Source organism: Ranitomeya variabilis, chromosome 3 (assembly GCF_051348905.1).
Source record: "Ranitomeya variabilis isolate aRanVar5 chromosome 3, aRanVar5.hap1, whole genome shotgun sequence".
Taxonomy (NCBI): Eukaryota; Metazoa; Chordata; class Amphibia; order Anura; family Dendrobatidae; genus Ranitomeya; species Ranitomeya variabilis.
The window spans coordinates 127030340-127174518 of NC_135234.1; the positions used below are offsets into that span (position 1 = coordinate 127030340).

Sequence of the window (144179 nt, forward strand, 5' to 3'; positions counted from 1 at the left end):
CAAATCAGCAAATAACATGAACATATTTGGTGTTCCTGTAATTGTAACGACTCACTCAACACAGCGATCAGATTATTTACTGGGATTGAGCCCACCTCAAAGCCGCGACATGTCAGCAGTTTTGTACAGCTGACATGTGCACGCAATGAGCGCGAGCGGAATCGCGATCCGCTCGCGCCCATTAACTAGTTAAATGCCGCCGTCAAACACTGACAGCGGCATTTAACTAGCGCTCCCGGCCGCGTGGCCGGAAGCGCTCGCGCCGCTGACCCCTGTCACATGATCGGGGGTCAGCGGTGCATTGCCATAACAACCAGAGGTCTCCTTGAGACCTCTATGGTTGTTGATGGCCGATTGCTTTGAGCGCCACCCTGTGGTCGTCTTTCAAAGTACACCTGCCTTTCTGCTGCATAGAGGTGATCTGTACTTCACCTCTATGTAGCAGAGCCGATCGTGTAGTGCATGCTTCTAGCCTCCTATGGAGGCTATTGAAGCATGCCAAAATAAAAAAAAGTGTTTAAAAAAAAAAAAATATATATATATATATATATAAAAGTTCAAATCACCCCCCTTTCGCCCCAATCAAAATAAAATTTTAAAAAAATCAAACATACACATATTTGGTATCGCCGCGTTCAGAATCGCCTGATCTATCAATAAAAACAAAGGATTAACCTGATCGCTAAATGGCGTAGCAAAAAAAAAATCAAAACGCCAAAATTACGTTTTTTTGGTCGCCGCAACATTGCATTAAAATGCAATAACGGGCGATCAAAAGAACGTATCTGCACCAAAATGGTATAATTAAAAACGTCAGCTCAGTACGCAAAAAATAAGCCCTCACCTGACCCCAGATCACGAAAATTGGAGACGCTACGGGTATCGGAAAATCGCGCAATTTTTTTTTTTTTTTTTTTTAGCAAAGTTTGGAATTTTTTTCACCACTTAGATAAAAAATAACCTAGACATGTTAGGTGTCTATGAACTTGTAATGACCTGGAGAATCATAATGGCAGGTCAGTTTTAGCATTTGGTGAACCTAGCAAAAAAGCCAAACAAAAAACCAGTGTGATATTGCACTTTTTTTGCAATTTCATCACACTTGGAATTTTTTTCCCATTTTCTGTTACACGGCATGGTAAAACCAATGATGTCGTTCAAAAGTACATCTCGTCCCGCAAAAAATAAGCCCTCACATGGCCATATTGACGGAAAAATAAAAAAGTTATGGCTCTGGGAAGGAGGGGAGCGAAAAACGAAAACAAAAAAAGCTCCGGGGGTGAGGGGGTTAATGCTCTTTTAATTACAGAAAGGCTTTGATGCTGCATTTAAAAATGCAACGGCGTTTGTTTTACAGCTCAACACAGAAGCCTATAGAGGAGAAAAGGACCAAAATTGCAGTTCAGCAACATCTGATTTCATTAACCCCTTAACGACCGCCGATACGCCTTTTAACGGCGGCCGCTAAGGGTACTTAATCCACAGCACCGTTAATTAACGGCGCTGTGGAAAAAGTGAATAGCGCCCCCCAGAGTCGGATTTTCTCTGGGGTCTCGGTTGCCGAGGGTAGCCGAGACCCCAGAGAACATGATTCGGGGGGTTTTTACCGACCCCCGAGTTGCGATCGCCGGTAATTAACCGTTTACCGGCGGTCGCAACAAAAAAAAAAAAAAAAAACGCGATTTGCCGTTTAATTTCTCTGTCCTCCGATGTGATCGGAGGACAGAGAAATGTGGTCCCCGATGGCCCCCAATAGCCCCCCAATACTTACCTACCTCCCCCGGTGCTCCTCGTGTCTCCCCATGGGCGCCGCCATCTTTTTTCCGGGAAAAAATGGCGGGCGCACGCGCAGTGTGCCCGCCGCCCGGCACCCGGATGTTCTTTGGGGTCTCGGCTGCCGGGGGTAGCCGAGACCCCAAAGAACATGATCGGGGTCGGTTTGCACCGACCCCTGCTTTGCGATCGCCGGTAATTAACAGTTTACCGGCGACCGCAAAAAAAACAAACAAAAAAAAAACGATCAGTTATTTCTCTGTCCTCTGATGTGATCGCACATCAGAGGACAGAGAAATAGGGGGATTCGGGGACCCTATCATACTCACCCGGGGTCCCTGGGTCCTCTTCTGTCTTCTCCTGCCAGCCGGCTTTTTCATCATGGCGGGCGCATGCGCAGTGCGCCCGCCATCTGCTGCCATCTGCCGGCCGGCAGGAGAAGACAAGTTGGGGCTAAAATTAGGGTTAGGGTTAGAGTTAGGGTTAGAGTTAGGGTTAGGGTTAGAGTTAGGGTTAGGGTTAGAGTTAGGGTTAGAGTTAGGGTTAGAGTTAGGGTTAGGGTTGGGGCTAAATTTAGGGTTAGGGCTAGGGTTAGGGTTAGGCTACTTTCACACTAGCGTTTTTTGGCTTCCGTCGCAATGCGTCGTTGGAGAAAAAACGCATCCTGCAAAAGTGCTTGCAGGTTGCGTTTTTTCTCCATTGGCTTGCATTAGCGACGCATTGCGACGGATTGCCACATGTCGCATCCATCGTGCGACGGATGCGTCGTGCTTCGGCGGACCGTCGACACAAAAAAAACTACATGTAACTTTTTTGTGCGACGTGTCCGCCATTTCCGACCGCGCATGCGTGGCCGGAACTCCGCCCCCGCCTCCCCGCACCTCACAATGGGGCAGCGGATGCGTTGAAAAAACAGCATCCGCTGCACCTGTTGTGCGGCGCTTACAACGCTAGCCTCGGTACGTCGGCCCGACACACTGCGATGGGCCGAGTACGACGCTAGTGTGAAAGTAGCCTTAGGCTTCTTTCACACTTGCGTCGGTACGGGGCGGTCGCAATGCGTCGGCCCGATGTACCGACGCACGTTGTGAAAATTGTGCACAACGTGGGCAGCGGATGCAGTTTTTCAACGCATCCGCTGCCCAGTCTATGTCCTGGGGAGGAGGGGGCAGAGTTACGGCCACGCATCCGCGGAAATGGCGGACGCGACGTACAAAAAAAAGGTTACATTGAACTTTTTTTGTGACGACGGGGGCTAAAGTTATGGTTAGGGTTGGGGCTAAAGTTAGGGTTGGGGCTAAAGTTAGGGTTAGAGTTGGGATTAGGGTTAGGGTTTGGATTAGGGTTGGGATTAGTGTTACGTTTGGGATTAGGGTTGGGATTAGGGTTAGGGTTGGGATTAGGGTTAGGGGTGTGTTGGATTTAGGGTTTTGATTAGGGTTATGGTTAGGGTTGAGATTAGGGCTGTTTTGGGGTTAGGGTTGTGATTATCGTTAGGGTTGTGATTAGGATTATGGATCGGGTTGAGATTAGGGTTAGGTCTGTGTTGGGGTTAGGGTTGGAGTTAGAATTGGGGGGTTTCCACTGTTTAGGTACATCAGGGGGTCTCCAAACACGACAGCCAATTTTGCGCTAAAAAAGTCAAATGGTACTCCCTCCCTTCTGAGCTCTGCCGTGCGCCCAAACAGTGGTTTACCCCCACATATGGGGCATCAGCGTACTCGGGATAAATTGCACAACAACTTTTGGGGTCCAATTTCTCCTGTTACCCTTGTGAAAATAAAAACTTGGGGGCTAAAAATCTTTTTTGTTGGAAAAAAATATATTTTTTTATTTTCACTACTCTGCATTATAAATTTCTGTGAAGCACTTGAGCTTTCAAAGTTCTCACCACATATCTAGATAAGTTCCTTAGGGGGTCTAGTTTCCAAAATTTGGTCACTTGTGGGGGTTTCTACTGTTTAGGTACATTAGGGGTCTGCAAACGCAACATAACGCCCGCAGACAATTCTATCAAAGTCTGCATTCCAAAATGGCGCTCCTTCCCTTCCGAGCTCTGCCGTGCGCCCAAACAGTGGTTTACCCCCACATATGGGGTACCAGCATACTCAGGACAAATTGGACAACAACTTTTGGGGTCCAATTTCTCTTGTTACCCTTGTGAAAATAAAAATTTGGGGGCTAAAAAAATCTTTTTTGTGGGAAAAAAAATATTTTTTATTTTCACTACTCTGCATTATAAACTTCTGTGAAGCACTTGGGCATTCAAAGTTCTCACCACATATCTAGATAAGTTCCTTGGGGGGTCTATTTTCCAAAATGGGGTCACTTGTTGGGGGTTTCTACTGTTTAGGTACATTAGTGGTCTGCAAACGCAACATAACGCCCGCAGACAATTCTATCAAAGTCTGCATTCCAAAATGGCGCTCCTTCCCTTCCGAGCTCTGCCGTGCGCCCAAACAGTGGTTTACCCCCACATATGGGGTACCAGCATACTCAGGACAAATTGGACAACAACTTTTGGGGTCCAATTTCTCTTGTTACCCTTGTGAAAATAAAAATTTGGGGGCTAAAAAAATCTTTTTTGTGGGAAAAAAAATATTTTTTATTTTCACTACTCTGCATTATAAACTTCTGTGAAGCACTTGGGCATTCAAAGTTCTCACCACATATCTAGATAAGTTCCTTGGGGGGTCTATTTTCCAAAATGGGGTCACTTGTTGGGGGTTTCTACTGTTTAGGTACATTAGGGGTCTGCAAAGGCAACATAACGCCCGCAGACAATTCTATCAAAGTCTGCATTCCAAAATGGCACTCCTTCCCTTCCGAGCTCTGCCGTGCGCCCAAACAGTGGTTTACCCCCACATATGGGGTACCAGCATACTCAGGACAAATTGGACAACAACTTTTGGGGTCCAATTTCTCTTGTTACCCTTGTGAAAATAAAAACTTGGGGGCTAAAATATCTTTATTGTTAAAAAATATATATTTTTTATTTTCACGACTCTGCATTATAAACTTCTGTGATGCACTTGGGCATTCAAAGTTCTCACTACACATCTAGATAAGTTCCATGGGGGGTCTAGTTTCCAAAATGGGGTCACTTTTGGGGGGTTTCTGCTGTTTAGGCACATCAGGGGCTCTCCAAACGCGACATGGCGTCCGATCTCAATTCCAGTCAATTTTGCATTGAAAAGTCAAATGGCGCTCCTTTGCTTCCGAGCTCAGCCATGCGCCCAAACAGTGGTTTACCCCCACATATGGGGTGTCGGCGTACTCAAGACAAATTGTACAACAGCTTCTGGGGTCCATTTTCTCCTGTTACCCTTGGTAAAATAAAAATTTGGAGGCAAAAAGATCATTTTTGTAGAAAAAATGCGATTTTTTTATTTTCACGGCTCTACGTTATAAACTTCTGTGAAGCACCTGGGGGTTTAAAGTGCTCACCACACATCTAGATAAGTTCCTTAAGGGGTCTAGTTTCCAAAATGGTGTCATATGTGGGGGGTCTCTACTGTTTAGGCACATCAGCGGCTCTCCAAACGTGACATGGCGTCCGATCTCAATTCCAGCCAATTCTACATTGAAAAAGTAAAACGACACTCCTTCTCTTCCAAGCTCTGCGGTGCGCCCAAACAGTGATTAACCCCCATATATGGGGTATCGACGTACTCAGGAGAAATTGTACAACAACTTTTGTGGTCTAATTTCTCCTGTTACCCTTGTGAAAATAAAAATTTGGGGGCAAAAAGATCATTTTTGTAGAAAAAATGAGATTTTTTATTTTCACGGCTCTACGTTATAAACTTCTGTGAAGCACTTGGGGGTTCAAAGTGCTCACCACACATCTAGATAAGTTCCTTAAGGGGTCTAGTTTCCAAAATGGTATCACTTGTGGGGGGTTTCCACTGTTTAGGCACATCAGGGACTCTCCAAACGCGACATGGCATCCGATCTCAATTCCAGCCAATTCTGCATTGAAAAAGTCAAACGGTGCTCCTTCACTTCCAAGCTCTGCGGTGCGCCCAAACAGTGGTTTACCTCCACATATGGGGTATCGGCGTACTCAGGAAAAATTTCACAACAAAATTTGTGGTTAAATTTCTGTTTTTACACTTGTGAAAATTAAAAAAAATGGTTCTGAAGTAAAATGTTTGCAAAAAAAAGTAAAATGTTCATTTTTTTCTTCCACATTGTTTTAGTTCCTGTGAAGTACGTAAATGGTTAATAAACTTCTTGAATGTGGTTTTGAGCAGGTTGAGGGGTGCAGTTTTTAGAATGGTGTCACACTTGGTTATTTTCTATCATATAGACCCCTCAAAATCACTTCAAAGGTGATGTGGTCCCTAAAAAAAACATGGTGTTGTAAAAATGAGAAATTGCTGGTCAACTTTTAACCCTTATAACTCCCTAACAAAAAAAAAAATTGTTTCCAAAATTGTGCTGATGTAAAGTAGACATGTGAGAAATGTTATTTATTAACTATTTTTTGTGACATATCTCTCTGATTTAAGGGCATAAAAATACAAAGTTTGAAAATTGCAAAATTTTTAAAATTTTTGCCATATTTCCATTTTTTTCATAAATAATCGCAGGTAATATCGAAGAAATGTTACCACTAACTTGAAGTACAACATGTCACGAAAAAACAATCTCAGAATCAGCGGGATCCGATAAAGCGTTCCAGAGTTATAACCTCATAAAGTGACACTGGTCAGAATTGTAAAAATTGGCTCGGTCATTAAGTACCAAATTGGCTCTGTCACTAAGGGGTTAAATCTGTCCTTCTTTCTATTCTTAAAAAGTTGGGAGGCATGTAGACACTTTATAATAAGACTTGACCTTCCTTCCAATGCCCAAGTCTTCTTCATTTGTCACTAGTGTTGAGCATTCCGATACCGCAAGTATCGGGTATCGGCCGATATTTGCTGTATCGGAATTCCGATACCGAGATCCGATATTTTTGTGGTATCGGGTATCGGTATCGAAACAACATTAATGTGTAAAATAAAGAATTAAAATAAAAAATATTGCTATACTCACCTCTCCGACGCAGCCTGGACCTCACCGAGGGAACCGGCAGCGTTGTTTGCTTAAAATTCGCGCTTTATCTTCCTGACGTGAAGTCCCGGCTTGTGATTGGTCGCGCGCCGCCCATGTGGCCGCGACGCGACCAATCACAGCAAGCTGTGACGTAATTTCAGGTCCTTCAGGATTTTAAAATTACGTTCCGGCTTTGTGATTGGTCGCGTCGCGGTCACATGGGCGACGCGACCAATCACAAGCCGTGACGTCACGGGAGGCTGGACACGCGCGCATTTTAAAATGCGCGCTTGTCCTGCCTCCCGTGACGTCCCGGCTTGTGATTGGTCGCGTCGCCCATGTGGCCGCGACGCGACCAATCACAGCAAGCCGTGACGTAATTTTAGGTCCTTCAGGATTTTAAAATTACGTTCTGGCTTGTGATTGGTCGCGTCGCGGTCACATGGGCGACGCGACCAATCACAAGCCGTGACGTCACGGGAGGCAGGACAAGCGCGCATTTTAAAATGCGCGCGTGTCCAGCCTCCCGTGACGTCACGGCTTGTGATTGGTCGCGTCGCCCATGTGACCGCGACGCGACCAATCACAAAGCCGGAACGTAATTTTAAAATCCTGAAGGACCTGAATTACGTCACGGCTTGCTGTGATTGGTCGCGTCGCGGCCACATGGGCGGCGCGCGACCAATCACAAGCCGGGACTTCACGTAAGGAAGTTAAAGCGCGAATTTTAAGCAAACAACGCTGCCGGTTCCCTCGCTGAGGTCCAGGCTGCATCGGAGAGGTGAGTATAGCAATATTTTTTATTTTAATTCTTTATTTTACACATTAATATGGTTCCCAGGGCCTGAAGGAGAGTTTCCTCTCCTTCAGACCCTGGGAACCATCAGGGATACCGTCCAATACTTGAGTCCCATTGACTTGTATTGGTATCGGGTATCGGTATCGGATTAGATCCGATACTTTGCCGGTATCGGCCGATACTTTCCGATACCGATACTTTCAAGTATCGGACGGTATCGCTCAACACTATTTGTCACACATTCACCTTTCACATATTTATCGCTGCTTGTGCTGATCGCACAGTCACTTTACACTCATAGTAAGTGCTGACATTCACTGATAACTGAACTACTACAAATAAATAATAATAATAATAATTTTATTTATATAGCGCCAACATATTCCGCAGCGCTTTACAACTTATAGAGGGGACTTGTACAGACAATAGACATTACAGCATAACAGAAATCACAGTTCAAAACAGATACCAGATACAAATACCTTCACCACACATTAAAAGTGACTTGCTTCTTCAAAGTGCTGTCATCCTCTTGCTGAGAAAACTTTTATCTTACATAGTCTACTATACAGCTTGTTTGCAAGGAGCAAGACCACCAAAGCATGGCCTGGCCTATATGTTATTTAAAGGTCCTTTAATGTGAGACGACACTTACTCTACTTTTCAAGGGTGGTAGGCAGGCTCGGACTGGACCATAGGGCAACAGGGGAATCCTTGGGTGGGCCCCAGTGCAGATCTGGGCCCCCAACCTCCCTGTATGGGCAGTACTTGGGATTATTCACTTGATTCACTCTGTACAGAAAAAAGCAGCATCTCATCATTGATTAACCAAACTACCCAGTGTATTATTATATAGAGATATAGGTGAACGAGGGTAGTGTAATATTTGTATGCAGGTGAAAATTGGGCCCCCCTAAGTCAATGTTACTGGTGGGCCCTTAGTAACCCAGTCCGACACTCGTGGTAGGTACCCTATGCTGTGTTTGATGGGATTACAAGAGAATCTTTCAGTCTGTTGCTCATATTATGTAGCCATTTGTTCTAGGCATCAGGTTTATCCTTTTAAATATATATTTTGAACATGTCTGTTTTATATAGTATCTGGATTTTTGTTGTTTTATAAGTATCTAATAAATTATATATGTTTTTAAATGAGATTCCCACTATATGTGCGTCCTATTCATTAGTCTAATATAATGTTCACACTGCAGTCACAAAGGACCATTTTTTAAAGCAGAGAACGCTTCAAAAACCACTTCTTTTCATTGTTTAGGACCTTTTGGTTGTTTTTTGAGTGCTTTTTAACCACTGTTTAGTGTGTTTAGTGTGTTTGGGGTGTGTTTTTAAGCTTATTTTCCAGACATTATCTTTGCATTCATTTAAACAATGAAGTAGGTGCTAACTAGAGATGAGCGAACTTGTTCAGAAAATGATCGCCAATCTCAAATTCGGCATGAACGTAGCACATACAGATTCGTATTTGGTTTACCAAGCATTTTTCCAAAATTCGGTCAAAGAGCGGTAAATGATTGTGTTTACACTAATGCTTTGGTTTTGACTTTGTCTAGGATAGTGGTTAGGTATAATGAGCAGGGGGACGTGTTTTATGAGAGGAAAATGTCTAAGTCAGATGAGTGGTGGAGTGTAATTTTTTGTTTTTCTTTAAAGGGAACCTGTCACCCCCAAAATGGACGGTGAGTTAAGCCCACCAGCATCAAGGGCTTATCTACAGCATTCTGTAATGCTGTAGATAAGCCCCAGATGTATCCTAAAAGATGAGAAAAACAGGTTAGATTATACTCAAAGGGGCAGTCCCAGTCCGATGGGTGTCGCGGTCCGGCGCCTCCTATCTTCATCAGATGACGTCCTCTTCTTGTCTTCACACTGCAGCTCCGGCGCAGGCCTACTTTGTCTGCCCTGTTGAGGGCAGAGCAAAGTACTGCAGTGTGCAGGAGCCGGGCCTCTCTGACCTTTCCCGATGCCTGCGGACTGTACTTTCCTGCTAGGGCAGGAAGAAGAGGAGGATGACTCAAGGCAACTGGTGGGAGAACAGAGAGGATGACAATCATGTTGTAGATCCCACTTGGTGTGAACCCAGAGGCACGCAGCTAAGTAGTGCAGCAGAGGAGGTGGAGAAAGATAAGGAAAGATGAGGAGGTCATGTTGCGGCTTTCTGCACAGACACAAAGTGATGCAATCACGATAAGTACTGCATCATCAGCCACAACTGTGGCTGTAGCCAGCATCTATCATGAGTCTGCAGTTTGCAGGGGCGGCAAGGGTTGCCTAGCCTGGGCCTTTTTTGAGACCACAAAGGATGACCCAACTCACGTTATCTGTCAACTCTGCAAAAAAACATCTCAGTATAGGCAAAAATTGAAAAAATAACATGCATGAACAGGCACATGTGTGATCAACATGCCTTAGTCTGGGAATCACATTGCGCTAAAATGCTGACCTAGCAAACCACCAGCCATCCCATCAACCACATCTCCTGCTTATTTCTTCTCCATCACCATGCCAAGTGCTCTCACACAGGTCTCCGTCTGCAGAACCTCCACTTGTTTACCCCCTAAAGTTCCAGTGAGTGAGAGCCCATCAGTTGCTACGGAAGTTGATATGCCTGCTGTTTTTGCTTCACCGAGCACAACACATCTTTCTCAATCCATCATATCTCCGCCTGCACTTCAGGACAAACTGCTGGAATGTGAGTGTTCACCCTACTCCATCATCTCTCAGCACAGCAACCAGCCCTCAAACCAGCAGTTGTGGTCACATAAAGAATGTTTCCTCCTACACAAGCCAAAGCCAAGAGCTTAAAGCATCCAGCATCTCCAATACGTCGGCCACGGAAATGCTACCTTTCCACCTCGTGGATACAGACGGTTTCCAAAAGCTGATGGCTGTCGCAGTCCCCCAGTACCAGTTGCTCAGATGCCATTACTTCTCTAAGAAAGCTGTGCCTGCACTACACCAGCATGTCGCAGACAATATCACCCATTCTTTGAAAACATCTACTGTATGTCGGCCAGGGTGCATATCACCACTGACACCTGGCCCAGCAAACATGGGCAGGGGGATTACATCTCACTGACTGGGCACTGGTTGACTCTGGTGACTGTGGGGTCAGGCAGTCAATGGGCTGCCCACTAGTCTTGGAATCCCTAAGGCTTGCTGGACAAACCTCTGTATCTAATACCTCCACCACTGCTTCTGGCTCCTCCACCTCCTCTAGGGCCTCCACCTGCACCCTCAACCTCTCCTTTAATGACACGCATTCCAATAGTGCAGAGAGATTTCCCCTCACCTCCGTACTGAACAGTCAGGGCTCACAGCAATCAGGCAGTGTTTAAATTAATATGCCTTGGAGATCACAGTCACACAGCTCAAGAGTTGTGGACAGTTGTGGACAGCTATCCAGGCTGAGTTGGAGCAATGGCTGTCTTCACTGAACCTGGAGCCAGGGGAGGCTATGTGAGATAACGGTGGAAACCTGGTGGCGGCCCACATGACGTGCCGACATGTGCCGGACACTGGAAGCAGAGAGGCGCTGCAAGGGAGCGACTGGTGAGGTTAGTATGAAAACTTTTTTGTTTTCTTTATTAGATGAATTCAATGGTGAGTAACTGCAAGTGATGAAGTGGGGGGGGGGTGTAAGGATGACTGCACATAATGGAGCTTGGGGGTTAAAGGAGACTGCACATGATGGAGTGGAGGAGGGGGCTGTACATGATGGAGTGGGGTCACACATGATGACGTGGCGGGCAAGGGGGATTCCACATGATGAAGGGGGAGTGGAGCTGCACATGAAGTGGGCGGTAAGGGCGACTGCACATGATGAAGTGGGGGTAAGGGTGACTGAACATGATGAATTTGGGGGTAAGGGGCACTGCACATGATGAATTGGGGGTTAAGAGGGACTGCATATAATGAAGTGGGGGGTAAGGTGGACTGTACAGAAAGTGGGGGGTAAGGGTGACTGCGCATGATGAAGTGGGGGGTAAATAGATAAATGGCTGCACTCAATTTTACTGTGCTAAAGCAAGGAAATGTGCGATACATGAAATGTGAATAGCATAATGGCTTGTGAAATCTATGAAAAAACACATGAGATGCTTAGCACAAGATTTGGCCAAAAATTGTGAGCCCACCCACGTCAAGGTAAATATAGGAAAACTGACTGAACAGCAATCTAGTCTGAACTGGTGCATAACCAAAAAACTATTTACTATGTACTATTTTTTCTGACTTGAACACCCCGCCCTTCACCATGCTGTGATTTTAATTACATCCAAACACAGTTGGTTCCGACCTTCCTATAAATGCAGGCTTTACCATGTTATTAGCCATAGGTAAGTGTTCACACTAGGCAGACAGGTCAGGTACCCATCCGATCTGAGATTTCCTTGACATTGGTGGATGGGCTCACAATTTTTAGCCAAATCTTGTGCTAAGCATCTCGTGTTTTTTCATAGATTTCACAAGCCATTATGCTATTCACATTTCATGTATCGCACATTTCCTTGCTTTAGCACAGTAAAAATGAAGTGGGGGGTAAGTCGGGCTGCACATGATGGAGTTTGGGGGTTAAAGGAGACTGCACTTGATGGAGTGGAGGGTAAGTGAGGCTGCCCATGATGAAGGGGAGGTGGAGCTGTACATGATGGAGTTTGGGGGTTAAAGGAGACTGCACATGATGAAGTGATAAAGTGGGGCTGTACATGATGGAGTGGGGCCACACATGATGACGTGGGGGGCAAGGGGGATTGCACATGATGAAAGGGGAGTGGAGCTGCACATGAAGTGGGTGGTAAGCGGGATTGCACATGATGAAGTGGGGAGAGTAAGGGGGAGTGGGGCTGCACATGATGAAGTAGGGGGAGTGGGGCTGCACATGATGAAGTGGAGGGTAAGGTGGACTGCGCATGAAGTGGGGGGTAAGGGGGACTGAACATGATGAATTTGGGGGTAAGGGGCACTGCACATGATGAATTTGGGGGTAAGGGGCACTGCACATGAAGAATTGGGAATTAAGGGGGACTGCATATGATGAAGTGGGGGTAAGATGGACTGCACAGGAAGTGGGGGGTAAGGGTGACTACACATGATGAAGTGGGGGGTAAGTGGGGATGAACATGATGAAGGGGGAGTGGGGCTGCACATGATGGAGTGGGGGTAAGTGGGGCTGCACATGATGAAGAGGGAGTGGGCCTGCACATGATGGAGTTTGGTGGTTAAAGGAGACGGCACATGATGGAGTGGGAGGTAAGTGGGGCTGCACATGATGGAGTTTGGGGGTTAAAGGAAACTGCACATGATGGAGTGGGGGGTAAGTGGGGCTGCACATGATGAAGAAGGAGAGGGCCTGCACATGATGGAGTTTGGGGGTTAAAGGAGACTGCAGATGATGGAGTGGGGGGTAAGTGGGGCTGGACATGATGAAGTGGGGGGTAACGTGGAATGCACAGGAAGTGGGGGTAAAGGTGACTGCACATGATGGAGTGGGGGGTAAGTGGGGTTGCACATGATGAAGGGTGAGTGGGGCTGCACATGATGGAGTTTGGTGGTTAAAGGAGACTGCACATGATGGAGTGGGGGGTAAGTGGGGCTGCACATGATGAAGAGGGAGTGGGGCTGCACATGATGTAGTTTGGGGATTAAAGGAGACTGCACATGATGAAGCGGGGAACTGGGGCTGTACATGATGGAGTGGGGCCGCACATGATGACGTGGGGGGCAAGGGGGATTGCACATGATGAAGGGGAGTGGAGCTGCACATGAAGTGGGCGGTAAGGGGGACTGCATATGATGAAGTGGGGAGAGTAAGGGGGAGTGGGGCTGCACATGATGAAGTAGGGGGAGTGGGGCTGCACATGATGAAGTGTGGGGTAAGGTGGACTGCACATGAAGTGTGGGGTAAGGTGGACTGCACATGAAGTGGGGTAAGTGGGACTGCACATGATGAAGGGGGTAAGGGTTACTGAACATGTTGAATTTGGGGGTAAGGGGCACTGCACATGATCAATTGGGGGTTAAGGGTGACTGCACATGACGAAGTGGGGGGTAAGTGGGGCTGCACATGATGAAGGGGGAGTGGGGATGCACATGATGGAGTTTGGGGGTTATAGGAGACTGCACATGATGGAGTGGGGGGTAAGTGGGGCTGCTCATGATGAAGGGGGAGTGGGGCTGCACATGATGGAGTTTGGGGGTTAAAGGAGACTGCACATGAAGGAGTGGGTGGTAAGTGGGGCTGCACATGATGAAGAGGGAATGGGGCTGTACATGATGGAGTTTGGGGGTTAAAGGAGACTGCACATGATGAAGTGGGGGAGTGGGGCTGTACATGATGGAGTGGGGCCGCACATGATAACATGGGGGGCAAGGGGGATTGCACATGATGAAGGGGGAGAAGAGCTGCACATGAAGTGGGCGGTAAGAGGGACTGCACATGATGAAGTGAGGAGAGTAAGGGGGAGTGGGGCTGCACATGATGAAGTAGGGGGAGTGGGGCTGCACATGATGAAGTGGGGGGTAAGGGTGACTGCACATGATGAAGTGGGGGGTAAGGGGGACTGCACATGATGAAGTGGGAGGGTAAGGGGGACTGCACATGATGAAGTGGGGGGAAGGGAACTGTACATGATGAAGTGTGTCTGAGGTGGGACTGCACATGATGAAATGGAAGGGGGATATGGGGCTGCAAATGATGAAGGGGCACTGCAGATGAAGTGAGGGGATGATAGGGGCTGCAATGAATGAAGTAAGGAGACTTCAAATTAAAGTGGGGGACTGCAAATGATGAAGTGGGAGAGCACGGGGGACTGCAAATGATGAATTCAGTGTGAGGGACAGGGGACAGCAATTTAATTGAAGGTGGGGGTGGGGACAGCAAATGATCAATTGAAGGGGGGGTGGGGAGAGCAAATGATCTAGGGGGAGAACAAATAATGAATTTTGAGGGTGGGGGAGTAAATGATGCATGGAATGTTGGGTAGAGCAGTTGATAATGAATTAAGGGTGGGAGAGAAAGACATGACAATGAAGTGGGGCAGGAGGGGCATGTAAATATAATGAATCGGGGTTAGGGTTACAGCAGGAGGTACATAGTGGGGGGTGTTGAGGATGAAGTGACTGGTAATGAATTGGGGGAAAGAGTATAGGTGCAAATTAATTTATATATTAAATGGGGAAAGTGGCTATTTATAGTTTGTGGGTGCACAGTGGTGGATTATAATATATATTTTGAATGGTGTGTTAATAATAATAATAATAATTTTACTTCTATAGTGCCAACATATTCCGCAACACTTTACATTTTAGAGGGGACTTGTACAGACAATGGACATTAAAGGGAACCTGTCACCCCCAAAATCGAAGGTGAGCTAAGCCCACCAGCATCAGGGGCTTATTTATAGCATTCTGTAATGCTGTAGTTAAGCCCCCGATGTATCCTGAAAGATGAGAAAAAGAGGGCGGCACCCAGGCGCGGTCCCGGTCCGGTTCTGGTCCGATGGGCGTCGCGGTCCGGTCCGGGGCCTCCCATCTTCTTACGATGACGTCCTCTTCTTGTATTCACGCTGCAGCTCTGGCGCAGGTGTACTTTGCCCTGTTGAGGGACCTTTCCCGGTGCCTGCGCACTGCAGTACTTTGCTCTGCCCTCAACAGGGCACACAAAGTATGCCGGAGCCACAGCGTGAATTCAAGAAGAGGACGTCATCGTAAGAAGATGGGAGGCCCCGGACTGGACCACGACGCCCATCGGACCAGAATCGGACCGCCCCTGGGTGAGTATAATCTAACCTCTTTTTCTCATCTTTCAGGATACATTACAGAATGCTGTAGATAAGCCCCTGATGCTGGTGGGTTTCGCTCACCTTCGATTTTGGGGGTGACAGGTTCCCTTTAAGCATAACAATAAACACATAGATCAACAGATACCAAAAGGAATGAGGGCCCTGCTCGCAAACTTACAATCTATGAGGTTGCATAATAACCAATTATATATTGATTGTGGGTGCACCTCTGTTTCAGATGTGTAGTGTAAAAGAAAGGGAAAAAGTGGGGAATGTGCTCTTGAAGCCGTGCTCTAGGTAACTGTGTTATTTTATGCTGAGACAAGTCCTGGCTGGAAGAAGTGACGGTGGTCTGTACTGGATGAAACAGAAAAGCAAAGATGAAGGACTTCAGCTAGAGACATCACTGGTGAGTCAGTGTGTTACCTGTACACTAACACTATACACTGTATACTATATACAGAGCTCCTGTGTATAATGTCACTGGCAGTGGTGATCACTGTATTGCCTGTACACTGACACTATATACAGAGCTCATGTGTATAATGTCACCTCACCAGTGATCACTGTATTACCTGTACACTGACAGTAAATACAGAGTTCCTGTATTCAATGGCACTTAGTACTGTGGGGTTTTTTTTAAACTAATGATCAGTATTGTAGTATGCAGTTACTATGTGGTGGTAATATGTGGTCTGGCCATGGTGTGGCGGTATTTGTTCCTTGTATGTTGTATTATTCGGTCACTATGTGGTGGTAATATGTTGTCTGGTCATGGTGTGATGATATTTGTCCCTTGTATGTGGTATTAATGGTTGTTTAAAAAAAATGTATGTCACTCATTCCCTTAAAGAAAAATACATTAAAATATATTTATATTTAACTGTTTAGAGTAGGTTAGGGCCCGGCCGAAAGAGTCTACCGTGTCGTGGTGTAAGCTTAAAAATGATTTTGGCCAGAACTAAAGCTGCTGGTTATGAATATGATCTGGTGTTTGATGGGAACTGTTAATATCTGATCGGTGAGGATGTGGTGGTGAAGTTGAGTTTTTCCAAGAGTAGGCGGTGGGACAGTGGAAGCGGAGCTGGTGTGGAGCCTGGGCGGAGTCTCAAGGGAACCCGAAAATTTTGCCAGTATGGGGCCCCAAAATTCCTAGTGGAAGCCCTGGTCTGTTTCATAAGCTGCAGATTGCAGCTTCCAGAGACTTCAGTGTGCTCACGCAGGCAGCGAAATGACATTATTGCCTCATGCCGCTCTGCGAACCGGAAGAGAAAATGGAGGCTGCAGTGCCGGGAATCAGGATGAGGTGAGTTTAAACTTCATTATTTTTAATATGGACAACTTAGGCCATCATTCTATATGTATACAGTAGTTCTACTAAGGCGATGTTCACACGTTCAGTAGTTGACATCAATATTTGTAAGCCAAAACCAGGAGTGGGTGATAAATACAGAAGTAGTGATGTGTTTCTACAGGGTGGGCCATTTATATGGATAGACCTAAATAAAATGGGAATGGTTGGTTATATCAACTTCCTGTTTGTGGCACATTAGTATATGGGAGGGGGAAAACTTTTCAAGATGGGTGGTGACCATGGCGGCCATTTTGAAGATGGCAATTTTGCATCCAACTTTATTTCTTTCAATGGGAAGAGGGTCATGTGACACATCAAACTTATTGAGAATTTCACAAGAAAAACAATGGTGTGCTTGGTTTTAACGTAACTTTATTCTTTCGTGAGTAATTTACAAGTTTATGACCACTTATAAAATGTGATGCCCACTGTGTTGGATTGTCAGTGCAACCCTCTTCTCCCACTCTTGACACATCGATAGCAACACCACAGAAGAAATGCTAGCACAGGCTTCCAGTATCTGTTGTTTCAGATGCTGCACATCTCGAATCTTCACAGCATAGACAATTGCCTTCAGATGACCCCAAAGATAAAAGTCTAAGGGGGTCAGATCTGGAGACCTTGATAGCCATTGAACTGGCCCACGACAACCCGCAACAAGCTCACACGCCAATAGAGTTTAACTGAACCTGTGTCTTGGACGCAGGTTCAGTTTTTGCACTGGCGGAATCCTGCCACTGGGGCCCGATGAGCAGAAGAGACGGGGCCCGATGCTGGTCCTCTCTGCTCATTGGGCCCCATATGCCAGTCAGGGGGTAATGCCCTGATGGCGGCCCTGACCACTGACCACACAGCACCATTACAAAGGTAGTGATGCCCTGCGTCATATTCAGTCACTGCAGCCTGGACCAAATGTGTTCTGGACATCACAGTAGGCAAATAACCAATTCTCTCAGATCAGAATAAGTCACGGCAGCCTGGCCCAAATGGGCTGTATGCAAATCCCATACTTCCGGTCACACGGCCGCCGGTCACAGTGAGTGGGATGTGAGGACTCACAAGTCTGCAGTCACATAGTCACATAGAGAGACTGCAGACTTGCTGCTTAAGTGCAGACAATTTAACCCTTAAAACACAGCAGTAACTTATTCAGATCAGCGCACAGCTGCAATTTGCTCACTTTGATGGCAGCTTTTTTGATCAGTAACCCCTCCGTCAGCCTTAATAATAACCTGCTTTTGTGCTGGTGCCGTGAGATCATTGGCCCAAGGTGATTTAACCCTTTAAAACCACCTGTAACTTACAAAAATCTATGATAAATTGCTATTTGCCCACTTTGATGCCCAGAACCCATTCGGGCCCGGCTGGAGCGCCTGGAGTTAGACGTGGGCATCACTGCCTGTGTGTCTGCAGACTGTGAGCTCAGTGGCCAAAAGTCACCTAACCCTTTCAATACCGCCCTTTGATGCCCATTTTTGTGCCAGGTTTATCAGTTTTGTAGTGTAGTACCATCAGGGCTCTCTGCATTGTATTTTATTGTGATTTCTGTTAGACCTGTAAGAACAGAAAAAACCATTGCAGCCTAAGAAACCACCGTCAGCACCGTGACGTCATCAGCAGGCAGCACCGTGACGTCATCAGCAGGCAGCACCGTGACGTCATCAGCTGGCAGCTCCCTTCCCAGGACATCGCTCACTACACGTCCGAGGTTCTCCAGTTCCCGGGTGACGTCAGAGCGCCCCGCCCACTGTTTACCTGCACAACCTTCGTGAATGAGAAAAACGGCTTTCACACCTTACCAATCAGGAACCAGGAAGAAGCATTGGGGGGCGGGGACTGAGTCGCTGACACGCCCCATTCCTGCCGGCAGTGGCCGCGCTTTGTCTCCTCATGCAGGGATGCCACCAGAACGTGCTGTGTGCGGGCACGCGCGGTCATGGGGGCGTGTCCAGGCCTCTGCCGCTGGGTGGGCGGGCTCCAGTGATCGCTGGCCTTCGGCTTCTTATTAGTGGCCGGCGTTGTGCGGGGGGCGCAGTCAGCATCGGCGCTGTCCATCCTGCGCTCCTGACTATGTGACAGCTGGCGGCGCCGGCATCCCTGCTGCGGTCCGCGCCACCATCATGAGGCTGTGTGTGACCCTGCTGAAGAGCACCGTCCCCAGTCAGATCGAGTACTACTCCAAGTTCTCCCCCTCCCCGCTCTCCATCAAGCAGTTCCTGGATTTCGGTGAGTAGATGTGTGATGTCGGGTGTGATGACGTCATAGCGAGCAGATCCCACATCCTCCAGTGCAGGTGGATGTCTCCCACCCATAGGATGCAGTGAATGCTCCGCTATTGCCAGTGGTCCCAGGGTGCTGAGTACGGGGGCAGGTGTGCGGTCCCATCAGTGGTCCGGTCCCATCAGTCCGCCTATGGAGAACCCAGCTGACTTTACTTTTAGAATTAAGGTCTGAGATCGGCCAATGAGAAGCTGCACAAGGCCCCCCATATATATATATATATATATATATATATATATATATATATATATATATATATATATATATATATATATATATATATATATATATATATATATATATTATTCTCTGCGTCTGTCCGGTAAGTTCGGTTACCTGCCGGGTTGTTGGTGCATTTTCCGCTCTGCAGGTTTGTTGTTTTGGGGCGGTGGAGGGTTATGTGAATCCCAATGTCGTCTTACGTAGAGCTGGTCTGTTTTTTACTTCCTGGCACGTGGCTTTATTCGTAGTCGTGTGCGGAGTTTTCATATCATTCAAGTGTAAAATATGCAAATAAAACATATCAGGAGCGCAGGAGAAAGTCTGGTTGCGGATTGAAATCACAGCGCCGGTCACACAAGAAAAGCCATTAAATATCGGAACACGCAATTTTTTTTTTTTTTTTAACCTTTGAGATGTTCCTGCAGAGGCTGATGTGACAAGTCCTGGAATCGGCCGGCCCTCCACAAATCCTTCACACTTCACGGAATCCATGAAAATAATTAACACAAAGTTCCTTGTTCTTACGTGCTTCATAAACTGCAGAAACCTTCACCTGGTCTGCTGAGGGGGATACAAGGGATCCAGGACCTGCCCGGAAATGAGGGCTCGGCGCTTATAGAGAGCAGTTCCAGATAAGCCACAGCTAAACTCGGGCAATTTACACAAAACATGAAAACAGTGTTGTATGGTGAAAGCCAAGAAATGGTTACTGGCCCTTAAAGGCTTACCTGTGACGCTTGGAGCTTCTCAGCACTTTTTTTTTACTTTATATTAACTAACATAGTTGTCCTCTTCTGGACAACTTCTCACACCCCTCGCTTGGTCCCCTTTAACATAAAGTCTATACTCTCCACCGGTGTCGGCACTCCATCTCCCAGGGTTCCCGTGCTGTTGTCGTGACGCCGTCACCCAATCAGCGTCACTGTCCCCGCCTCCTGTCGAATTGAGCAGGAAGAGGAAGTCCGATATCCGCAGCAGTCCGAATTTCCTCTTCCTGTTCAATTTGTCCGCAGGCGGGGACAGTGACGCTGGTGCTGATTGGGTACTGGCGTCACGTGTTACAACAGCAGCATTGGAGCTCTGAGAGTTTGAGGGTTAACACCGCAGGAACGGCGCCATCAAGGGCTCAGTATAGGCTTTATTATTTTATGGTGGCCAAACATTTAGATCAAGAAGGGGTTGTCCTAGTAGTGTACAACCCCTTCAAAGGGAATATGTCAGCAGGGTTTTGCTACTGCACTCTGAAAGTAGTATGATATAGGGGCAAAGACCCTGATTCCAGCGATTTGTCACTTGCTGGACTGCTATCCTCAGTCTTGTTAAAATCTACAGATTTGTTATGTGCTACAGATCTGTCAATTCTCTGAGCTCTCTATAAACCCCGGGCACATCACTGATTGGCAGCTTTCTGTGTACACTGTGCATAGGCAGAAAGCTGCCAATGAAGGGTGTGGGCAGGGTTGTGCTATGTGGCAGCAGACTTGCTAGCCCTCTAGTGATAATCTTCCAATAAAATGCTATAGCTTGCAGCCCAGTAAGTGACACATCACTAGAATTAGTCTCTGTCTCTACTTTATCCTGCTCTAGGAGTAGGTGGAAATACCTGGTGACAGATTCCCTTTAGCTATATAAAGAAATAATTGCTCTGTTATTGATGCATGGTATCCCTGCCACAAGTAGTATTTACCTGCTCATTAGAGTTGCTGAGGTCACAAGACCTAATTCCGCAAATTATCCATCTACGACGTGGTCTGGATCAGCAACTGCATTTGCTTGAGCACATGGATAATGCGGTCACATGACACTGTAGGGATGTGATGGCTGCACGACTGGGCCTTCTCCTTGCTAGATGAGGAGACTTAATAGCTGTCTACAAATATCTGAGGGGCTGTCACAGTGTAGAGGGATCATCCTTATTCTCTTTTCCACATGGAAACACGAGAAGCAATGGGATGAAACTGAAAGGGAGAAGATACAGATTAGATATTAAAAAAACTTTTAGACAGTGAGGATGATCAATGAGTAGAACAGGCTGCCAGGAGAGGTGGTGAGTTCTCCTACAATGGAAGATATCAAACAGAGGCTGGACAGACAACTGTCTGAGATGGTTTAGTGAATCCTGCATTGAGCAGGGGGTTGGACACGATGACCCCGGAGGTCCCTTCCAATTCTAACATTCTATGATTCTATCAAAACTCTTTGTTGCTCAAAGCAGCTAAAGCTCGGCTTCCATTTGTTTTTAAAACAGTTCTGGTAAAATAGGGGCTGCTCTATGATTGGTTGTAATAAGCAACAAAGATAGAAGTTTTTACTATATCTTCACCCCCCCCCCCCCCCCTTCCGCCACATTGTGTTCACAGTTCCTAAGTCCTACAAAAAGGTCAAAGGAAATTAGATCAAAACCACAGATCCTGTGGAGTGGAGCTGTGTGCCCTCTATGTACAGTATCTGGCGGGCACTGACATTGTAGCTGCTAGTGGAGGAGAACACCGCGTTACATTGGGCATAAGACATGGCATGTATTCTACAGTATACCTCCAGTGCATCTGAGCCCTACTATGGCTGCATACAAGCAGGAGCCATATTAATGACCAGGGCTTGAGGCCTCGCACTTTACTATCGTCATCCAGACAGTGCTGGTAAAGTGAGGCTCTGCCGGAAATATCTACAAAAGCATATTTACAAGACTGATATTACAGCATCCGAGATCCCGCACTCAGGATCCTGCTACCTTTCCTGATCACCTCCTGACCATGTGTGAGGCTTCTCTGGTATTAGGACAACTAAATAATTAGTCTGTATAGTTGTCTCAGCAGCGTAAACTGGGCAACCAGAAAATGACCTGTCCATCGGAATTACAAAGGAGCTAGTAAGTCAGGACTGCGTGACCGTCATAGACATCTTCGATCACCATCTTCTTGCTCTTGGTTACTCCAAGGTCACTGGGTTAGTCACATCCTCCTGCTGCTTCCACATTCAGACTCCATCGATGATGCTCGTGATGCCCCAGATGTCATTACTACACGTCTACTGTGATCTCGGCACGATTCACATTTTACAAAGTTCAGATTTTCTGGAGTATTTTTTTGACTCCTCAGGATGACTCAGCTAGCGCTCTTCCTCTTTTCTTCACCTTCCAAAGACGCAGCATGACTGTACCATCGCTCGTAAAATCATGAGCTAGACATTATTATAATTTCTGAGGCTTTGCTGAAGTAGCAGAATATTTTAGATCTGAGCAAATTTAATCACTGTAGAATTAGAGGAAAAGTTTACTAAGTTTTAATATTTACACTGCTGTTTTTCAAAGTACTAATACCTTGACCATCTTTATCCACTCAAACCAGCAATATAAGAATGAGATGGAATAAAAAATATAGAAAGATAATACAGAAGCTCACAATGACATTTATAGAGGTTTTCACAACTAAAGGAGACTTCTCATGGTTGGTAATGGTTACAGCACAGATATTGAAGTTGGCAATGTGAGAGCATGCTCCCTTCTGCTGTATGAAAATGAATCTTCACAAAAAAAAAAAAAAAAAATATATATATATATATATATATATTATATATACACATATAGTCATGGCCAAAAGTATTCACACCCCTGCAATTCTGTCAGATAATACTCAGTTTCTTCCTGAAAATGATTGCAAACACAAATTCTCTGGTATTATTATCTTCATTTAATTTGTCTTAAATGAAAAAACACAAAAAGAAGTGTTCTAAAGCCAAATTGGATATAATTCCACAACAAACATAAAAAAAAGGGGTGGACAAAAGTATTGGCACTGTTCGAAAAATCATGTGATGCTTCTCTAATTTGTGTAGTTAACAGCACCTGTAACTTACCTGTGGCACCTAACAGGTGTTGGCAATAACTAAATCACACTTGCAGCCAGTTGACATGGATTAAAGTTGACTCAACCTCTGTCCTGTGTCCTTGTGTGTACCACATTGAGCATGGAGAAAAGAAAGAAGACCAAAGAACTGTCTGAGGACTTGAGAAACCAAATTGTGAGGAAGCAGGAGCAATCTCAAGGCTACAAGTCCATCTCCAAAGACCTGAATGTTCCTGTGTCTACCGTGTGCAGTGTCATCAAGAAGTTTAAAGCCCATGGCACTGTGGCTACCTCCCTAGATGTGGACGGAAAAGAAAAATTGACAAGAGATTTCAACGCAAGATTGTGCGGATGTTGGATAAAAAACCTCAACTAACATCCAAACAAGTTCAAGCTGCCCTGCAGTCCGAGGGTACAGCAGTGTCAACCCTTACTATCCGTCGGCGTCTGAATGAAAAGGGACTGTATGGTAGGAGACCCAGGAAGACCCCACTTCTTACCCTGAGACATAAAAAAGCCAGGCTGGAGTTTGCCAAAACTTACCTGAAAAAGCCTAAAACGTTTTGGAAGAATGGTCTCTGGTCAGATGAGACAAAAGTAGAGCTTTTTGGGCAAAGGCATCAACATAGAGTTTACAGGAGAAAAAAAGAGGCATTCAAAGAAAAGAACACGGTCCCTACAGTCAAATATGGCGGAGGTTCCCTGATGTTTTGGGGTTGCTTTGCTGCCTCTGGCACTGGACTGCTTGACCGTGTGCATGGCATTATGAAGTCTGAAGACTACCAACAAATTTTGCAGCATAATGTAGGGCCCAGTGTGAGAAAGCTGGGTCTCCCTCAGAGGTCATGGGTCTTCCAGCAGGACAATGACCCAAAACACACTTCAAAAAGCACTAGAAAATGGTTTGAGAGAAAGCACTGGAGACTTCTAAGGTGGCCAGCAATGAGTCCAGACCTGAATCCCATAGAACACCTGTGGAGAGATCTAAAAATGGAAGTTTGGAGAAAACACCCTTCAAATATCAGGGACCTGGAGCATTTTGACAAAGAAGAATGGTCTAAAATTCCAGCAGAGCATTGTAAGAAACCCATTGATGGTTACCGGAAGCGGTTGGTCGCAGTTATTTTGGCTAAAGGTTGTGCAACCAAGTATTAGGCTGAGGGTGCCAATACTTTTGTCTGGCCCATTTTTGGAGTTTTGTGTGAAATGATCAATGTTTTGCTTTTTGCTTCATTCTCTTTTGTGTTTTTTTCATTTAAGACAAATTAAATGAAGATAATAATACCAAAGAATGTGTTTGCAATCATTTTCAGGAAGAAATTGAGTATTATCTGACAGAATTGCAGGGGTGTGAATACTTTTGGCCATGACTGTATATATATATAATATGTTTGGGCTAGAAAACCAATTTAACACGCACTTTGACTTAACATAAGTGATCAGATGATTTTCACTATGGATGTACACTTCTCATTGTATGACGTTGCCCAGTCGTCATAAGCAGGCAGCAAAACAATGGAAAAAGAGTATGTCTTGGAGCAGGCTTCTCAGTGTGTGAGATATAGTCCTAAAACTGTGATCTGCATGATTAGAAAGTGGTGGGAGCAGAGTGCAGATGACTAACACCCTTCAGATAAGGCCCAGAGTGGGGAGAGGGGAAGCACAGCTGAGTTCAGCTATGTCACACTACAAGCCCTTCTATCAGACCTCCTTCTTTTCATAGCATTGTCTTCTCTATTGTACTTCACCTTCATCCACACTGGCTATCGTCTGTTGATGAGAGCTCAAAGGTGTCAGTATCACACTTGTGTGTTAAAAAAAATATATATATATATTTGGAAAATCCTCAGCGTGTGGTAAATGTAGCGTTGCTCCTTGTTAACACAGCATGGATTCAATACCATGGAAAATTGACAAAGAAAGAAAGAGAAGGATCCATATGGCCGTTTGAATAAAAAAATATGTACCTTTATTTCACATGGTTAAAAACGGGTGGTCCAGACAATTTAAAAAAAACAAAAAAAAACCTGTGCCTATTCTGATGCGCGTTTCTGGCCAAAGCACTTCAATTCAAATTGTGATGTTTATATTATGGATTTAATAATTTATTTTTCCCACTTCTAAAAATGCATTTTTTTTTTTTTTTTTAAAGTTATGTTTATATTCTTTTTTTTTTTTTTTTTATATTTCCCCAAAGGCCGCATTTGCCAGATATGTCTCGCCTCAATTATGGCTAGTGGAAAATTGCACGCTGTTTCATCCTGTTTTTTGATCTAGAAATATACTTTTGCGAATTTCACTTATCTACTTTCCCCATTGTCGCTTATTTGCTATTTCCCCTGTATTTCTTTCTGCATAGCTTCCATGTGTCGTTGTAAATATGTAGTCCTGTATATATTCTGTTATTTTTCAGTTGTTTTTTTTTCATGGATATGTATTATATGCTAATGTATGTTGTGATGTCACATAAGTTCAACCCTTTTATGTAGTTCTTCCGCTGGTATCATGCCACATTTTATGACTAAGGGCTTTGGCCAGAAACGCGCATCAGAATGGGCACGTTTGTTTTGTTTTTTAATTGTCTGGATACATCTTTTTTTTTTTTTTTTTTTTTTTTTAAGGATGTGAAATAAAGCTACGTATTTTTATTTATACGGCCATGTGTATACCTTTCTTTTTTTTTTTTTATCACACTTGCGTATTTTGTGTTCACAGCAACTCGTAATAGCTGTGCAGAGAGAGAGAGAGCAGATCAGGCTGCTGCTGTGTGAAACATAGTGACAACCTGCTCATATGACCTTATCTTAAAGATGCCAGTCACCTGTGCTCTACTCCCAGCACTTTCTAATTATGTGGGAGGTTAGACCTGGAAATTAGGGCTGTATCATCACATTTCATACCCTGAATAACCTACTCTAAGCTGTTATGGGGGTGTGATCTTTTTCTACTGTGCATTGTTGCCTGCCTATGATTGGTCAGCATTATACTGGGAGAAGTACATGCCCCCAGCCAAAATAAAATTCTTAATTAATAATTATTATATTGTGCTCAGTTCAACATGAAAAATTTAGTGGAAGGTCCTCTCTATCCCTTCACGACCTTTTGATATACTTATTAGTGATGAGCGAATGTGCTCGGGTGTTATCCGGGTATCTTGGACGTGCTCGGATAATATGTTCAAATCCCTGTGGCTGTTGCCCCCTGTCTAACAGCTTCAAAACGTAGCCGTAGGGACTTGAGCGTATTATCCAAGCACGCCCAAGATACCTGGACAACACACAAGTGGAGCGCCCCCACGCGTAAGGGCAGTGAAGTACTCGGTACCGGGTCTGTCTCTCAGTTCTGGGGATGTCACGGTGGCCCGACCCGGTCCGTGGCCCTTCTGAGGGGCGCCCAATTAAAGGTGTAGTTGTTTGTATGGTGTTTGTGACGCCACCTGTGGTATTCGGTCAGGGTGACCGACGCTGCAAGGGGTCCGCTGGGGTGATGGAATGGCAGCCAGATGGTATACCTTCCCACAGGTGAAGTATATCCCCAGGGCTTCCCAGATGTGTAGGTGGTGATGGTGGATGTCGTAAGGCGCAAGGAATAACGAGGACACAAAAGTTGCAGTCTCTTTACCTTTTACTGAAGACTTCAGCGTCCACAGTCCAGAGTACTGTTCACAGGGCTGGCTGAATCCGGCCGGTCCGAAGGCACATCCAGAGTTCCCTTTGCAGGTGGAAATCAGTAGCCTTCCTACTAGCGCCTGTGTGTTGTAGTACCTCCCTGCTGAGCACCACTGGATAGTCCTCACAACTTTCGTGGATGTTTCTGATGTTCTCTCTCTGTCCCCCAGATGATATGGATAGGACAACCCGTATGATGGGGTAGGCCTGGAGCTATTTTATAGGGACTCTAAAGACGTCCCTCTCCCACAATTTGCCTCCGTGTCTTCATAGGTATTAAGGTCGGGCAGCCAACTTGGAATTAACTGTCCTGCCGGTTTCTGAAGTAATGCGTAGAGCCTATTACTCCCTTGGTGTTCCGGCCACCAGCTACGCGCCTCAGAAGGATGTTGCCGGTCTTAAGGCAAGACTCCTCCCGGTGTGATCTCCTTGTGCTGTGATCTCGTTTCTCAGTCTCCACAATATACTTCGCTTCGTGTCCTTTCTTAGGATGCTGCCGCAATGAAGTGCAGGCGCAGCTCCGTAACGTTCTATCTTGTGCTTGGCCTCTGTCAGGATCCCACCCCTGACAGGGACCCTCTGTCTGCAGCTCAGATGTTCCTCCTTCTCCCCCTGTCTGCCTGACAGGTCCTCTCTGGGTCTAATCCAGGCAGCTGCTGTCTAACTTCCTATCCAACCCACCAGTTTTACCCATCTGTGAGGAGTGGCCTAGTACATAGAACCTTTGCTCCCCCTGGTGGACTGGAGTGTGAAGTGTAGTGTGTGACTGTGATACCTGGTCAGGTGAACTCCTTTAGTACAATCAGACGTAACATCACTCCCCCTGGTGGAAGAGCGACATTACTGCAACGATCAGGACTCTGGGGCGCTGCACTAGCATGTTCGGATAACACGTTATCCGAGCACGTTTGCTCATCACTAATGCCTATACAACATGGTCGGGTAGGTGTTCCCGACCTTTGACATATAGTTATGTCGTGGCGATTGTGCATGGCACAGGACCTGTTCCAGCACGATTGCAGCTTACATGATAGCCAAGCCCCAGTTGTCACAGCCAGGAGAGGCGCCTGCACCGTCCCTGGCTGCTTAACCCCCCAAATGCATAGATCAATATCAATCACAGCATTTAAAACGCTAGAAGAGGGAGGGGCTCCCTCTCCCATCTGATCGACATCATCACGAGGACCCGATTGTTGTCATGGCGACCTCTTGCAGTGATGGTGGCCTGCTTGGACGATGCCAGGAGCATGGTCTAGGAAGCTTCTGTCAGTGCAGCACTGACTGGTATAATGCTGTGTAGTGTGGCTAAGCAGTACTGTACAGTGGGGGTATTGCTACATTCGGCAGACACTGTGTGACAAATTTTGGTGCCATTTTTACCCATTTTCCCATGTGAAAAATGTAAACTCTGTGGCTAAAACAATTTTTTTTTTTTTTTGGTGGTAAAAAGGTCGTTTTTTTTTTTGTTTGTTTGTTTTTCTTCACTGCCCAACAGTATAAAATTCTGTGACACCCGTGGAGTTAGTATGATCACTGCAAACCTAAAATAATTCATTGAGGGGTATAGTTTGTAAAATGGAGTCACTTATGGTGAGGGGTTCTGGCAACTCAGGGTCTCTCTCAGTGGGCCAAGACACCCACAAACCATAACAGAGCTATAATATGACGCTCCTTCCTTCCCTTCTGAGCTGTGCCACTCTGCCTGACTACATGTAGGGTAGATTACACAAGAAGCTGAGAGAACCATTTTTTTCCTATTAGGCCTTATTTATATCTATTAAAAACTTGGGGCTAAAACGACATTTTAGTGGTAAAAATGTACGGTAATTATTTTTCGCTGCTCAATGGTATAAAATTCTGAAAGACACTTGTGGTGTCAACATGCTCTCTGCACCTCTAGATGAATTCGTTGAGGAGTGTAGTTTGTAAAATGGTGTATCTTATGGGGGGTTTCTGCTGTTCTGGCTTCTCTGGGGCTCCGCCAGTGTGACATGGCAGCCTTAGCCATTCCAGTATAATCTGAACTCCAATATGGCGCTCCTTCCCTTCTGAGATCTGCACTGTGCTTCAAAAGTAGTTTTTCACCACATATGAGGTATTGGTATACTCAGGAGAAATTACGTAATAAATAGAATGGTCCATTTTTTTTATTATTTTTTTTCCTGTAGTCACTTTTGAAAATTGAAAACTTGAGGCTAAAGCAACATTTTAATGGAAAAAAAATGATTTTTTTTTTCCATTGACTCAGCCAAATATTATACAATTCTGTGAATCGCCTAAGGGTTAAAAATGCTCACAACATCCCGAGATGAATTCCTCAAGATGAGATTACCTGTGGGGTTTCTGCTATTTTGGCATGTCAGGGACTCTTCAAATGTGACATGGCATTCACAATCTAAAAAATCTGCGCTCCAGGATGCAAATAGTCTCACCGTGTGGCTAAGCAATACTGTACAGCCACATATGAGGTATTACTACATTCAGCAGAAATTGTGGGACAAATTTTGGTGCCATTTTACAAATTTCCCCATGTGAAAATCTAAAATCTAGTTTCCAAAATGGGGTCAGTTGTGGGGTTTCCACTGTTTAGGCACATCAGAGTCTCTCCAAACGCAACATGGCTTCCGCTAATGATTCCAGCAAATTTTGCATTCAAACATCAAATGGCGCTCCTTCCCTTCCAAGCCTTGCCGTGCGCCCAAATTAACTTAAATTGAACTCTTCATTTTCTCCTGTTTACATAGAATTTTTTAAATTTTCATGATGTTAAGTCACATTTTTGTAAAAAAGTTAATGTTCATTTTTTTTTTTCCCTTCCACATTTTCATTAATGGGGGATCACTTTTTCACACAGGGTCCTGTAAGTTTTTTTTTTTTTTTTTTCCCTAATAAGATCTTCATTTAAAAGCTGCATATTATATTTACATGTTTATCTTTATCTCTTTTTAAATTTGTTTGATGATCTGAAACACTTAAGGCTACTTTCACACATCCGTCGGTACGGGGCCGTCGCAAACCGTCGGCCCGACGTACCGACGGACGTTGTGCTAAATGTAGCACAACGTGGGCAGCGGATGCAGTTTTACAATGCATCCGCTGCCCATTGTGAGTTCCGGGGAGGAGGGGGCAGAGTTTCGGCAGCGCATGCGCGATCGGAAATGGCGGACCCGACGCACAAAAAAAGTTACATTGAACTACGGATGCGAAGTGTGGCCATGCGTCGCTAATGCAAGTCTATGGAGAAAAAACGCATCCTGCGGGCAACTTAGCAGGATGCGTTCTTTCTCGAAACGACGCATTGCGACGTATCCCTAAAGATGGAAGTGTGAAAGTAGCCTAAGTGACAAATATGCAAAATAATGGAAGGGGGCAAAAACTTTCACACAACTGTAGCTTAAAAAAAAATAAAAAAAAAATACTACAGTTACGGTAATTAGTTTTAGCTCTAGTAGTGTTAGATTAGGTTTTTTTTTTTATAGGCATTCATATAAAAAATAAAATAATGTCCTGCAGACCGTTTACTGAAGAGCAAACTTGCATGCTTTGTTCTTAGAGTGAAGTGGAATCTGCCTCCTGAAACAGAGCAGTGACGACGGCTCTTCCTCCACGGGATCCGACAACTAGTTAGTGGAGTCGGCCATCACTGCTGAAGCGTTAGAGGCAGGACCATGTTCCACAGTTTCCCCTTCACTGTTTAATGAGCCCCAGTAGAGAGTAATTTTTATTGGACATGTAATAAAAATATTTTTATCGGTAAAAAACGTTTCCCTCAGTTCACAATTCCAGGACTTTGATCACTCACATACTAAACTATTATTCAGAAAAATTCTCATCCACATGCCCACGTCTGTATACTCCAGAATGTGGTCTCCACCAATGTTCTTGGAAAAAGAAAGTCAGGCCATCTGACAATTCGAGGACTTGATTACTCAAACATTTTTTACCATTTGTTGTCGTTTGACTGTTTTTACGATTATGTCTTGCTACACAAAAATGTAGTTTTTATTTCTGTTACTTATATATTTATATTGTTGATACTGGCATGATCATTTTTTTGGACGATCTCTAATAAGGCTGTTCTGTACTTATACCCTAGGGACTTTACTGCATGGTTCTTGCCGAACCTTCTGTACCAGACAATACTTTCAAGATTCTGGAGGGGATTGGTTGTTTTGTGCATATAGCGGTTCTGACCTTGGCGGGCAGGAGCTTGCTATGGTGTACCACGTCTATTGGCACATTTGTCTCTCATATAGGGATTGATGGAGCTAAACAGACGTTGTATGACAAGTCTCTGAAAGTGTCTGCCATTCTAGCCCTGCTGGTGTTCTTTCATCTTTGGAACAAACTCGGTTTTGCCACATAGTTGGCTGCATTTTCCTCGACATTTTGACCTTCGTTCCAGTACAGTTTATTCTGCCTGTTACAATATACGCAATTGCGGGACAACTGTTTTGTTAGCAAGACCACGTTTTATAATCAGCCAATGTGTTTTTAGGGGCATGCCTCCCTCTGTGAGTAATAATTCCTAGAAGGATTTTCTTCTTCAGTACCTCAATGTCTCTGAAAGCTTTGGATGGGTCCTGGAATTCCTTGAATTTTACCCTAAAGGCCAAATGGTGTACCAAGTATTATTATAGGCACAGCCATGTGCCCAGTACTCACATTGGTGCCAAATTGGATGTATTTCTAAACACTGAAAAACTAGTGCAATAAAATTTGATTTGAGGTGTTTTCCTCAGAACGTACAAAAAAATTCTTAAACGTGACAGTGGAAAAAATATGAATTGTAAATTTTCAAACTTGTGTTGCATCAACTGCAAACAAAATTGTGGTATCAAACTACTCACTATCTCCCTAGATAAATACATTACAGGGTATAATTTACAAAAACGATATTTATGGAGATTTCTGTTGTTCTTGACTCACATAGGCTCTGCAAATATGAGCGTCTATTCCAAACAAAGCCAATTTGTGTTCCAAAATTGGAATTGTATCCCATCCTTTCCAAGCCCTGCCATTTATTCAAACACAAGTTTTTGACTGCATGTGGAGTATCGCTGGACTCATAAGAAAGTAGGTTTTACCTCTTGTTAAAGTGAAAAATAGCAAGATTTTTGTGGGGGAAAAAAAAAAAAAAGAACATTTTCAATATGACTTAATGTTACCAAATTCTGTGTGGTACCTGGGGGTTCAATATCCTCACTGTACGCTTGGATAAAATTCTTGAGGGGGTAGTTTACAAAATGGGGTCAGTTGTGGGGGGTTTCTGCTGTTTAGGCAACTTTTTAGGGGCCCTTCAAATGCGACGTGGTGCCCGTCATCTTTCAGCCAAATTTGTTTCCAAAATTCAAATATTTCTTTTTCAGTTCCAAGCCCTGGCGTTTGTCCAAATAGATTTTTTTGACTATATGTAGAGTATCGCGGCACTCGTCACAAAATGGGTAACAAACTGTGGGTCTGCTCTTTGGTGTTACCTCTTGCAAGAGTGAAAACAATGGGGCTAAATAAACATTTTTAGAGGTACAATTTTATTTTATTTTTTTTATTCCACTTTGCATTAATTCCAGTGTAGTACCTGAAGAAGCATCGCAGAAAAAGATACAGCCTTAGGCCGGTTTCACACGTCAGTGGCTCCGGTACGTGAGGTGACAGTTTCCTCACGTACCGGAGACACTGACACACGTAGACCCATAAAAATCAATGCATCTGTTCAGATGTCATTGATTTTTTGCGGACCGTGTGCGGACCGTGTCTCCGTGTGCCAAACACGGAGACATGTCAGTGTTCGTGGGAGCGCACGTTTTACACGGACCCAGTAGAGTCAATGGGTCCGCGTAAAACACGGACCTCACACGGACGTTCTCCGTCTGGGGTCCGTGTGGCGTGCCGGAGACAGCGCTACAGTAAGCGCTGTCCCCCCCACATGGTGCTGAAGCCGGTATTCATATCTTCCCTGTAGCAGCGTTTGCTATAGAGAAAATATGAAGAATAGTGTTAAAAATAAAGATTTAGGTGTCCGCCGCCCCCCCCACCCCCTGTGCGCCCCCCCGCTGGTCAGAAAATACTTATCCGGGTCCCCCGTCGGCTGTCGCTCCTTCCTGGTCTGGCCGCGCCTCCTACTGTATGCGGTCACGTGGGGCCGATCAATTACAATCATGAATAGTCGGCTCCGCCCCTATGGGAGGTGGAGCCACATATTCATGACTGTAAATGATCGGGCCCACGTGACCGCATGCAGGAGAAGCCGCGGCAAGACCAAGAAGGAGCGACAGCCGACGGGGGACCCGGGTAAGTATTTTCTGACCAGCGGGGGGGCGCACAGGGGGTGGGGGGACGGCGGACACCTAAATCTTTATTTTTAACACTATTCTTCATATTTTCTCTGCAGCAAACGTTACTGCAGAGAGGATATGAATCGCAGCTTCAGCACCATGCAGAGTGGGTACCACACGCTCCGTGTGGTACCCACTCGCCATACGGGCGGCACACGTGTGCCGCAGGTATGGCCTCCGTGAGTTCCCAGGCACACGGACACGGATAACTCCGGTACCGATTTATTCCGGTACCGGAATTATCTGGACGTGTGGGACAGCCCTTACCAACACCAGGGCATATTACTAATGAACTAGTAGAACATCTGTGATGGGTTTTTTTAAAATGTTGTCCTATGTTAGCCATTTTTAATTTTAGTGTTGGGTCTTTCAAGTTTGAGGACCCTTGACGTGGGTTGCAATCTTGTGTATTTTTTGCCAAAATATTGACCAATGCTTCATGTAATGTATTTAATTTAAACATTATTTTTCATCTTTTTATTACACATTTTCCACTTTTTGTAGGATCCAGCCAGGCTCTTTAGTGTTAATTGGGTGAATTTGGGCATCAGTCTTGTGGGGTGTACTCATATAGTGCTGGGCAGCCTGCCTGATCTGCTAGTTTGGGTGTCATCAATAGACTGTAAGCCAGACACTGTGCATCACGTGTATCTGTGTGACTGCCGTCCTATGGAATATTCATCGGAGTACATTTTTGATACTACACATGGGTAGTAGACATATGGGAAATGTTATTTATTAAATGTGTACAGCATGAGTAACTGGTTTAAGGATGTAAAGATTGAAAGTTTTGAAAATTGTGATATATAATTTAAATTTTTTTCAAAATTGCAATATTTTCACAAATAAGCGCTAGTCATATCATATAAATTTTACCACTATCATAAAGTCCAACATGTCATGTAAAGACTTTCTCAGAATCTCTGGGATCCGTTTAAGCATTCAAGAGTTATTGGTTTATAAAGTGACAGTGGTCAGACTCAGATTTCAAAATTTGGCCTGGTCATGAAGGTCAAAAATAGCTTGGTCACTAAGGGGTTGAATTGTTCCCCATTCTGTAACACATATTCTTCTATATCAAGTGTGTGTGTTATGGAGGCAGGATTAGTGAAGATTTGGATTGATCAAAGCTTTTTTTTTTTTTTTTTAATTATTTTACACGTACTTTTTTTTTATAAATCTTCACAAAGGATGTTTTGGGGGTATTTAATTACTGAAATATATTTTTATTTCCATTGCAACTGGGGCTGGTATATTCTCCGCATTTAGGGTAAGTTCACACAGGGCGTTATTGCTGCTTTTTTTTTTTTCTGCAGCAAAACCTGATCTTCTTGGCAGGAAAGAAGCTGTGTCAAAAACGCAGGTTTAGGTGCATTTTGGGGGTGTTTTTTGTTGTGTGTTTGGTGCATTCCTTTGGTGCATTTTTTTTTTCCTCTTTGTCCATGCTAATGTCCTTGAATTTTCAGCAGCAAAAACGCAGAAAATAATGGTACCTGCCTTTTTACTGCGTTTTTCAACACCCATTCAAGTCAGTGGGTGAAAAATGCTGAAAGAAGTGACATGCTCTATGTCCAAAAAACGCAGCAAAGCACAAAATACTGGTGATCACACAAAAAACCAATGTGTGTGCATGAGATTTCTGAAATCTCATAGGCTTTGCTGGTATTGTAAAAAGCAGCTGAAAATTAGCAGAAAAAAACGCAGCAAAAAAAGTAGGAAAAAAAGTAGCAGAAATGCCCTGTGTGAACTTGCCCTTACAAGGGAAATGCAACCGCCTAGTTGCTTAGCAGAACTCTATGGGTCTCCTATGAGGCACCAGCTCTTGTTTCTGAAGCAGATAAAAGATTGGTTGCAAAAAAAAAAATAGTTTTGAAAAGCATAAAGTCAATATGGAATGGTACAAAATTCCCTCTCAACATTGTGGAAATCTTCTATGCCGCTGCAGTATACATTTGGTGGAGGTGGCCTCTTCTAACTGGAGATCTACAGGTCCTAACATTAACAGGTTCACATCTTCTCCGTGCACTGTGGTGGTTTACTCATTGTCTAACTATTGCGTTTTATATGTTGAGTTATATATTGTCACTAATTAACTTATAAATATCAGATCACATTTTATTAGTGATCTATGCCGTAGCAATCAAGGTCATTCTTAAGTGTTGTCTTACTTTTTCCTACTGTAAACGGTGTCCTTGATGTTTTCCATTTTTTATGACTCGCATGACCTCTTTATAGATAATACCTTGGACAGTCTCTTCTTTCTTCCTAGTAGCTGCCATGTTGTTTTCTACAGGAAACCTTCCGCCAGCTTGTTCAGAACAGCTAGTTACTGATTTATGAAAGGGCGATGGCAAAGTTACTGCACCTTGATGTGAAACTGAAGACCGGCTAATACCATAAGAAAGGTAGTTGGATTCTTTACGAGACCTGGTCTCCTAGGGACTTTCTCTTAGCATCTAATATTTTTTTTCTTCATATTTCTATCAAGGAAAAGGTTTTTTGTGGCTGGTTTCTGCGCTGCTGAATGAACTGAGCCGTATATTCCGGTAGATGAGTTGAAAAGGTAGTGGTTTATTCCACTCGTTTCCAAGTCCAAAATTACTTCTTCCTCAAGATTGACCACATGTACATGATTTCTCCTACGGTTCCTCTGATTTTTCATGTCTTTAGAAGTTCTAATAATCTAACCAGGCTTTTGTATTATTGATTTGTCTGTTTTCGGATGGCTTGTTCATTGTGCTTTTTCATTATTTTTCTCCATTGAAATATGGCTCATGTTCCCATCAATTGTGATTTTGTACCTGGATTCATAGAAAAAAAAAAAAAAAAAAAAGGGCAGAAATTGTCACCTTTGTTTAACCGGTGAGTATAAATTACCTGCAAAACACGATCATTCTAACTCATTAGTCAGTTTACTTTGATAAATGTGCTAATGCTGCACCGTTCTGTAGAGAGTGGCTCCTATTGTGTGTTTGGTCTGCTTACTGGACAAGAACTAATATGGGCTGAGTGCACGGACTTGTGTTTGTAGAACTGTTTCATTTCTTTTGCTACATTTACCAAGTAGTTCTCATTTTCTTTTCTCATGTTTAGTTAGCTACACAATTAGCTCCTGTGCCATGGTACCGCAGCCTAGGGCAACTGAACCTAGCCAAGTTTACACTAATTAATTAGTACTTTTATGTAACAGATTGTGATTGTAGATTGTAGATTGTGAGCCTTCGCGGGCAGGGTCATCTCTCCTCCTGTACCAGTTATGACTTGTATTGTTTAACCCCTTTCTGCCAGCTGACGGAATAGTAAATCAGCTGGCAGATCCCCTGCTTTAAGGTGGGCTCCGGCGGTGAGCCCACCTTAAAGCCGCGACATGTCAGCTGTTTTGTACAGCTTACATGTGCGCGCAATGAGGCCGGCGTCACACTGGCGAGTTTTACGGACGTAAGAGCGCAGAAACTACGTCCGTAAAACTCGCATAACATACGGCACAATTATTCTCAATGGGGCTGCTCCTATTAGCCGTATATTACGGTTCAGTATTATACGGCTTTCTACGGCCGTACAAAATCGCAGCATGCTGCGTTTGTCAGCGTATTGCGCAAAAAAATCGCTAATGAAAGTCTATGGGGGCGAGAAAAATACGGATTCCACACGGACCAGCAGTGTGACTTGCGAGAAATACGCAGCGGTGTTAGTGAAAAGTCGGTAATTCAATTGCCGGCTTCTCATTTCTCCTGCACAAACCCGACAGGATATGAGACATGGTTTTCATACAGTAAACCATCTCATATCCCCCTTTTTTTTGCATATTCCACACTACTAATGTTAGTAGTGTGTATGTGCAAAATTTCAGCGCTGTAGCTGCTAAAATAAAGGGTTAAATCGCGGAAAAAATTGGCGTGGGCTCCTGCGCAATTTTCTCCGCCAGAATGGTAAAGCCAGTGACTGAGGGCAGATATTAATAGCCAGGAGAGGGTCCATGGTTATTGGCCCCCCGTGGCTAAAAACATCTGCCCCCAGCCACCCCAGAAAAGGCACATCTGGAAGATGCGCCTATTCTGGCACTTGGCCACTCTCTTCCCACTCCCTGTAGCGGTGGGATATGGGGTAATGAAGGGTTAATGCCACCTTGCTATTGTAAGGTGACATTAAGCCAGATTAATAATGGAGAGGCGTCAATTATGACACCTATCCATTATTAATCCAATTGTTTGAAAGGGTTAAAAAAAACCCACACACATGATTTTAAAGTATTTTAATGAAATAAACACCGGTTGTTTTAATAATTTATTGTTCTCTCATTCCATTTCCAGGCCCTCGCTTGGAAAAATAATAAACGCACAAGATACATACCTTCTGATGTCCGATCACGTCCCACGATGTAATCCATCTGAAGGGGTTAACTAATATTACAGGCAGGAGCCCTGCTAAATGCAGCGGTGTGCTCCTGCTTGTAATTCCCCGGCGAATGAATGAAATGTAGGTCATTGACCTACATTTCCTTCAGTCGCGGTGATGCGCCCCCTGGTGGATGTCCTCATATGACCTGGAGCGTGGGAAAAAGTTCCCAGGCTGCAGTTCATGAGAACATCCACCAGAGGGCGCATCACCGCAACTCAATGTAAGTACAGATCCAGCTTTCCTTTCAGCACCCGGGGATTACAGGCACCAGCGAGTGGTTTATCGCAGCTCGTGCCTGTAATATTAGTTAACCCCTTCAGATGGATTACTTCGTGGGATGTGATCTGACATCAGAAGGTATGTATCTTGTGTGTTTATTGTTTTACCAAGCGAGGGTTTCCTAATGGATTGAGAGAACAATAAATTATTACAACAACCGCTGTGTTTATTTCATTAAAATACTTTTGAATCATGTGTGTGTGTGTTTTTTAACCCTTTCAAACAATTGGATTAATAATGGATAGGTGTCATAATTGACGCCTCTCCATTATTAATCTGGCTTAATGTCACCTTACAATAGCAAGGTGGCATTAACCCTTCATTACCCCATATCCCACCGCTACAGGGAGTGGGAAGAGAGTGGCCAAGTGCCAGAATAGGCGCATCTTCCAGATGTGCCTTTTCTGGGGTGGCTGGGGGCAGATGTTTTTAGCCACGGGGGGGCCAATAACCATGGACCCTCTCTAGGCTATTAATATCTGCCGTCAGTCACTGGCTTTACCACTCTGGCGGAGAAAATTGCGCGGGAGCCCACGCCAATTTTTTCCGCCATTTAACCCTTTATTTCAGCAGCTACAGCGCTGAAATTTTGCACATACACAGTACTAACAGTAGTGTGGAATATGCAAAAAAAAGGGGGATATGAGATGGTTTACTGTATGTAAACCATGTCTCATATCCTGTCGGGTTTGTGCAGGAGAAATGAAAAGCCGGCAATTGAATTACCGGCTGTTCACAGATATCGCGCAGAATGAAATATAAATACAGAATATATATATATGTGTTTTCCCTAACATTTGAGCACATAAATCCATTAGATGTCGGTTTTGCAAGCCTGCGCGAAAATCTCGCAGTACGGATGCCATACGGATTACATACGGAGGATGCCATGCGCAAAATACGCTGACACACCCTGACTACGGATCACTATTTTGGGAACATTTCTCCGTATTACGGCTGTAGTATGGACGTAAAAAACGGACCGTATTGTCTTACGCCGAGGGTGACGCCGGCCTGAGCGCGAGCGGAATCGCGATCCGCCCGCGCCCATTAACTAGTTAAATGCCGCCGTCAAGCGCTGACAGCGGCATTTAACTAGCGCTCCCGGCCGGGCGGCCGGAAGTGCTCGCACTGCTGACCCCCATCACTTGATCGGGGGTCAGCGGTGCATTGCCATAACAACCAGAGGTCTCCTTGACACTTCTATGGTTGTTGATGGCCGATTGCTTTGAGCACAACCCTGTGGTCGGCGCTCAAAGTACACCTGGATTTCTGCTACATAGAGGTGATCTGTACTTCACGTCTATGTAGCAGAGCCGATCGAGTTGTGCATGCTTCTAGCCTCCTATGGAGGCTATTGAAGCATGCCAAAATTAAAAAAAAAAGTGTTTAAAAATATAAAAAAATAAAAAATATATAAAAGTTCAAATCACCCCCCCTTTCGCCCCAATCAAAATAAAACATTATAAAAAAAAATTAAACATACACATATTTGGTATCGCCGCGTTCAGAATAGGCCGATCTATCAATAAAAACAAAGAATTAACCTGACCGCTAAATGGCGTAGCGAGAAAAAAAATCAAAACGCCAAAATTACGTTTTTTTGGTCGCTGCGACATTGCATTAAAATGCAATAACGGGCGATCAAAAGAACGTATCTGCAACAAAATGGTATCATTAAAAACGTCAGCTCGGCACACAAAAAATAAACCCTCACCCGACCCCAGATCATGAAAATTGGAGACGCTACGGGTATCAGAAAATCGCGCAAATTTTTTTTTTTTTTTTTTAGCAAACTTTGGAATTTTTTTTTCACCACCTAGATAAAAAATAACCTAGACATGTTAGGTGTCTATGAACTCGTAATGACCTGGAGAATCATAATGGCAAGTCAGTTTTAGCATTAGGTGAACCTAGCAAAAAAGCCAAACAAAAAACAAGTGTGAGATTGCACTTTTTTTGCAATTTCATCACACTTGGAATTTTTTTCCCATTTTCTGTTACATGGCATGGTAAAACCAATGGTATCGTTCAAAAGTACATCTCGTCCCGCAAAAAATATGCCCTCACATGGCCATATTGACGGAAAAATAAAAAAGTTATGGCTCTGGGAAGGAGGGGAGCGAAAAACGAAAAAAAAACGGGAAAAGCTCCGGGGGTGAAGGGGTTAAGATTATTGTACTTGTTTTTATTATGTATACCCCTCCTTACATGTAAAGCGCCATGGAATAAATGGCGCTATAACAATAAATAATAATAATGTAACAAACCTGAAATATCGTGGTAGACTGGACTAAAAGTGGCCACACACATCAGAGAGAAGAAGATGGTGGTTGAACAATCATTTCACCAATGCAGAAATTAACAATTTCATCCATACTAGTACAGTTGCTCATACTGGCCATATATGCTTAAAATAGCAGGTCAGTGGTGTTCCTTGGCTCTTGGATGACTCTTCTGATAATTCTTTTCACTCCTCTGTATTATATCTTGTCGTGAGCAGCTGGTTGTGGTTGGTTTATGGTGAAATTCTTTGTTTTTTCCAGTTCCAGTTTGTCCCCAGCAGTGCTCACTGGAGTCCTCAGTAGTCTATAAATTTTTCTGCAACCAATGCCATCAGTATGTTTTGGAACAAAAAGGTTGTGAAGGTCTTGAGACAGCTGACTGGTTTTACCCCTCATGAGATGTTTCTTGTGTGGCACCTTGGAAATGAGACACCTTTTTATAGGCCATCAGTTGAACCAGCTGATATTGTTTTCATTAAGTGGCAGGATTGCTTTCTAGTTACTGATGGATTTCATTAGGTGTTATGGCTTTTTGAACCTCTTGCTTCATGTGTTCAATACTTTTGTCCTGTGTCATTTTTCATTATTACATTTAACTTAATTTACAGACAACTATGGTTTGATCTCTTTGCCTGTGTTAGTTGGATGGGTTGTTGAGGACGGGCGGAACTACCGCGGTCGCAGGGGTCGCAGCTGCGACTGGGCCCGGAGTGCTTAGGGCCCGCCCAGTCCAGCAAAGACTGGGCGGGCCCCTAAGCACTGAGCTACAAAATTGTCCGCCGGCCCTTTAAATCAGTGGGTGGCTTTAAATGCGGCCAGCCGGCAGGTCCGCAGTTCTCCGGGGGCAGCCTGCCGTATTGTGCCGGCTGCCGACCCTTTAACCCCAGAGTGCAGGGTAAGCAGCGTTCATTACAGAACGCTGCCTCTCCTGCACAGCAGGACTGTCTTTTGTCCATGTTCTCCCCAAGTGTGCCCACATATGTTTTAAATAAAGGATTTTCGCACAAGAGACCGGTGAGTGCACTTCTGTTTTTTCTTTGCCTGGATGTTTAAAGGGATTGTCTCCCACTAGGACAACCTCGTGTTAAACTAAATGTTCACCCCAATAAAATAATAAAGCCTATACTCACCTCCTGTGCCGCTGCCGTTCCCACAGTGGCTCTTATGACCCCCTCGGGGCTGTGATGTGCTGTTGTGATGGCCGGCACCAATCAGCGCTGGTGTCGCTGTCTCCATCTTCGGACAAACTGAACGTAAAGCGGAAGGCCAGGATGAGGGTGAGTGTTTGGATCGGGATACCCTCCACGAGGCTGGAGGTTGTGGTCTGTATACAGACAGTGAACTTCAGTCTTGTGAACACAGCCTACAACTAATTCTGTAATGGTGCATGTATACTAACACAGATCGTGTTCGTTCGTGCGTGTCACCATTTCTAATTCACCTATATATTTTGGCATGGTGGGGGGGCCCCATTTGAAAGGTCGCACCGGGGCCCATAACTTTGTAGTTACGCCACTGGTTGAGGACATTTGGTTGGAATTTCATGTCAATGGCACTTTTTAGAAATATATTTACTTAGAAAATTGGTGACATGGTCAATACTTATTTTACCTTCTCTGTGTAGATCAGCCAGCATAAGGCATCTTTCAGAAATCAGTTTTTGTTCTGTGTTTTACACTTTGTACCAAACCTGGCAGTCTACATTTCACAATAGAAATTTGCTTTTTGTAGAATTGATCATAGTAGATTTGGTTGAATTTCCCACCATTCTTTTATCAATAGTTCTGATATTGGATGTGCAAATCCTGCAATCTACTGCCCAAATAAGAATGAGTAATAGTATTTTTCACTTTGCATGTTCAAGGTTGGACATTCTCATAATAGAGGCCCCAACTGTGGTGCCTCTGTGCTGGAGGTGCATCAGTGCTTCTAGAGGAAAACATTTTGTTAAATACCATGTAACAGTTTTTTTCAGCCTTTGTGCACACCTAAAAAGCTGCCGTTTACAATAACGGCAAAATAAATGAGATTCCTGAAATCTCATGCACGCACCACTCCTTTTTTATTTTCCTTGCGGATTTGAATTGGTTTCACATCTGCAGCATGTCGAGTCAAGTGAATGGAGAAAAAGGCGTTAACGTGTATATTTTATGCAGTATTTTCACTGTAAAGAGGATGCATTTTTGGTACATAAATTTCTGCTGCAAATACTCAACGAGTGCATATAGTCCAAGGCTACATTCACACATCTGAGTTTTACCATATGAGAGAACTGGACGGATTTGACCCCCCTACTCCCCCAACCCTCCTTCTTCCACCACAACCTTAGCCTACTCCGATGTTATCCTAGTTGTATTTGTTTCTTCTTTTTGTCATCTGTTTTTTTCCACTGAAGTAAGTAAATTGTCTGAACTGTTTTATCCATTGACTCTGATCAGTTAAAACAGCTGAAACTAAGATGGATCACTGATGTACAAAGTCTGTTCTCCATTTTCCATTTGTTTTATGCAGATCCCCAAAGACTTTAATGGCCAGGTCTGATCCGCCAAACGTATGATAACAGAACAAGCTCTGGATCTTCCGGACCAGAGACACGGCCCTGTCTGTAAAATAGATGTGTGTATGGATCAATGAAAGTCTATGGGACTACACTGTGTGCAGAATTATTAGGCAAGTTGTATTTTAGAGGATTATTTTTATTATTGATCAACAACTTTGTTCCTAATCAACCCAAAAGACTCATAAATATCAAAGCTTAATATTTTTGGAATCTGGAGTGGGGTGTTTTTAGATTTGGCTATCTTAGGAGGATATGTGTTTGTGCAGGTAACTATTAGTGTGCAGAATTATTAGGCAACTTAATAAAAAACAAATATCTTCCCATCTCACTTGTTTATTTTCACCAGGTAAACCAATATAACTGCACAAAATGTAGAAATAAACATTTCTGACATGCAAAAACAAAACAAAAAAAAATAGTGACCAATATAGCCACCTTTCTTTATGATGACACTCAGCAGCCTTCCATCCATAGATTGTCAGTTGATCTGTTTACATTGCGTTCAGCAGCCACCACAGCCTCCCAGACACTGTTCCGAGAGGTGGACTGTTTTCCCTCCCTGTAGATCTCACATTTTATGAGGGACCACTGGTTCTCTATGGGGTTCAGATCAGGTGAACAAGGGGGCCATGTCATTATTTTTTCTTCTTTGGGACCTTTACTGGCCAGCCACGCTGTGGAGTAGTTGGAGGCATGTAATGAAGCATTGTCCTGCATGAAAATCATGTTTTTCTTGAACGATACCGACTTCTTCCTGTACCACTGCTTGAAGAAGTTGTCTTCCAGAAACTGGCAGTAGGGTCTGGGAGTTGAGCTTCACTCCATCCTCAACCCGAAAAGGTCCCACAAGTTCATCTTTGATGATACCAGCCCATACCAGTACCCCACCTCCACCTTGCTGGGGTCTGAGTCGGAGTGGAGCTCTCTGCCCTTTACTGATCCAGCCTCTGGCCCATCCATCTGGCCCATCGAGAGTCACTCTCATTTCATCAGTCCATAAAACCTTTGAAAAGTCAGTCTTAAGATATTTCTTGGCCCAGTCTTGACGTTTTATCTATGTTTCTTGTTCAAAGGTGGACGTTTTTCAGCCTTCCTTACCTTGGCCATGTCCCTGAGTATCGCACACCTTGTGCTTTTTGTTACTCCAGTAACGTTGCAGCTCTGAAATATGGCAAGACTGGTGGCAAATGGCATCTTGGCAGCTTCACGCTTGATTTTCCTCAATTCATGGACAGTTATTTTGCGCCTTTTTTGCCCAACACGCTTCTTGCGACCCTGTTGGCTATTTGCCATGAAACGCTTGATTGTTCAGTGATCACGCTCAAGCCCGTCAAATCTCTTCTGACCAGTTTTGCCAAAGGAAAGGAAGTTGCCTAATAATTAAGCACACCTTATATAGGGTTTTGATGTCATTAGACAACACCCCTCCTCATTACAGAGATGCACATCACCTGATTTACGTAATTGTTAGTTGGCTCTCAAGCCTGAACAGCTTGGAGTAGGACACCATGTATAAAAAGTATCATGTGATCAAAATACAACTTGCCTAATAATTCTGCACACAGTGTATGTGGTGGTCAAGAAAAAAAATGGACATCTGCACGCTGCCTACAATATAGGACTTTTCATATGGCTGTCTCCATATAAAATCAGAAGCATATGGAGGTGCATTAATAACTTGGAGGTTGTATGGCGCGGTGTTGGTGCCACGTGCTTTTATTGGCACACTATTTCATTTTAGCTTCATTAAACTTTTTGGAGTTGGTAAAACAAATGAAATATTCCAGTCTCGGTGCATCTGTGATAAGAGGAAAAATTATGAGAATAAATTGCAGAGACTGGGTAATAAAAAATGTTCTTGACTTTATTATTTTACGATATTCCTAGGTAAAGCGGATAAACTACATGAAGTACTTAATGTAAGTCAATTGAAATGCATTTGAAAATGTTAGTGTAGTAAATAAGTAATCTCCCGAGGGTGCCATAGAGAATACATGCTTTAATCATAAAATGTATCCATGTATTTATAGATTGGGTGACAATGGACATCCTAGAAGCCTAATTGATTCTTATCTGCAGTCAAATTGTGTTCCTGCTTCTGTGCCCATACAAATTGCTAGTCGCAGCGTGGAGTGAGGTGGCCGCCGCTCATTGCTAGTCCAGATAAGCTGACAGCATGAAAAGTGTAGATTGTATACCTCCTGACCTCTGCACAAGGGCGTCTAACATACTAATCGCTGGGCAGACGCGCGTCGGTGCAAATAAATGAAGCTCTTTAACAGAATAGAAATCAGGTAAATGGTCTTTGCTCCTATTGAACATGTGATTGGTTTGGTCAAATATATATTTTTCAGATACTTAAGTGGCCACATAATAAGCTGAAATAATTGTGCTGCTCTGCAAGAAAAAAGCAAGTCATGGCAGCGGCTATTTATCCGTAAATTAAAGCCACCACACAGTGAAATGGTGCTTTCCTATAATCAGCACATTATCCACCACCCAGACACAACTCAATTTTATTTTTGTATGTTTTAATCCCTTTTGTATGGTTGTAATTAAAGAGCGTCTTTGAAGAGTTTTAGGCTTGTATGATATTTAACTTTTTTTTTTTTTTGACCGTTGCAAGCAAGATCATGGCCTTTGTCACTAAGGGGCTCAGCAGTTATGGGGGTTTTACAATGAAGAGTTAATGGGGATTATATGTGCAAAGTATTGCTATTGTATATTAACTAGTGAAGTGAATATCTTGAATAAAGTATAGTCTTATTTAGAAAATCAGAGAAGAAAGCTGTCCAATGGAATAAAATTCTGGAACACACCCATGGAGTCATTATGATCGCTGCACCCCTAGATGAATTTGAGAGGTTTAGTTTGTAAAATGGGGTCACGTATGGGGGGGGGGGTTCTGAAATTTTTATATAATTTTTTTTATTTTTACAGGTCCACGTTATAAACGTCTGTGAAGCACCTGTGGGTTCAAGGTGCTCCCCACACATCTTGAGAAGTTCCCCAAGGGCTCATACTCACATACTCGGATGAGTCTCGCATGTTAATACTCGGCGCTGCTGCCGGCACTCAGATCGGAGCATGCGGCCGCATAGCAATACATGCAGCCGCAGACTCCACTCCTGAGTGTCGGGTGCAGTGCCGGGTATTGCCATGCGAGACTCTTCCGAGTTTCGCGCAAGTGAGTATGAGCCCTAACGGGTTTTGTTTCCAAAATGTGGTCACTTGTGAGGGATTTCCACTTTTTTAGGCACATCAGGAACTCTCTCTAATGATTGCAGCAAATTTTACATTAAAAAAATCAAACGGTGCTCCTTCCCTTCCGAGCCCTGCCGTGTGCCCAAACAGTAGTTTTCCCCCACATATGGGGTATCGGCGTACTCAGGAGAAATTGCACAACAAATTTTGGTGTCCATTTTTACAGTTTTAGGTCTAAAGTACATTTTCTTTTGTGATGAGTTAAATGGTTTTTTTTCTTTTTTTTTTTCTCCACATGCCATTAATTCCTATGAAGCACCTGAAGGGTTAATAGACTTCATGAATGTGGTTTTTAGCACCTTGAGGGTTGCAGTTTTTAGCACCTTGAGGGTTGCAGTTTTTAGAATGATGTCACTTTTGGCTATTTTCTGTCATATAGACCCCTCAAAGTCTAATTAAATTTGTGGTCACTGAAAAAAACAATGTTTTGTAAATTTTGTTGGAAAATTGAGAAATTGCTGGTCACCTTTTAACTCTTGTAGCTTCCTAACAAAATAGAAACCTGCCAAAAATCGTGCTGATGTAAAGTAGACATGTGAGAAATGTTGTTTATTATTTTGTGCAATATGACTCTCTGATTTAGGCCGGGATCACACACAGCGAGATACGACCGAGTCTCGCAGGTTAAAACCAAGCTCTGGCACCAGCACTCCAGTGCAGAGCGTGCGGCCACATAGCAATACATGGAGCCGCATGCTCCGCTCCGGAGTGACGGTGCCAGAGCTTGTTTTTAACCTGCGAGACTCGGCCGTATCTCGCTGTAGTGTGACTTCGGCCTTAGGGACATGAAAATTGCTATATTTTTGCAAAATTCGATATTTTCACAAATAATGAAATGGTCATATTGAACAAATTTTTACAATTATCATGAAGTGCAATATGTCACGAGAAAACAGTCTCAGAATCAGTGAGTTATTATCCGAGTTATTACCATATAAAGTGACATTGGGCAGATTTCCAAAATAGTATGCTGACTTCCTCCTATATACAGGAGGAGCCCCCGACACAGCCTCCAATATACAGGAGGAGCCCCTGACACAGCCTCCAATATACAGGAGGAGCCCCCGACACAGCCTCCAATATACAGGAGGAGCCCCCGACACAGCCTCCAATATACAGGAGGAGCCCCCGACACAGCCTCCAATATACAGGAGGAGCCCCCGACACAGCCTCCAATATACAGGAGGAGCCCCCGACACAGCCTCCAATATACAGGAGGAGCCTCCCACACAGCCTTCAATATACAGGAGGAGCCCCCCACACAGCCTCCAATATACAGGAGGAGCCCCCGACACAGCCTCCAATATACAGGAGGAGCCCCCCGACACAGCCTCCAATATACAGGAGGAGCCCCCGACACAGCCTCCAATATACAGAGGGAGCCCCCGACACAGCCTCCAATATACAGAGGGAGCCCCCCACACAGCCTCCAATATACAGGAGGAGCCTCCCACACAGCCTCCAATATACAGGAGGAGCCCCCCACACAGCCTCCAATATACAGGAGGAGCCCCCCACACAGCCTCCAATATACAGGAGGAGCCCCCCACACAGCCTCCAATATACAGGAGGAGCCCCCGACACAGCCTCCAATATACAGGAGGAGCCCCCGACACAGCCTCCAATATACAGGAGGAGCCCCCGACACAGCCTCCAATATACAGGAGGAGCCCCCCACACAGCCTCCAATATACAGGAGGAGCCCCCGACACAGCCTCCAATATACAGGAGGAGCCCCCGACACAGCCTCCAATATACAGAGGGAACCCCCGACACAGCCTCCAATATACAGAGGGAGCCCCCGACACAGCCTCCAATATACAGGAGGAGCCCCCGACACAGCCTCCAATATACAGAGGGAACCCCCGACACAGCCTCCAATATACAGAGGGAGCCCCCGACACAGCCTCCAATATACAGGAGGAGCCCCCGACACAGCCTCCAATATACAGGAGGAGCCTCCCACACAGCCTCCAATATACAGGAGGAGCCCCCCACACAGCCTCCAATATACAGGAGGAGCCCCCCACACAGCCTCCAATATACAGGAGGAGCCCCCGACACAGCCTCCAATATACAGGAGGAGCCCCCGACACAGCCTCCAATATACAGGAGGAGCCCCCCACACAGCCTCCCCACGTCCAGCCAAACATCCTATGCACAGATGTAAAAAAGCAAAACAAACAAAAAAAACACAGTTTCCCGGGTGCTCTGCCGTTTTGCTCTCTCCAATTCACTGGAGAAAGAGGCGGCATCCCCAGGATCCAGATGGCGGCGGCTGCGGAGGGTAAGGTGTGCCCGTAGGCCACTGTTTTCAGCCCCTCAGCTATATCTGTCCGTGGGCCAGATGGGAATAGCCAGAGGGCCGGATGTGGCCCGCGGGCCGCACTTTGCCCAGATATGGTGTAGAGTAATAAGACTACATGTTCAGCTCCTTGTTGTTGGATGGCTTGCAAAGCTGGTGTAGGTCAGTATAGCTGTTATTTCCTGTACCCCAGCTGAGTAACATGCAGTGTAAATATCAGTAATTTGGAAAAGCCGGTTTAAAACCCATTTATCCACACACGGACGTGTTTGTCCCTCCACATCTTGTTGGCTTTCCTTCGAGCTTCCTAGTTGTGAAACATTCATCCTTTTGGATTTTGTTCCACAACAAGCAGTTAGTGAAGGAGCCAATTGTGGATTGCTGATTGGCTGAAGGTCATATCAGGTCATTTGCGTTGGCAGAGAATTGGGCAGTCTGCATCGCTTGTGGATATTGTTCTTCTCCCCGTGCAGCAGAGTATCAGACAGCTTGCCAAGCAGATAGTATCTGACTAATGAAATCATGACTGGTAATGTACTCACATAATGTAAAATAATACAAGACCTAAAAGAGATGACCCACCTTTGGTGAAGATTTATAGCCGGATGCAAAAAATGTTAAAAACTTTTAGTTTAATTGGCCCTGAACTTTCAAACAACTTGATCTCGTTTGCTATACAGGCCGCCCCCAGGTACTAGGTAGGTTTGTTTGTAACCTGAATTTGTACAACAGATCTGGCAATAAAATCCCTAAAACTTATAATCCCCTGAGTCACTCATTGCTGACCTCTTCAGGTACCTGCTGTCCGGTCCTCTACTTTACACCATCGCATTCTGCATCGTCAGCCTCTCCATGCCTGGGCTCCCTGAGTCACTCATTGCTGTCCTCTTCAGGTACCTGCTGTCCGGTCCTCTTCTGTACGCCATCGTATTCTGCATCGTCAGCCTCTCCATGCCTGGACTTCCTGAGTCACTCATTGCTGACCTCTTCAGGTACCTGCTGTCCGGTCCTCTACTTTACACCATCGCATTCTGCATCGTCAGCCTCTCCATGCCTGGGCTCCCTGAGTCACTCATTGCTGTCCTCTTCAGGTACCTGCTGTCCGGTCCTCTTCTGTACGCCATCGTATTCTGCATCGTCAGCCTCTCCATGCCTGGACTTCCTGAGTCACTCATTGCTGACCTCTTCAGGTACCTGCTGTCCGGTCCTCTTCTGTACGCCATCACATTCTGCATCGTCAGCCTCTCCATGCCTGGACTTCCTGAGTCACTCATTGCTGACCTCTTCAGGTACCTGCTGTCCGGTCCTCTTCTGTACGCCATCACATTCTGCATCGTCAGCCTCTCCATGCCTGGACTCCCTGAGTCACTCATTGCTGACCTCTTCAGGTACCTGCTGTCCGGTCCTCTTCTGTACGCCATCACATTCTGCATCGTCAGCCTCTCCATGCCTGGACTCCCTGAGTCACTCATTGCTGACCTCTTCAGGTACCTGCTGTCCGGTCCTCTTCTGTACGCCATCGCATTTTGCATTGTCAGCCTCTCCATGCCTGGACTTCCTGAGTCACTCATTGCTGACCTCTTCAGGTACCTGCTGTCCGGTCCTCTTCTTTACGCCAACGCATTTTGCATTGTCAGCCTCTCCATGCCTGGACTTGGCCAGAAGCCTTGGCCCAGTAGTGATGTTATGACACAGTGTCCTTTGAGGCATGGACATGACCAGAAGTCTTGGCCTATACTGAAAAGCCAGAAATGTGTTGCACAATGTCGTAAAGAAGTGTATGGAACGGCGGGTAGCAGGGCGGCTGGAGAGCTGAGCGCTTAGGTGAATTCCAGTAACTAGGAGATGTTTGTGAGTCAGATGATCGTAAGTCTGGGACTGCCTGCATGGTGATAAATGCACAATCTGCTTATAACTTTATTAAAAAAAAATATATTTGTTACCTTTCCCAGGAAAATCAGAATAAAGTGCCAACCAAGGTATCTCCTTGTCTAACTTGCTGTCTGCCGCCAGTTGTCAAGTGTAATCCACCTCTAGCAGTAGAGATGCTGTGATAGAATATGGGAAGTGCGGAGATGGGTCTTTGTCTTTCTGCTCTTGATCTCCTGTCTGTCACATTGCATACAGGTACAACAGGGAGATGAGCTTTTAGTTCAGGCAGGCCATTGGATTTGGGACTGTTACTGGACGTATTAAACTGTAATGTGAAACAAAAGCAGCTTTAACTCTTTGTGTGACGGTGAGAGCAGTGCGTCCACGCTTTTTATTCTTGTTTTGGATCGAAATCTAATGTGCAATAACTGATTTTTTTTTTAAATTTATTTATTTATTTTTTATAATGGGACCAAATGATATTCTTGTAAATCCACCGTCTGCTGCTGCATAGATGGCCTCCCGTCACTTGCATTCTGTCTGCCCTAAGTAGCTGTATATTTAGCCACTATATTCTAATTAATGCTGGAATTGCCCTTTAAAAGATGTCAGAGTGATCTCCGTGTTATCGTTACTAGGATGTGGATCCCATGGATTCCTGTAGATCAGGAGATCTAGAGAACCGTCAGCTAATATCATGTGCGGTGATAAATGCCCTTTAGAGATGCTGCGTAATGTCCCAAGTCTATTTCCAGCAGGCAGCCAAGAAAATTGTGTCTGCAAGCCAACTCCTTAACATTTCAGTGGCTATGAATAGATTAAGGTTTTCACCGATATGGCGGAAAGTGTTAATCAAATGGCAGAAAGTTTTGTGAGGCCGTAAAGCTGCAAACGATTAATTGTACCAGTGCTGGCACAGGATGGAGCTTCTATTTTCACTTCTAAGATGGGGTTTGGTCCAGTTCTATCATGCAAGTAATTTTCACACAATGCAAAAAGTGGTCACTGTATACTGAGAGTTTCTTCTTATCTGCTGGTATACTTCCATCTGTCTGGTCCTAGGAGCCGAAAAAGCCAAATCCATGGTAATGCAGAAATGCGCACAAGACGGCACAAGTAGCAGATGGAAGGCAGTGTGAACCCGATTCATTATTTTCAATTTTTTGAAGTCTCTTTGCAGCATGTCAGTTTGATCCAATGTTTGAATCCCACTCAGCTATGCAAGCTAATGAATGTGTGGAAAACATCGGACTGCACGCTGATGACATCTGAGTGCAGTTTGCTTTCCGTGGACTTACACTGGAGAAATTAGAGTTGTTTTTTTTTTCGTCCATCTACTTCTCATCCAATAGATTTGAAGCACACTACACTGTGTGCAGAATTATTAGGCAAGTTGTATTTTAGAGGATTATTTTTATTATTGATCAACAACAATGTTCGCAATCAACCCAAAAGACTCATAAATAGCAAAGCTTAATATTTTTGGAATCTGGAGTGGGGTGTTTTTAGATTTGGTTATCTTAGGAGGATATTCTGTTTGTGCAGGTAACTATTACTGTGCAGAATTATTAGGCAACTTAATAAAAACCAAATATCTTCCCATCTCACTTGTTTATTTTCACCAGGTAAACCAATATCACTGCCCAAAATTTAGAAATAAACATTTCTGACATGCAAAAACAAAATCCCAAAAAGTTAGTGACCAATATAGCCACCTTTCTTTATGATGACACTCAGCAGCCTTCCATCCATAGATTCTGTCAGTTGCTTGATCTGTTTACGACCAACATTGTGTGCAGCAGCCACCACAGCCTCCCAGACACTGTTCCGAGAGGTGTACTGTTTTCCTTCCCTGTAGATCTCACATTTTATGAGGAACCACAGGTTCTCTATGGGGTTCAGATAAGGTGAACAAGGGGGCCATGTCATTATTTTCTTCTTTGAGACCTTTACTGGCCAGCCATGCTGTGGAGTAGTTGGAGGCATGTGATGGAGCATTGTCCTGCATGAAAATCATGTTTTTCTTGAACGATACCGACTTCTTCCTGTACCACTGCTTGAAGAAGTTGTCTTCCAGAAACTGTCAGTAGGTCTGAGAGTTGAGCTTCACTCCATCCTCAACCCGAAAAGGTCCCACAAGTTCATCTTTGATACCAGCCCATACCAGTACCCCACCTCCACCTTGCTGGGGTCTGAGTCGGAGTGGAGCTCTCTGCCCTTTACTGATCCAGCCTCTGGCCCATCCATCTGGCCCATCAAGAGTCACTCTCATTTCATCAGTCCATAAAACCTTTGAAAAGTCAGTCTTAAGATATTTCTTGGCCCAGTCTTGACGTTTTATCTTATGTTTCTTGTTCAAAGGTGGACGTTTTTCAGCCTTCCTTACCTTGGTCATGTCCCTGAGTATCGCACACCTTGTGCTTTTTGTTACTCCAGTAACATTGCAGGTCTGAAACATGGCAAAACTGGTGGCAAATGGCATCTTGGCAGCTTCACGCTTGATTTTCCTCAATTCACGGGCAGTTATTTTGTGCCTTTTTTGCCCAACACACTTCTTGCGACTGTGTTGGCTATTTGCCATGAAACGCTTGACTGTTCGGTGATCACGCTTCAAAAGTTTGGCAATTTCAAGACTGCCGCATCCCTCCGCAAGACATCTCTCAATTTTGGACTTTTCAGAGCCCGTCAAATCTCTCTTCTGACCCGTTTTGCCAAAGGAAAGGAAATTGCCTAATAATTAAGCACACCTTTATATAGGGTTTTGATGTCATTAGACAACACCCCTCCTCATTACAGAGATGCACATCACCTGATTTACTTAATTGGTAGTTGACTCTCAAGCCTGAACAGCTTGGAGTAGGACACCATGTATAAAAAAGTATCATGTGATCAAAATACAACTTGCCTAATAATTCTGCACACAGTGTATGCTCTCACACTGATCAAACTCTGATCAGAGTGTCATTTGAATAATCAGCCTAATTCTCTCGGTTGATAGAATCTATGGTCCCCTTCCCTTAGACTGATGGGAATCTGTCAGTCTGTGGTCTGTTACCAAAGTGATGCAAAGGTCTGCCTTATAGCTGTAAACTCAAAGCAATATAAAATTTTTAATTATCTCTATTTGCAGTTTTTTTAATTTAAATAGGAGAAACAAAAATTAAATTAAGATTTACATAGCCTTTATGTGTCATGTCGGACGCTGTTCAGACCAGGTCGTTCGACAAACAGCGGTAATTCCGCTTTTGACCACTATTTGCTCGTTGGCGTCGGCTAGATTTTATCTAGCTGTTCAGGGGTTAATTTACCTGATCCTCGGACTGGAAGCTGGGCCATGCCCACTGCCTTTAAATAGTTCTCCTGATCTTTGGGCGTCGCCGATTATAGCTTCTGTCTTGTGCGTTGTTATCTCGGTCTGGAGTGGTGAGCTAGTAGTTGGAGTATCGCTGCTGGTGGTGTATTTTCCTTAGTCTTATTTACTCCTTCCTATATTTGTATTTATTTTGCCCTGCACATTTATAGTGTATTCCTGAGTGACTGCGGCGTGATGTATATTTTCCTTTATCCTTGTCTGTGCTAACTGTGGGTATTGGTGTATTACCTCTTCACTGGGTGGTGGGCGAAGGTTTCAGCCTAGGGTTGAAACAGGAGACAGGGTGAGGTTCGAGGCCTGGACATGCACACCATCAGTGTAAACTCCAGGTAGAGGGTCAGTCAGGATTTCCCTAGTCTGAGGGAAATTGCAGGGGCCCGGGTTATTAGCTCTTGCCCACCTAGTCTCCCCGTGACATTATGTTTTTGCTTAAGTTATCATTAAATATTCTTCACATGGATAGCACCTGCATGGGGTCAGCCATGACCCCTTGTCCAAGGATCAAGGTGATGAACCCCAATAGTTCAGTCTGAGGAGAGTATTATGCACTCGGCTACCTCCAAACCTGAGGTACCTGTGGCAATCCTATATTCTAGAATACATTGTGAGATTACAAAGTATGTGGTAGAGATGAAGCCATGGCATTTGTTGTCTTGCTGGGGTCGAGTTGGCAATTCATTTATAAATGGCTCCTGATAAGTGTTCTGCCTCCTAAACTTGTTGGACATTACATTGTAGTTCTTTTGAAGGGTAAACATTTGATGAAACCTTTTGTAAAAGGTTTGTAGCCACGTTCTTTTCCAGCATAGTGAAAAAATGGACCGAAAATAGAAGAGGACGCATTGATTAGAGAGGTTTATAAAATGATTGTAATGGTGCTTTTTCAGCAGCCATGTTAATTAACTCTCCATTGTAGATAGCAATTTTTGTGGGTCTGAGGTACGGAAAAGTCTGTACTCACAATTCAATGAAAAAAAATTGTAAAAGCTTTTAAGAAATTGCAGGTCATGGAGAACTGTGCTTACATTCACTGCTGTAGAGCATCTTCTAATATCAGGTGGTATTACCAATATAATGGAAGAGAAATGGTAGTCATGGTCCATGTAGGAAGGAGCGAGCACACTGATCCTAAAGGACTGGTCACCTCATTCTGCTGACCCGCGGATGCCCTCTAGGATACAGCTTACAATATGATGGCTATGTAAAAAAAAAATATATGAAGGGTACAGTTAGGCCTGAGCATACATGTGTACTAATCTGTGGGACGGAGCCCCTCTCCAGCCATAACAAAGCTTTGAGCATGTTGACATCCAGCAAACTTCATCTTCTTTACCCTGACATCTGCTTTCAGAAAAAAGTCTGGATATCCTCATCAGGCAGACACCCTGATTCCAGTGGTGTACCACTTACTGGGCTGCTTGCTGTCGTTGGGATAAAATCCCTGTTTTATTTACTGCAGATCTACCAGTTCTCTGAATGCTGAGCTCTGTATAGCTCCTTCCCCCCACACTGATTGGCAACTTTCTGTGTACACTGTGCATAGGCATAACGTTGTCAATCAGTGGTGGAGGGTGGGGTTATGAAAAGAGGTTAAAGTTAAAGAACGCAAAGGATGTTCGAAACGCGTAGCTGTGTCTACACTCATGATGGAAGCTGGATCATTTCCTCTCTTTATTTCCACAACTTGTTCCTTGCAGATCCATTGTCTCGTGGGACGCCTAGCTCGGGTGAGCTGGTTAATCCTTAGCTATTTTCAGAGTGGGGTTATACAGAAGTAACGAATATGTAGGACTACGTGCTAGCGGGTTTATTAGTCCTATATTGATAAAACAGTGATTTTATAAAAAAAAAATAATGATCAAACAGCCTAGTAAGTGGCACACCACTGGAATCGGTCTCTCTTCATTATTCTGTTATAAGGTTAAGTGGCAAAAACCACCTGGTGACTGATTTCCCTATAAGCGTTGCCCTCATATTAACCCATTTTGAGTGGCCTCAGGGTGATGGGGAAAAAAAAATTATAGCCCAACTACTGCTATACAGGGTGGGCCATTTATATGGCTACACCTAAATAAAATGGGAATGGTTGGTGATATCAGCCTGTTTGTGGCACATTAGTATATGGGAGGGGGAAAACTTTTCAAGATGGATGGTGGCCATACTGAAGTCGGCCATTTTGAATCCAACTTTATTTTTTCCAATGGGAAGAGGGTCATCAAACTTATTGAGAATTTCACAAGAAAAACAATGGTGTGCTTGGTTTTAACGTAACTGTATTCTTTCATTAGTTATGTACAAGTTTATGACCACTTATAAAATGTATTCTAAGTGCTGCCCATTGTGTTGGATTGTCAGTGCAACCCTCTTCTCCCACTCTTGACACACGGAAGAAATGCTAGCACAGGCTTCCAGTATCCGTTGTTTCAGATGCTGGGGTCATCTGAAGGCAATTGTCTATGCTGTGAAGATACGAGAAGTGCAGCATCTGAAACAACTGATACTGGAAGCCTGTGCAGCTGATGCCTGGCTTCTTCATGTTCGATTTCTCTGAAGGTGGGAACAGTGACGCCATCGCTGACTGGGCACCGGTGTCACAGCGCCGCACGAGAGCCCCGGGGAGAGGGAGGGCTAACACTGTGGGAACGGCGCCGTCACGGGTGGTGAATATAGGCTTTATTGTATGAGAAGAAGTTGTACAAGCAGTGGACAACTTCTTTAAATATTTGTCCTTTTAAAACAAATCCATAAGGCAGCAGAACATAATTTCTACTGTGGGTAACTAAAATCTTTTATATATTTAAGAGCGTGATAAAAACAAAAAAATACTAGATCTGACCCCTAGCTTGGCCTCCTGTACGTGTTATATTCCGCACTGAGTATTCTTAGCATGTTGTAGAATAAACCCCTGATTATCAAAAGAAAAGTGGATTTTGCCAACCTAGAGGAAATCCAGCCAGAAAAAGACGTGTTTGGTAAATACTTAACTGGAGACATTTTGTTCAATAGCCCACCATAATGTTAGCTAATTAGCCTAATGTTGTAAGCAGTGGGCATTCAATAATGTAAGTGAATGTGGGGGAGTCAGTGTTTATATTCCGGACAGGGCAGCTATTAAGAGGACTCGTTGTGTAAGAACATTTACATAAGGGAGGTGAATTCAGGTTACTTTTTGTTAATATACCACTCACCAAAGAGATATATATAAAATATTAAAGTTTATTATGTTGCAAAAAATCTAGACAATACACACATTGAATAAAATGTCATACAGTCACAGTTGACATGAAAAGATAGGTAAGAGGAAAAGCGTTAATCAAGACACACGTGGTGGCAAGGTGGAAAATAACAGGCACTGGGTCATTGCAAACTATCTAACATGATGCAGACCTGTCCCCATCAACCCAGCGAGTGCTGCTCCGATAACATAATAAAGTGAGACTGTGACTGTTGTGGAGAGTCGAACCAATCTGCTGAAATTAAATTCTGCTCAACATTAATATTAACATATCATTATTATTGCTTGTATCACTTAATATTGAGCAGAATTAAGTATGCTGACATCCCCTATATACCATATGAGCCCGCACACAGCCCCTCTGTGTACGTATGAGCCCCCACATAGCCTCCTATATACAGTATGAGCCCCCACATAGCCTCCTATATACAGTATGAGCCCCCACATTGCCTTCTATATACAGCATGAGCCCCCACATTGCCTTCTATATACAGCATGAACCTCCTATGTACATATAAACATTTCATACACACAAAAAAACACATGCTAACCTCGCTGCCTTTCACTCGGCGCTCCCTCTGTCTTTGGTGCACTGACTCTCCGCAATGCACAGCTGACGCGATGAAATGACGTCATCATGTCAGCTGTATCACGTGTGATTGGTGGAAGAAGGGACCGGCAGCCTCTCCTCCACCAGTGTTGTCACTGCTGTCTGCATCCTTAGGATGCGGATAGCAGTGACTGTGGATTGATGGTGGGGGAGGGCAGGGTGTGGCCTGTGGGCCACTGTTTCAGCCCTATGGCTTTCTTCAGATGTGGCCTGACGGCCTCACTTTGCCCATGTCTGGTTTAACCAATTCACCCCCCCAGCCTGTTTTCACTTTCTTTACCAGGTCATTTTTTTTTCTATTCTGAGTCTGACCAGTGTCAGTTTATGAGCTAACTTCAACATATCCCAGTGTAGTGCTAATATATCAAATGACCATCAGGAACCCATATTGGTGGTCTGTCTTTAAAGACTCCTTTAAGACAGCCTGTCTTTGAAGATCCCGTTAAGACTTCTTTAAGAGAGATTTGACAGTAAAGTCTAGTTTTTATTAACTCTGTAACTCTCTTGACATCTGGTGATTAATGTTAAGGTACCGTCACACTCAGCGACGCTGCGGCGATCTACACAACGAGCCGACATAAACTAGATCGCTGGAGCGTCGCTGTTTAGGTCGCTGTAGAAACGTCAAACACAGCAACTCCAGAACGATGCAGGAGCGATCCAGGGACGTAACGGCGACTCACTTATCGTTCACTTATCGCTGCAGCAATCTAGTTTAGGTCGGCTCGTATGACGGTACCTTTAGTATTCAATGTGCAAGTCTTTGTATTATGGTGTGCATGTGTGCACTATTCGGTGCCGGAAAGCTTTTGGGCACGTTCTGTGTGATGATGTATTTGTCCGGGTAGATGGACATCTGAAGAGCTGGCCATTCAGAAAAGAGAAACTATACTGGACAAATAGTATCTGTTAGAGCTCGTGTAACACTTAATTATTTAAGCATTTTTTCAAAAGTAAAGATATAAGCTGGTGAAGACTTCAGCTAAGACAGAGGCCTGTAACCTATAGATCGGAAGGGGACGCCCGTGTGGGTCTATAGGGTGGATATCCCAGGAATTCTCTGCCTTCGCCGTTTGGCTTCTCACGGTTGATGTTATGGATGTTAGTACTTCCTATTCGTGGTAAATTTTAGTCCATATAATTTGCGTTTATTTATGAAAATTGCAAAAAAAAATTGTAATTTTGTAAAAAAAAAAAAAAAAAAATGTATGCTTTCAAAGTTTTTTAAATTTTATGTCTAAACCAGATAGTTATACCACACAAAATAGTTAATAAATAACATTTACCACATGTGTACTTCACATCAGCATCGTTTTTGAAACATAATTTTTTTTTATTACTAAGTTAGAAGCGCTGCGGAATATGTTGGCGCTATATAAATAAAGATTATTATTATTAGAAGGGTTAAGTTTATCAGCAATTTCTAATTTTTTCCAACAAAATCAATTTTTGTAGGGACAACATCCCATTTTAAGTGACTTTGAGGGGCCTATGTGACAGAAAATATCCAAAAGCAGCACCATTCTAAAAACTGCACCCTTCAAAGTGGTCAAAACCACATTCAAGAAGTTTATTTACCCTTTAGGCGCTTCACATGAATTAAAATATTTTTTGAGCCCCAAATTTTGCATTTTTTGAAAAGGTTAACAAGAAAAAAGGACTGTACAATTGTTGTGCAATTTCTCCTGAGTACGTCAATACTCTCCACAGTGAATTCCTACACAGTACCCTCCACACGCACAGTATGATCCTACTTTACTCCACCCCTAAACTCCCTTGGAAAAGTATGGTGGCCCCAACACAGTATGATTCCCTCCACACAGCCCTCCATGCAGTATAATGGCACCACACCACTCCATATTGTATAGTAGCCCCCACACAGCCCTCCACACATTATGATGGACCCCACACAAACCTTCACACTGGATAATGGCTTGCGTACATTATAAAGGCTGCCACATAGCCTTCCAATTATTATAATAATAATAGCCTTCAATATAATGTAATGCACCCCATAGTTTTTCATATAGTGTGATGCACTTGCCATAGTCCTCCATATAGTATATGCACTCCGTACGATTACAGCGATACCACATTTGTGCATGTATATATGTGTGTGTGTTTATGCGTATGCACCGTATATATATATATATATATATATATATATATATATATATATATATATATATATATATATATATTTGGCCGCTTTTACACAATAAAAGCTATTTTATGGAAAAATGAATTGTTTTGCATCCTATATTCTGAGAGCTGTAGCTCTATGTATTTCTCCGCTGATGGCAGCTTGTTTTTGGGGGCGGACAAGATGACGTTTTCAGCTATACCTTCTGTATTTATATTTTACCTTTTGATCATGTTTTACTCCTCCCCCGCTTTTTTTTTTTTGCGTATGATGAAAAGACATATATAAATTTTTAGGGGTTAACTTGCATGGTAGTTTTATGGCTTCGTTCATTCAGGATACCTATGCCCAGAATGAGTAAGGATTAGAATTAATAGATGACAGTTTATACGAAATCATTCTGCTCCGTTTTCCCTGCTCTGTGACATGCTGCCTGCAGATCACAGAGCATGTCCAATGTGATCGGTTTCTCTGCTACAGTATCCCCTCCCCCATTCTTGTCAGAAAACATACCGTAATCTAAATGTAACCTAATCTGCATATACCAGGAAGACTTACCAAATGAGTAATGCTCTTGATTACATTGCAGGGCGCAACAATGCCTGTGAAAAAACGTCATACCTCTTTTTGCGGAAAGAACTACCAGTTCGGCTTGCAAACACACTTAAGGAAGTTAACTTGCTGCCTGAAAACTTGCTCCAGAGGCCATCAGTAAAATTAGTACGATCCTGGTAAGTTACCTATTTGATATTCCTATTAAATTAATTTAAATGGGGTTTCTTGGAGTTCATGGTCAGTGGGGATCTAACCACGGGGACAACTGTGGTCAGCAGAGAGATGTCTGGAGCGTTATAGCCCTGTCATTGTAGAAACCAACATTTGTTTGCAGTTCCATCATCTTGTTCTAGTGAGCACCAAACACAACCCATAACTCACCACGGTCATGGATCTCCTCTTGGAAATGTTTTCTTGGAGGCCGATACACTTTAGATAAATTTGATCTGCTAACAGCATGTAAGGATATGTGCACACGTTGCGGATTTGACGCTGCGGATTCGCAGCAGTTTTCCATGCGTTGTACAGTACCATGTAAACGTATAAAAACAAAATCTGCAGTGCACATGCTGCGGAAAAAAAGTGCGGAAATGCTGCGTTGTTTATTCCACAGCATGTCAATTCTTTGTGTGGATTCCGCAGTGTTTTACACCTGCTCCATAATTGGAATCCGCAGATGTAAAAACCACGGTAAATCCACAAGTAAAACACAGGGCATTTTACCTGCAGATTTTTCAGATTCTGCGCGGAAAAATCCGCACACGAATCCGCACCGTGTGCACATACACTTTAATGTTTTCTGACTACTGCCCATGACTCGGACATGTTGGATATCAACATAGCCAAGAATCCTGCTGAAGTTTCAATTTGTTCTTTATCTCAATCATACATCATATAATAAAAAAAAAAATCAAAATAAGATGAGCAAACCAGTGTATTTATCAAGATGTTCAGCATGTTATCTAGATTTGGAACTTTGTAAATATATCTCACAAAATCGTGGTATCTGGATGTCCACCTGAACCACAGCTGTGTCTACAATAATCTAATAGACTTGTTAAAGAGCAAGTACATAGATGGTGGTTCCATGTAAGATGGCAGTCAGTACACAGGTGGCCGACTCATGACAGGTACATCATTTACAAAGTTAGATTTGTGAGGTTGAAGAAGCTTGACAGCTGGAAAGTGCAGAAAGTTCCCGTAGACTTATTGAGTTGCATAACCTAAGATGTGGCATCTACATTATTGTCGTGTTCTTGACTGCAGGTTGTGGACTTTACCGGTTGAACACTCAGGGTGCAGCACTCATGATAGTCGTCAATAGATGGAGAGGTCCCAGGTGGGGGATGGTTAGGAGACTTGGTTGAAACAAATCTGGATTGGTAACGGGCAGAACATGGGAAGTCCAGGAATCTAATTGTGTACACCACCAGTCAGATCAAAGCAGGGTCAGGGTAAGCTGGCTCATGAATAGGACGTAATTAGGAAATAGCAAGTACTTACTGGAGTATTTCCCCCTTAAGTGTTTCTGTAACCTGACATAACATCACTATCTCGATCTGGCGACTGTAGACAGCATGTAGTAGGATGCTATGGTGTCACATTGGTGACATGATACTACAGCTCTGGGTCAGGATGACAGCTAACAGGTCAGATGGAACACCACTGAAGCTCATGGTGACCTGCATTGACTGACGACGTCAACTATGCTCATGTCTGATAGACCAAATTCAAACGCCCTTTTATAATGTATACTTTTTAATCCAGTATTCATGTTATTTTTTTGTTTCAATTAAAATATAGCAAATAACATAATACAGCAGCACAAGAAAAGCCTGCAGATTTCAAGTACAAAGAAAGTAAAGTGAAACAATTGTTTGTTTCCCTTTTAGGTATATGCAGAGTTTTCTTGAAGTTTTAGAGTATGAGAATAAGAGTCCTGATGACCCTGATGTCCTGTATGAGTGAGTAAACGGTGCCTCTTATAATAAGCACTTGGTGCCATACAGGAAGCCAGTAAAGCTATTTTGTTTCATTGCAGCACTTCATATTCCTAGACAGATCTTTTGAGACTTGATGAGGCTGAGGCAAAAGATTTTGAGACTGACATAAATTTTGGTTTTCAAAAAGATTTGCCGTGTCAGTGTATTCCATCTTTCTGTCAGATGTTTCTACGGTTACTGAAGTACAATTATCAGCATTTCATAAGATGTTAAACTTTTACTGATAAATACATCAAGTTTATGCAAAGACTCAATATTTGCAGTGATGACCCTTTTTTTCTTCAGGACTTCTGAAGTTCTCCGTGGCTGCCGGATGTCAGCTTCTGGGCCAAATCCTGACTGATAGCAACCCATTCTTGTCTAATAAATGTGTAGAGTTTTATCACAATTTCTGTGTTTGTATGTTTTTTTTTTTTGTTGTTGTTGTCCCCCTTTATGAGGATTGACAGATTCTTATTGGCATTGAGATCTGGGGGTTTCCTGTCCTTAGACTAAAAATGTCAATGTTTCTTCACCGATTCACTTGATCACTTTTGCCTTTTGACCTGGAGCTCCATCATGCTAGAAAAAAAATTATCACCAAATCGCTCTTGGATCATTGGGAGAAGTTGTTCTTGGAGGATGTTTAGATCCCATTCTTTATTCATGGAAGTGTTGTTTGTGAAAATAGTGAATGACCCCCTCCACTGGATGAAAAGCAACTCCTCACATGTATGGTCTTGGGATGCTTTGTTGCTAACATGACACAGGATTCACGGTAGCACTCACCTTCTCTTCCCTGGACAGTCATTATTATTCTAGACGTTCCAAAGTTATTTTCTCTCATGTAGCTCCCTCCAGACTATTTAGGACATCTGGAAGAATGTTTTTCTGGAGAAGAGAAGGTGAGTGCCATCATGGTGTTCTGTGTCATGCCAATAGTACAAGCATCTTTAGACCATTCATGTGTGGAGTTGCTTTTCATCCAATGGAGTGGGCTGACTCGGAATTTAGCCTAAGAACACTGCCAGGAATAATGAATGGTATTTAAACATCCTCCAAGAGCAACTTGTCCCAACGATCCATTAGCTATTTGGTGACCAAGGCTTTTTCCAAAATGATGAAGACCATGTCAAAAGGCAAAAGTAATAACCAAGTGGATCGTGAGCAAAATATTGACATCTTGGGTCCATGACCAGGAAACTCTCCAGATCGCAAACCCATTGAAATCCTGTGGTCCATGCTCAAAGTGGGAGGACAAACACAAAACACAGAAATTGTGATAAACTCCAAGCACTTATTAGACAATAATGGGCTGTCATGAGTCAGATTTTGGCCCAGAAGCCGATATCCAGCAGCCAGGAAGAACTGCAGAAGTCTTGAAAATTCATTTGGAGCAGAAGACCTCTATTTTTGTTTTTATTTTTATGCTAAAGAACTATTGGATCAGGTGGTGAATTTTGGTTCAATAGATCCAGAACACCTGGAATGGGTTTATTGCTGCAGACTCAGGACAAAACAAATTCTAATTTTCCATAGATCATTTGTGGGGAATTTGTACAGTGCAAACATTATGATTTTCAGCTTTCATTTGATTACCTCTAGCCTTGTATGTATAGAGCCTGCTGCTGTGCCAAATTGTGCAGGAAAATACTGCTCTATTAATACAATTACAGACTTTTTTTTTCCCTTTCTCCACCTTTTTTTTTTTACTTTAGCTTTTTAAATATCCTAATTCAAGTAAGAAATAGACACAATGATGTGGTCCCCACCATGGCCCAAGGTGTGATTGAGTACAAAGAGAAATATGGATTTGACCCTTTTGTCAGCAGTAATATTCAGTATTTCCTGGACAGGTTCTACACAAATAGAATCTCGTTCCGTATGCTCATTAATCAACACAGTAAGTATCTTGTCGAAATCTAAAGCAGCTTGTTGAAAATAAGTGTGCTGTATTTTGACTGCAAATATTTCCTGAAGGAAATTGTACATGCACAATGGTGGTCATGTTGCAAAAGAAAAAAAAGAACAAGACAATTACACCAATTTTATTATATTTCTAAGCATTTTATGTAGACCAAAGTCATATCTAGCTTAATGGATTTTCCACGAACAAAGTATATTTTAACCTCTAGATCTTGGAATAATAATTTCCACAATTGGATGTGTTAATAAGAAATGCCCCTGTGCTGAGATAATCTTATAAATGTGCCCCTGCTGTGTACTGTGTAATGGCTGTGTCTGACCGTACAGGGACATTGTCTGATCATACCACAGCTCCTGGGCAGGAGAAAATGCAAAATAGTATATAGATAGTACAGCACGGGATCACAGCTGATTCCTTCTGTGAGGTAAAACATTTGCTGTTTGTTTTTAAACTAGGAGGAAAATGTTTTACCTCACCGACAGAAACATATAAGATCCCCTGCTGTCCTGTCTGTATATTCTCTTCTGTGTCCTCTCCTGCCCAGGAGCTGTGGTATGATCAGACTATGTTCCTGTACGGTCAGACACGGCCATTACACAGTACACAGCAGGGGCACATGTATAAGATTATTCTCTGCACAGGAACAATTTTTTTTTTAATACTTTGTGTTCTGTAACTTTTTATTATTATTGCAAGCTCTTTAATTATAATGGACTTTGTTTATGGGAAAATCCATTTAAAGAAGCACTCCCATTATGGATTTTTTTTAAACAATTAAATGTGTATATAAAGTAGTGTGAATGTGTTAATATACTCGCCTACCGCCACTTTCTCTGGTGTCCAGTGTCGTTCTTCTCCTCTTCTGAGTTATGTCACCGATCTTCAGACTCTCCGGATCACTCTACGCATGAGCCAGCAGTCTCTTACATTAAAAGCCTATGGTGCCACGCATTGAGCCTCGTTTTGACACTTCATAGACTTGCATTGTAAAAGCCATATTCTGGTCACAGAAAGAGCAGTGTGACCCAGACAGTCTGTAGAGCGGTGACTTCAATCAGAAGAGAAGAACGGCGCTGGACACCAGAGAGAGCAGTGGTAAGGGAGTATATTCATACACTCACACTGCATTACTTGCACAAATACATACATTGAATAAATTAAAAACGTAGTGGGATTGCTTCCTGAAGTCAAGCTTTGGTTAATACTGGCTATGTGTACTCCGCTCAAAAAAAAATAATCAGAACGCATAAATCACACATCAGATTCAGGTTGCAAATCTTGCCAAACGAGGATTTAAAAAAAAAAAAAAAAAAAGTTTTTAAGTTGGCTGTGCTACTGGAATAAAGACTCTTGCTGCGGTAATATTTGAAGGTTCTTTATTGTCCCTTACTCGGTTTAATGCCATACTGGCGTCTTTATCAAGTGAAGAAACAGACAAGTGACTCCGATAACCACTCCAAGTGAGCACCTCTGATGGAGAAATTGACCTCCTATACGAATCACATAGAGGTTTGTACAACCCTTCAAGTATTGTTCCTCCGTAGACCATCACTAACCTATTGTGAAACTGGCTGTGATGGAAGATGTTGCAATCTGTGTAATGTTCATTGCAAGGTCTCCAGACTTTCACGTCGCGCATATGCTCATTGTTCCTGTTCTCGTCTGTGAAAAGATGCATGGTGCTGGGTTGTGATCACAGGCCCTACTGTAAGGCCTCATGCTGCCCTCAGAGAGTCTGTTTTTTACCGATTGTTCAGGAACATGCACACTAGTAGCCCCACAGGAGGTCATTTTGTAGAGCTCTGGTAGTTCTCCTCCTGTTCCTCTTTTCACAAAAGAGCAGATGGGAGTCCTGCTGTATGGTTGATGCTCTTCTGTGGCCATGTCCCACTGTCCTCATATAAGAGCCCATGTCCTGCTGTCTGCTCCATGTTTTTGATACTGTTCTTTCTAGGAGACACAGGAAACCTTCTTGCAACAGGACATATGGATGTCATCTTGGCGGAGCTAGGTTACCTGTGCAACTGGAGTCGGCTGCAGGTTCATATTACTTGTAGCAAAACCGGAGAAGTGTCAGTCTGGAAGGATAAAGAGAGGGATTATTTGTGGCCACCATCATTCCATTCTTTGTGGCCTAGCTGTTGCCTCTCTGTTGCTCTTGTAGTGTATACTTACCGGTATATCATTTCTTTGTTGAATCCCCCATCCGTAGAGGTGACTTCTCGTATCTTTTTGCTTTTAAGCTCTTCTGTTCGGAGGGGACATAAATCCTGCACATCCAAAACATATTGGCAGCATTGATCCCACCTGCAATGTTCCAGAAGTGGTGAAAGGTAAGTTTTCTAAAGTTATTATTCATGTAACTCAAAAATGTGTATCGAAAGGTATTCAGTCAGAAGGTCGCAGTTTACAGTTCTGAATACTCCACATAGAAAACTAATGAAGTAACTTTGCAAATGAATAGCTATTTCTTATGGTGTATTTTCTTCCAGAGCTGCATTCACAGTTCTGCCGGTTTCTATTAGTTGATAAGCTTGTAAGCTTACACAGCTGACAGCACAGCTAATCTCATGTTTTAGAGACATTTGCATGAATGTTTATCCCCAGGGCAAGCATTAACACTCAGCAAGCAATGGATGCTGGGAGATTTGAATTTACTTTTAAAGAGGTTATCCAGGACTTATCTACCTGTTCTACCTGGCGCTGGCTCAGAGCAGTCACCAATTTACTGCGATTCAGCTGCTCCATGTCAGCAGGACAGCCCTTCTTTCAGGCGGCTCTGTCAATGGGGCGTGACTTCTTTTGTCATGCTGATTGACACCCAGCTTTCTGTTGTTAAACAGCAGGGAGTAATAGCTGTCAAACATGATGTTGGCAGTCACCCACAGTCAACAGAGCGGAAGAGAAGGCGCAGCTCTGTTGACCTTACGTCAGTGGGAGTGGTAGGATCTCCAGCAGAAGCTTTGTCCCGGCAGAGATCGGCAGGGCTCAACAGGTGGTATTTGGCCACTAACTGCCTGATAGCGCTTAGAAAAATTGAAAAAAATAAAAATATAGTCCTGGGTATCCCCTTTAAGAATTTATGTACAGTAGAGGAAGATCTACACCATCAATGTAGATGAATGGCCTACCAAATATTATATTGCATGAACATTCTGCGTCTTCAAGCTGCTCTTGTGAGTGGTGCTCTGATCCATAAATGACAGTCCCAAACTGGGGACTCTCCTCTGATGTCCATGTGCCTTTAAAGGGTTTTACTCAAGTTTTTAAGTGGGTAAATTTGCAAATCACTTGTAAAAACAATCCAACTTTGCTATCTACCTCCTATTAAAAATCCTCTCAGCCTTCAATAATGGAGAGAGTTTTACCCTCATAGAGTACAACTTGTTGGCTAGATTACCAGCCACCTCTGTAGTTGAGCAGCGCTCTTAAGCTAGCCGGATTGCTGGATCCTACCAGCCTCAGTCCCTCCACCCTTACCCCGTGCTGCAGAGGTAAAGTTGCCAGCAACCATGCTACCAGTCTGAACTGTCAATTTTTAGAAGCGTTCCACCTCCGGCAAAGCAGGAAGTTGGGTACTATTAGCTGAGCGCTCCCGGAGATATATCGGTAGGAAAACCATTTATCAGCGCATATAGCCCCTTCCCGACATGTGACGGAATAGTACGTCACATGTCGGGACCCCCGCTTTGATGTGCGCTCCGGCGGTGAGCGCACATCAAAGTCGCGACATGTCAGCTGTTTTTTACAGCTGACATGTGCGCGCAATAGCGGCGGGTGAAATCGCGATCACCCGCCGCTATTAACTAGTTAAATGCCGCTGTCAAACTCAGACAGCGGCATTTAACTACCGCATCCGGCCGTGCGGCCGGATATGAGCGCATCGCCGACCCCCGTCACATGATCGGAGGTCGGCGATGCTTGTACATTGTAACCATAGAGGTCCTGGAGACCTCTATGGTTACTGATCGCCGGTGGCTGTGAGCGCCCCCCTGTGGTCGGCGCTCACAGCACACCTGCATTTTAGCTACATAACAGCGATCTGATGATCGCTGTTATGTAGCAGAGCCGATCGGGCTGTGCCTGCTTCTAGCCTCCCATGGAGGCTATAGAAGCATGGTAAAAGTTAAAAAATAAAGTAAAAAAAATGTGAAAAAAATAAAAAAAATATAAAAGTTTAAATCACCCCCCTTTCGCCCCAATCAAAATAAATCAATAAAAAAAAACCCCAACCTACACATATTTGGTATCGCCGCGTTCAGAATCGCCCGATCTATCAATAAAAAAAAAGCATTAACCTGATCGCTAAACGGCGTAATGAAAAAAAAAATCGAAACGCCAGATTTACGTTTTTTTGGTCGCCACGACATTGCATTAAAATGCAATAACGGGCGATCAAAAGAACGTATCTGCACCAAAATGCTATCATTAAAAATGCCAGCTCGGCACGCAAAAAATAAGCCCTCACCCGACCCCAGATCACGAAAAATGGAGACGCTACGGGTATCGGAAAATGGCGCAATTTTATTTATTTATTTTTTTGCAAAGTTTGGAATTTTTTTTCACCACTTAGGTAAAAAAGAACCTAGTCATGTTAGGTGTCTATGAACTCGTACTGACCTGGAGAATCATAGTGGCAGGTCAGTTTTAGCATTTAGTGAACCTAGCAAAATAGGCAAGCAAAAAACAAGTGTGGGATTGCACTTTTTTTGCAATTTCACTGCACTTGGAATTTTTTTCCCGTTTTCTAGTACACGACATGGTAAAACTAATGATGTCGTTCAAAAGTACAACTCGTCCCGCAAAAAATAAGCCCTCACATGGCCAAATTGACAGAAAAATAAAAAAGTTATGGCTCTGGGAAGGAGGGGAGCGAAAAACGAAAACGGAAAAACGGAAAAAGCTCCGGGGGTGAAGGGGATAGAAGGTAGTTGTCCTCATGGGATAAATCCTTGATCAGCCATAGTCACTTGTAGTAAAGGAGTCATGTTTTGGTATTTTTTTAACTCTTTACTTGCATTACGAGGTTGCATAGTTACATAGTTATTAAGGTTGAAGGAAGACTTTAAGTCCATCTAGTTTAACCCATAGCCTAACCTAACATGCCCTAACATGTTGATCCAGAGGAAGGCAAAAAAAAACCATGTGGCAAAGAGTAAGCTCCTCATTGGGGAAAAAAATTCCTTCCCGACCCCACATACGGCAGTCAGACTAGTTCCCTGGATCAACGCCCTATCAAGGAATCTAGTGTATATACCCTGTAACATTATACTTTTCAAGAAAGGCATCCAGTCCCTTCTTAAATTTAAGTAATGAATCACTCATTACAATATCATACGGCAGAGAGTTCCATAGTCTCACTGCTCTTACAGTAAAGAATCCGCGTCTGTTATTATGCTTAAACCTTCTTTCCTCCAGACGTAGAGGATGCCCCCTTGTCCCTGTCTCAGGTCTACGATTAAAAAGATCATCAGAAAGGTCTTTGTACTGTCCCCTCATATATTTATACATTAACATAAGATCACCCCTTAGCCTTCGTTTTTCCAAACTAAATAGCCCCAAGTGTAATAACCTATCTTGGTATGGCAGACCTCCCAGTCCTCTAATAACCTTGGTCGCTCTTCTCTGCACCCGCTCTAGTTCAGCTATGTCTTTCTTATACACCGGAGACCAGAACTGTGCACAGTATTCTAAGTGTGGTCGAACTAGTGACTTGTATAGAGGTAAAATTATGTTCTCCTCACTAGCATCTATGCCTCTTTTATTACATCCCATTATTTTATTTGCCTTTGTAGCAGCTGCCTGACACTGGCCACTAAATGTGAGTTTGTTATCCACCCATACACCCAGGTCTTTTTCATTGACGGTTTTGCCCAGAGTTTTAGAATTAAGCACATAGTTATACATCTTATTACTTCTACCCAAGTGCATGACCTTATATTTATCCCCATTAAAGCTCATTTGCCATTTATCAGCCCAAGCTTCTAGTTTACATAAATCATCCTATAATATAAAATTGTCCTCCCCTGTATTGATTACCCTACAGAGTTTAGTGTCATCTGCAAATATTGAAATTCTACTCTGAATGCCCCCTACAAGGTCATTAATAAATATGTTAAAAAGAAGAGGGCCCAATACTGACCCCTGTGGTACCCCACTACTAACCGCGACCCAGTCCGAGTGTGCTCCATTAATAACCACCCTTTGTTTCCTATCCCTGAGCCAGCTCTCAACCCACTTACACATATTTTCCCCTATCCCCATTATTTTCATTTTATGTATCAACCTTTTGTGTGGCACCGTATCAAAAGCTTTTGAAAAGTCCATATACACTACATCCACTGGGTTCCCTTGGTCCAGTCCGGAACTTACCTCTTCATAGAAGCTGATCAAATTAGTCTGACAGGAACGGTCCCTAGTAAACCCGTGCTGATACTGGGTCATGAGGTTATTCCTCTTCAGATACTCCAGTATAGCATCCCTTAGAATGCCCTCCAGGATTTTACCCACAGTAGAGGTTAAGCTTACTGGCCTATAATTTCCGAGTTCAGTTTTTGTCCCCTTTTTGAATATTGGCACCACATTTGCTATACGCCAGTCCTGTGGTACAGACCCTGTTATTATGGAGTCTTTAAAGATTAAAAATAACAGTCTATCAATGACTGTACTTAATTCCTGCAGTACTTGGGGGTGGATCCCATCCGGGCCCGGAGATTTGTCAATTTTAGTGATTTATAGACGCCGCCGTACTTCCTGCTGGGTTAAGCAGGTGACATTTAATGGGGAATTTTTGTTATCACTGATCATATTGTCTGCCATGGGATTTTCTTGTGTAAATACTGATGAAAAAAAAGGTTAAACCTTCTATACATTACTACATCTTCTTCTTGACAGATGCCTATGATACGGCAAAAATGCTGTGTGAGCAATACTACTTGGCTGCACCAGAGCTTAGAATTGAAGAATTTAATGGTAAAGTATCCGCTGTCATATTCATATAATAAAGTTATGTGTGAGGCCAGCTTTAGTATAGTATCTGATAGTCCAGAAATGCGACGTATGAGTAAGTGGTCTCCTGCCAGATAACCAGGACTTTACCTAACAGGCCCTTTATGTCCACGAGGACAATTATACTGGATCTTGATGTGAAAATTGATGCATGTGCGTGTCAGCGCTAAAGCTTTGTTCACACTTAGGTTTGTTTTTTTTGTCATCTTTGCCATTGCGTTTGTTATTTTACTGTCCCAGCAAAGTGACTCCGCTTTTTCAAATCTCATGCACATGTTGCTTATTTTTTCCTGGCAGATTTGAAGCCGTTTCATATCTGCAACATGTCAAATCTATCAGTGTTTTTTTCACCACTTAAGTGAATGCACAAAAAAGTGGCAAAAATGCGTGTTTTTTATGCAGTTTTTTTTTTCTGCCACAAGACACATTTTTGATGCTGAAATGTCTTTAGCGTGTGCACATACTCGAATACCGGTCATGGCCATACCTGCTGGTGCCTACCCCTACATGTTTATTAACCGTGTGGTGTCATAGGGTTCCCAGCTAACCATTAATTTCAGTGTTACAGCCCTGTATCTGCCGCTGAGAACACACATTTATTTAGAGTATGGTAAAGTGCTCCGGAATATATTAGTGCTATATAATTAACATTATTATTATTATTTATATTATTATAGTACATACGTAATGTTTATATGGCCAGTGGTTCACAGTTACCAAAATTCTGGCATTTTGGCAACTCCTAGATAATTCTAGTTTGTAGTTATCTTTTGTATGTATTGTATTTCACGTACTTCTGTTATATTTGTTAGCTTTTTATACATAGTGTTTATTTCTTTGTCAGCTAAAGCTCCCGGTAGACCGCTGCAGGTGGTGTATGTGCCCTCTCACCTGTTTCATATGTTATTTGAATTATTTAAGGTAGGTTCACAGCAAGGCACTTTAAGATTTTGCTTCTTTTTTTGCCAATATTCTGAATAATGTTCAGTGTTTATGTAATATATATGATCATATACCTGATGTAAATAAGACGCTGTAGACAGTGGTCGCCGCTCTGCAGGGGTCAGCGTGACCATGTATTTTATAGGTGGCCCATGCCACAGGAAACAGGTGAACAAGCCCTTGGGGTTTAACCGCTGGACATGGGTCTTCGGGTAAAGTCAATCTGTCAGTGGGATCAACCATCCTAAGCTGTCTATATGGGCATGAAGTTCATAAGAAACGGAGTACAATGATTCCTTGATATTTGCGATCCGATGTTTTGTTCCAGAGAAAACAATATTTTTCTTTTATGTAAGTGATCTGTTCAGGACTATGGGCCGGATACTGATCTGCCTCCAGAGATTGTTATAAATAAAAGGGGTAGTTAGCATGTGAGACGTGGAACTAACATAAAACAGCAGAACTGAACTTTGTCTCGTAACAAACACGTCTACAGCTCTGCTGTATTGCAAAACTGACTGCCGGAGAGATGGAAGCTCAGAGGAACCTCCAGATGTGTCGGGTATAATCACACACAGCTCTGCAGTGAGAGCAGAGAGTGGCCATTACAAATCACACTGGTAATGACCCCTTTTATTTATAATAATCTCTGGAGGCAGATTTATGTGCTGATCAGTGCCCATTACAGCTCATTTACATATAAGAAAAACGTGATATTCTCTGGAATAAGACATCGGATTGCAGATATCAAGGTATCCTTTTATTCAGCTACCTATGACCTGCATGCTCATATAGACGACTTAGGAGGGTTCATCCTACTGACAGATTCCCTTTAATAAAGATGTCCTGATGGAACATCCATTTGAGGAAATGTAACTGAGACCATTCGGGTATGTTGGCACCTGGTGAATACGATTGGATAATTGCTGATCAGAAGATCCGCAGCATGTTACAGTATCAGAGTGGATTACATGTTCCCAAATCTAAACCAAATGTTGCAGAAAAAATCCGGATGACAATTTTTGGCAAATTTACATGTTCTGCTATGTTCCCACTGAGCTTTTGGTTAGATTTTGATGTTGCAGATTTTCTGCACCATTTCTGCGTCCATTAAGTTACCTGCATTATTATTATTATTTTTTTTTTTTAATTCTCAGCATAAAAAAACTCGCCAAACTCTCATCGTGGGAATGTAGCCATAGACGAGCAGATTTTGTGGTGAATTTTAAGGCCAAATCCACAGTTTTATTTGTTTCTGCTGATTTTTTTTTTCTGCAGAAAATCCACTTTATTTAGCAAATCTAGCAAAGTGGAAGTGATTTCCAGAACACTTATGCCCAATGTGCGTTTAGAGATATTGTTGGACTGTGAGTTTTTAAGTGTGTTTTTACTTTTTGTTTTTTTTTTGGGCCCTATGGAATTCTGTTGGGAGTTTGAAAAAAAAAATGCAGGTAAAATATGCAGTTACATATTGAAATGATCTGCATGTTATTGACTTGCATTACTCTGTCCCTTACTCAGACCAGACCAGTGCATGTTGCGAGTGGGTGCGCAAATTGATTGGTTCGCACCCCTTCAAGTCTGTGGGTGTGAGGAAATCATCGGACTGCACTCTGATGTGGGATCTGTCCGATTAGTGTGAACGCAAAGAATGGAGAGCATTCATTACAGTGTAATTGGCATAATTGATCAGATTCTCTCTCATGAGAGGATCTGCGCTCGAGTGAACCCGGCCTTATGCGGAGCATGAGATCGGTGGTACACCCGCAGCAGGGGGGCTACCAAATACAGAGATGGCTGCTGAAACTGCAGAAGAGGACAGTGTGTTAGCGGGGGAAATGTAGAGCCTGCCGCTGACCTGTACAAAGCGTTCTGGTGCTCTGCCGTGACACTGGTTGAGGGGCAGCACATAAAACATAGAGGAATGTGGACATTACTGTTTGGAGCAACTAGAGGCCCTGTCAGAGACTAGAGGTGTATAAAAAAAGCCCTTGGTGAGGGGAACTCCAGAAGAAATAGGACCCTGAGTGACTGTTACTAGACGTCCCCTCACACTCCTGTAACAAGGAGTCCCGCACTGGAGCTGTGTGCACCTCAGAGCCGGATGAGATGATCATCGCTGTATCCTTCTTACAGGAAATATTTCAGCACAAAATGACTGTGAAAACCAATCTCCGCACCTTGTAGGGGGCACATCCCTAATAAAAATCCTACATTTAGTGTCCAAATCTATTGTTGTGATTGCTACTCGTCCATTTATCTCTGCCCCACTCTCATCTTTAAAAGGGGTATTTTCCAGTTTGAATGCTTTCCCCTGTCTGTAGGATAAAAAATGACTTTCAGATCTCTTGGGGTCTTACCACGCGGACGCCCACCAATCCTGAGAACCACAGTTCTGCACTTTCTCGCTCTATTCATTGCAATAATATTGCTGGAGATAGCTGAGCGCTGCACTTAGCTGGTCTTCGGCACTCCCACACTAATGAATGGAGCATCAGTGAGCATGATCGACCATTTCTTCATAGCCATGTTTCTCGGACTCAGTGGGAGCCCAGGGATCAGGAAGTCATCCCCTATTCCATACATAGGGGATGACTTCCACACTTGAGACTATCCCTTTAATTGACTATTTTGCTTTACCAAAGCCAAAGGAACCAGGGGACGGATGTTAAACAAGTAGGTGGAAAAGTACACTGAACTGCCCGGTCATGCCATGGTGCACCGAGCTCCTCTTTGCTGCGTTTTCCAAAAGTCTTTTTTTTTTATTAGAAAATGACAAACTATTTGGACACTCAGGCTATGTGCACACGATGCAGATTTAGTGCAGAACTGCAGCATTTTTTTCTGCTGCAGAAACGCTGCAGATCTGCACTGTGATGTACAGTACAATGTAAATCAATGTGGAAAAAAAAAAAGCTGTGCACATGGTGCAGAAAAATCCACGCAGAAACGCTGCAGATTTCAAAGAAGTGCATGTCACTTCTTTTGTGCGTTACTGCAGCGTTTCTGCACCCCTCCATGATAGAAATCCGCAGTGGTAAAAACTGCAGAAAATCCGTGCAAAAAAACGCATCAAAACCGCGCAAAAAACGCATCAAAAACGCAGCTGTGGATTCTGCCAGGAGATGCAGATTTTGTGCAGAAAATTCTGCACCCAAATCTGCAACGTGTGCACACAGCATAAAGGTGTGATTATTGTTAGGGCAGTGTCCCCTACTAGGTGTTGTGCTTGGTTTGAACAGTCACATATTGGTGACAGAGTGCCTGGTGTAAGCGTGGAGTGAGTAAATCATTTAATTTCAGAAATTCCAAACAATTAAATATTCAAGTAAATAAATCCTGTATAATTCCACATTACAGGTAGGTTGCATGCTGTGGTTGATGGAAGAGGGGCAGCATTGGCCTCATCTGCCTAGGGCACCAAAATACCTTGTTTACTCTCCAGTTTTTCTCCATTGAGATTAGAATGGCTTGTTATCCAAAAATGCTTACGGCAGTTTTCCTACAGAAAAAAAACACATAAAAAAAAGTTACATGTGAACATTCCCTTTTTTTTATAGTTTTTTTTTTTTTTTTGCTGTAACATGCAAATTAAAAGATCATTGAACAAGCCTCTGAATTGTCCGCTTGCAGGATTAGTGCTCGAACTCCTAAACCTTCCTTCAGCATTATTTACATCCTTTTTATTCTAAATTATTGGGTCACTAGAGGACCGTGCAGTCGCCCCTTCTCCCCTAACGTTTCTTCTCTAGATATGATTTCCATGATACAATACGCCACAGAACTGGACGGAATTGAGTCCTTGTGTTTTGGTAGCTGCGGATGTTGTCTATGGTCTTACTGTAGCTAATATCACGCTACAGATGTATGCTTTTGGGCTGTACAAAGAATCTTTTCCCGTCTCCCATGACCACACACCTGAGAGAGGGATCCGCCCAGTCAGGACAGGAAACCTACTGAAATAAAAGGGCGGTACCTCTCCCTCACTTCAGTTGGGTTTCCTGTCCTGATGGGAACCCTTGTGCTGAAACACGGCGGTTTTGATAGAAGATCCACTTACCCACTCCTGTCCCGGCACTGGAAGCACAGGCAGGGCGCCTGTTTGTCGGCCTTCAGGAGACGGTAGCGCCGTTCGCAGATCCCGTGGGGCTCTTGCGCACGTGCGGGCATCGGTCCAGCACAGTCCGGACTCCTGGGGCCGTCCTGTGTCTGCCACGCCGCTCTCTCCCCCTCAGCTGGGCGACTTCCGGGCGCGCGGCTGACGTCGCGCGCAAGGTACGCTGGGAATGGGCGTGCCTGCCTGACATCAGACCGGCGCGCCGGATCCAAGATGGCGGCGCCCATGGAAAGAACGCCGGTGACGTTACAGGCTTGCCGGCGGTGTTCAGAAGGGGGAGAGGAGCTTAATGGTTACCGGAAGAGGTGGGGAGCACTGAGGATGACCCTTTATTAAGGGTAGAACAGCGCTGAACGTCGCTCATTCCATACAGCTTTCCAGAGATGGAGGATCGTATGGAGCATCAGCAGCAGCAGCCTTTACAGCAGCAGCAGCAGCAGCAAGAGCCCCTTTCAGGTGATACACCTGCTCACCAGCGTACTAAAATGGATAGCCGCTCGAGTGGAAGGAGTGGCAATCGTCCTGGTCGGTCGTCTCAGGATTCTTCTACCTCCAGGAGGAACATTCCCCGTGCTCCTAGTCCGCCTCGGAATCCGGTTCCCTTTATGGTCAGCGGGTGGTGAGTGATCTACGTGAATGTCACCCTGGTGGTAATGGGCTACTTTTTCTGTTTACTTGGCAGGCGCCGAGGAAGGCTAGCTCCAAGACAAAGAATAAAGGGTGTGCCCTCTGTAGAGTCCCGTTGGCAGTCCAGTGGCAGAAGAGTCTTTGTGTAGATTGCATCCAAAAGACTATCCAGGAAGAAACCCCTGACTTTGCCTCTAGTCTTAGAGCGATAATCAGAGCTGAAGTAGAAGGCTCTGTTAAAGCAGCCCTTAAGAAAAAGGGTGGTAGAGACCTAGAACCAGTTTCTGTTTCCGAGTTTTCTCATTCTGATGAGGAGTGTCAGGAAGAACCATTATCCCCCTGCTCCTCCTCCTCTAGGTCCTCTGGCTCCTCTTCAGATAGCGATGTTGGGGGCCGTCCGTTCTTTCCTACCGAGAACATGGACAAGCTGGTAAAAGCCGTTAGAGCTTCAATGGGCCTAAAGGATGAGAAAGCAGCCAAATCCCTGGAGGACATTATGTTCGGGGGTTTAGAGGAGTTAACTCCAAAGTAAAGGCCCTTATAGAGAAAGAATGGAGGAAGCCAGAGAAATCGGGTAATCTGCCCTCGGCTTCTAAAAGACGTTACCCCTTTGAGGAGAAGGATTCAGAGACTTGGGATAAGGTTCCAAAAATTGATGGCGCAGTAGCTAAATCATTTAAAAAACTATCCCTTCCCTTAGAAGACTCTGGTGTATTAAGAGACCCCTTAGATAAGAAAGCGGATGGATTCCTAAGACACACCTGGGAAGCAACCGCAGGTGGTTTAAAACCAGCAATCGCAGGAACCTGTGTCTCACGTTCCCTTATTGTCTGGTTACAGCAAATAGACGAGCAGTTAAAATCTAAAGCTCCAAGAGATGAAATTTTAACCAATGTGACTATGGCTAAAGGAGCGGCAGCCTTTATAGCAGATTCTTCAGCAGACTCCGTAAGGCTGGCGGCTAGAGCTGCAAGTTTATCCAATGCGGCTAGACGTGCTCTCTGGTTGAAGGGGTGCCCGGGCGACTTACCCTCAAAGAATAGACTCTGTTCTATACCATGTGATGGCCATTTCCTCTTTGGTAAAAAATTGGAGGACATTTTAGAGAAAGCCGGAGACAGGAAAAAGGGTTTTCCTCGCTTTCCAGTGGACTTTAGAAAGCCTTATTTTCGGAGGGGCAAATTTAGTAGGGGCCGCCCCCGGGAGATAGGAGTTGGGACTCCAGAGACAGAAGGGGATCTGGATATATGTTTAAAGGTCCCTCGACTTCAACAAAAAAGCCCTCCCAATGACGCCAAGCCAGTGGGGGAAGGCTTTCGTCTTTTTTCCCAGCCTGGGTAAACATCTCCCCCAGTCAGTGGGCTCTGAAGGTGGTCAAAGACGGCCTAAAAATAGATTTTGTTTATCCACCGTGACAGACTTTTGTTTCAACACCCCAAAGAAAGACCCCGGAAGAGCAGCTAGCCTTGGAAACAGAGGTATTGGAGCTGGTATCAAAACATGTTCTGGTAGAAGTCCCGGGGGAAGAGCAGGGAAAAGGTTTTTATTCCCCTCTTTTTTTTGATAAGAAAGCCAGACTGGTCACTGAGAACTATTGTCAATTTAAAAAATCTCAACCAATCGGTAGTAAACTGTTCTTTCAAGATGGAGTCTGTGAATACAGCGATAAAACTCTTGTTTCCACAGTGTTTCATGGCAGCTATCGATTTAAAGGACGCCTACTACCATGTCCCAATTCATCGAGACTTTCAGAAATTCCTAAGGGTGGCAGTTTATGTCCAAGGTTGTCTCAGGCACTATCAGTACGCTGCCCTCCCATTTGGCCTGTCAATAGCGCCAAGAATTTTTACCAAGCTGATGTCAGAGGTCATGTCCTTCCTCCGCTCCCGGAAAGTAGTAATAGTTCCGTATCTAGACGACTTCCTGATAATAGGGAATTCAGCGGAGCACTGCCTGTCACAAATAAAAGAGGTTACGGCGACGCTAGAGTTGTTGGGGTGGAAGATAAATCTCGCCAAATCAAGGTTGATGCCGGAGCTAGTTCAGTCCTTTTTAGGCCCAGTTCTGGACTCCAGGCGTCAGCTTTGTCTCCTACCAGAAAACAAGCTGGTCAAAATTCAAAATCTTGTGGAGGCAGCAATTCAACACCCGGTAATGACATTGAGGAAGGCAATGTCCTTGCTGGGTTCTCTAACATCCTGTATTCCCGCAGTAAGATGGGCTCAGTTCCATCTAAGACTGTTGCAGTGGGAGGTCCTGTCTGCACAAAAAATGGTTAAAAGGGCATTTAGAGGGCAAGCTATGTCTTTCATTGGAGGTAACAGGTTCCCTAAAATGGTGGGCCATAAGAGATCATTTAGCGTCGGGGGTCCAGTGGATAACTCCGGTAGAGCAGGTCATCACCACAGACGCAAGCGGTACAGGATGGGGGGCGCATTTAGGAACTCTCTCAATTCAGGGGTCCTGGTCCCATCTAGAATCACAGCAGGCGTCAAATTTAAGAGAGTTATGGGCCGTAGAAAGAGCTGTGAAACACTTCCTTCCCATCCTTCAAGGTCACCATACCAGAGTCATGTCGGACAATCGCGCAGTGGTAGCATATATCAACCACCAAGGGGGGACGAGATCCCCTTCCCTAATGAAGTCAGCATCTGTCCTCCTACAACTAGCAGAGCGCCACCTACTATCCCTCTCTGCTCTCCACATAAAAGGGGTCGAGAATACGAGAGCAGACTACGTAAGTCACAAGACACTGAGGCAGAGAGAGTGGTCTTTAAATCCCTGGGTGTTTCATCAGATAGTGCAGGCTTGGGGCTTACCTGTAATAGATCTATTTGCCACTCTAAACAGGAAAGTAAAGAGTTTCTGTTCGTTAGACCCGAGGGAGAAACCTTTCGCGGTAGATGCTCTTCAAATTCAATGGAATTTCAGTCTCGCTTATGTGTTTCCACCGATAGCGATGATTCCAGCAGTGGTGAGAAAGATCAGAATGGAGCAAGCGAGAGTAATTTTGATTGCTCCATTTTGGCCGAAAAGACCTTGGTTCTCCCTCCTGAGACAAATGTCTATAACCGATCCTTGGATTCTACCAGAGATTCCGGACCTGCTAACCCAGGGCCCAATATGCCACTCTCAAATGAAGGGCTTCCATCTTGCAGCCTGGAATTTGAGAGGGCATTATTGAGGTGGCGGGGGTTCTCACCAGGGTTAGTCTCCACCTTGTTAAAAAGTAGAAAACCAGTAACATCGAGAATTTATGGTAGAACATGGAAAAAGTTTCTGGATTTTTCAGGACAACCTTTGGGGGACGAAGCTCCTGTGGGTACTATTTTAGAATTTTTACAAGCAGGTTTACAACTGGGGATTTAAATCTGGTGTTAGATGCCCTAACCAAAGGTCCATTTGAACCCTTGCAGGAATCATCGATAAAGACACTCACTCTTAAAACGGTGCTTCTGATAGCATTAACATCAGCCCGTAGAGTGAGCGACTTGCAGGCCCTGTCTGTCTCCCCTCCTTACACGCAAATTTTTGATGACAGAGTAGTACTCAGACCAGATCCGGCATACCTTCCGAAAGTTGTACTTAAATTCCATAGAAGTCAAGAAATTGTATTACCCTCTTTTTGTAATAATCCTAAGAACCCAGGGGAGGCGAAATTTCATACACTGGATGTAAGGAGAACTATTTTGCAGTACATATCCTTAACTAGTCAGTGGAGGAAGGATCAATCCCTGTTTGTAGCCTTCCAGGGTAGTAGAAAGGGATATGGGGTATCCAAGGGTACTATCGCCAGGTGGATTAGGGAGGCTATTTCCTTATCCTATGCTTCAAGCGGCGCCCCGATCCCTGATGGCATCAAGGCTCACTCCACCAGAGCTGTGGCTACTTCCTGGGCAGAAAAAGCAGAGGTATCGATAGATCAAATTTGTAAGGCCGCTACCTGGTCCTCTCCGTCTACCTTCTTTAGACACTACCAGCTAGATCTTTCCTCCTCGACTGACCTTACCTTTGGTAGAAGGGTGCTACAAGCGGTGGTCCCTCCCTAAGGTGGTTCTTTCTCCAAAAATCTCTCAGGTGTGCTGTCATGGGAGACGGGAAAACACCAAGGTTACTTACCGGTAGCTGTTTTTTCCGGAGCCCATGACAGCACCTGTATATTCCCTCCCTTCTTTTTCACCCTTTGGTGTGCACTTTTTAGCTGGGTGTGTTTTGTTATAATTATGATGTGGTGGTGGATTGCCATGTACTAACCAAGAGGGCCTCTCATGCTCTGAAAACCCAACTGAAGTGAAGGAGAGGTACCGCCCTTTTATTTCAGTAGGTTTCCTGTCCTGACTGGGCAGATCCCTCTCTCAGGTGTGCTGTCATGGGCTCCGGAAAAAACGGCTACCTTTAAGTAACCTTGGTGTTTCCACCTGAAGCTCAAAAGAAATGGAATTATCTGACAAGTTTTGAAAAATTCACCTGTATTCGCACATTGCAGACTTGGTACACTTTTATGCAGTAATTGTGGTAAATCGGAATCATTTGTGCAGCAATTTTTGAAAATCACAAAAACTGCACTGCGGCTACAGCGTGTGAACATGGCCTAACAAGCAGAAATAATGTCCTAAAAAGCGCTCAAAGTCCCATTCACACAGCAAACTCTATCAGGACAAATGATCATTAATATTGTGTATTTGTTCTATACAGCGTACCCCATGTTCACAGGCAAATGTGCTGCCGACAGTACACTACTTTTAAGGTCTCATTCAGGCGTCTGTTTTTCACTTACGTGATCTGTATATGTCTTTCACGGACAGAACACGTGCACAATCTATGGGTCTGTTCACATTTGTGTGGATCATGTCTCCAGAAAAAAAGTGTTATTTTTGATTGAACTCAGAAATCAAAATTACCCATATAGGTCTATGGGTCCATGGAAATGGCAGACAGCACACAGATGGCATCAGTGTACAATCCACACGCTGTCCATGATTAACATTCAACGCTGCACGGCGTATAAGCCTCCTTACATTGGCATGGCAGGGCTGTTATACCACTCTCCACAAGGAGATACCTGATTCATCGGGATGAGCGAACGTGCACGGATAAGGTGTTATCTGCGTGTGCTCGAATAATATGCGCCACTTCCTGTGGCTGCATGTCCCGCGGATGTTCAACTGCTGCAACACATCCAGGAATTGCCTGTTTGTTTCGTGATTCATACGGCGACGCAAATATATTATTCGAGCATGCCGAAGTCACTCTATTAGCACACAAGCACCTTATCTGAGCACACTCGCTTGTCACTAGTGATTAACATTGTAATATGGATAGGAGAAGCTTCATAATCTAATTTTTTTTTTTTTCATGCCTGAAATTGACATACTGATGGTAAAAACTGACACTGATATAGCTCAGATCCAAAACACTGATGACACTCTTAATTTATTTTACACACTTGTAAAATCACTCACATATGAACGAGACCTTAGCCTCATAAATGATGTGATCAGCTCATGAAAATGATAATCACTTACTATGCAAATTGCCTCTTCCGAGAAAAAGAGGACTTAAACTCTATAGCGCCGCCTGTTGGAAGTAGCGATCCTACAAGTCACAATCAACCCTTTAACGAGTCGTGCAATATGAGTTAGGATAAAAGCCAAATCACAAGCCAGCTGGTATGTCACTCTCCATAAGGAGAAACGTTACCCCTTAGACCCCAATCACTTACTAGTAATTTAAATTTCTTGAAACCTATGACCGCACCTGAGAGGAATCCGCTCTGATCACTGGGCAGGAAGCCGAGAGCACACATTAAAAAGGCAACTCCCACTTCCTCCTTCAGTGTGGTTTCCAAGAAATCAAGAAGGAGTCACCCCATTTATCATCATCATTCTTGTTGTTATTATTTATACATTCACTCAAGCCCATTCTTCATTGTGAAAAGAGAAGATTGAGCACCACCATCAACCATAAACCAGAAGGAGAGGATAAATAGTGGTGTTTGTCATGGGTTTCAGCACCCCCTGTAAGATCTTGCACCTGAGGAAAGATACCAAGAATATCCTAGTTCAACGGATAGTGCTTAAGGAAGGAAGATTGTGAAGGTTTTAGATGTCATTCAATCAAGATAATGTCTCTATTGTTTTGAAACTCCAACAAAAAAGCGCCAACAAAAGTAAAATAGGAATTTTTTTAATGGGTGCAACTTTTTCCCCCAGAAATGAACTAGGGACAGGTAACTTAGAATAGTATCACCACTCCAGCACTGAAATAAAAGAAACAACAACGCTGGAGTGATGCTTTAACCCTTTCACTGCCTTTGACTTATATGGATGTCAAAGGTCGTGTCCCAACGATCAAGTGCCTCTAACAGCCACAAGTGGAGCAGTGCTTCACCCCGGCTGGTAACCATTTAAATTCCTCTGTCAATCACTGACAGCGGAATTTAACACACACCAGCCGAAAGCACATCACAAATCACGCCAATCGGCACCCCTGTCATGTGATCGTGGTACACCAATGGGTTGTCATGACAGTCAGGGGTCTGCAGTAGACCCCCGTGCCTGTCATTACGATCCTCCTGTGAAGGCCATCTTTTGGCTGGCATTCATAGGAGATCATGATTTCTGCTATACATAACCGTGCTGAAGCCCTGCCGCGTGTAGCACAGGCGATCGGATAATCGCAGCTTCAAGTATACGAAGAAGACTATTGAAGTAAAAAGAAAAGTTTAAAAAAAAAAAAATTCTCCCCCCCCCCATTGAAAATAAAACCATAAAAAAGACACATATTTGGTATTTCTGCATTCAAAAATGCCCGATCTATCAAAATCTAAATTAAATTCATCCGATCGGTAAATGGCATAACAAGAAAAAAAGAGGCTATCAAAACCTAGTATCAACCTCACCTTCAGTAGTATCAATAGAAACGTCACTCAGGGTGCAAAACATAAGCCATCACATAGGCCCAGATCCTGAAAAATGGAAACAGTACGGGTCTCGGAAATGGCAACAAAAACAAATCTTTTGTTAAAAATAAAAAAAATTCACATTTTTTTTTCACCACCCAAATAAACAATCTATACATGTTTGGTATCTGCGAACTTGAACAGACTTGCAGAATCCCATTACTAGGTCAGCTTTACCGTATGATAAGCATGGTAAATAAATAAAACAAATGCCGGATAGTGAAGGAACTAAGGCTGAATCTGGCATAGATTTGAGTTTGTGGCACACAGACTGCCCACCTTGCACTAGATCCATTATGATCTCTTTGCCACATTTTAACCAGCCCCCCCCCTGTTGCATTATGTCTCTTGAGTAATCACCCTGTGAATCCCAACAGTTGTCTCTAGAATATCTGCTTCAGTGGTCGAGCCCAACATTATGTGGCTTATTGCTGTGCTCTTAGGTCACTTCCCAGACATTGGCAAGAAAGGTAATAAAGAGTGAAGCCCAAACTCCTGAAAGAACATGGTCATTGGAAAATGTCTCTATGCCAAATTTACATACCGGAATTATCTCACTTCTCGCATTATGGGTCAGCAAAACAGGTTTCCCTTGAATTTTACACATCATTCTTGCGGAAACCAAGTAATAACAGTGTGTATTGGAATCCAGTTAAGGATAAAACGCCTTGCCATAATTATTCCGAATTAGAGGTATCACTCTCCTGATCTTGGCTCTAGTTCAGCCTGGTTACAAGAGTAATTTACTGCTATAACAAGGGATAACACGACTTGGGTGGTGCGAAGCAGCAAGCATTTCATTTCATAAGAAAAGATTGGCAGTTTCCACAATGATATATTGTGGTGACTTGTTCCACGCAGCCCTTGAGCAACAATTTTATTAATAATTGGGCATTTAGAGAGCTACTTTATTCCAATGTTAAGCCTATTACCTTGTTATTTTACTTTTATAATTAGTAATCATAGGAGCAGAAAGTAGTAATTTCAACTCAAAGAAGACTTGAGTTCAGTCGTCAGAGTTTTAATTATGTTGGTGCCAAAAAAAAGCACATAGCAACAGTATTCCCCTACTGATACGGGCAGGCAATGCTTCCACGGCCGATACCTACACCATAATCAGTTGGTTGGTTCCTCTCCAAAATTTCATAATAAAACAAGATTATGCCGCTCCCCATTCTGCAGGCACATCATACCCTGGGTCTGTCCTCGCTTGATCTACTGGTGACTTTTCTGTACATATGTTGTACTGTAATCTTCGGAAGTTACTAGGCATTCCATTATACTGACCATTACCTTTAATGCATAATGTAAATCCAAGAATGAAAGATTTGTGGGTCTGATCTTCAAGGCTGTTTGGGAGTTAGTATTGTTTACGGGGTCACTTCAGGATGGATTGTCTTTGGTTGCTGGAATAATTCAAAATGTCCATTTGTATCAGTTATGGTTGTGCAGAAATTGTCACTTCCATTGGATTCCCCACATCTGATGATTAGTAATAATGATGAAACCAGAAAGCCCATCATAGTCTGGATTTATTTTACCAATATTCCAAATGACCCCACTAAACAGGGATAACATATCCTGGACCATCAGCATTTTAAAGAGGTTATATGATCCGAATTCACAGTGCGTTTCACTCGCTTATACAGCGCCATTAATTCCACAGGGCTTTACAGACAACATCATCATCATCATCACTGTCCCCATTGGGCCTCACAACTCACAAAGTGCTGATCCAGCAGCGAGAAATCAGATTTTGAACTCGTGTATGGGGTGTTACGATGCACTTCCAGCTTCTCATCCTGCAGACGACCTTATAAATCGGACAAGCCCTATCTTTCGTCTTGACAGATGGCACTCGTACCCGTGTTATAGGGGCAGTGCACATGTCTGATTTGCCTCTGGGATTCAGATGGCAGTCGCCCATTTGGGTCCATGGAAAAAAATCAAAATGACATCCAAGTGTGGTCGAATTTTCACGGACAGACCTAATCGAGAAGCTGGAGAAACTTCTTTTTATTTTTATTTTTTTCTCTCCACCTTTGAGAAAATCGTATCCCACACTGATCAATGATTTGACAGGTTCCCTTTTCAATAGCTCTCTTAGACCCGATTAGGTTGTTGTACTTACTTTGAGATTTACTTGTCAGAATGACTATATAATCCTTTTCTTTAAAGGATCGAATCCAGTAAAATGTTCATTTTTATATCCGGGGGAGAGAGAAATGTTCAAAGGGGATTTTACAACCATTTAACAGGGATTTTCAAAGTGAGTACACCCTTTTCATCAAGTCTGAAAGATCTATTTAATAGTGCTTTGACAAATCTGGTGACCGTACACATGAAGAGCGGAATCCACTGACAAGATTTCCAAGCAGTAAAAACCATCCAGGTCATCACCCAATTATAGTCCAGAGATGGCAATTTAGGACTTCTCTAGGCTTCAAATATGATGCTAAGCGGCACTGTAGTAACAGAACAGTCCGGTATTTAAGAGAATGTGGTTCATGGCACTCCTACAAATAAATGGCCCCACCGCTGATTGTCAGCTCTGTGCCTCGGCATAGTGTAGACAAAGAACGGTCATCAATGGTCCTAGCAGGATCGTACAGAGCTCATCACTGAGACAACTAAAGGAGGTAAAACAGTGATATTTACAAAAATACAACAAGAAGCTCAGTAAGTGACACATCACTGGAATTAGGGTCTCTATCCCCATTGTATGCTTCCCTCAGATTGAGAGGCATAGACCTGCATAAACATAAGGTCCAATTATCTAATACAATCTCATATCGCCAATTCTGTTCCCCCCAGAATTCAATGAGAGCCACAGTGGAGCAATATGAAGGCCGTGCAGAGGCCCTGCCACCTGTAAAGACATTGGTCACACTTGGAAAAGAAGATCTATCTATAAAGGTATGTTCATACTGTACATTGTTCCCCATCCTGTATAAAATGAATATATTTTAATGATGTATTGGAAATAGAAGATGACAAAGAAGTTTGTATTTGTCACCATTGTTTATGCGTATTTACAGCCATGAAACTGTAGATGTCAGTAGGATGGTAATATAAGGATCATGGGAGCTCACATTAGTATCGATCTCTGTTTGGAGACCAGGAAAGTTGGTCATAGATCATTTAACTCCATAGATGCTGTGGTCTTCAGCAAATGTTTTCATCTGCTAGCGATGATATGCAGGAACAGCTCCAGGTTTTCGTGGGCACCAGGCGAAACGGCCTCATTGGGCCCCTTTAACACATACCACGATTCATGATGCACAGATACAGCAGAGAAATATAGTTATAGTTCAATGCCAGATTTCACTTCTTACATTACATGAGTGGCATGTATTGTAAATTCTACAATAGTTCAGAAAACGACGAATCCTTGCAGCACACAGTGCGTGCCTGGGGGGAATTCAAAAGTCTGCAGTCACACAGCGTAACTGCAGAATTATCGATTTGGACCAGGACGGCATAGTCCTCCATCCAGTATTATGGGCACTGCATAGTCCTCCATGTGCCGTTTTATGAGCACCACAAAGTCATCCATACAGTATTATGGGCACCACGTAGTCCTCCATTTACAGTATTATGGGCACCATATAGTCCCCCATACAGTATTATGGGCACCGCGTAGTCCTCTATGTACAGTATTATGGGCACCACATAGTCCTCCATGTACAGTATTATGGGCACTGCATAGTTCTCCATGTACAGTATTATGGGCACCGCATAATCCTCCATACAGTGTTATGTGCACTGCATAGTCCTCCATATACAGTATTATGGGCACCGCATAGTCCTCCATATACAGTATTATGGGCACCACATAGTCCTCCATACAGTATAATGGGCACCACATAGTGTTCCATATATAAAAAATAATCAAATACTCGCCTCTCCCCGTTCCCCCTTTTCTTGGTGTCTTCTGGCTATCTGCACTGCTCAGCATGGAGGGCGCGCTCTAGTGATGTCATTGCGCCCTCTGAGCTGAGATGTCACAGAGCTCACACACAGAGGGGCAATGATGGGTTAGGGAGCATTGAAAGTATGAAGCTGGGGAGGGGGTGGAGGGTCCGGTGTTGGCATCGGGCCTTCCCGGCTAGTGGGCCCCATAGCGTACAGGTGTCAACTTATTATTTACTAGATGGTGGCCCGATTCTAACGCATTGGGTATTCTAGAATATGTATGTATGTATATAGCAGCCACATAGTATATAGCACAGGCCACGTAGTATATAGGAGCCATGTAGTATATAGCAGACAAATAGTACGTGGCCTGTGCTATATACTATGTGGCTGCTATATACATACATACATATTCTAGAATACGCAATGCGTTAATACAGGCCACACAGTATATAACAGTGGCCACGCAGTATATAACACAGCCCACGTATTATATAACACTGCCCATGTAGTATATAGCACAGCCCACGCAGTATATCACACAGCCCACGCAGTATTTAGCAGTGTGGGCACTATATCCCTGTTAAAACAAATAATTAAAATAAAGAATAGTGATATACTCACCCGCCAGGATCCACCGAAGCTCCCGCGATGAGCGCGCGGCTGCCGCCATCTTCCGTTCCCAGGATGCATTGCGAAATTACCCAGATGACATAGCGGTCTCGCTAAGTCTTCTGGGCAATTTCGCAATGCATCTCTGGGAACGGAAGATTACGGCAGCTGCGTGCGGCTCGGCGGACTACGGATGGTGAGAATAGCAGCTTTTTTGATTTTTTTTTAATTATTTTTAACATTACATTTTTTTACTATTGATGCTGCATAGGCAGCATCAATAGTAAAAAGTTGGGGACACACAGGGTTAATAGCGATAACGGAGTGCGTTACCCGCGGCACGTTACCGCTGGCATTAACCCTGTGTTAGTGGTGACCGGAGGGGAGTTTGCGGGCATCGGGCACTGACTGCAGGGGAGTTTGGAGGGACTAATCGGACTGTGCCCGTCGCTGATTGGTCGAGGCAGCCATGAGAGGCAGCTGGCAAGACCAATCAGCGACGCGGGATTTCCGTTACGGAAGTTGTGGACAGAAAGACGGAAGCACCCCTTAGATACCGTATAGAAAACCGCAAAATAATGCAAAAAATTTTTTGGAATTGCTGGTTTTAGTCCCAGAAAAAGTCAAAGGGGTTTTACACCTTCAAAACCTGTATCTAAACACTTGTATACTTCCAAAACAATAAAAACAGATGTTATTAACCTTCCCCGGGTTCAAAGCTGCCTCTCTGATGCTTTTTTTGTCTTTGTTACTGGCTGCAATGGTGACATTATAACGACATTGCACGTCACTGCTGTAGCCAATTACTGAGCTCAGCGGCTCATCTGAGGAGGATGATATGAGCTGCTGAGCTCAGTGATTGGCGGCAGCGGTTATGTGCATTGTAGTGGTGACATCACCACTGCAGCCAGAAAACAATTACCGGACCTGTAATCTATGTAGTATACAAGCATCTGGGTATATATCAAAATGGTGCCACTCAAAACGTTTTCCACAAAAAAATCTACACATCTAGATCAACAGCAAAATAAACCGTTCTAGAAATGCAACAGTCTCCTTAAATCAACCTTAGCTATCAAAGCGAAGATGAGTAATTTATTGTAGATGCAGTGCTTGTCAGCTCCTAAATGAGAAATCGACCCTTTCCCCATCCCTAGATCAGCGACCAAGGTGGAGGAGTGCCACTGAGGAAGATAGATCGCCTGTTCAACTACATGTACTCCACAGCACCCAGACCCAGCCTGGAGCCGAGCAGGGCGGTTCCATTGGTAAGCCAGAAACTTCTTGTATGTCTTACTGTCAACTTTTATAAAACAAAAAAAAGTAAAGGGCAGGGTGGGTATTCTGGATAAAATGAAGCTGATTTTATATGTGCTTTTGTAATTAAATGTATTGCTACTTATCATAACATAATAGAGACTTGGGGCTGTCTCACAGAGTAAACCCTATTGTAACTTAAAGGGAATCGGTCAGAAATGTTTAAACCCCGCTCCCCAAGACCATTAATATAATTATTAGAAAACTTTTGACCTGTAATAGAGACCTGAAGATTTGATCAGTGGAGATGCCAACTTTCCCCCTCTCCCCACCATCCCCCACTATCCAGGCGCATTTAGACGTCAGTTTTTCACATACGAATTCTATCCATTGTTATGACTCTTAGCCTATAATAAGTAGGAGTTCTATGGGGCTCCATGGATTTTTACTTACGGAGTGGTCCTTGCCAAAACGAAGAGACATGTCTGATTTTGAGCTGAATCGCTGATCAAAGCAGGCAATGAAAGTCTATGGGGGTGGGAAAGAAATCATGTGGTACCCAAATGCCTTCTCTGTGTGCTGTAAGATCTTCATGTTTGATAGGAGAAACTTGAGAAACTTCTCCTATGCAAAACATAAACTGATGAAACTCTGATGGTAAAAATTGACACACAGACGCTGAAAGTTATAATTTTTTTTTTTTGCCTAAAAGAATTATGATTGATGTCTTAATGAGCCGAAACTAAAACAAAGGAGTGTTGGTAGAGAAGTTCGGCTCATATACCCTAAATGTCTTAAGATGCAATGGTATTACTGGCATCACAGGGGTGGACATAAAATTGTTGCAAACCAGTGCCCCGTACAGAGGTGCCCATTTTTACCTCAAATCAGGTGGAACTGTGCATTATGATGATGTATTGGATTGCAAAGGCCCCTTTACTGTTGTTGCACAGGGCCCTCTTCTGTCTGTGTCCATTAGGTAGTCACTCCTCTGCCTACAGAGAATAAACAAGTTACAGTTCATTTCACAGGGGTGTCCAGACAAAACTAGACATTATATACTATAATGATGGGGCTAATTTCTATTTCTAGTTTCTTCTCTAAATCCCATCATAAAAATGTTTTAGAAACTAAAGGTGTCCTTATTGTCATTTACTTTTAGGCTGGTTTTGGGTACGGATTACCCATCTCTCGTCTCTACGCTCGTTATTTCCAAGGAGACCTTAAGCTCTATTCAATGGAAGGTGTTGGTACAGATGCTGTTATTTACCTTAAGGTATTACTTCCAAAGCTCCAGCCAAGATGTATGGCTTTTATGATGGTATCTTTAATACATTTAATAAAGGGGTTGTCCAGCATACAAAGTAACTCTTCAAGGGAACCTAACAGCAGATACAGTTTAGTGAAAAAGTGTTTGCCCCCATCATGATTTCATATTCTTTTGCTTGTTTGTCACACACAAATGTTTCAGATCACCAAACAAATTTAAATATAAGACAAAGATAACACAAACACAAAATACAGTATTTAAATGAAGGTCTTTATTATTAAGAGAAACAGAAATACAAACCTACAGGGCCCTGTGTGAAAAAGGGATTGCCCCCTTTAAATATAAATTAACTGTGGTTTATCATATCTTTGTGAGGCTGAGTTCAAATTCCCTAACCACACCCAGGCCTGATTACTGCCACACCTGTTCCCAATCAAGAAATCACTTAAATAGGACCTGTCTGACAAAGCGAAGTAGACCAAAAAATCATCAAAAGCTAGACATCATGCCACGATCAATAGAAATTCTGGCACAAACGAGAAACAAAGTAATTGAGAACTATCAGTCTGGAAAAGGCTAAAAAAGCCATTTATAAAGATTTGGGACTTCAGTGAACCATGGTGAGAGCCATTATCCACAGATGGCAAAAACATGGAACAGTGGTGAATCTTCCCAGGAGTGGCCAGTCAACCAAATTTACCCCAACAGCGCAATGACTACTCCTCCAAGCGGTCACAAAAGACCCCACAACATCCAAAGAACTGCAGGCCTCACATGCCTCAGTTAAGGTCAATGTTCATGACTACACCATAAGAAAACGACTTGGCAAAAATGGTCTGCATGGCAGAGTTCCAATACAAAAACCACTGCTGAGCAATAAGAACATAAAGGCTTGTCTCAGTGTTGCCAGAAAACATCTTGATGATCCACAAGACTTTGGGGAGAATACTCTGTTGACTGATGACACAAAAGCTGAACTTTTTGGAAGGTAAATGTCCCATTACATCTGACATATAGTGGGGGAAATAATTATTTGATCTCTTGCTGATTTTGTAAGTTTGACCACTGACAGACAAGAACTGTCTATAATTTTAAGGGTATGTTAATGTTAACATTGAGAGATAGGATATCAAAAATAAAATCCAGAAAATGACATTGTATACATTTTATAAAGTTATTTGCATTTTGCAGTGAGAAATAAGTATTTGTTCCCCCACCAACCATTAAGCGTTCTGGCTCTTACAGACCAGTTAGACGCTCCTAATTAACTTGTTACCTGCATTAAAAACAACTGTCTTACATAGGAAAGAAAATTGGATCAGCAAACTGAATTTCAATAAAAAAATTATTTTCTTTTAAAAAAATTAGTCCAGACAGATGATAAAATCATGTAGCATTCTTACACATTTCTGGCTGTAGCCCTTAGTCGTAGAATATATATTCTACGACTAAGGGCTATGGCCAGAAACGCGTAAGAATGCTACATGATTACATGATTTTAACATCTGTCTGGACTACTTTGTTTAAAAGAATGAAATAAAGAAGACTTTTTTTTCTATTGAAATTCAGTTTGCTGATCTAATTTTCTTTCCTAACTTATCCGGAATCTCAGAGGCTATCTACCATATAATACACTGTGAGGCACCACTCCCCTTTTTCGTTTGCTTTTTCTCTTTTAACTGTCTTACATAGTCACCTTTATTTAAGACTCCTGTCCACAGACTCAATTAGTCAGACTCTAACCTCTACAACATGGGCAAGACCAAAGAGCTTTCTAATGATGTCAGGGACAAGATCATAGACCTGCACAAAGCTGGAATGGACTACAAAACCATACGTAAGATGCTGGGTGAGGAGGAGACAACTGTTGGTGCAATAGTAAGAAAATGGAAGAAATACAAAATGACTGTCAATTGACATCGATATGGGGCACCATGCAAAATCTCACCTTGTGGGGTATCCTTAATCATGATGCAGGTGAGAGATCAGCCTAAAACTACATGGGGGAACTTGTTAATGATTTCAAGGCAACTGTGACCACAGTCACTAAGAAAACCATTGCTAACACATTACACCGTAAATATTTAAAATCCTGCAGTGCCCCCAAGGTCCCCCTGCTCAAGAAGGCACGTGCATGTCCGTCTGAAGGTCGCCAATGAATACCTGGATGATTCTGTGAGTGATTGGAAGAAGGTGCTGTGGTCAGATGAGATAAAAATTGAACTCTTTGGCATTAAATCAACTCACCGTGTTCGGAGGAAGAGAAATGCTGCCTATGACCAAAAGAACACCATCCCCACTGTCAAGCATGGAGGTGGAAACATTATGTTTTGGGGGTGTTTCTCTGCTAAGGCCACAGGACTACTTCACCGCATCAATGGGAGAATGGATGGAGCCATGTCCTGTAAAATCCTGAGTGACAACCTCCTTCCCTCTGCCTGGACATTAAAAATGGGTCATGGCTGGGTCTTCCAGCAAGGCTGTATGTACCAAAACATACAGCCAAGGCAACAAAGGGGTGGCTCAAAAAGAATCACATTAAGCTCGTGGAGTGGTCTAGCAAGACTCCAGACCTTAATCTCATAGAAAACTTATGGAGGGAGTTGAAGCTCCGAGCTGCCAAACGACAGCCTCAAAATCTTAATGATTTAGAGATGATCTGCAAATAGGAGTGGACCAAAATTTCTCCTGACATGTGCGCAAACCTCATCATCAACTACAAAAAAGTCTGACTGATGTGCTTGCCAACAAGGGTTTTGCCACCAAGTATTATGTCTTGCTTGCCAGAGGGATCAAATACTTATTTATTCTATCTCTCAATGTTAAAAGTAACCTACCCTTAAAATTCTAGACTATTCATATCTTTGTCAGTGGGCAAACTTATGTAGCAGGACTATGATCCAAAATACACCAGCAAGCCCGGAATGGCTTAAGAAAAACATAATTCAGACTTTGGAGTGGCCTAGTCAAAGTTCTGTCCCTAATCCTATTGAGATGCTGTGGCATGACCTTAAAAAGGTGGTTCATTCTCGAAAACCCTCCAATGTGGCTGAATTACAACAATTCTGCAAAGATGAGTGGACCAAAATATTTCCAGAGCATTGAAAAAGACTCTTTGCCAGTTATCACAAACACTTGAATGCAATTGTTGCTGTTAAGGGTGTCCAACCAGTTATTAGGTTTAGGGGGCAATCACTTTTTCACACGGGGCCCTGTAGGTTTGGATTTCTTTTTCCCTTAATAATAAAAACCTTCATTAAAAACGTCATTTTGTGTTTACTTCTTTTATCTCTCTCCAATATTTAAATTTGGTGATCTGAAGCATTTATTTGTGACAAACATGCCAAGAATAGGAAATCAGAAAGGGGGCAAATACTTCTTCACTCAACTGTACATGCTGCCTGAACCACTGGCAGCATATATCAGTCACTGGCTGTGTAAATTCCCAGAAAAACATGCTTCAAAAGCCACTGGGGACCGAGCAGCACAGGAGACTAGTCGCATAGGTGGGTCTCCAGAGGCTTCTGGACGGGCGGGGGCCCACTGCCAGTGACTGACAGGTTTCTCCCTATACACACATGGAAACAGAGACCTGTCATGCAAGGGGAGAAGGCAGGGAGAAGTCACCTGGGACCGAAGCACACGGGAGACTAAGGCTTTTGCTCTGAAACGCCAGTCGCAAAACCTCAATCATCCACACCTCCTGATCCACCTGGACCTGGCCTCCACTTAGTGGTCCATCTCGACAGATCGGAAATGGCAGTAAATGCAGCTCATCATATTACTAGTCACCGCTTTGAATTGCCTTAACCAGCAATTAAGATGACATTTTCTTGCCATCTCTGATGTGCTTAGAAGGGGCCAGGCATGCTGAGTAAGTGTCAAAACTTGAGTTGTGGGGGATTGGTGAGAGTAAGGGTGCTTTCACATTGCATTCTGGCATCCATTCAGTGGCACCGTCAAAGTTTCGTTCTGAAGCCCCCGAACACCCTGCAAAACGGGATTCGGACTTATGCGTGAATGGGACCTTAAACTATGATGGTGCCGGCAGAGCGAACGTTGCATCATTTTCATGCGTGTAAAATTCTTCAAGAAAAAGTGGGTTGGAATGGCACTGAATGCTGTGTTTCGTGAAGATATATCAATGTGGTAAGATCCTATATAAATCAAGGCATTCCGAGGCATTTTCATGCATGTTCGGTTGCAGGAGGCAGACATTCGGACATAGTAGACTGCGATTGTCTGCCTCCAATAGGCGTATACACCTGAAAATGATGCACGGTAGAGCGCACCTTTCCTATGCTAGCACCTTTACAGTCTATGACCCCATCAGAACATACATCCGAATCCTATTTTGTGGGGGGTTCAGGCGTGAGCCCTGTCTGGGCCAACCAGCGGTTGCTGAAATGCAATGTGAGAGCACCTGAATACTGTTTTTACGGTTTTCAATTATTTTATTCATAGTATTTATTTTAGAAATATTTTATGTTGCTACGCAAGCCTTTTAATACATTTTATATTTTGTTAAATAAAATACGATTTACCTTTTTTTATTTTTTTATTTTTTTTTATACGTTTAGGCTGTTTCTGGCGAGTCATTCGAGAGACTGCCAGTATTTAACAAGTCAGCATGGCGACACTACAAGAATGCCGCAGAAGCTGATGACTGGAGCAACCCAAGCAGAGAACCGCGGGATGCTTCAAAGTACAAGGCTAATAAATAAGCCTCCCTCAGGATTGGCATGTATAGTGCCTTCATATCTGGGCAGTGTCTGGGGTTACACAACCACTGTAATGTTAACGGAAAATACTCTTAAAAGAAGACTCGTTCTCTGCCATTCACAGTGAACCTTCTGTGACGTGTAAATGAAATGATGGACACTTGGTTGGATTTAACCAGATGTGAGGGTCTGCACTGCTGTTTATGGATCTATATAGTTATAGCGGTCATTGTTATTATTTTAATTTTTTTTTCACAGTTGATTTGTGAAATTAACGTTCTATTTTGTCTTGATGGTCACCAAGGATTGACTATGAAATGTGGGAGAATATTTAAAGTTTTTGTTCAGCTAATATACTATTGCCTATGCAGTAAACGTTCACCAAGCAGTGCGGGTATCAAAACACAGTAGTGAATATAATAAGAGATATTGCTGTATTTGTGTAAGATATTGGTCATATTTTAGGCTTGTATATAGTAGTTGTTGAGATATTGGCTTGTATGAAGTGGTCCATTGATCACTGCCTTTAGCATTAGTATAAAGTATCCACTTTAGCGGACAGTGCTGCAATATTAGTATTTTTTTTTTTACATGCAATATAAAATAGTGTTTCGCAAAATGGCATTTTTACCCAGTATGAACCTGCGGTAACAAACATTTTTTTTAAAGGACGACCTTACTATGTAATAAGAGAGTTATAATCTTTATTTTGTGGGTTATGTGTATACTTCAATGCTGATATGAAATTCTGTAGCGATACGGGGCAATACGTAACGGAGTATTTAACGGGTATTTATTAAATTGTAGCTATATTTGCCTATTAGCTGATTCTTATGGTTAATTACTGCAAATGTTCTTAATGTCTTGAGGGGGAGAGGGGTAAGTCTGCCAATCAACTCAATGGCAGTTCTCCTGTATTTCCTCTATATGTTCTAAAAAACTTCAGACCAAAGAAAAAAAAACTGTATAGACTCAATTCCACAGATTACGTACATTTTCAAGATATCACATGATAGTATAATGTCCACAGTCAATTGAAGAGGCTTCCGTTTTCTGTCCCATTCTTTTATCTACATAGTCTTCAGTTTCCGCCTCCTCTGGATGTCCGTTACGACCAAGGGGAGGGGAAGAGTGAAGCCAGTGCTGATTGGTTGCAGGGATTGCGTGACACAACAATGTCACAAGAGCCCCGGGAGAGCCAGCTTCGAAGGTGAGAAACATGGGTATTGAGAAGGGGTGGTTGTCAGTATAGTGGAGAACCCCTTTAAATCATGGTTCTATGTTAACCAGTTTTCGAACATTTTCCGTTAGGTTTTTCCTTTTTGTCCGCTTCGTCTATATTTAAAAGTAATCCTGAATTCTTGTAGTTTTCCCAATGACTACCAATACTACCAAGTCTTTCAATAGGCCGACACGTCCCATTCTTTAGAGATCATTTCTTGACAGACATGATCACAAGTAGGATGATAATGACAACACAAGATGCCACGATTCACAATAGGTGGTTGTCACCGCTGACCTCCCCCTCCCCGCACAGTGACCTCTGCACAGTTGCAGAGCTATGTACTTGTGCCTGCTGTAAAGTGTATCTCTGAATGCTATCAGCAGAATCTCAGACAATCTCAGGGTTTATAGAAGTATGTACATGAAATAGGAATAAAATATTTGAGAAAAAAAGCAAATTAGGAAAAAAATGTTTCGTCATCTGATTTTAATTGTTAAAAGAAAATTTAGAGGAAACATTTCCTCTAAAATGCAAAATCAAACCTAGAGTAACCTCTCAGTGATATCTGAGTAACCACTGTTTGCAGAGAGGTGTTCCCCCTTGTTTCTTTATATAACCAATATGATTTTCCTGCCTATCTGACATTGTGGTGTGGACACTTGTACTCTATTGGAAAGGTTGTGGAGGTAAGCATTCAATGTTCAGGTAAATACATACAGCCCCTCCCCATGCCAGACATCCGAACTGGTGGAAGAGAGCAGCACCCATTAAAGTATGCTAAGACATTGTGTACCACATGACAGTTGTAGAGGGTGCTATTAGCATGCTTTGTAAAAGTCATTACCACTAGTATCAAAAAATTACCTATTGTTCAAAACAGGTTTTTTTTATGAATGTACTAGAAAGAAAATGGCATTTTTTTCTTAATTTTTATTAAAAAAAATAAAAAATGGTAATCTTGTTCTTTCAAGTAGAGTTTTCAGAAGGCTCCTTATCAGCAGAGACAGGATTATGACATGCATACCGCTGATAAAACAAGCGCCACCAATCACAATAGGCGATATCTTTGCTGACACCGCCTAAAGAGCCCCAGTGACTAATTGCAAGATTTTTATTTTTAATATAGATTGGGACCCAAAAAAAAAACCTTGTCCAATAATTGAAAAAAATACATTTAAAATTCAATCCTGATTTACACAATGTGTGATTTTTCCAAAGAAGTTTGGATGATATATATTTTTTTAACAAATCATTAAAATGAGCAAGTCAATCCTGTAGTTTTCTTGAGACAAGATGTGCCCAATTAACTAGCCTGCATGTTTATGGAAATGTCAGGGGGATCGGCTATTTGCTGATATATTGTACATTTTTTCCAAATGTACAGCAGTTACATACAGTTTGTGTATGTAATTTTTATTTTTTTTTTAAAGAGGACCTGTCCGTAGAATCAACTCTCATAAGTCATCTATATGGACACCAGGGTCCTAGGAAGGTGAATAAAATACCTTGATATTTGTGATCTGATGTCCTATTTCGGAGAAATCCATGTTTAGATCTCTGGGCCGGACACAGATCAATATGAGACTTTGCCTGTAAATAAAAGGGGCTTTGCTTTCATTATTTTCACATAATAACATTAAGTGTACAAATGTATTCGCACATGCAATTTTTGATGTAGTATTTTTTTTAAATTTTGCTCTGGTAAATCCAGCTCTATTATACTGTATCTTTTCTCTGTATTGTCGACTTCTGAAAAAATCATCAAAAACTCCTATTATATGTGACTCTTGGCACACTCCTATCATTGTGTTGTGTAAAGAAAGCATTTTAATTTTTTTTTTTTTTTTTTTTTTTATTGTTTTTTTAATGTGACATAATTTTTTTTAGTCACTAAAAGTACAAAAATGCATCATGACCTTTGGCACGACAATAATGGTACAATTTTTTAAAAGAAATGTCTTAAGGTAAAATGATGTATTGTTTAAATCAGGTTTTTATGTCAATTGTGTTTTTTTTTTTTTTTTTTAAAATATACGGTATATATTCTTTTTTTCAGATCATTATTTATGTAAAAAAATTAATACATTTCCCACACTGATTACTATTAATATTAAGGTTAGGCCTGCTTGTATCCCCTATTCAGCTACATGCACATTAGCAGCAATAAGCTGAATCAGATCCTATTTGATTATATAAAATAATTTTCTGTGCATGCTGACATCTGGGCAAAGATCAGTGTGTAGACAGGGGGGACATAACCTATTATGAATCATGGATCCTGTCATACCTGCAATGAAAGATAAAACCTCTTAAGTTTTATCTTCCATTGCAATCCTGCATGTGATGATAATGAGACTGATGAAAAAGATATCAAGAAATAAAGTTTGACGCTAGTGTAAAGCCTAGTGGCCAGTGTGAAAGTTGCAAAATTTCACTCTTGTAATATTGTAATTATAGAAAACTGAAAAAAATAAATTTAATATGCGGTAAAAATTCTATTTAAAAAAAAAAAAAAAAGGTTCAAAACTCACTGTAAAGACTACAAACACTTGCTGTTCTTTTTCCCATTTAAGTTATAAATTTTGTACCCGATTTTTGTATTGTGGTTTTTCCAGCATTATGTATTATTTATATTGAGTTTTTCAATGAACTGGCTGCTTTTACTCTTCTGGATTATTTGGATTATTTTATGTTTCCCTAATGGATTTGTATATCATGTTTAAAAAAAAAATGTTTCTGGGAAAAATAAACCTATTATTTTTTATAAAATGCCTTTTTCTTCTTTTCTACCTTGTCTCTTATTAATTAATGGTGTAAAGTCTTCTGTTAAATTCCATTAATCACAGATCAATAAAAAAAAGTCAGAAACTGAATCCTCTGTAGTCTGTACCATTGTGAACAGAACCTGAAACTATTTGCCCTTGAAGATGATATGAGACTTAGCCAAGCTGATAATGATGGGAGGTTTAGGGCAGATCAGCTAACGATGAGCGAACGTGCTCTGATGAGATGAAATCCGAGCATGCTTGTGTGCTCATAATATGCTTGAGTCCCAATGCCTTCATATCTCTCTGCTGTCCGACAGCCACAACACATGCTGGGATTGCCTAACTAACAGGCAACCCCTTCATGTGTTGTGGCTGTCTAACAGCTGCAACTTTAGCATATTATTCGAGCACCCCTAATACACTCTGTTAGCACCCAAGCATGCTCGGATAACACCTTATCCAAGCATGTCCACTCATCACTACAGATTGTTTGACTAAAGAGATATTTAATTTGCATTTTGTAGAGAAGTATTAAATGTCACATGGTAGACAGTATGGGAAAAGACTAAAGGCCCCATAAAAATTTAAGTATGCCGTGGTTGAACGATTGTTTAATGAGCTATCCTAATGCCACCACAGTGATTAAAGATGGTATTCCACCAGTTTTATCATGTTAAACTGGCCATATCATGGAATGGTGGCTGCAGAGCTCAATAAAATCTCATCTCTGTTGCAGAGATATTAGCTTGTGAAGTTTAGATTCTTGTTTGCCCTTCAACTGATGGGACGTTAGCACTGATCCTTCTTTGGGGGCGTGTACTTTTTCCACTGCATGAGATTGACCAATCATAAGCAGGAGGCATCATGCAGGTTAAAGAAAATTCCCACAGAGAAGGTCAGTACCAGGCTCCCTCTGTGTGATACGGAAACACATGTAATCACACATGCGGGTGAGCTGTGGGTGGTATTGAGAGCGCAGCTGTATGTCATTACATGTCTTTCAGTATCTCAGAGAGAGCTAGTACAGACCTTTTCTGGGGATGCTTTATTTTTGTCACTTCCTGCTTTATGATTCTTAAACCTCATGCAGGGGAAAAAGTACCCCATATCGGAGTATAACGCCCCCTTGGTTCATAGTGAAATTAGCATATAAACTTCACTAGCTAATATCTCCCTACTGGAGTGGAAAAAATTTTAAAAAATAAAATCTACATTTTATTGAGCTCTGTGGCCACTATTCCATGATTTGGCACGTTTAACCTGATTAAACTGGTGGCAGGTCCTCTTTAAGTGCATATTGCCCTTAGACGCTCAACCAAATTATAGATGTTCAGTGGCAACCAGCAGCAAACCAACAAACTTTCAGGAAATATTCTTTCAACAAAAGAGGTTTATCCCCTTCACCCTGAAACCTGTTTTTACATTCTTGACCAGGCCACATTTTACAATTGTGACAGGGTCCCTTTATGAAGTAAACACTGTGGAACGCTTCAACTGATCCCACTGATTCTGAAGTTATTCTTTCATGAAGTGTTGTACTTTGTTAGTGGTATATTTTAGGCCAATATTTTTTGCATTTATTTGTGAACATAACAGAATTTTGGCTAAAGCTTTGAAAATTTCACAATTTTCCAATTTGTAATTTTTGTACCCTTAAACCCAGTAGCGTAGCTACCGGGGGGGGGGCAGAGGGTGTGGTCGCCCCGGTCCCCGTGCTCAGAGGGGGCCCACCCGGAGCTACGCTACTGTAACTGTATCGGCGCGCACAGCGCGCCAATACAGTTACCTTCTGCGGCAGAGCAGGGAGAATCGATCTCCCTGCTCTGCCGCCAGCTGCTATGGGGCCCCTGAGCAGGCGGGGGGCCCGGTGCCAGCAGTGGGCCCCCCTGCCTCTCACCACAAGGTCAGCTGTACAGGCATTTAGCCGATACAGCTGACCGCAATGATGAGGGAAGGAGCGCAGCGCTCCTTCCCCATCATCCCCATGTCAGCGTCTGACGTCGGTGACACTGACAAGGGGCTCGATGAGTCACTGCCCGGCGCCCGCTCAGGAGATGAGCTGGCGCTCAGCAGCGCAGGAACCAGGAAGAAGAGAGGTGAGTACCGTGTATTTATTTCTTTAAGGGGAGCTGCCTTATGCTACAGGATCTGTTGTGAACTCTGTTTTCGGGCTCCCTCTTGTGGTCACTGGTGGTATGGTGTGGCTTCTGCTTTGGGCTCCCCCTGGTGGCTTTGTTTGTTGTCCTGCTGGTCTCTGGCTATCAGCTGGTTCGTTATTCTCTGGGAGGTTCCTATATAGCTCTGTTTTACTTCCACTTGTGGCCGGCTGTCGATGTAATCAGTGCTACTCCGATTCCTTCTGACTACCTTGCTCCCAGTCCATCCAGGACAAGCTAAGTTTTGTTTGCTCATTTTTTGATCAGCAGTGTTTATCATGTTTTCTTGTCCAGCTTGCTAAAATGTGATTCCCTCGCTTGCTGGATGCTCTAGTGGACTGAGTTTCTCCCCACACACCATTAGTTGGTGCGTGGGTTCTTGAAATCTCAGGATGGATATTTTGTAAGGGTTTTTTATTGATCACATAGACCCCTGCTCTATTTTCTGCTTTCTAGTACTAGTGGGCCTCTTTTGCTGAATCTGATTTCATCCCTACGTATGTGCCGCCTTCTTACTTCACCGTTAATATTTGTTGGGGGCTTCTATATCTTTGGGGATTATTTCTCTGGAGGCAAGCATGGTCTTTCTTTCTCTTTAGGAGTAGCTAGTTCCTCAGGCTGGCTCGAGACGTCTAGGAAATTTTTTAGGCACGTTCACCGGCTACCTCTAGTTGTTTTGGATAGGTTCAGATTTGCGATCAGTCCAGTTACCATCTCCCTAGAGCTTGTCCTTAGTTTATTCACTTGCTGGTCTATTCGTGATCCTCAGCCACTAAGGATCATAACAGTACAGCCGGCCGCAAAGTGTTAATTGCATGGCAGAAGCAGGAGAAAAGAAGCCTTGAGAAATTTTTTTTTTTTTTTTGTTGCCGTGTGTCTAGCTGCTGTGGCTAGCTTCTCTCCTCCTCTTAATCTTGGTGTGGCTCTGAGTTCAGCTGCTGACATGGATGTCCAGAGCTTGGCTTCCAGTCTGGATCATCTTGCTGCTAGGGTTCAAAGTATTCAGGATTTTGTTGTTCACAGTCCTATGTCAGAGCCTAGAATACCTATTCCGGAGTTGTTTTCTGGAGATAGATCTAGGTTCCTGAATTTTAGGAACAATTGTAAGTTGTTTCTTTCTTTGAAACCTCGTTCCTCTGGTGATGCCGTTCAGCAATTTAAGATTATCATTTCCTTTTTGCGTGGTGACCCCCAAGATTGGGCCTTCGCATTGGCGCCAGGGGATCCTGCATTGCTTAGTGTAGATGCGTTTTTTCTAGCCCTTGGATTGCTCTATGAGGAACCTAATCTTGAGAACCAGGCTGAAAAAACGTTATTGGCCCTCTCGCAGGGGCAAGATGAAGCAGAGGTGTACTGCCAGAAATTTCGGAAATGGTCGGTGCTTACTCAGTGGAATGAGTGTGCCCTGGCTGCAAATTTCAGAGAAGGTCTTTCTGAAGCCATTAAGAATGTCATGGTGGGGTTTCCTACGCCTGCAGGTCTGAATGAGTCAATGACTCTGGCCATTCAGATTGATCGGCGTTTGCGGGAACGCAAACCTGTGCACCATTTGGCGGTGTCTTCTGAACAGACACCTGAATCTATGCAATGTGACAGAATTCTAACCAGAAGTGAACGGCAAAATTATAGACGGCAAAATGGGTTGTGCTTTTACTGTGGTGACTCGGCTCATGTTATCTCAGCATGCTCTAAGCGCAAAAAAAAGGTTGATAAATCTGTCACCATTGGTACTTTACAGCCTAAGTTCATTTTGTCTGTTACCCTGATTTGTTCCCTGTCATCTTACCCGGTTAATGCTTTTGTAGATTCAGGTGCCGCCCTGAGTCTGATGGATTGGTCATTTGCCAGGCGCTGTGGTTTTGATTTGGAGCCTTTAAAATTCCCTATTCCACTAAGGGGAATTGATTCTACACCATTGGCTACGAATAGACCTCAGTACTGGACACAAGTGACCATGTGCATGACTCCTGTTCATCAGGAGGTGATTCGCTTTCTTGTACTGCATAATTTGCATGATGTCGTCGTGTTGGGTCTACCATGGTTGCAGACTCCTAATCCAGTCCTGGATTGGAAAGCTATGTCGGTGTCAAGTTGGGGTTGTCAGGGAATTCATGGTGACGCTCCTGTGGTTTCAATTGCTTCGTCCACTCCTTCTGAAGTCCCTACGTTTTTGTCAGACTACCAGGATGTATTTGAGGAGCCCAAACTCAATTCTCTACCTCCTCATAGGGACTGTGATTGTGCTATAAATTTGATTCCTGGTAGAAAGTTTCCTAAGGGACGACTTTTCAATTTATCTGTGCTGGAGCATGCTGCCATGCGGAGTTATATAAAGGAGTCTTTAGAGAAGGGACATATTCGCCCGTCCTCATCCCCTCTTGGTGCAGGATTCTTTTTTGTGGCTAAAAAGGATGGTTCCCTGAGACCCTGTATTGATTATCGCCTTTTGAATAAAATCACGGTCACATTTCAGTATCCTTTGCCATTGTTAACTGATTTGTTTGCTCGCATTAGGGGGTCTAGTTGGTTCACCAAGATAGATCTTCGTGGTGCGTATAACCTTGTGCGTATAAAACAGGGTGATGAATGGAAAACTGCATTTAATATGCCTGAAGGCCATTTTGAGTACTTGGTGATGCCTTTTGGACTTTCTAATGCTCCTTCAGTCTTTCAGTCCTTTATGCATGACATCTTCCGTGAGTATCTGGATAAGTTTATGATTGTGTATCTGGATGATATTCTGGTTTTTTCGGATGATTGCGAGTCTCATGTTAAGCAGGTCAGGATGGTCTTTCAGGTCCTACGTGACAATGCTTTATTTGTGAAGGGCTCAAAATGTCTTTTTGGAGTCCAGAAGATTTCTTTTTTGGGTTTCATTTTTTCTCCTTCTACTATTGAGATGGACCCAGTCAAGGTTCAGGCTATTCATGACTGGACGCAGCCTACATCTGTTAAGAGTCTTCAGAAGTTCTTGGGTTTTGCTAATTTTTACCGTCGCTTCATAGCTAATTTTTCTGGCGTTGTTAAGCCTTTGCCGGATTTGACCAAGAAGGGTTCTGATGTGAATAATTGGTCTTCTGCGGCTGTGGAGGCCTTTCGGGAGCTGAAGCGTCGGTTTTCTTCGGCTCCGGTCTTATGTCAGCCAGATGTCTCACTTCCCTTCCAGGTGGAGGTTGATGCTTCCGAGATTGGAGCGGGGGCTGTTTTGTCGCAGAGAAGCCCCGATGGCTCTGTGATGAAGCCATGTGCTTTCTTTTCAAGAAAGTTTTCGCCTGCCGAACGGAATTATGATGTTGGTAATCGGGAGCTGTTGGCTATGAAGTGGGCATTTGAGGAGTGGCGACATTGGCTCGAGGGAGCTAAACATCGTGTGGTGGTCTTGACTGACCACAAGAATTTGATTTATCTCGAGTCGGCCAAGCGGCTGAATCCCAGACAGGCTCGTTGGTCGTTGTTTTTCTCTCGTTTTGATTTCATGGTCTCGTACCTGCCGGGTTCGAAGAATGTGAAGGCTGATGCTCTTTCTAGGAGTTTTGTGCCTGACTCTCCTGGAGATTCTGAGCCGGCTGGTATCCTTAGAGAAGGGGTGATTTTGTCTGCCATCTCCCCAGATTTGCGACATGTGCTGCAAGAGTTTCAGGCGGATAGACCTGACCGCTGTCCACCGGAGAGACTGTTTGTCCCGGATAGATGGACCAACAGAGTCATCTCCGAGGTTCATTCTTCGGTGTTGGCGGGCCATCCTGGAATATTTGGTACCAGAGACTTGGTGGCCAGGTCTTTTTTGTGGCCTTCCTTGTCGCGGGATGTGCGTTCCTTTGTGCAGTCTTGTGGAATTTGTGCTCGGGCGAAGCCTTGCTGTTCTCGTGCCAGTGGTTTGCTTTTACCTTTGCCTGTCCCGAAGAGGCCTTGGACGCACATTTCCATGGATTTTATTTCAGATCTCCCTGTCTCTCAGAGAATGTCTGTTATCTGGGTGGTGTGTGATCGTTTTTCTAAGATGGTCCATTTGGTGCCCTTGCCTAAGTTGCCTTCCTCCTCCGAGTTGGTTCCACTGTTTTTTCAAAATGTGGTTCGTTTGCACGGGATTCCTGAGAACATTGTTTCTGACAGAGGATCCCAGTTTGTGTCTAGATTTTGACGGACCTTTTGTGCTAAGTTGGGCATTGAATTGTCTTTTTCGTCGGCCTTCCATCCTCAGACGAATGGCCAAACCGAGCGAACTAATCAGACCTTGGAGACTTATTTAAGATGTTTTGTTTCTGCTGACCAGGACGACTGGGTTACTTTTTTGCCGTTGGCCGAATTTGCCCTTAATAATCGGGCTAGTTCTGCTACTTTGGTTTCTCCTTTTTTTTGTAATTCGGGGTTTCATCCTCGTTTTTCCTCGGGTCAGGTGGAGCCTTCTGACTGTCCTGGAGTGGATGTTGTGGTGGATAGGTTGCATCAGATTTGGAATCATGTGGTGGACAATTTGAAGTTGTCACAAGAGAAGGCTCAGCTCTTTGCCAACCGCCGTCGCTGTGTGGGTCCCCGACTTCGCGTTGGGGACTTGGTGTGGTTGTCTTCTCGCTTCTTTCCTATGAAGGTCTCCTCTCCTAAGTTCAAGCCTCGGTTTATCGGTCCTTATAAGATTCTGGAAGTCTTTGGCCCTGTGTCATTCCGTCTGGACCTCCCGGCATCATTTGCTATTCATAATGTGTTCCATCGCTCGTTGTTGCGGAGGTATGTGGTACCTGTGGTTCCTCCGGTTGAGCCTCCTGCCCCGGTGCTGGTTGAGGGAGAATTGGAATACGTGGTGGAGAAGATCTTGGATTCTCGTGTTTCTAGACGGAGGCTCCAGTATTTGGTCAAGTGGAAAGGCTATGGTCAGGATGATAATTCTTGGGTTGTCGCCTCTGATGTTCATGCGGCCGATTTGGTTCGTGCCTTCCATGTGGCTCATCCTGATCACCCTGGGGGTTTTCATGAGGGTTCGGTGACCCCTCCTTAAGGGGGGGGTACTGTTGTGAACTCTGTTTTCGGGCTCCCTCTTGTGGTCACTGGTGGTATTGTGTGACTTTTGCTTTGGGCTCCCCCTGGTGGCTTTGTTTGTTATCCTGCTGGTCTCTGGCTATCAGCTGGTTCGTTATCCTCTGGGAGGTTCCTATATAGCTCTGTTTTACTTTCACTTGTTGCCGACTGTCGATGTAATCAGTGCTACTCAGATTCCTTCAGACTACCTTGCTCCCAGTCCATCCAGGATAAGCTAAGTTTTGTTTGCTCATTTTTTGATCAGCAGTGTTTATCATGTTTTCTGTTCCAGCTTGCTAAAATAAAATTCCCTCGCTTGCTGGTTGCTCTTGTAGGCTGAGTTTCTCCCCACACACCGTTAGTTGGTGTGTGGGTTCTTGAAATCTCAGGATGGATATTTTGTAAGGGTTTTTTATTGATCGCATAGACCCCTGCTCTATTTTCTGCTTTCTAGTACTAGTGGGCCTCTTTTGCTGAATCTGATTTCATCCCTACGTATGTGCCTTCTTCTTACTTCACCGTTAATATTTGTTGGGGGCTTCTATATCTTTGGGGATTATTTCTCTGGAGGCAAGCGAGGTCTTTCTTTCTCTTTAGGGGTAGCTAGTTCCTCAGGCTGGCTCGAGACGTCTAGGAAATTTTTTAGGCACGTTCACCGGCTACCTCTAGTTGTTTTGGATAGGTTCAGATTTGCGATCAGTCCAGTTACCATCTCCCTAGAGCTTGTCCTTAGTTTATTCACTTGATGGTCTATTCGTGATCCTCAGCCACTAAGGATCATAACAAGGATCTGCCTATTGGGGGGGAGCTGCCTAATGCTACAGGATCTGCCTATGAGGGGGGGAGCTGCCTAATATTACAGGATCTGCCTATGGGGGGAGCTGCCTAATTCTACAGGATCTGCCTATGGGGGAGCTGCCTAATGCTACAGGATCTGCCTATGGGGGAGCTACCTAATGCTACAAGATCTGCCTATGGGGGGAGCTATCTAATGCTAGAGGATCTGCCTATGGGGGGAGCTGCCTAATGCTACAGGATCTGCCTATGGGGGAGCTGCCTAATACTACAGGATCTGCCTATGGGGGGGAGCTGCCTCAAACCCCACCAAAGACAACATCTGCAAGGAGTTTGTATGTTCTCCCCATGTTTGCGTGGGTTTCCTCCGGGTACTCCGGTTTCTTCCCACATTCCAAAGACATACTGATAGGGAATTTAGATTGAGAGCCCCAACGGGGACAGCGATGATAATGTGTGCAACCTGTAAAGCGCTGCGGAATATGTTAGCGCTATATAGAAATAACTAACTGTGCTGTGATCTCTATATGTTCCGTAGGACTGGTATCTACCGCTGATTATATGGCAGTAATATCCATGTTGGTCTTTCTATAGAGAGTATCTTCAGTAATAGCTCAGTCATCTGCTGTGGTTCTCCACTATTAGGGGGCGTCACCCAGTTGTAATCAAGGTTACCTGGTTAGGGGCCCACTCAGAAGCTTTGCCCCCCCTGTACCAAAACCCTAGCTACGCCTCTGCTTAAACCAGAGTGTTATATCACACAAAATAGTTAATAAACAACATTTCCCACATGTCTACTTTACATCAGCATCATTTGTGAAACATTTATTTTTTGTCAGAAGGGTTAAAAGTTGATAAGCAATTTCTCACTTTTCCTTTAAAATTTACAAAACCATTTTTTTAAGGACTACATCACATTTAAAGTGACTGAGGGGCCTATGTGACAAATACCCAAAAGTGACACCATTTTTAAAAAAATGCACCTCTCAAAGTGCTCAAAACCACATTCAATTAGTTTATTAACCCTTTAGGTGCTTCACATAAAGTAAAGCAATGTGGAAGAAAAAAATTAAAGTTTAAATTTTTCCCACGAATATGTTGCTTTAGCCCCAAATCATTAATTTTGAAGCCGGTAATAGGAGAAAATAGATTGTACAATTTGTAGTGCAATTTCTCCCGAGTATGCCATTTGTAGTAGGAAACTATTTAGGTGCACGGCAGGGCTCGGAAACAGCAGAAATCCCCACAAGTGATACCATTTTGGAAACTACCCCTCTCGAGTAATTCATGAATAGGTGTAGTGAGCATTTCTAACCCTCAGGCGATTCCCAGGAATTGGCTGAGTCAATGGAAAATAATTTTTTCCACAAAAAATGTTCCCTTGGCCCCAAATTTTCAACTTTCAAAAGGGATATTAAGGGAAAATGAAGACAATTTGTTACGAAATTCTTCTGAGTACACCGATATCCCATATGTGTTCGAAAACTAGTTTTGAGGCACAGTGCAAAGCTCAGAAGGAAAGAAGCACCATTTGACTTTTTAAATGCAGAAATGTCTGTAATCAAGATTGGATGCCATGTTGTTGTTGGAAAGCCCCTGATGTGCCTAAAAAGTGGAAACCACCCACAAGTGATCCCATTTTGGAAACAAGACCCCTCAAGGAATGTATCTAGATGTGTGGTGACCACATTTAACCCCCAAGTGGCTGCCTCAAGTTTATATAAGGTAGAGCCATGAAAATAAAAAAAATCACATTTTTCCCACAAAGATGTTTTGTTTTTAGTTCAAAATTTTTTATTTTCAGACTGGTAACAGGAGAAAATGCATCAATTTCTCCTGAGTGCACCAACACCCCATATATGGTCGAAAACTACTTTTGATTCACAGTGCAAAGCTCAGAAGGAAAGGAGCGCCATATTGAGGTTCAGATTTTGCTGGAATGTTTGAGGATGCCACGTCACATTGGCAGAGATCCTGCGTTGCCAGAAGAGCAGAAACCCCCATAAGTGACCCTATTTTACAAACTATACCCCTCAATTTATCTAGGGGTGCAGTGATCCTGTTGACATCATGGGTTCGTCACAGAATTTTATACTATTGGACACAAAGAATAATTAAATTTTTACCACTAAAATTCTAGCCCCAAGTTTTTCATTTTTATAAGGACTTCAGAAAAAATGGACTACACAGCTTGTTGTGCAATTTCTCTTGTGTGCCAATACCCTACATGTAATACCTTACATAAAATATATTAATCCGATTTGGCATAACGAGAAAAAAAAATCTGAATTACTTTCGCTGCCGCAATATTGCAATATGAGAGATGATCGAAACGTTGTTTCTAACCCAAAATGGCATCCGTAAAAACATCAGATTAGGGTGACAAAAATAAGCCCCCACATAGCTTCTTATTCTGAAAATATAAACCGTTATGGGTCTTGGAAAATGGCGACAAAAGTATTAGTCTGTCGGTCAACAGGGGCGTAATGACCGAGGTTGCAAGCGGTCCCGTACAGGTGGAGGCCCATGGACACCAGCACAAACTTCAATGGGAGTCCATGGGAAATCCGTTCATTTTTCCGTCAGACCCTACAAAAAGGTCTGTGGGGCAGTGAAAAAGTTGAAATGAATGGAAAAAGTGCTGAATGAAAGGAAAACAGGATGGGGAAGAACCCTGGAAGCATCTCTGCCTCCCATTTTGCTGCAGAGAAAATGGTGTCACATGTTTACTCCACTGACAAAAAAAACATTCAAATTGGAAAAGAAATTGGTGTTTACATGGAAAAAAGTTAAGAAACATTCTTTCCTGTATAATAACTTTTATATAAGGCAGAATTTAAAAAGTATTTTAAAAAAAATAATTTAAGTAAACCAAAACTGAAATTTTTAGCAAAAAATTGGAAATGTCAGTGTAATTTATGAAGGAAGCGAGAACTGCCCAGTAAGGGTCAACATTGAGTTGTAGGATTGTTAGCTTCCGATAGGTGGCACTAGAGTTCTAGTTCTCTTCCTCTCTGAAGAGACAATTTGCATAATTAGCATATTTCCCAGTGGAGCATTGCGACTTTAAGTCTCCTCATCTCGGCATTCTTAGCATATCAATCTCCACAAGGAGAAACGATACTTCTTGGATATCGGTCAGGCGCCTCTCACACAGCCAAACCAGAGCTCCACTTTGAGACGAGGGGCAGTACCCCGAAACACAGTGTCTGCAAATCGAGATTCTGGTTTGGCTAGTATCCTAAGTCATGTGACAAGGCTCGTTAAAGGGTCAACATTGACTTGTAGGATTGCTACCTTCCAATAGGTGGCACTAGAGTTCTAGTTCTCTTCCTCTCTGAAGAGACAATTTGCATAATTAGCAACTGCCAAAATGTGATGAACAAGGGACTCATACTCCCTGTATTCTACATAAAGGAGGACCTCATACACATTCTGGTTCAAATTGTCATGTAGTGGTATTCCTAAACTCAAAAAGGCTATGCACAAAGTGCAAAGCCTTCCAAAAATTACAAGCAGGGTTATATCCATACACCCTTGAAGGCACCAACTGTAGTAGCTCATTCAAATATTGTGAGCAAAGTATAGTTGTGACACTCCTCCACTCTTAAAAAGGTATTATATAAAAGTTATACACACCCTTGAAGGCATCAACAGGACAACCTCATTAAAATATTAAGAAAGTGTACAGCTGTAGCAGACCAATTTGGGTTTTTATTTCAAACAAAGTTTTTTATTTTCACACAAAGCAGGTTCTAAAGTATACATGACAAGTCATTTTTTACCCTTCGCCACGACAGCACCCCACATGAGAGAGAGGGATCCGCCCATAGGAACAGGAAACCTACAGAATAAAAGGAAGTGGTCCCCTCTCCTCAGTTTAGGTTTCCTGTTCCTATGGGAATCCGAAGTACCTGCAGTCAAGAGGATTCCTGGGCCATGCACCCGCCTGCGTCTGTCTCCGTGGGAACGGCAGGGGCTGCGGTTCCAGAGGCAGCGCGCGCTCAGCGGCTGGCTTCTTATCCAGCAGCTGCCGCATGGTGAGGAGGAGCGGCGCGTCTAACCCGGAAGTAGCCGGAGCACTTCCGGGTTAGGTCCGGGGAGGCAGGAGATTCGGCGCCAGATTTAAAAATGCAGCGCTAGCATCGGCCGGTGTGTGTAAGTATGGCTTCACCGGCCGACGAAGCGCACTTGCCTGCGACAGAGCGTTCTCCCAGCAAGGAGACAAGCGCCAGGAGCAGCACTAAGAGTGGGGGTCGACCTCAGGAAAAATAATCTACCACCAAACAGAGAGATCTTTTATCAAAAAATCCGCCTCCAGAACCGGTACCTGTCAGCTTCACTGGGTGAGTTTTTAAAAATCCTCTTCCTATATGCTGATGTATGTTCCTCCTGTATCCCCTTCCTCTAGACTAAGAAAAGGACACACAAATCCAAGCACAAGGAATGTTCTTTATGTGCGCAACCCCTTCCGGATTCTTATACGAAAAGGTTATGCTCAGAATGCATCATACTAACCTTACGGCAGGAGAATATAATGACTCCATCTGACGTTAGAGCCATAATCCGGGAAGAAATGCAGTGTTTGGAGCATGCAAGTAGCACCAGTGCCCGACAACCAAGCAGGTCCAAATCTCCAGCAAGCTCAGAGTCAGAGGTGGTACATAGAACCTCAGAGGCAAATGAATCTCAGCCGAGTTCATCCAAAAATGAAGGGGGACTTTGTCTACCTAATAGTAGTGTAGACAACCTAGTAAAAGCTGTTAGAAGCACGATGGGGTGCCCAGACGAGAAGGTGAGAAAGTCAGCTCAAGACATTGTTTGCGGGGTTAGGACAGAAAAAGCGTAGATCCTTCCCCCGTCATACCCACAATTAAAGAACTAATTAAAAAGGAGTGGGATAAACAATACAAGAGGATTCTTACCATCATCCGCTAAAAGACGCTATCCCTTCAGTGATGAAGAGCTGAATTCTTGGTCAAAAGTACCAAAAGTTGATGCTGCAGTAGCTTCAACTTCCAAACAATCAGTCTTGCCAGTTGAAGATTCGGGAGTCTAACTGACCCGTTAGACCGAAAAGCGGAAGCCTTACTTAAAAGATCATGGGAGGCTAACACGGGGGCATTCAGGCCAGCTATTTCTGGTACCTGCACTGCAAGGTCGCTGCTAGTGTGGATGGAGCAGCTGGAGGAACAAATTAGAGGTAGAGCTTCGAGAGAGTCAATCCTACCGAAAATCCCTCTAATAAAAGAGGCAGTAGCATTCCTAGCAGATGCCTCTGTGGATTTGCTACGCCTAGCAGCCAGATCAGCCGGCCTAGTGAACACAGCCCGGCGAGCACTCTGGTTAAAAAACTGGAAAGGGGATGCACAGGCCAAAGCAAAACTTTGTGCGATCCCCTGCCAGGGTGAGTTCCTCTTTGGGAAAACACTGGATGAGCTCTTAAATAAAGCAGGAGAGCGAAAGAAGGGCTTCCCTAACCAATATCTTCCATCTTACAGGAGAGCCTTCAGAAGACGCCCCTTTACCAGGAACAAACCGTCTGAGCAAAGGGAGTGCTGGGAGACAAAGGATCCAAAACAAAAAGGTGCTCTGTTTACCGGATCCTATAATTCAAAGCGTAGCAAGTACCGCTAACCATGAAGTAGGCGGCAGATTAAGATACCGTATTTTCCGGCGTATTAGACGACTTTTTAGCCCCTAAAAATTGTCCCAAAAGTCGGGGGTCGTCTTATACGCCGGGTACGGCGTGTGCAGGGAGCGATCCAGGATGTTCCCAGGGTCTGAAGGAGAGGAAACTCTCCTTCAGGCCCTGGGATCCATATTCATGTAAAAAATAAAGACTAAAAATAAAAAAAATAAAAAGAATATACTCACCCCTCCGAGAAGCCTGGCCGTCACCGCTGCAAGCGTCTGCCTCCTTTCCTAAGAATTGCAGAGCGTGAAAGACCTTCAAAACCCCAGAGCAACATAAGTTCCACGCATTAGATGTCAGAAGAGCCATCCTGACTTTACATAGAGAGGTCTCAGACATGGAGGCAGAGTAGGGCTCTGTTTATCTCCTTTCAGGGCCGCAAGAAAGGACATGGGGTTACAAGAGCTACCATATCTCGGTGGATCAGAGAAGCAATCTGTTTGGCCTATACGTCAAAGGGCGAAATTCCTCCAGTGGGGATAAAGGCACATTCAACACGAGCCATGGCTTCCTCCTGGGCGGAACAGGCGGATGTACCAATTCATTTAATATGTAAGGCCGCAACCTGGTCTACACCTTCTACCTTCTACAACCATTATAGACTTGATCTATCTACATCTTCTGATCTAACCTTTGGTAGAGCTGTTCTTAGTACAGTAATCCCACCCAGATAATGACTCTCTGAAAATCTCTCATGTGGGGTGCTGTCGTGGCAAAGGGTAAAAAGCCGGATTACTTACCGGTAATGCTCTTTTAATGAGTCCACGACAGCACCCATTTATTACCCTCCCTAAATTATGCACAGCTCTTTCTTTTAAGTTCACAAATAATGGTTGTATAGAGTCTAAGAAATTGATGTTGCTGAATAAGGCTAGGTTCACATTGCGTTATTGGGTGATCGCTAACGGACAGTGTTGCACGGTGAAAATGTCGCAATTAACGCCGTGCAACGGGTCCTTTAGCGCACCCATTGACAGCAATGTTGTTTCAGCCTGAAGCGCATCGCTAGCGCGTGCCTTTTTTGGCTTGCGCTAGCGATGTGCCGTTCTTTTGTGGCGCGCTGTTGTGAATTTGCTTTTTGCTCCCTCTAGTGGTTACTAGTTTTTTTGACTCTGGTTTTTCTGTCATTCCTTTTATCCGCACCTGGGTCGTTAGTTAGGGGTGTTGCTATATAAGCTCCCTGGACCTTCAGTTCAATGCCTGGCAACGTAGTTATCAGAGCTAGTCTGCTGTGCTCTTGTCTACTGATCCTGGTTCCAGTTATATCAGCTAAGTCGGCCTTTTGCTTTTTGCTATTTGTTTTGGTTTTGTATTTTTGTCCAGCTTGTTCCAAAACTATATCCTGACCTTTGCTGGAAGCTCTAGGGGGGCTGGTGTTCTCCCCCCGGACCGTTAGACGGTTCGGGGGTTCTTGAATTTCCAGTGTGGATTTTGATAGGGTTTTTGTTGACCATATAAGTTACCTTTCTTATTTCTGCTATCAGTAAGCGGGCCTCTCTGTGCTAAACCTGGTTCATTTCTGTGTTTGTCATTTCCTCTTACCTCACCGTCATTATTTGTGGGGGGCTTCTATCCAGCTTTGGGGTCCCCTTCTCTGGAGGCAAGAAAGGTCTTTGTTTTCCTCTACTAGGGGTAGCTAGATTCTCCGGCTGGCGCGTGTCATCTAGAATCAACGTAGGAATGATCCCCGGCTACTTCTAGTGTTGGCGTTAGGAGTAGATATATGGTCAACCCAGTTACCACTGCCCTATGAGCTGGATTTTTGTATTCTGCAGACTTCCACGTTCCTCTGAGACCCTCGCCATTGGGGTCATAACAGTTTGCCAGGCCAGTATTAAATGTTTAATGCATTGCAGAAGAGGGATTATAAGAAAGAAGATTCTGAGTTTTTTTTTTTTTTTTTCTTCTTCCCCTTTACCTCAGAGTGGCTATGCTTGCTGCAGACATGAATGTCCAGACCTTGATTACAAGTGTGGACCAGCTGGCTACTCGTGTGCAGGGCATACAAGACTATGTTATCAGAAATCCTAGGTCAGAACCTAAAATACCGATTCCTGAACTGTTTTCCGGAGACAGGTTTAAGTTTAGGAATTTCGTGAATAATTGTAAATTGTTTTTGTCCCTGAGACCCTGTTCATCTGGAGATTCTGCTCAGCAAGTAAAAATTGTTATTTCGTTCTTACGGGGCGACCCTCAGGATTGGGCTTTTTCGCTGGCGCCAGGAGATCCGGCATTGGCTGATCTTGATGCGTTTTTTCTGGCGCTCGGTTTACTTTATGAGGAACCCAATCTTGAGATTCAGGCAGAAAAGGCCTTGCTGGCTATGTCTCAGGGGCAGGACGAGGCTGAAGTGTATTGCCAAAAATTTCGGAAATGGTCCGTGCTGACACATTGGAACGAGTGTGCACTGGCCGCTAATTTTAGAAATGGCCTTTCTGAAGCCATTAAGAATGTTATGGTGGGTTTTCCCATTCCCACAGGTCTGAATGATACTATGGCACTGGCTATTCAAATTGACCGGCGGTTGCGGGAGCGCAAAACCGCAAATTCCCTCATGGTGTTGTCTGAACAGACACCTAATTCGGTGCAATGTGATAGAAAAACCGCAAATTCCCTCATGGTGTTGTCTGAACAGACACCTGATTTAATGCAATGTGATAGAATCCTGACTAGAAATGAGCGGAAAATTCATAGACGCCGGAATGGCTTGTGCTACTACTGTGGTGATTCTACACATGTTATCTCAGCATGCTCTAAACGTATAGCTAAGGTTGTTAGTCCTGTCACCGTTAGTAATTTGCAACCTAAATTTATTCTGTCTGTAACTTTGATTTGCTCACTGTCATCTTATCCTGTCATGGCGTTTGTAGATTCAGGTGCTGCCCTGAGTCTCATGGATCTCTCATTTGCTAAGCGCTGTGGTTTTACTCTTGAACCATTAGAAAATCCTATTCCTCTTAGGGGTATTGATGCTACACCATTGGCTGCAAATAAACCGCAGTATTGGACACAGGTTACCATGTGCATGACTCCTGAACACCGCGAGGTGATACGTTTCCTGGTTTTACATAAAATGCATGATTTGGTTGTTTTAGGGCTGCCATGGTTACAGACCCATAATCCAGTCCTGGACTGGAAGGCTATGTCAGTCTCAAGTTGGGGCTGTCGTGGTATTCATGGGGATTCCCTGCCTGTGTCTATTGCTTCTTCTACGCCTTCGGAAGTTCCGGAGTATTTGTCTGATTATCAGGACGTCTTCAGTGAGTCTGAGTCCAGTGCACTGCCTCCTCATAGGGACTGTGACTGTGCTATAGATTTGATCCCAGGCAGTAAATTTCCTAAGGGAAGACTGTTTAATCTGTGGGTACCTGAACATACCGCTATGCGTTCATATATCAAGGAGTCTCTGGAGAAAGGACATATTCGTCCGTCTTCTTCCCCTCTTGGTGCGGGATTCTTTTTTGTGGCAAAAAAGGACGGATCTTTGAGACCTTGTATTGATTATCGGCTTTTAAATAAGATCACTGTCAAATTTCAGTATCCTTTACCGCTGTTGTCTGACTTGTTTGCCCGGATTAAGGGTGCCAAGTGGTTCACCAAGATAGACCTTCGTGGTGCGTACAACCTTGTGCGCATTAAGCAAGGTGATGAATGGAAAACCGCATTCAATACGCCCGAAGGTCATTTTGAGTACTTGGTGATGCCTTTTGGTCTCTCCAATGCGCCTTCAGTTTTTCAGTCCTTTATGCATGACATTTTCCGGAAGTATCTGGATAAATTTTTGATTGTTTATCTGGATGATATTTTGTTTTTTTCTGATAATTGGGATTCGCATGTGGAGCAGGTCAGGTTGGTCTTTAAAATTTTGCGTGAAAATTCTTTGTTTGTCAAGGGCTCAAAGTGTCTCTTTGGTGTACAGAAGGTTCCCTTTTTGGGGTTCATTTTTTCCCCTTCTGCTGTGGAGATGGACCCAGTCAAGGTCCGAGCTATTCTTGATTGGACTCAGCCCTCGTCAGTTAAGAGTCTTCAGAAGTTCTTGGGCTTCGCTAACTTCTACCGTCGTTTTATCGCTAATTTTTCTAGCATTGTGAAACCTTTGACGGATATGACCAAGAAGGGCTCCGATGTAGCTAACTGGGCTCCTGCTGCCGTGGAGGCTTTCCAGGAGTTGAAACGCCGGTTTACTTCGGCGCCTGTTTTGTGCCAGCCTGACGTCTCACTTCCCTTTCAGGTTGAGGTGGATGCTTCGGAGATTGGGGCAGGGGCCGTTTTGTCGCAGAGAGGCCCTGGTTGCTCTGTTATGAAACCTTGTGCCTTTTTCTCTAGGAAGTTTTCGCCTGCCGAGCGAAATTATGATGTGGGCAATCGGGAGTTGTTGGCCATGAAATGGGCATTTGAGGAGTGGCGTCATTGGCTCGAGGGTGCTAAGCATCGTGTGGTGGTCTTGACTGATCACAAAAATCTGATGTATCTCGAGTCTGCTAAACGCCTTAATCCGAGACAGGCCCGCTGGTCATTGTTTTTCTCCCGCTTTGATTTTGTTGTCTCGTATTTACCTGGTTCAAAGAATGTGAAGGCCGATGCTCTTTCTAGGAGCTTTGTGCCTGATGCTCCTGGAGTCGCTGATCCTGTTGGTATTCTTAAAGATGGAGTTATCTTGTCAGCTATTTCTCCGGATCTGCGACGTGTGTTGCAGAGATTTCAGGCTGATAGGCCTGAGTCTTGTCCACCTGACAGACTGTTTGTCCCGGATAAGTGGACCAGCAGAGTCATTTCCGAGGTTCATTCCTCGGTGTTGGCAGGTCACCCGGGAATTTTTGGCACCAGAGATCTGGTGGCCAGGTCCTTTTGGTGGCCTTCCTTGTCAAGGGATGTGCGGTCATTTGTGCAGTCCTGTGGGACTTGTGCTCGAGCTAAGCCTTGCTGTTCTCGTGCCAGCGGTTTGCTCTTGCCCTTGCCTGTCCCGAAGAGACCTTGGACACATATCTCCATGGATTTCATTTCTGATCTTCCGCTATCTCAGGGCATGTCCGTTATCTGGGTGATATGTGATCGCTTCTCCAAGATGGTCCATTTGGTTCCTTTGCCTAAGCTGCCTTCCTCTTCCGATCTGGTTCCTGTATTTTTCCAGAACGTGGTTCGTTTGCACGGCATCCCTGAGAATATTGTGTCTGACAGAGGATCCCAGTTCGTTTCCAGGTTCTGGCGATCCTTTTGTAGTAGGATGGGCATTGATTTGTCGTTTTCGTCTGCTTTCCATCCTCAGACTAATGGACAGACGGAGCGAACCAATCAGACTTTGGAGGCTTATTTGAGGTGTTTTGTCTCTGCTGATCAGGACGATTGGGTGACATTCTTGCCGTTGGCTGAGTTTGCCCTTAATAATCGGGCTAGTTCCGCCACCTTGGTTTCACCTTTTTTCTGCAACTCTGGTTTCCATCCTCGCTTTTCTTCGGGTCATGTGGAGCCTTCTGACTGTCCTGGGGTGGATTCTGTGGTGGATAGGTTGCAGCAGATCTGGAATCATGTGGTGGACAACTTGAAGTTGTCACAGGAGAAGGCTCAGCGCTTTGCCAACCGCCGCCGCGGTGTGGGTCCCCGACTACGCGTTGGGGATTTGGTATGGCTTTCTTCCCGCTTTGTTCCTATGAAGGTCTCCTCTCCCAAATTTAAACCTCGTTTTATTGGGCCTTACAAGATATTGGAAATCCTTAATCCTGTATCTTTTCGTCTGGATCTTCCTGTGTCGTTTGCTATTCACAATGTATTTCATAGGTCCTTGTTGCGGCGGTACATTGTGCCTGTAGTTCCTTCTGCTGAGCCTCCTGCTCCGGTGTTGGTTGAGGGCGAGTTGGAGTACATGGTGGAGAAGATCTTGGATTCTCGCCTCTCCAGGCGGAGGCTTCAGTACCTGGTCAAGTGGAAGGGCTATGGTCAGGAGGATAATTCCTGGGTGGTCGCCTCTGATGTTCATGCGGCCGATTTAGTTCGTGCCTTTCATGCCGCTCATCCTGATCGCCCTGGTGGTCGTGGTGAGGGTTCGGTGACCCCTCACTAAGGGGGGGGTACTGTTGTGAATTTGCTTTTTGCTCCCTCTAGTGGTTACTAGTTTTTTTGACTCTGGTTTTTCTGTCATTCCTTTTATCCGCACCTGGGTCGTTAGTTAGGGGTGTTGCTATATAAGCTCCCTGGACCTTCAGTTCAATGCCTGGCAACGTAGTTATCAGAGCTAGTCTGCTGTGCTCTTGTCTACTGATCCTGGTTCCAGTTATATCAGCTAAGTCGGCCTTTTGCTTTTTGCTATTTGTTTTGGTTTTGTATTTTTGTCCAGCTTGTTCCAAAACTATATCCTGACCTTTGCTGGAAGCTCTAGGGGGGCTGGTGTTCTCCCCCCGGACCGTTAGACGGTTCGGGGGTTCTTGAATTTCCAGTGTGGATTTTGATAGGGTTTTTGTTGACCATATAAGTTACCTTTCTTATTTCTGCTATCAGTAAGCGGGCCTCTCTGTGCTAAACCTGGTTCATTTCTGTGTTTGTCATTTCCTCTTACCTCACCGTCATTATTTGTGGGGGGCTTCTATCCAGCTTTGGGGTCCCCTTCTCTGGAGGCAAGAAAGGTCTTTGTTTTCCTCTACTAGGGGTAGCTAGATTCTCCGGCTGGCGCGTGTCATCTAGAATCAACGTAGGAATGATCCCCGGCTACTTCTAGTGTTGGCGTTAGGAGTAGATATATGGTCAACCCAGTTACCACTGCCCTATGAGCTGGATTTTTGTATTCTGCAGACTTCCACGTTCCTCTGAGACCCTCGCCATTGGGGTCATAACAGCGCGCCTCGGACGCTGCTTGCAGCGTCCGCGGCGTGCCCGAGGTCCGTTCCCCGCTCTCGCAGGTCAGGGATCTGCGAGAGCGGGGACGTTAACGCGACCCCTAAACGCGACCCCTACAAATACATTGCGTTAGCGCAATCCGCTAGCGCTAAACGGATTGCCCTAACGCAATGTGAACCTAGCCTAAGAATTAATACTAAAGCTTTTGCGGTTCCTTTTTATACTCTGTAAACTAAACTGAGGAGGTGAGGGGACCGCCTCCTTTTATTCTGTAGGTTTCCTGTTCCTATGGGCGGATCCCTCTCTCTCATGTGGGGTGCTGTCATGGACTCATTAAAAGAGCATTACCGGTAAGTAATCCGGCTTTTTTTTACCAAAAATATTTTGTGAACTGTACCAGCCCAAGCGGTTTTTAAAAACTTTAAACGTTAAACTGTATGCACGAATCATTGAATCTCTAAAAAATTTTGTTAGTTTTTTTGTAGTTTAATATACCAGTGAAATGTAACAAGAACTGTGTTAGAGTGTATGGATGAATCATTTAATCAGTAAACATTTTTTCAAGTTTTTTGGTGATTTTTATATAACACTGAAATGTAACAGAAAGCACCTAATACTGTATGGATTAGTAATTGAATCAATAAACATTTTTTCAATTTTTTTTTAAAGTTTGTAATAACACCAAACTGTAACAGAAAGCATGTAAAACTATATGGATGAGTAGTTAAGAATCCAAACAAATTACTCACTGCTTTTTTGTAGTGTTATATATACCACTGAAATGTACCCAAGAACATGTAATACTGTATGGATAAGCAATATAATACAGACAAAAATTTGACAACTTGTTTTGAGAGTTATATACCACCAAAATCTATGCAAGAACATGTAATACTCTATGGATGAGTATTACAATGCCGAAAACAATTTTTTTGAGAGTTATATACCACCGAAATGTACCCAAGAAGATGTAATACTGTATGGATGAGCAATATAATACCAATACATTTTTTAACAATTGTTTTGAAGGTTACATATCACCAAAATGTACCCAAGAACACAAACTGTGGATGAGCAATATATATTACTGATACATTGTTTGAAAAATTTTGAGGGAATGTTAGATACCAACGAAATGCACCCAAGAAGACATAATACACTATGGATAAGCAATATTATACCGATCAATTAATGGAGGGTTATATACCCCAGAACATGTTTGTATACCCCAAAACATGTTCTACTCTATGGATGACTAATTTAATCCAGATACATTTAATGCTTTTTTGGAGTTTTATATACCACCGAAATTTACCCCAGAACACGTAATACTCTATGGATCAGTGATTGAATCCAGATACATTTTTGAACTTTTTTTGGAGGGTTAGATATCACAGAAATTTACCCAAGACCATGGAATAGAGTAAGGGTGAGAAACTTAACACAGCCAATTTTTTTTTTTTTTAGAGTTTTACATACCACCGTAACGTACCAATAATTGTGCTAAACTGTATGGATGACTGTTTGAATCCATTATATTTGGAAAGTAAATATTCTGAAAGATGTTTATGTACTTCTACACTCATAAAGATTTTGTAGAAAGTGCAAATCCCATAAAAAATTATGAGGAAGGTTATTCAAAGACCCCTGAAAGACAACAACGGGTGGGCCGCTTTAAAATATTTTTATTTGTACTTCTTCACTCATAAAGGCTTTGCTGCTGAATAACTTGAAGTCCGGGCATATTATCATAAAGAAGTGTGGCTTTATTCAATGCGTTTCAAAGTTCTAAGACTTCTTCATCAGGAAATACCACAATTGAAACGCAATGAATAAAACCACACTTCTTTACGATAATGCGCCCGAACTTCCAGTTATTCAGTTTTGAGTGTCATATAACACTAAAATGTACCACAAAACACATAATACTCAATAGATCACACAATAAATTCAATTTCTTCACACACACACACACACACACACACACACACACACACTAAAATAACGCAGCTATATATTTTGCAAGGGACTTCACAACCCTAATCCCTGTATACAGACTGTATTATGCCACTGTCCCTACTCCTGCAACTCTCTCTCCCTACCTAGACTAAATGCAGAATGCATGTGATACAAACAGCAAAGCAAACGCTTAGCCCCTTGAAGGGCTGTTAGTATGATGGTTCAGTTTCAGCATCAGTATCAACACTACAGGATTCTGATTTGCTATACTGTGCTCACACAGTCCTGGACAAGCACTCACTCTCTCCAATACTAACTGTAACAGAGCTGTGCAATGGCGTCCGTGTGCAGAGTTGTTTCTTTTATAACCCCTGATGATGGCCTTTAATATTTTTCCTCAAAACTATATATCAATTTGTTCAGTTTTCTTACGTAATAAAACATGCTGCATGCTGTTTAAAGTTCATGTTCAATGTAACAGATAATTGTTAAATTAAGTATGTATTGAATGTATTTGCCACAGAGATAAACTGCATTACACATAATAACTACAAAAGAATAAACTTTGCTTTTGTTACCAATTTTTTACCCTACTATTCACTTGAATATATGATACATACAGTGGGGAAAAAAAGTATTAGTCAGCCACCAATTGTGCAAGTTGTCCCATTTTAAAGGTGAGAGAGGCCTGTAACTGACATCATAGGTAGACCACAACTATGAGAGTCAAAATGAGAAAACAAATCCAGAAAATCACCTTGTCTGATTTGGCAAGATTTATTTTGCAAATTATGGTGGGAAATAAGTATTTGGTCACCTAAAAATATGCAAGATTTCTGTCTCTCACAGACCTGTAACTTTTTTTGAAGAGGCTCCTCTGTCCTCCACTCATTACCTGTAGTAATGGTAACTGTTTGAACGTTATCATTATAAAAGACACCTCAAACAGTCACACTTACAGGCCTCTCTTGTCTTTTTAAGTGGGAGAACTTGCACAATTGGTGGCTGACTAAATACTTTTTTCCCCACTGTATGCATCAATGGTGATTACATACTGCCTTTCTTACTGCTCCTATTTCTATGCTGTAATTTAAAGGTAACTTACCTAGTATATTAATATAGAGAGTGTGCGACACTAAAGTGCACCTTTCTTTAGGAAGCATATTTTGTTGGGTGGTCATACAGGCACGTGGAGGCCACACACACAACAGAACATCATTTCCTTGTCTTGAGGCATTTCCACTGAAGTTGGACCAGCCTGTAATTTGATTTTCCACTTTGAGTTTGAGTATCATTCCAAATCCAGACCTCCATGGGATATTAATTTTGATTTACATTGATCATTTTTATGTTTTATTGTTCTCAACACATTCCACTATGTAATGAATAAAGATTTGCAACTGAAATATTTCATTCGGTGATATCGAGGAAGAGTATATACAGACATACATATACACAAAAATTACTTCCACTTTTTTCATTTTTTATATATTAAAAATAATTTTTTTGAACTCTTTATCTTTGGTAGTTTGTAGTAACTCTATACACATATATTCTTTATATAAGCCTAATTAAAGCCTGAAGTGAGCTGAGTATCATTGGTGAATTTTCTTTTTTTTTTTTTTTTTTTATCATTGGTGAATTTTCTATTGATATCATGCTTTACATATGGTATATTCCCTTTAAAAGTGGCATTTGTTGTATTTTGTGTCCCTGCATTACTTTTTAATCATGTTTTAACCAATATGTTTCAATAAATTTTGTGATTTTTATGGCATTTGCTTCCTTTTTCTTTTTGGTTTATATATTTATGGAATGCCACAATTCTAGGCTCCTCTTTTTGGGAATATTTTGACTCTACTAGTTGACAATATTGTCATGTTCCCAAACTTCCCTACATTTTCCAACGCGATGCCTGACTTGATATCAAAGTCCTTGTGTGGTGGCGTTTATATGGATGTTTTTGTGTTGATATTAATAGGTCAATTACGGTGCTCTTTATTTTTTATTTTAATTCAATTCAAAGTCAACCTTTTCGTTTTTAGGTCCAATACACTGTGCTAATTCATTTCATAATATATCGTTTTAAGGGTCAGACCTATAGCATCAAATGGTCTGCTTCCCTTCACACAGCCATGCAGTTAATGTAAAAACACTGTAGAAATCTGTATGCAGAAAACACTTCCAAGTAGCATAATTTAAATGCTAAGACTGTATTCAGTCATGGGTTCTTTCTTACTTTGAGGCTCTTTAGTTAAGAGAAAGCATTACTTAAAGTCCTAAACTTGCAGCTATTGCATAGGCCTAGACTGTCCCCCAAGCCTTTCCCTTTTTGCCCTCTTCTGTGATGATCTGCGGTTGTGGGTTGTAACATGCACATGGAGGTTTGTGCAACCCTCCAAAGAAATGCCTCCCCACACCATTACTGATCCACTGCCAAAACAGGTTTTTTGGGTTATCAGGAGTTGTATGCCAAAATCATCAGTATTAAAACAATAAAAGACCTGACAAATTTCAGTTGGTGGATAATGAATCTATAATATATGAAAGTTTAATTGTAATCATTACATTATGGTAAATAATGAAATTTAACACTATATGCTAATTTTTTGAGAAGGACCTGTATGCCTAGAGTCATTGGCAAGCTGAAAAGTTGAATTCATCTTCAGCTTTTAAGCAGAGGCCTGAAGGTTTTGTTGCAAAATTGACTGCTATATGGAATTGCTCATAATTCCCTTCACTTTGACTAAGTCCCCTGTTCCAGCTGCAGAAAAACAGTACCATAGCAGAATGCTGCCTCCACCATGCTTCACTGTAGGTATGATGCTCTTTTTTTTCGAGATGAGGGAATTTGAAAACATTCCCCAATTTCAAAATCAACGCGAACTTAGTTTACTCTGATTACCTTAATCATGGCGCATAAACCATCCACAACGTCCAGACACAAGGGCTTCTGTTATTGGCTGTTATGCCCCTCTCCGTATAAAAAGCCGACATGTTTTGGTGGCACCATTTTGTCAGTGTAACTGCGCAGAGAGACTGCTCTTGCAAGTAATCCAATAGATAGCCGTTTATTGTCAGCTAGCTCAGCTAGATAGAATCTTGGGTGAAATCGACCTTCCAGTATCTAACTCGATTGTGCTAATAGTGTGGTGCAGGCAGTAGGCCACGTTTCCTAATCAAAATCATTTATGCTATTATTGTGGTGCAGGCAGGAGGCCACATTTCCTAATCTAAATCATTTGGTCTAACACTGTGGTGCAGGTAGGAGGCCACATGTCCTTTTCTAAATCATATGTGCTAATATTGTGATGCAGACAGAAGGCCACATTTCCTAAACTAACTCATTTGTACTAATATTGTGTTGCAGGCATGAGGCCACTCTTCCTAATCTAAATAGTTTGGGCTAATACTGTGGTGCAGGCAGAAGGCCACATTTCCCAATCTTACTTGTCTGTGCTAATATTGTGATGCAGGCAAGAGGCCACATTTCCTAATCTAAATTGTTTGTGCTAATATTGTGGTGCAGCCATGAGGACACATTTTCTAATGTATCTCGTTTGTACTAATATTGTGGTGCAGGTAGGAGGACACATTTTATCAGCTAAATAGTTTGTGCTAATACTGTGGTGCAGGCATGAGGCCACATTTCCTAATCTAAGCCATTAGTGCTAATACTGTGGTGTAAGCAGGAGGCCACATAACAGAATCTAAAGCCTTTGTGCTAATAGTGTGGTCCAAACACCAGCCATCATTTCTAAATCTGAACCCTTTCAACTATTAGTGTGGTTCAGCCTCACTATCTCAGCAAATAAACACTGATTTTTAATTTAGTAACAGGTGACTGACAGGTCTGGGCCTAGGGTTGTGAAACAGAGGGGAAGGGTACATCCAACATGAGTGAGAAAAAGCTAGATCGTGGTGGAAGGGGGAATAGGCTTGGTGTTTGACGTGTACATGGGTTAGATAGTAATGTTACTGAAAGCTCTACTAAACAAACACCATCTTGTCCTATCCAAAGACAGCTGACAACATCAGTTACTGGATGAGCTACTCAACTCCCTTTATTTGGTAGCCGCACAAGTATGCCTTGTAGATGAAGGCCAGGAAGAGCATGTGCCCCAGTGGATGGCAAGTGCTGCATTAAGCAGTCTCTCCTCTTCCTCCACCTTAACATCACACACCTCAGAGGTGGCAACCCAATTACCTTTGTTTCCCAACATTACACAACTATCCAACCGCCCAAGTGACTCTGGAGACCCCCAGATGGGTGAGTCTGTAGAGCTGTTCACACATTCAATTCCATGGTCAACAGAGCTCCAAAAATTCAAAGACTCAAGAGGATGAAACCATCTACACCGATGCCTAAAATGTTTTTTTTTGTTGGACCCAGGGCCGGACGAAGTAGGGTTTGAGCAGAATCCATACCCTCGTCACCAGACATTAACCCCCAGTAATGTAAATGATTCTGATGAGACTCAGATACCTGAGGTACATGCGTACTGCACTGTGCTGTCAGGGCAGGAAGAGGAGGAGTGTGACTCTCAGGGCCAGGAATGGGAGAAGATAAATGATGACGATAAGGTTGTAGATCCCACTTGGTGTGATCCCAGAGGCACGCAGCTGAATAGCTCAGCAGAGAAGGTGGAGGAGGAGGTAGACGAGGTTACATTGTGGCTTGCTGCACAAACATGAATTGATTCAACCACGACAAGCACTGCATCCTCAGTCACAATTCCGGCTGCGGCCAGCAGCGGTTACGGGTCTACAGTTCACGGGGCGGCAAGTGTTGCTTAGCCTGGGCCTTTTTTGAGACTGCAAAGGATGACTCAACTCACATTACCTGCCAATTTTGCAAAAGATGAATCAGTAGAGGCAAAAATTGCAATAATTTGACTACTACATGCATGAACTCGCACATGCGCGATCAATATGCATTAGTCTGCACTAAAATGTGGAATAGCGGGCCTTCACAACTACTGCCCCTTCCATCAACCACATCTGCTGCTTCTTTCTCCTCCATAACCATGGTAAGTCTTCTCACACAGGTCTCTGGCCATAGAACCTCCACTTGTCTACCCCCTACAGTCGGGGTGAGTGAGAACCCATCAGCTGTTACAGAAGGGGAGATGCCTGCTGTTTTTGTTTCACCGAGCACACCACATCTTTCTCAATCCACCATAAGATCTCTGCCTGCACCTTACTCACAATCCAGCAGTCTGTCGTGTTCACCCTACTCCACCCTCTCTCAGCACAACAGCCAGCCCTCAGTTGTGGTTACATAAAAGAATGTTTCCTCTATGCATGCCAAAGCTAAGAGATTGAACTCCACCATCTCCAAACTGTTGGCCATGGAAATGCTGCCTTTACTGCCTGGTGGATGCAGATGGTTTCCATTACTTTCTAAGAAAACTATTTCTTCTCTGGGGAAATTGATGCCACTTTACTAGTGTATGGCAATAATTTTTTGAAAAGTAGAGACTCCAACTTGAGTCTCCATCTGGTGTGTTGCCTGTGGTGGAAGGGGTGTCAGAGCCCCATTATACTATTTCTACTCTGGGGAAATTGATGTCACTTTCGTGGTCTGCCCCTAATTTTTGGAAATGTTTCAACTGCGAGTTGGGTCTCCTTCATGTGTGTTGCCTATAGCAGTAGGGCTCCCAGATTGGCAGGCCTGCACTTACTTTCAGTCAACTACCTGTTTTACTAATCTATCCTTAAATTTTTCTAACATCAGTGGTCTACCAAGCTGATATTTGGGCCACCTGAGTGTGGCTGAGCAAAAAAAAAACAGGACTCCCAGTACAGCAGGTTTACACCTATTCCTCACATTGCCTTAATTTAATCTTAAATTCAAAGTTCTAAATGCTGGCCCAGAACCTGATACCTCATGCATGGCCCATGGCTGACTGCTGCTGTGCCATTATAAAAGAAAAACAGTTTGAGCTGTTTCATGAGGTATCAGGACTCCCAGTACAGCAGGCTTACACCTATTCCTCACTCACGTTGCCTTAATTTAATCTTAAATTCAAAGTTCTAAATGCTGGCCCAGAACCTGATACCTCATGCATGGCCCATGGCTGACTGCTTCTGTGCCATTATCAAAGTTCTACTGTGGGTCAATTGATGCCACTTTTCTTGGTGTCTGCCCCTAATTGTTGTAAATGTTTGGACTCCAAGATGGGTCTCCTTCATGTATGTTGCCTGAATTTGGCAGAGCTCTCAGAGCGCCAGGCGAGCACCTGCCACTCATCCACCTGTTACTGGTCAATGTTTAGGCTAGAAATGTTGGTTCAAACCCTGTGATAGGCCCTGTTCCATGCATCCATGCTGCGCAATTATACTATTTGTACTCTGGGTCAATTGATGTCACTTTTCCTGGTGTCTGCCCCTAATCTGAGCTGTTTTGGCAGTTCCCCCCCCCCCCTTCCCTGGAAGGTGCTGTCTATGCATTTGGTTTTGCCTGGCATTGAATTCAATGGGTTTCGGGTACGTTCGACAAACCGTTTGGAGAACATGTTTGGTGAACATCGGGACATTTGCCCAACTGTACCAAATCTTGAAAGGTTCGCTTATCTCTATTCTATTTGTGATACGCAGTGTTGACTTTGCACCAATCATGCCTTTTGGAATTATAGCCTAAGGTTATGTGCACCTAATCAGTAAACGCTGCAGGTTGGATGCTGCGTACTTGCGCAAAGTCCAACCCTCAGCGTCCAGATTTTACAGCATAGTGGATGGGATTTCAACAAATCCCATGTCCAATATGCATACAGACACGCCCGCGGCTCACCTGCGGAGTCGGACATGCTGCGCAATGCTGGGAGAGAGGGACAAAAGAGCTTACCACGCTGAGAATGTGTAGCTGGAAATTTGGCCCGGAGTTCCTCCTGAGGGTGCCGTTTACACTGGTGATCACAGGAAGGTAGACAAAAAATGGGGAAAGATTCTAGCATGAACATCCAGGGATAAAATGGATTCTTTATTCAAACATAGTTAAAACATTAAAAGGTGCGGCTTTGCACCAGACGCATTTCAGGTGTATACACACACCCTTAGTCATAGGCTAACTATGTAGAAAAAAGATATATTCAGCTCACCCTTTAGATGAATTTCCTTATGAGTCCAGGAAATCTTGAGCACAGATTCGCATCTCTGTCAAATGCCTAGAGATGCACATGTGGAAAAAAAGGGAATGCAGCTCCAAGAGATAAAATCACTTAACTTTAATAGTATTTTTTTTTAAATGGAAATAGGCTATAAGACATGCAAAAAAACGGATATACCAGAAGGAGAGTGCCTGTATAAACTGTACGCGTTTCGAACACACAAGTGCTCTTAGTCTCTTGGCACCCTACCAGACAACTTTTGTCTCATATTTTTAGCAATTCTTGAGGGCTGTCTAGTTGTAGGTAATTTCTGACCATCATTTTTGTATATCCATTGTGTACATAGTGTTTTGTCAAATATGCCCTTAAGGCGATTAAATATCCAATTTAACCTTGGACTGCTGTTTTATCTCATTCCACAAATCCACAGGTCCGTGTTCTTGGTTTAGCTGTTATGGACTGGTAATTTAGGAGCGACATGCGAATAGCTCTGAGCAGGTGGTAACTATACAGACTGCAGTTCCTGATCTTAACACAGCACTAGCAGTAGCCGTGGGATGTTCCTGTCACTCCCTGGACACCTCATCACAGCCGGAGAACTAGCTACCCCTAAAGGTAGAAATAGGAAAGCTATCTTGCCTCAGAGAAAATCCCCAAAGGATAGGACAGCCCCCCCACAAATAATGACTGTGAGAGGAGAAGGAAATGACATACGTAGTATGAAACAAGATTTAGCAAAGGAGGCCACTTCTAGCTAGATAGATAGTACAGGAAAGAACACTGTGCGGTCAGTAATAAAAACTAGAAAAAGTCCACCGCAGAGATATGCAAAAATCTCCACACCTGACTAAAGGTGTGGAGGGCAAAATCTGCAGCCCAGAGCTTCCAGCTTAGCTGAATAGATCCATACTGATAAGCTGGACAAATGAGCAAAACATAGAATGTGCTGAACAAATAAGTCCACAACAAGTGTACTGCAAAAGGACAAGCAAGGACTTATCTTTGCTGAACTTGGTCAGAGTGTCAGGGAAATCCAAAAGAGCCGTGACTCCAAGCAGGAACAATTGACAACTGGCATTGATTGAGAAATAAGGCCAGACTAAAATAGCCGAGCCAGAAAGACGATCAGTGGAAGCAGCTGCTGATGCTAAATCCAAGAAGCAGCTATACCACTCAAAACCACAGGAGGGAGCCCAAGAGCAGAACTCACAAAAGTGCTACTTACAACCACCGGAGGGAGCCCAAGAGCGGAATTCACAACAGTACCCCCCTTAAGGAGGGGTCACCGAACCCTCACCAGAGCCCCCAGGCCGATCAGGAAGAGCCAAGTGAAAAGCATGAACCAAATCGGCGGCATGGACATCGGAGGCAACCACCCAAGAATTATCCTCCTGGCCATAACCCTTCCACTTGACAAGATACTGAAGCCTCCGCCTCGAAAAACGAGAATCCAAAATTTTTTCAACCACATATTCCAACTCCCCCTCAACCAACACCGGGGCAGGAGGATCAACAGAGGGAACCACGGGCACCACATATCTCCGCAACAAAGATCTATGGAAAACATTGTGGATGGCAAAAGAGGCTGGAAGGGCCAAACGAAAAGACACTGGATTGATAATCTCAGAAATCTTATAAGGACCAATAAACCGAGGCTTGAACTTAGGGGAAGAAACCTTCATAGGAACATGACGAGAAGATAACCAGACCAAATCCCCCACACGAAGCCGAGGACCAACACACCGACGGCGGTTGGCAAAACGCTGAACCTTTTCCTGAGACAACGTCAAATTGTCTACCACATGAGTCCAAATCTGCTGTAACCTGTCCATCACGGAATCAACACCAGGACAATCAGAAGGCTCAACCTGCCCTGAAGAAAAACGAGGATGGAAACCAAAATTACAAAAAAAAGGCGAAACCAAAGTAGCCGAACTGACCCGATTATTAAGGGCAAACTCGGCCAACGGCAAGAAAGCCACGCAATCATCCTGATCAGCAGACGCAAAGCATCTCAAATAAGTTTCCAAGGTTTGATTAGTTCGCTCAGTTTGGCCATTTGTCTGAGGATGGAACGCCGAAGAAAAAGACAAATCAATGCCCATCCTAGCACAAAAGGACCGCCAAAACCTGGAAACAAACTGGGAACCTCTGTCAGACACAATATTCTCCGGAATGCCATGCAAATGAACCACATGCTGAAAAAACAATGGAACCAAATCAGAGGAGGAAGGCAATTTAGGCAAAGGTACCAAATGGACCATTTTAGAGAACCGGTCACAAACCACCCAGATAACAGACATCCTCTGAGACACAGGAAGATCCGAAATAAAATGCATGGAAATATGCGTCCAGGGCCTCTCAGGGACAGGCAAAGGCAAAAGCAACCCACTAGTGCGGGAACAGCAAGGCTTAGCCCGGGCACAGGTCCCACAGGACTGCACAAAAGAACGCACATCCCGCGACAAGGAAGGCCACCAAAAGGACCTAGCAACCAAATCTCTGGTACCAAAAATCCCAGGATGACCGGCCAACACCGAACAATGGACCTCAGAAATTACCTTACTTGTCCATCTATCAGGAACAAACAGCTTCCCCACAGGACAGCAGTCTGGTTTATCAGCCTGAAATTCCTGAAGCACCCGCCGTAAATCAGGGGAGATGGCAGAAAGAATCACCCCTTCCCTAAGAATGCCAACCGGCTCAAGAACTCCCGGAGAATCAGGCAAAAAACTCCTAGAGAGGGCATCCGCCTTAACATTCTTAGATTCCGAAAGATATGAGACCACAAAATCGAAACGGGAGAAAAACAGGGACCATCGAGCCTGTCTAGGGTTCAGCTGCTTGGCCGACTCGAGGTAAATCTGTCATGAATCCCAATGGCTAGGGATAGCAAGGGACAAGCAAAGTAATACAAAATATCGGACGAGCTCTAGGGTGATGGAACCTGGGCTGACCGCTGCCCTACGCCTGACAAACGCAACTAGAGATAGCCAGGGAGCGTGCCTACGTTGGTTCTAGACGCCACGCACCAGCCTAAGAGCTAACTAGTACTGCAGAGAAAATAAGACCTCACTTGCCTCCAGAGGAATGAACCCCAAAAGGTATAGTTGCCCCCCACATGTATTGACGGTGAAAAGAGAGGAAGGCACACACATAGAGATGATATATATAGGTTCAACAAATTGAGGCCCGCTGTAAACTAGAAAGCAGAACGATACAAAAGGGGTCTGAGCGGTCAGCAAAAAACCCTAATCAAAAAACCATCCTGAGATTACAAGAACCCATGTGCCAACTCATGGCACATGGGGAGAACCTCAGTCCACTAGAGCTACCAGCTAGCATAGAGACATAATAAGCAAGCTGGACAAAAAACCAAACAACTGAAAATCAGCACTTAGCTTATCCTGAAAGATCTGGGAGCAGGTAGGCAGGAACCAAACAGAGCACATCTGAATACATTGATAGCCGGCAAGGGAATGACAGAAAGGCCAGGTAAAATAGGAAACACCCAGCCTCTGATGGACAGGTGGAAACCAAAGGCCGCAACCCACCAAAGTCACCCAGTACCAGCAGTAACCACCAGAGGGAGCCCACAAACAGAATCCACAACAGTACCCCCCCCTTGAGGAGGGGTCACCGAACCCTCACGAGAACCCCCAGGGCGATCAGGGTGAGCTCTATGGAAGGCGTGGACCAAATCAGTCGCATGAACATCGGAGGCGACCACCCAGGAATTATCCTCCTGACCATAACCCTTCCACTTAACCAAATACTGGAGTTTGTGTCTGGAAACACGAGAATCCAAGATCTTCTCAACAACATACTCCAATTCTCCCTCCACCAGCACCGGAGCAGGAGGCTCAACCGAAGGAACAACGGGCACCTCATACCTCCGCAACAACGACCGATGGAACACATTATGAATAGCAAACGATGCTGGGAGATCCAAACGAAAAGATACAGGGTTAAGAATCTCCGAGATCCTATAAGGACCGATGAACCGAGGCTTGAACTTAGGAGAAGAGACCTTCATAGGGACAAAACGAGAAGACAACCACACCAAATCCCCAACAAGAAGTCGGGGACCCACGCGGCGACGGCGATTAGCAAACTGCTGAGTCTTCTCCTGAGATAACTTCAAATTGTCCACCACCTGATTCCAAATCTGATGTAGCCTGTCCACCACCACGTCCACTCCAGGACAATCCGAAGACTCCACCTGACCAGAGGAAAAACGAGGATGAAACCCCGAATTACAAAAAAAAGGAGAGACCAACGTGGCAGAACTAGCCCGATTATTAAGAGCAAATTCGGCCAGCGGCAAAAAAGCAACCCAGTCATCTTGATCAGCAGAAACAAAACACCTCAAATAAGTTTCCAAGGTCTGATTAGTTCGCTCCGTCTGGCCATTCGTCTGAGGATGGAATGCAGACGAGAAAGACAAATCAATGCCCATCTTGGCACAAAACGTCCGCCAAAATCTAGACACAAACTGGGATCCCCTGTCAGAAACGATATTCTCCGGAATCCCATGCAAACGAACCACGTTCTGAAAAAATAAAGGGACCAACTCAGAGGAGGAAGGCAACTTAGGCAAGGGCACCAAATGAACCATCTTAGAAAAGCAGTCACACACCACCCAGATAACGGACATTTTCTGTGAAACCGGGAGATCAGAAATAAAATCCATGGAAATGTGCGTCCAAGGCCTCTTCGGGATGGGCAAGGATAACAACAACCCACTGGCCCGAGAACAGCAAGGCTTAGCTCGAGCACACACTTCACAAGACTGCACAAAGGTACGCACATCCCTAGACAAGGAAGGCCACCAAAAAGACCTGGCCACCAAGTCTCTAGTACCAAATATTCCAGGATGACCAGCCAACACAGAAGAATGGACCTCGGAGATGACTCTACTGGTCCAATCATCCGGAACAAACAGTCTTTCTGGTGGACAACGATCCGGTTTATCCACCTGAAACTCCTGCAATGCACGTCGCAAGTCTGGGGATACGGCGGACAATATTACCCCATCCCTAAGGATACCAGTAGGCCCAGAGTCTCCAGGAGAGTCAGGCACAAAACTCCTGGAAAGAGCATCTGCCTTCACATTCTTTGAACCTGGCAGGTATGAAACCACGAAATTGAAACGAGAAAAAAACAACGACCAACGAGCCTGTCTAGGATTCAAACGCCTGGCAGACTCAAGGTAAATGAGATTCTTGTGATCAGTCAAGACCACCACATGATGTTTAGCACCCTCAAGCCAATGACGCCACTCCTCAAATGCCCACTTCATGGCCAAAAGCTCCCGATTACCCACATCATAATTGCGCTCGGCGGGCGAGAATTTTCTAGAGAAGAATGCACATGGCTTCATCACCGAGCCATTAGAACTTCTCTGTGACAAAACCGCCCCCGCTCCAATCTCGGAAGCATCAACCTCAACCTGAAAAGGAAGTGAAACATCTGGTTGACACAACACAGGAGCAGAAGAAAACCGGCGCTTAAGTTCCTGAAAGGCCTCCACGGCCGCAGGAGACCAATCAGCAACATCAGCACCCTTTTTAGTCAAATCAGTCAAAGATTTAACAATACTGGAAAAATTAGCAATGAACCGACGATAAAAATTAGCAAACCCCAAGAACTTCTGAAGGCTCTTAACAGATGTAGGTTGTGTCCAGTCACAAATCGCCCGAACCTTGACGGGATCCATCTCAATAGTAGAAGGAGAAAAAATGTACCCCAAAAAAGAAATCTTCTGGACTCCGAAGAGACACTTTGAGCCCTTCACAAACAGAGAATTGGCCCGCAGAACCTGAAACACCTTCCTGACCTGTAAAACATGAGACTCCCAGTCATCAGAAAACACCAAAATATCATCCAAATACACAATCATAAACTTATCCAGATATTCACGGAAAATATTGTGCATAAAGGACTGAAAGACTGACGGAGCATTGGAGAGTCCAAAAGGCATTACCAAATACTCAAAATGGCCCTCAGGCGTATTAAATGCGGTTTTCCACTCGTCACCCTGTTTTATCCGCACCAGATTATACGCACCGCGAAGATCTATCTTAGTGAACCACCTAGCCCCCTTAATGCGAGCAAACAAATCAGTCAATAATGGCAGTGGATACTGATATTTGACTGTAATCTTATTCAGAAGGCGATAATCTATACAAGGCCTCAGGGAACCATCTTTTTTTGCCACGAAAAAAAAACCTGCTCCCAGAGGGGACGAAGATGGACAAATATGTCCCTTTTCCAAGGACTCCTTAATATAATTCCGCATAGCAGTATGCTCTGGCAGTGACAGATTAAATAAACGACCCTTAGGGAACTTACTGCCAGGAATCAATTCTATAGCACAGTCACAATCTCTATGAGGAGGGAGCGAATTGAGCTTAGGCTCCTCAAAAACATCCCTATAGTCAGACAAAAACGCAGGGGTCTCAGAAGGAGTAGATGAAGCGATTGAAATCGGAGGTGCATAATCATGAACCCCCTGACATCCCCAGCTTAACACAGACATTGTTTTCCAGTCCAGGACAGGATTATGAGTTTGTAACCATGGCAGACCAAGCACTAGTACATCATGTAAATTATACAGTACAAGGAAGCGAATCACCTCCTGATGAACGGGAGTCATGCGCATGGTCACTTGTGTCCAATACTGCGGCTTATTCATAGCCAATGGTGTAGAGTCAATTCCCTTCAGAGGGATAGGAACTTCCAGAGGCTCCAGACTAAAACCGCAGCGTTTAGCAAATGACCAATCCATAAGACTCAGGGCAGCGCCTGAATCCACATAGGCATCGACGGAAATGGAAGACAGTGAAAAAATCAGAGTCACAGACAAAATGAACTTAGGCTGCAGAGTACCAATGGCAAAAGATTTATCAACCCTTTTTGTGCGTTTAGAGCATGCTGATATAACATGAGCTGAATCACCACAATAAAAACACAATCCATTTTTCCGCCTATAATTTTGCCGTTCACTTCTGGACTGAATTCTATCACATTGCATAGTCTCAGGTGCCTGTTCAGAAGACACCGCCAACTGGTGCACGGGTTTGCGCTCCCGTAAACGCCGATCAATCTGAATGGCCATAGCCATCGACTCATTCAGACCTGTAGGCGTAGGGAACCCCACCATAATATCCTTAATGGCCTCGGAAAGACCATTTCTGAAGTTAGCAGCCAGGGCGCACTCATTCCACTGAGTAAGCACCGACCATTTCCGAAATTTTTGACAATATATTTCCGCTTCATCATGCCCCTGAGAGAGGGCTAATAAAGCCTTTTCAGCCTGAATCTCCAGGTTGGGTTCCTCATAGAGCAATCCCAATGCCAGAAAAAACGCATCCACATTGAGCAATGCAGGATCCCCTGGTGCCAATGCAAATGCCCAATTCTGAGGGTCGCCCCGCAGGAAAGATATTACAATCTTGACCTGTTGAGCAGGGTCTCCAGAGGAGCGAGATTTTAAAGAAAGAAACAATTTACAATTGTTCCTGAAATTCAGGAAGGTAGATCTATCTCCAGAAAAGAACTCTGGAATAGGAATTCTAGGTTCAGACATGGGAGTGTGAACAACAAAATCCTGTATGTTTTGAACTTTTGCCGCGAGATTACTCAGGCTGGAAGCCAAACTCTGGACATCCATGTTAAACAGCTAATATCAGAGCCATTCAAGGGTTAAGAGGAGGTAAGAAGCAGCTAGACAGCAATTAAGGGCTAGGCAGCAAAACTCTGAAGGAAAAAAAAAAAAAAAAAAAATATTCCCTTAAACACTTCTTTTTCTCCTGCTTCAGCCCAAACAATTAACACTTTGTGGGCCGGCTATACTGTCATGAATCCCAATGGCTAGGGATAGCAAGGGACAAGCAAAGTAATACAAAATATCGGACGAGCTCTAGGGTGATGGAACCTGGGCTGACCGCTGCCCTACGCCTGACAAACGCAACTAGAGATAGCCAGGGAGCGTGCCTACGTTGGTTCTAGATGCCACGCACCAGCCTAAGAGCTAACTAGTACTGCAGAGAAAATAAGACCTCACTTGCCTCCAGAGGAATGAACCCCAAAAGGTATAGTTGCCCCCCTGTTGTGAAATTGGATTTTGGGCTCCCCCGGTGGCCACTGGTGGAATTGAACTTGTGTGCATCATCCCCTCTGTTCACCTGTTCCCATCAGGATGTGGGAGTCGCTATTTAACCTTGCTCCTCTGTCACTTCCATGCCGGTCAACATTGTAATCAGAAGCCTTTCTGTGCATGTTCCTGCTACCAGACAACTTCCAGCTAAGTCGGACTTTTGTCCTTGTTTGTTTTTTGCATTTTGTTCCAGTTCACAGCTGCAGTTTCGTTTCTGTGTCTGGAAAGCTCTTGTGATCTGAAATTGCCACTCTGATGTTACTTATGAGTTAATACTAGAGTCTTAAAGTAATTTCAGGATGGTGTATTGATAGGGTTTTCAGCTGACCATGAAAGTACCCTTTCTGTCTTCCTGCTATCTAGTAAGCGGACCTCGATTTTGCTAAACCTATTTTCATACTACGTTTGTCATTTTCATCTTAAATCACCGCCAATATATGTGGGGGCCTCTGTCTGCCTTTCGGGGAAATTTCTCTAGAGGTGAGCCAGGACTATATTTTCCTCTGCCAGGATTAGTTAGTCCTCCGGCCGGCGCTGGGCGTCTAGGGATAAAACGCAGGCTACGCTACCCGGCTACTGTTAGTTGTGCGGCAGGTTTAGTTCATGGTCAGTTTAAGTTTCCATCCTTCCAAGAGCTAGTTCCTATGTATGCTGGGCTATGTTCTCTTGCCATTGAGAACCATAACAGTTTGACCGGCCCACAAAGGGTTAAATTAATTGGCAGAGAAAGGAGAGAAAAAAGAAGTCTGCTGAAAAATTTTGTTTTTTTTTTTCCTTCAGTTCTGAGTGTGCTTTCAATTGAATCACTTGCAAGTCTGCCTATATTGCAGCCTTCCTCTCTCTCTCTCCTTCTAATCCTGAAATGGCTCTGTGTTCACCTGTTTAAAATGGATATTCAGAGTTTAGCTGCAGGTTTGAATAATCTCACCACGAAAGTTCAAAATTTACAAGATTTTGTTGTTCATGTTCCTATATCTGAACCTAGAATTCCTTTGCCTGAATTTTTCTCGGGGAATAGATCTTGCTTTCAAAATTTCAAAAATAATTGTCCCTGAAATCTCGCTCTGCTGGAGATCCTGCTCAGCAGGTCAGGATTGTGATTTCCTTGCTCCGGGGCGACCCTCAAGATTGGGCTTTTGCATTGTGGATGCGTTTTTTCTGGCCTTGGGGTTGCTTTATGAGGAACCTCATTTAGAGCTTCAGGCGGAAAAAGCCTTGAGGTCCCTATCTCAGGGGCAAGATGAAGTTGAAATATACTGCCAAAAATTCCGTAAATAGTCTGTGCTTACTCAGTGGAATGAGTGCGCCCTGGCGGCGAATTTCAGAGAGGGTCTCTCTGATGCCGTTAAGGATGTTATGGTGGGGTTCCCTGTGCCTGCGGGTCTGAATGAGTCCATGACAATGGCTATCCAGATCGATAGACGTCTGCGGGAGCGCAAACCTGTGCACCATTTGGCGGTGTCTACTGAGAAGACGCCAGAGAATATGCAATGTGATAGAATTCTGTCCAGAAGCGAACGGCAGAATTTTAGACGAAAAAATGGGTTGTGCTTTTATTGTGGTGATTCAACTCATGTTATATCAGCATGCTCTAAGCGTACTAAGAAGCTTGATAAGTCAGTTTCAATTGGCACTTTTCAGTCTAAGTTTATTCTATCTGTGACCCTGATTTGTTCTTTATCATCTATTACCGCGGATGCCTATGTCGACTCTGGCGCCGCTTTGAGTCTTATGGATTGGTCCTTTGCCAAACGCTGTGGGTATGATTTAGAGCCTCTTGAAACTCCTATACCTCTGAAGGGGATTGACTCCACCCCATTGGTTAGTAATAAACCACAATACTGGACACAAGTAACTATGCGAATTAATCCGGATCATCAGGAGATTATTCGCTTTCTTGTGCTGTATAATCTACATGATGTGTTGGTGCTTGGATTGCCATGGCTGCAATCTCATAACCCAGTCCTCGACTGGAACGCTATGTCTGTGTTAAGCTGGGGATGTAAGGGGATGCATGGGGACGTACCTTTGGTTTCCATTTCGTCATCTATTCCCTCTGAGATTCCTGAATTCTTGTCTGACTATCGTGACGTTTTTGAAGAACCTAAGCTTGGTTCATTACCTCCGCACCGGGAGTGCGATTGTGCCATAGATTTGATTCCGGGTAGTAAATACCCTAAGGGTCGTTTATTTAATCTGTCTGTGCCTGAACATGCTGCTATGCGAGAATATATAAAGGAGTCCTTGGAAAAGGGACATATTCGTCCTTCGTCATCTCCCTTAGGAGCCGGTTTTTTCTTTGTGTCTAAGAAAGATGGCTCTTTGAGGCCGTGTATTGATTATCGGCTTTTGAATAAAATCACGGTTAAATATCAATATCCGTTGCCACTGCTGACTGATTTGTTTGCTCGCATAAAGGGGGCCAAGTGGTTCTCTAAGATAGATCTCCGTGGGGCGTATAATTTGGTGCGAATTAAGCAGGGGGATGGGTGGAAAACCGCATTTAATACGCCCGAGGGCCACTTTGAGTATTTGGTGATGCCTTTTGGCCTTTCAAATGCCCCTTCAGTCTTTCAGTCCTTTATGCATGACATTTTCCGTGATTATTTGGATAAATTTATGATCGTGTATCTGGATGATATTCTGATTTTTTCGGATGACTGGGACTCTCATGTCCAGCAGGTCAGGAGGGTTTTTCAGGTTTTGCGGTCTAATTCCTTGTGTGTGAAGGGTTCTAAGTGCGTTTTTGGGGTTCAAAAGATTTCCTTCTTGGGATACATTTTTTCCCCCTCTTCCATCGAGATGGATCCTGTCAAGGTTCGGGCTATTTGTGATTGGACGCAACCCTCTTCTCTTAAGAGTCTTCAGAAATTTTTGGGCTTTGCTAACTTTTATCGTCGATTTATTGCTGGTTTTTCTGATGTTGTTAAACCATTGACTGATTTGACTAAGAAGGGTGCTGATGTTGCTGATTGGTCCCCTGCTGCTGTGGAGGCCTTTCGGGAGCTTAAGCGCCGCTTTTCTTCCGCCCCTGTGTTGCGTCAGCCTGATGTTGCTCTTCCTTTTCAGGTTGAGGTCGACGCTTCTGAAATCGGAGCTGGGGCGGTTTTGTCGCAAAGAAGTTCCGACTGCTCCGTGATGAAACCTTGTGCTTTTTTTTCTCGTAAATTTTCGCCCGCCGAGCGGAATTATGATATTGGGAATCGGGAGCTTTTGGCCATGAAGTGGGCTTTTGAGGAGTGGCGTCATTGGCTTGAGGGGGCTAGACATCAGGTGGTGGTATTGACCGACCACAAAAATTTTATTTATCTTGAGTCCGCCAGACGCCTGAATCCTAGACAGGCGCGCTGGTCGTTGTTTTTCTCTCGGTTTAATTTTGTGGTGTCATACCTACCGGGTTCTAAGAATGTTAAGGCGGATGCCCTTTCTAGGAGTTTTGAGCCTGACTCCCCTGGTAATTCTGAACCTACAGGTATCCTTAAGGATGGAGTGATATTGTCTGCCGTTTCTCCAGACCTGCGGCGGGCCTTGCAGGATTTTCAGGCGGATAGACCTGATCGTTGCCCACCTGGTAGACTGTTTGTTCCTGATGATTGGACCAGTAAAGTCATTTCTGAGGTTCATTCTTCTGCGTTGGCAGGTCATCCTGGAATCTTTGGTACCAGGGATTTGGTGGCAAGGTCCTTCTGGTGGCCTTCCCTGTCACGAGATGTAGCCTCCTGCTCCGGTGTTGGTTGAGGGCGAGTTGGAGTACGTTGTGGAAAAAATCTTGGACTCCCGTGTTTCCAGACGGAAACTCCAGTATCTGGTCAAATGGAAGGGATACGGTCAGGAGGATAATTCTTGGGTGACTGCCTCTGATGTTCATGCCTCCGATCTGGTCCGTGCCTTTCATAGGGCTCATCCTGATCGCCCTGGTGGTTCTGGTGAGGGTTCGGTGCCCCCTCCTTGAGGGGGGGGTACTGTTGTGAAATTGGATTTTGGGCTCCCCCGGTGGCCACTGGTGGAATTGAACTTGTGTGCATCATCCCCTCTGTTCACCTGTTCCCATCAGGATGTGGGAGTCGCTATTTAACCTTGCTCCTCTGTCACTTCCATGCCGGTCAACATTGTAATCAGAAGCCTTTCTGTGCATGTTCCTGCTACCAGACAACTTCCAGCTAAGTCGGACTTTTGTCCTTGTTTGTTTTTTGCATTTTGTTCCAGTTCACAGCTACAGTTTCGTTTCTGTGTCTGGAAAGCTCTTGTGATCTGAAATTGCCACTCTGATGTTATGAGTTAATACTAGAGTCTTAAAGTAATTTCAGGATGGTGTATTGATAGGGTTTTCAGCTGACCATGAAAGTACCCTTTCTGTCTTCCTGCTATCTAGTAAGCGGACCTCGATTTTGCTAAACCTATTTTCATACTACGTTTGTCATTTTCATCTTAAATCACCGCCAATATATGTGGGGGCCTCTGTCTGCCTTTCGGGGAAATTTCTCTAGAGGTGAGCCAGGACTATATTTTCCTCTGCCAGGATTAGTTAGTCCTCCGGCCGGCGCTGGGCGTCTAGGGATAAAACGCAGGCTACGCTACCCGGCTACTGTTAGTTGTGCGGCAGGTTTAGTTCATGGTCAGTTTAAGTTTCCATCCTTCCAAGAGCTAGTTCCTATGTATGCTGGGCTATGTTCTCTTGCCATTGAGAACCATAACACCCCCCACATGTATTGACGGTGAAAAGAGAGGAAGGCACACACATAGAGATGATATATATAGGTTCAGCAAATTGAGGCCCGCTGTAAACTAGAAAGCAGAACGATACAAAAGGGGTCTGAGCGGTCAGCAAAAAACCCTAATCAAAAAACCATCCTGAGATTACAAGAACCCATGTGCCAACTCATGGCACATGGGGAGAACCTCAGTCCACTAGAGCTACCAGCTAGCATAGAGACATAATAAGCAAGCTGGACTAAAAAACCAAACAACTGAAAATCAGCACTTAGCTTATCCTGAAAGATCTGGGAGCAGGTAGGCAGGAACCAAACAGAGCACATCTGAATACATTGATAGCCGGCAAGGGAATGACAGAAAGGCCAGGTAAAATAGGAAACACCCAGCCTCTGATGGACAGGTGGAAACCAAAGGCCGCAACCCACCAAAGTCACCCAGTACCAGCAGTAACCACCAGAGGGAGCCCACAAACAGAATCCACAACATAAATCAGATTCTTATGATCGGTCAAGACCACAATGCGGTGCTTGGCTCCCTCAAGCCAATGTCGCCACTCCTCAAATGCCCACTTCATAGCCAACAACTCCCGATTGCCAACATCATAATTGCGTTCCGCAGGCGAAAACTTTCGGGAAAAGAAGGCACATGGTTTCATCAAAGAACCATCCGAATTCCTCTGTGACAAAACGGCCCCTGCCCCAATCTCAGAAGCGTCAACCTCAACCTGAAAAGAAAGAGACACATCAGGCTGAAACAAGACAGGGGCAGAAGTAAATCGGCGCTTAAGCTCCTGAAAGGCCTCCACAGCCTCAGAGGACCAATTTGCCACATCAGCGCCTTTCTTCGTCAAATCAGTCAGGGGCTTAACCACACTAGAGAAGTTTGCAATGAAACGGCGATAAAAATTAGCAAAGCCCAAAAATTTCTGAAGGCTCTTCACAGATGTGGGTTGAACCCAGTCATGAATGGCTTGGACCTTAACAGGATCCATTTCTATAGACGAAGGAGAAAAAATAAATCCCAAAAAAGAGACCTTCTGGACCCCAAATAGGCACTTAGACCCCTTCACAAATAGAGCATTATCACGAAGGATCTGGAATACCATCCTGACCTGCTTCACGTGAGACTCCCAATCATTGGAAAAAATCAAAATATCATCCAAATACACAATCAAGAATTTATCAAGATAATTGCGGAAAATATCATGCATGAAGGACTGAAATACAGAAGGAGCATTAGAAAGCCCGAAAAGCATCACCAGGTATTCAAAATGGCCTTTGGGCGTATTAAATGCAGTTTTCCATTCGTCACCCTGTTTAATACGAACAAGATTATATGCCCCTCGAAGGTCAATCTTGGTAAACCAACTAGCCCCCTTAATCCGAGCAAACAAATCAGAGAGCAAAGGTAAAGGGTATTGGAATTTGACCGTGATCTTATTAAGAAGGCGATAATCAATACAGGGTCTCAAGGAGCCATCCTTCTTGGCAACAAAAAAGAATCCCGCTCCCAATGGTGACGAAGACGGCCGAATATGCCCCTTCTCTAAAGACTCCTTAACATAGCTCCGCATAGCGGCATGCTCTGGCACAGACAGATTGAAGAGTCGGCCTTTAGGGAACTTACAGCCAGGAACCAAGTCGATAGCACAATCACAGTCCCTATGAGGAGGAAGGGAACTGGACTTGGGCTCATCGAATACATCCTGGAAATCTGACAAAAATTCAGGAACATCAGAAGAGGGGGAAGAGGAAATTGACATTAAAGGAACATCACTATGTACCCCTTGACAACCCCAACTAGTCACAGACATCGATTTCCAATCCAACACTGGATTGTGTACTTGTAACCATGGAAAACCCAGTACAACAACATCATGTAAATTATGCAACATCAGAAAACGACAATCTTCCTGATGTGCTGGAGCCATGCACATAGTCAGCTGAGTCCAATACTGAGGTTTATTCTTGGTCAACGGTGTAGCATCAATACCCCTCAAAGGAATAGGGCTCTGCAAAGGCTGCAAAGAAAAACCACAGCGCCTGGCGAAGTCTAAGTCCATTAAGTTCAGGGCAGCGCCTGAATCCACAAATGCCATGACAGAGAAAGATGACAATGAGCAAATCAGGGTCACAGACAGGAGAAACTTAGGCTGTACAGTACTAATGGTAACAGATCTAGCGACCCTCTTAATACGCCTAGGGCAATCAGAAATAGTATGAGCAGAGTCACCACAGTAAAAACACAGCCCATTCTGACGTCTGTATCCCCTCTGTTCCGCTCTAGTCAGAATCCTATCACATTGCATAGGCTCAGGACTCTGTTCAGAGGACACTGCCATATGGTGCACCACTTTGTGCTCGCGCAGGCGTCGATCAATCTGAATGGCTAGGGACATAGATTCGCTCAAACCAACAGGCGTGG

The 144179-nt window shown here is 43.6% G+C and overlaps 2 protein-coding genes across 3 annotated transcripts in view; both read left to right on the forward strand.

Moving 5' to 3' along the window:
* LOC143817631 (protein kinase C-like 1) overlaps positions 1–10435 on the forward strand; it is a 19239-nt gene extending 8804 nt beyond the window's left edge. The window contains exon 5 of the mRNA XM_077299123.1: positions 10307–10435. Within this exon, the coding sequence (XP_077155238.1) occupies positions 10307–10435 (129 nt within the window). The remainder of the gene's footprint in view (positions 1–10306) is intronic.
* Positions 10436–18394: 7959 nt separating this feature from the next.
* On the forward strand, positions 18395–99327 carry PDK3 (pyruvate dehydrogenase kinase 3). Of its 2 annotated transcripts, XM_077294663.1 has the most exons (11): positions 18402–18991; positions 60029–60170; positions 61887–61958; positions 63695–63879; positions 66147–66236; positions 70798–70875; positions 71756–71832; positions 86373–86474; positions 89243–89353; positions 90505–90618; positions 95193–99327. In XM_077294663.1, the coding sequence occupies exons 1-11, from the start codon at positions 18886–18888 to the stop codon at positions 95334–95336; spliced, it is 1221 nt and encodes a 406-aa protein (XP_077150778.1). In that variant the 5' UTR covers positions 18402–18885; the 3' UTR covers positions 95337–99327. The 2 variants fall into 2 exon arrangements, with proteins under 2 accessions (XP_077150779.1, XP_077150778.1); XM_077294664.1 differs by lacking the exon at positions 61887–61958 and having other exon boundaries at positions 18395–18991.
* Positions 99328–144179: the final 44852 nt, after the last annotated feature.

Excerpts from the sequence above, each read along its gene's own strand:
- PDK3 (XM_077294663.1), top strand. The coding sequence starts at position 18,886 with ATGAGGCTGTGTGTGACCCTGCTGAAGAGCACCGTCCCCAGTCAGATC. Across the intron at positions 66,237-70,797 it reads TGTTCCAGAAGTGGTGAAAG|ATGCCTATGATACGGCAAAA; the intron begins GTAAGTTTTCTA and ends TCTTCTTGACAG. Across the intron at positions 70,876-71,755 it reads TAGAATTGAAGAATTTAATG|CTAAAGCTCCCGGTAGACCG; the intron begins GTAAAGTATCCG and ends TTTCTTTGTCAG.